This window comes from Cydia splendana, chromosome 2 (assembly GCF_910591565.1).
Source record: "Cydia splendana chromosome 2, ilCydSple1.2, whole genome shotgun sequence".
Taxonomy (NCBI): domain Eukaryota; kingdom Metazoa; phylum Arthropoda; class Insecta; order Lepidoptera; family Tortricidae; genus Cydia; species Cydia splendana.
In genome coordinates this window covers 28,309,324-28,434,518 of record NC_085961.1, presented here as the reverse complement: position 1 = coordinate 28,434,518, position 125,195 = coordinate 28,309,324, and the positions used below count along the sequence as shown (strand labels likewise).

General features: G+C 35.5%; 2 protein-coding genes across 3 annotated transcripts; one reads left to right on the top strand and one right to left on the bottom strand.

The window, feature by feature from the left end:
* Window positions 1-373: 373 nt before the first annotated feature.
* On the top strand, window positions 374-34,906 carry LOC134799870 (neuropeptide CCHamide-2). The gene is made up of 6 exons (XM_063772286.1): window positions 374-606; window positions 17,990-18,065; window positions 27,108-27,181; window positions 28,477-28,609; window positions 30,622-30,698; window positions 32,348-34,906. Exons 2-6 carry the CDS (start codon window positions 17,996-17,998, stop codon window positions 32,408-32,410), a joined length of 417 nt encoding a protein of 138 aa, XP_063628356.1. The 5' UTR covers window positions 374-606; window positions 17,990-17,995; the 3' UTR covers window positions 32,411-34,906.
* Window positions 34,907-57,945: 23,039 nt separating this feature from the next.
* Window positions 57,946-119,581, bottom strand: LOC134806077 (neuropeptide CCHamide-1). 2 transcript variants are annotated; one of them, XM_063779345.1, is made up of 8 exons: window positions 119,523-119,581; window positions 103,379-103,494; window positions 75,729-75,806; window positions 70,731-70,766; window positions 61,556-61,647; window positions 60,852-60,940; window positions 60,454-60,556; window positions 57,946-58,190 (listed from the first exon to the last, which is right to left on the bottom strand). In XM_063779345.1, the coding sequence occupies exons 2-8, from the start codon at window positions 103,473-103,475 to the stop codon at window positions 58,167-58,169; spliced, it is 519 nt and encodes a 172-aa protein (XP_063635415.1). In that variant the 5' UTR covers window positions 103,476-103,494; window positions 119,523-119,581; the 3' UTR covers window positions 57,946-58,166. The 2 variants fall into 2 exon arrangements, with proteins under 2 accessions (XP_063635415.1, XP_063635416.1); XM_063779346.1 differs by lacking the exon at window positions 75,729-75,806 and having other exon boundaries at window positions 119,523-119,580.
* Between the last annotated feature and the right edge of the window lie 5,614 nt (window positions 119,582-125,195).

The window sequence follows — 125,195 nt, the reverse complement described above, 5'->3', positions numbered from 1 at the left end:
TATGCTAATTTCTGGGATCCTAACCTAACTAGCTAAACAGAAACCTATGCACACAAAACGAGTAAATATAAAGGCTTATAACACAACACATTTAAAATATGCAAATTCTCAATGATCCCAACATCCCTGTACATATATGTATGTTGTATGTAGGTATTTATTATTTATAGTGTCCTGGAAACAATTCCTCAGGCTAATTTAGGTTTAGACTTATGATCATAATTTAATAATATGTTTACAAGTTGATTGTAAGTAATAAACATCGTATTAACATTGTTATTTTATTATTTATTTATTGATCATTCATCATCTTTAACATATTCATTTTGAACACGCACCTGTTGTCAATACATCAATCGCAGCCACTTAGAAAAACTTATCACACGATCGCCATGTCACGAAACCATCAAAACAAGTCAAACCTGCCCCAAAAACAAGTAGGCAACGTCACAGCGCCCACGCGGCCGCTCTGCGCCGCCCCAACTCTATGGGGCGCTTAAAAGCGCGCCGGCCGCCCGCCTAAGCGCATTCGACACTTGCAAGGCCTAGTAACATGTGCTAAGGACACTGCACTTACTGACGTGAATATAACGAATCGGACTTTCAGTAAGTATATTTTGTGTTTCTATTTTAATCCGGGAATAGGTTATCAGTGAGTCATTTTTGTATTTGTGATTTTAGTAGCGGTTTAAAAAAAGTTTCAAGTTCTTAAAGTAACTCTCGTCTGATATCGAAAGTGAAACAGTAGTTAAAAATCTTGCAAATTTTTAAGAAGTTAATATTAAAAAAAAATACTGAAAATGTTCTTTAGTAAAATACAAAGGTAATTTTTTATATTATACGCATAATATAACTTTTACAAGCTGCTGAAGCAACTATCAAGCCCTGAAACTTTCTCGCAACCCGCCACAAAGTGCGATTTAAGTACGCAAAGGATGAAAAACAGCGAAACTATTTTTCAAAGTTTGTACCGTATCGTAAAGTATCGCGGACGCATGGGGTGTTCGGTATGTTTAAATATCGTGGAAAAATATAAGATATAAACGTACTAGTGCTCGACATGCTAATGCCCAATAAATGACACCCTGCTGTCACCTCTATTGACAATGACTTACGTTTCAAGATGACATGTACTGGGACCGCGTCGAGCACCAGTACTTTTACCATAACAGATACAAACAGTTCTAGGATATACATTCGTGGTAGAATACTTATACCTACTAAATGTTTTTTTTCTTACTTACACGTCATTTACAAAATATTATAATAAAATGAAAACTACAGTTATTCACTTAAAAATAACGTATTACCTTCAAAATATTCTTCTTTACAAACGCAAACGTTTGTTAAAATTATCAACCATATGCCGCTGTAAAAAATTTGTTACTTTTTGTCAACGTATTTTTGGTCCAGCCTGTACTGACGGTATACACAGGACGTTCCATTTTGTGCCTGTTAGATTTTTATAGGTAGACATTTAACTGTCCAGAAATCCGGACAGTGTTACTAATTTTTATGCACTAATGTCTTTTTTAATCAGTAGAAATTTTAAATATTTATAAGCATCTATATTAAATATTTGGTGTAAGTTATTTGATATATAAAGTGACTTTTGTCGCTGTTCAACACTTGCTCGACAGGAATGCGTTGATAGAAATATATTTGAACTAGCCTCCGCCTTTAAATTCTCCCAAAAGTCATTAAAAACTTTGACCCAAAAAATTTCACCCTCACGGGGACTGAAAAAATATTTCTTATATAGTTAGTGGAGTTTTTAAATATTGAAACAATATACGTTTAAAATTTCAATATCATACGTTAAACTGTTTGAGCTTTACATTATTTAGATTAGATAAAAAAATAAAATATCAAATTTTAAGTAAATTTATTTCAAACTAACCAGCAATAATGTAATAACATGTGGTTAAAAATAGCTCTAGGTATATAATATTGCTATACCAAGTAATATAATTATAGTCATTAATCAAAGCATTCCTTATTATCATCAATGTAAATACGTTTAAAGTTTGTCCAGATTTAGGTACATTCATTTTATATGTACAGTCACCTGCAAAAATATGTTACTCTTTGAAGGCCGCAAAAATATGTGACACGCTCTTATGGCTCTACAAATAAAATCGTGTCATATATTTTTGCGGCCTTCGTTGTGTAACATATTATTGCAGGTGACTGTACAGGTACTTAAATAAAATATTAATCACGAAAATAAACAAAAATATCAGGCACCGTAACTTTTGTTTGTCAATTATCGAATAAGCAAAGTTATCAAGAAGTCTCTATCTTTATTATTAGTTATTTGCAAAAATTAAACTGCGTAATTTTCCTCTTGTTTGAAAACTTTTGAAACAGTTAAGTAATTTAAGAATTTTACATCAATCAAGTAATTAATTATATCCGAAAAAAAATTATGACTCTAGCAACTAGTGAAATGAGTTTTATTAAAGTGTGTGTTCTAAGAATTTTTATAATACCATTTATAAACCTTAATGGGCTACATGCATGAAAATGTTTTATAATGTTTGACTAATATACACATTTAACAACACGGAATTAAGGCAAAAATGTGAAATCTACAAATTTGTAACATTTGTTTGTGTAATTGTAACATTTTTGTAAAGATGGGCAATAGGCACATATCGCTATCTTCTACTTTAAATTGGCATAATATATCAACATACCAGAATAAAATAATAATAAAAAAATATTGGAGCAAAGTAGGGTCATTTTACGTTAAGTTTTTGGGAACCACGATATACTACGTAGGTACAAAGTGTACTTGACTTTGTACAAAAATAATCAACGAACAATCTCCTGCTTCAGTGTTCTTGAGACACAGAAAATGTTGACTATAAACAGTCGCCGTCTAAATCATTTTGCGATTCTTATTCGCCATAATAATACTCGTAAACGGTAGGAATCGCCATAATTACGTCTCGTAAATAATGTTTACTAGTAAAAGATTACAATTACCTACCACGTAAAACATTGTTATGACCATCTTGTTATCATAATATCTACTTACTTACCTACTTACTTTTTTGTTTTGGTGTTTTGCTTAGTCTCTTTAGATAGGTAGGTAGGTACCGCACTTCTAACCATGTGATTAATATAAAAAAAACCGGGCAAGTGCGAGTCGGACTCGCGCACGAAGAGTTCCGTACCATAATGCAAAAAACGGCAAAAAAAACGGTCACCCATCCAAGTACTGACCCCGCCCGACGTTGTTTAACTTCGGTCAAAAATCACGTTTGTTGTATGGGAGCCCCACTTAAATCTTTATTTTAGTCTGTTTTTAGTATTTGTTGTTATAGCGGCAACAGAAATACATCATCTGTGAAAATTTCAACTGTCTAGCTATCACGGTTCGTGAGATACAGCCTGGTGACAGACGGACGGACGGACGGACGGACGGATGGACAGCGGAGTCTTAGTAATAGGGTCCCGTTTTACCCTTTGGGTACGGAACCCTAAAAATATATTAAAAAAGCGGCTTGTGTTTAATGTGTGTACCCAATTTTAAATTAACAAGGCAATTTATAGACAAGTGTGTAAGTAATTTATAGTCAAACGAAATGTATTACCAATATCGCGATCGGGGACCCGAACTTAAATCTTGCCGCTGGAAAGTCACAGCCTAACCGATACGGCCCCGATTCGATCTTTGAAATACGATAAATATTACTTCTAGATACGATATTTTCTTCAAACAAAATCGCCACTTTTAACACTGTCCATATCGCATCTAGACGTAATATTTGACGTAGGTCTCTATCTTAAAGTTCGAATCGGGCCGGCACTTTCAACATTTGCCCTGAAATATAATAGCCTAAGTTCCGAGAAATTCATTGGTAGCCTCCGGGATTCGAACCCTTATCTTCCGGTTTAAAAGTCGCTAACGTTAATTGACCAGGGACAGTAGCCAAGACGACAATCAAAAAGTAAAAATATATTTAAACGACCATCGTAATCGCGGGAGCAAAAACAAGCCCGTCAAAGAACACATTCAACAGAACGTCAGTTTTGTAAAAGTGGAATATTCTGCCTATACAACATTTTAAACCTCTAAGAGGTTCTTCATGTAGCATGAAGTTTACGCTGGAAAAGGTCAATTAAACTTGTATGTATTTCACTATTTAAACGCCTACCTTTAAGTCATCGTGTCAACGAGTCAATAAAAATAAGTCACCAATGTATTTGATTTAGTATATCAGTATTTACTTCTTAAAGTATTTTATGCGATTTTTGTAATAGATGGCCTAAATGTTATCTAAATTCGATTCTGCTACATTTTGAACTCATAGGTGCATAAAAATGTTACTCGATAGGAATGTCACTTCTGTTATTATTTATTTGTCATAATCTTTCACTACTGTCAAATTGTTGTTGTTTCCGCGATAACGATGTATGGAAATGACAGATCAACGCAACAAAAAGTTGCGTGACAATTTCCATCCATTATTTAAGTTTCATTTGATGTTTTCTACGAGTATAATGATTGTCACAAGGCTAGGTCTCCACTACAATAGCCTGAATAAAGGCTAACCGTCATTTAGCACACATAACATTCCAAAACTTTTTACTGCTCCAAAACGAAACTTTCACAGAACACTAAAGCAAAGTTCAACCAACAGAACAACTGTTTGTCCAGTTATTTAACGGCTTAACTTTGCAGTGTCGATGCGAGTAGAGGAAAATTAATTACTAGTGTAAAACCACCCAGCCATAGAATAGAATAGAATATAATAGAATAGATTTATTCGTAAGCACAAACAATCGATACAATACATAATATAAAAGAAAACACAAAGTAAGATTAAAGTACCACGAAATGGCCCCATCTCAGCATGTTGCTGGTGGCTTCCAGCGCTGGTCTTCCGATGAGACCATCAAGTGAGATGAATCACGGAAGATAATAGCCATAGCTATACCTACACAATCTTGAATATATTCGTTCAGGTGCACTGAAAAAAATAAATTGCTGAACTTATTAAGTACCTAATTCAAAAAGTAGGTAAGTGAACTAAAGAGGAAATGGGATGGCCGCTTCTCCATACAAACGTAGTCCTCATTTTCCTCTCTGGATAATGACATAATGGAAAATATTTTTGCATAATTTGTTGTATATTAACCATAGCCTATGGTCCCTACGTTTACAATCGGCTTAAAATACGTGAGTGACCCGTTGAAATATATGTAATATATGTGTGTGTCTCACGGCAGTTATGTTACTTATTAAGAGAAGAGTTATGTTTACGCAAGAACCGTAATTGGGAAGTTATTCAAACTTCTTGCTTCCAATATTAAGTACATGTGTACAGTTTCTATCCATTATGATGGAACTGATAGCAAATTGGAAATACAACCCGAGCGTGGCGACCTACTTTGTTCAATTCGGAGATAAAACTCAAACCTAACTTTTGGACTAATCCCATTAAGGCTTAACCTGTGGAATCGTGTTTTCAGATCAATGTTCTTGTTAATGAATGAATTTCCGTATTCGGGGACATTAATAGTGAATTGTATAGTTAGGTAGGTACACTGGCGTTCAAAAGTGCATGGAGATGTTTCAACCGTAATATTCAGGCATTACGGTCGACATCTATCCATGCACTTTTGAACGCCACTGTACGTGTATTGCTTTTAGGTTGGTATCTGTGGAGTATGTTAAAAGTAATCACGGTGGACAGCAAAGGTGACGTTAAGGTGTCAACTGCATCTGAATTGCCGTTGCGGCGTATATATAATAAACACTATAACAAATAAACAAATAAATAATTGAAAATGATGTTGAAACAATCGAATGTCAATGAGAAAATACCTCCTTACAAGTCAGCGGCAATAATTTGAATATCATAACTCCCACAAAACTTTTCCACTTAGCACCTTGCCATTGTAATTCATTGTATGAATTAATTTTGTAGCCCAAACCTTGTATTATAGCGACAAGGTTCTAAACAGAAGGGGCAAGGAAGCCTCAAAATAGATTTTAAGGACGGCCCTTTACAAAAGTTACAGGTGTCAGAAAAGGTTCTATCCAATTATACTTTTTTGTAAACTTTCTTAAGACTATTATGCTTTTGGCTCCTCTCGCTCCAGTCGCCATGTTTACCTAAGAAGTCGAAGTAAAATATGTATTTAGAATTGTGTTAAGAAACTTAAGACTGAGTCAACGAGCAATTTTGAAGGCTGTCAAGGTTGATGGTAGGTAGGTAGTGCATAAATGTTTTCCATCGCATTTTTCATTGTTCATTGTATTTCAGTCAACCTCAGTACTTTTAACTTACTGAAATATCAAAACACTTTCGTACGTTTCCGTGAAAATACGATGGAAAATAATTAAGCACTACATCTGTACTAAATATCTATACCGGGTGGGCCCTGTAACAGTACGAGTATCGAGTATCAATAAATTAATTTGTGGGCTCTACTCCTCAAACTGACCAACATTTTTCAGCGATTTTCAAAAATAACTTGTGTTTTGATTTTTATACCTATATTTTATTCTAAGACGCAGTGTACCGTAAAATGGGGTGAGTAGGGTTCGCGGGGAGAGTTGGGTTATGAATGGGGAGAGAAGGGCTGAAAGGGGGATGAGATGGGATTTTAAGGCTACTGCTACAAAAATAATGTATTCCAATTTAAAATGGAGCTATAGTAATACTCATAATAAAAAAAAATCGACCCAACAATCTTCTTCCAAAATCACCTTTGTATGAAAACCCATCTCACCCCAATTACGAGGGACTACGGGGCGAGGTGGGATTTCCTGTTTATCGTCAAAGTTATGAAATGGAACTACCCAAAATAAAATAAAAACTAAAATACAAACGTCCGGAGCACTTATTATATACACCATTTAGTTTGCATATGTAAAAATAAAATGTTATCGAGGTTTGAATGTCAGTTTTGCGCCTACTCACCCCATTTTACGGTATTGCGAATTTTGTTATGATTAAAGCGTGTCAAGTTTATACGTTATACATATAAATTGATAATAAAAATTCTTAACTTAGATGTTTAAGCTGGTGGTACCATTTTGTGTATAAACAACAAAATTTAAACTCACATATCGCTTTTGGTTATCTTTTGTATTTTGTAGTATTGAACATGTAAAAGCAGATAAGTAGAATTCGTGGGAATGGCATCATTACATACCACTCTGCATTTTTGCATTCAGACAGCAAAGTGTAGGTACCGATTATAAATATAATGCAAGGTGCTCTAGAAAATACAAGGTACTTATAGGGAAAACATCTTTCGCTTTTAGTTTCTTTGTGCTACTCTAGGTGTTATAACTGTTATAAAAGCTTTCAAACGTTATATAAATCACTTTACAGTACATCTGGGTCTACATTACTATACCAGGTGCTGTAATAAGCACAATATGTAACTACGTCGAAAATTTAAAGGGTCATAAATGTACCGTAATATGTAGTACTTTTCCCACTTGTATCGTAATGTACTAATTATGATTTTTATGAATATTACACAACTAATAAAAAACAACGTTCATTTAAAGTGGTTTTCTTAGGGTTCCGTACCCAAAGGGTAAAACGGGACCCTATTATTTGGAATAACAAATCATTCTTTTTCACCAGACTTATCTATTTGTCTAAAATGCGATAAATAGACAGACATATATTACTAAACGTAATCTTTTCTATGGGTAATGGGCCTTATAAAATTGAGGCGTGTGCCACCTTCCAAGTGGCCCGGGGATTAAGAAAAAGTACTTAGGTACCTTATAACACATTCAGGTGCGCATTAGTTTATCTTAGTGTCTTAACTATACCGTAATTTAACAAAAAAATATTCCAATTTTGATTTTGAATGGTCAAACAAAATACCTAATCATAATATCATTATTTTATAGAATATGGTAACAAGGCAGTAAGTATCTTAGTTATGGCTAAGTTGTCCAAAAATATTCAACCTGCATGCAGGCGTGCAAATTATTTACAGTTTTAATATTATTTAATATATCATTACAAAATCTAAACTAAAAATATAATATTAAAATATCAAACACTTTAAAGGCGACATCATTGTCATCTATTTTTCGCTTTAATCTTTTGTCACATCTTTTTAATAAATACCGCTATAAAGAATAATTTAATACTACCTACTCTGAAATGATTATTTGACATCACGCCAGTTGTGGTTTACAAACTTAATGTCGATTAATGTGCGGCATTCATTAGCTGGTTTAATAATGTAAAGTTATATTCATGTATAATTTAGACATAATAACAATTTTTTTTACATTCATTTACCTCTTGTCTGTGTGTGATAAGAATCCTGGCCGAATTGTTAGTCATCTTTTTTGTTTTTTGTTTTAAGTACGATTTTTTCTGCTCTATACAGCACAACCGAGACTTGAACCCACGATTTTTGACCAACACACACATATGAAAGGTTAAAAAGAAACCTGGGAATAGGAGCCATTGTTATTGTTAATTAAAAAAAATATATATTGTAATATTGTCTAAAGCGCCCTATTAAATTTGTGTAAAATTTGACAGTGATTATTGTCTCGCCAATTACAAACAATTTGAAATTACCTCTGGGACCTAAAAGTTTGTTGAGATCTACAAAGCTCAGGCAAAACTAAACTTTAAGTAAGTTTAAATACGGTTTTTATTTCACTTAGCAGTTATTGTTTAGAAACATGTTAAAATTATTTTGATATAATCTTCTACCTAACTTATAAAAATGTTTTCGTTCAAAGCTTGTCAATCACCTAACTGAAAAGTTACCTATTTACTAGTATTGTTCTTAATAGAAAAGATGTTAATTAATAACTTAAAATGTATTGACGTCATATTGGCCTATATAAAAGTCTCCCGTTCCATTAAAATTTGAACCTTTATTATTAGTTTTGATGTCTGGGCGGCCGGAGGAAATACCAAAAAGTTTTATGTTTAAACATTTTAAAATTGATTAAAACAACAATCTCATTCAACAAACTTTTCTTAAATTTTCTTTCCATTCTACTATAAGCATAAGAGTGAATGGCTTTCCACTCCCCCGAGGACGCACGAAAGTGCCTTATGGCAATATACTTCGCACGTCATCTATGGAAATTGACACTGGGCTATAACCTCGAAGGCGAAAATAGAAGTCTCGTATATTTCCGTCTCTACGGAATTTGCAAGAGAGACAGAGGCAAATGTGACGATTCGTGGTAGCCCCCTGACGGGAACAATGACCGATATATTGGATCAGTTGCGAATGAAGTTTGAATTTGGAGTATTGTTTGCTAATGGGAATGGCGGGAAAAACATAGTTCACTCATTCATTTCAATCACATTCTATTACACAGGTACACTGTATTATTCGGGAGTATAGGGATTTTGTTAAAAATAAAACCACACTATACGTATTTAGATACTAAAAATAAGATTTGTATTTCTACGGAACACATTTTATTTTTAGACTTGAATCGCGACTATAGGTAAATTAGGTAATGTAGTTCTATGAACTAATAATAACAGAACGGAACGGAAACTATTAAGGTTTTGCTTTCATGTTTTCTTCTTATTTCTAACAAAGCAGTAACAAGACATTTTCCCGTACGAAAAATTGTCTGAACTATCGTTACCAATTAATTCTCCAATTAAGGGAGGAAAACAGATAATCGGTAATTGTATGTTTTTCTCTATAATAACGACTGTTAATTCATTTAAGAATATAATAAGAAAAAAGAGGAATACAAGAAATATGTATCTTAGGAAATTTCACCTTTAATGACAGCTATTATAATAAGTGTAATTATTTAATAATTGTTGATTAAACACATTTTAGGTAAATTAAATGTTGACAGAGTCTTTCGAATTTAATTTTATTCGTTTAAAGGCATACTTTCTACCAAAAGATTGCTTGACTAAATCACGCCCCGAGTTTGAGAGTTGAAGAAGATGGCGCTGTACCATCATGCATGTTTTGTGGTAACTGAATTGTCCAACACCAGCATTATGACAATTAGAGCTCGATTTAACAATTTGTTATGTTAGACTAGGAATCCTCTAGACGGAGTTTAGAGCAATTATTTCATAAAACCGATGCTGCCAAAAATACGGGGGTGCGGGGGACGAGGTGAGCGAGTTCTCGAGCCGTGTTTGGTCCGTTCAAAGACACGGACGTCACACAAAGACACTTTGGTCTCGAAAATGGAGTAAAACTACCGTATTTGTGGCAGAGGGTGTAGCGCTACTATGCTCAACCTCGAGGATGTCTTGTCTGTGGTTATGGGTTTGAACTGGTTTTGACACGACCTCAACGATCATCTTGGTGATTGGCGCTCATATCACGCACGACTTTGACTTCATATCGCATGCACTGATTATGTCATTCAATCCATCTCTCTTTTTATCAAAGAAATTGAGACAGGTACGGTCAGCCAAGAAAGTGGTCTACCACTTTTCGACTCTATCATCTGATTCATAGAGTCGAAAAGTGGTAGACCACTTTCTTGGCTGACCGTACCTGTCTACCACTCTCTCTATTCCAAGTGGTCTACCACTTTTCGACTCTATGAATCAGATGATAGAGTCGAAAAGTGGTAGACCACTTTCTTGGCTGACTGTACAGCACCCGCGTCATGACCGTAAAAACAATATCGCAACAGTAATGCAGCTGCAGTTGACATTAGAATGTTTCCTTTACTATCGTATTTCAAGTATTATTTAGTTTTTACAAATATTATACATTCAATGAATGCTTGCTTTCTATTGCTTATATACATATACATGTATATATCAATAAAATATTAATCTCTATTCCAAGTTGTATTAACCGATAAAGTAAAATAAACTCGATGAAATATAATCTAGTAGGTACCTTAAAAAAACTCCCAACACGCAAACGCAGAAACCGATTTGGATAAAAATATATCTAAGACCGACCACTAAAAAATCTGCTTTCAAATAAAAAAAAAACACACCCAAATTGGTACACCCGTTTAAGAACTACGATGCCAAGAACAGACACATACGCATATAATACCCCTCTTTTTGCGTTGGGATAAAATCGATCGTTGAACTGAATAGCTATTATAACGTACTTTAGCCATACATTTAAAAGAAAACCATAATAAATGGGAGTATTATGCATACATGTATGATAATGTATGATTACATTACAACGCATACATGGGCTACTTTGCGAAATTGTGTTCCCTTTAATCCTGTGGCACACTAAGAAAAAGTGTTCCTTTTATATCGAAAAGTAAAAGGTTAAAGTTATTTATTTGTTTGAAAAGGAGGCAAACATTTGTCATGCTAATATTGATACCCGAGCAAGTGAAATACTAAAAAAACGTTATTAAATATATTTGTCATTCAAAATGGTCACTTAACAGTAAATTTTACCAGCCAACATGAGAAAACAACTCGAAATGGCAGGTTCAATAGGAGTAGCGTACAATATGTGTACTTAATATACTTATTAATAAAAATAGCCTTATTTTATCCCTTTAAATAATTTCCCTAAAATTATGGAATTAAATTGAAATGAAGTATATATTTTATAACTTTACAATAGCATAATAAAAAACCTTTCACAACTGTATTCCGAATCCTCTCCTTTAACAGATATATAACTAAAATAACAAGATTGCTATGTTTATTATTGGTTTTGCTACGCCGCCATTGCCCTTATAATGTCATCACACGGATTTTCATATGGAAATAGACATGCAAAGGACTCAGGCCACCGGCCCGTCTGTTTGCCTTTGCCTTGCTAATCAATAAATATCGTATTTTGTATACACGTTCCTATGGATTTACGCTCCTTTTGAATAGTGATGTATAAATCAGAAATATTGACGATTATTAGAGCGGGTCAATAGAATCTTATACTGCTAATGTGGATGTGGACTCTTTTATTATTTTTAAAATAAATACTTATTCATATTCATATTCATATTGATAAAGATAATTAATTACACGTCAAGAATACAAATATCAATCATAATTCATTGATTATAATTTATAAATTAAAAATCAAAGTGCATACAATGTAGACATCAGAAAAATGTAATAACTAATAGTTTAATATTAACAATATTTCACAGCGACAAAAAATGCCAATAATAAATTTCACACTAAAATACCTACTGCAAACATGGACTTTACAATTTACATATTTACATTTTGTGTGTGGATCGATGACACTTTATCGAAAATTCATCGATGGTGTAACAGGCCATTTCTAATAATATTTTTTTGATTTTATTAGCAAATGTGACGTCATTAGGGGCATCTCTGATGTCGGCAGGTAACGCGTTGAATAATTTGACTCCTAACACACCGACGGATTTCCTGGCTTTAGCGGTAGTATGGGGCGGGACCAAAAGCAGACTTCCCCCGCGCGTGCTTCTACCTGACTGCTGCTCACGGGTTTTATACGAGCTGAGATTACTTCTATCATACTTACATGCTTCTAAAATGTAGACACTAGGTAAAGTTAGGATTTTATATTTAATGAATAAGGCCAGTGCTGAGTGGTCGTAAGGTTTCCCCGCGATTATTCGTATTGCTCTCTTTTGGAGCTTGAACACTCGTTCGCGATCAGCCGCTGTCCCCCACAGATCGACACCATAAATCAATATCGAGTGAAAATTGCCGTAATATGCTTTTTTCATATTTTCATCTGAAAGTGTCGGGGCCAGTCTCGATAGTGCGAAGGCTGACGAAGATAACTTGTCGCACATAATGTCTATGTGGGCTGACCATGTCAGACCAGCATCAATAATAAAGCCTATAGCTGCACACAATAGTTGCGCACAGAAGGTCGGCTTCATACGATGCGTCTTTACCTGCCAATGGACTAATAAATATAACAGCAAATTTTAACACTCACGCACGATAGCCCTAAATATATATATACCTACACATTAGTTTTTAATGTTCATTTAAATGGAGAATATATATAAATTGTAAAATTTGAATATAAATGATTTCAAGATCTTTAAGAACAAAGCGCGCGGAGTACCTAGTGATAAAATATGGTACCTACTTCATTGAAATTATTTGCCATTCTATTAAAAAGTAAGTTTTTTCCTCGATCCATCTCCGTAATTTCCGTAAACTGCATTAGAAACTCAGTCACTGTGAAAGAAGTTTTACCGAGATTGAAGTAAAAGAAAGCAAACTAAAAAAAAGCTTAAGTGCTATGAAGTTTTTGTAAAATAAGCGTAAATGGTTTAAACATTATATATATTAAAATGTGTCTCTCACGTTTTTAAATTGACTTATTGAAGACCTAACTCGTTAAGTATATAAAGTAATTTAAAATGTATGTTTCTCGCAAGTTGTGTAAAATGTTATGACTAAATATTTATCAGTTGTTTTAGATTTTGATGAATGCTTAAACTATTTTTTCGTAGAAGACCTTTATCAAATGCATGTGTAAGTAAAGAGCTAAAATTTTATTAAAGATCCTATAGTAATCTAGAGACTGAAAATCATTCTAACAATGGTATACGATTGTATGGCCTGCCAGGTGGACACTTCGACACTTGGATTTATGACCAATCTGCTACTCCAAAGGTATTACTACTTACTATAGGTACGCAGATTCAGTGGGGTCGGCCGGTCGAAGTATTTTTACAGATGGAGCATAGGTTTTACTTGTGAATCCTAAGAATAGTGTCAAATTGTTTTTTTTATGGCCTGGATGGAATCATATTTTTAAATGAAATAAATATTATTCTATTCTATTCTATTCTATATTATTATATAGAACAAAACTAGAGTCTAATAGTAAGTACATTACGATACAAATGGGAAAAGTAGGAAATTTGCAACGAGTGGTTTACATCGACACGAGTTGGGAATTACCTTTTCGCAATTGTATTGTACAACGTTTTACAGACCATAAGACCCTTTATATTTTTGACATATCGCTGTCCCAATATTACAGGGCTCTATGTTTCACTTTTATCGAACTGAAATTTGAACATTGTCATAGTGACATTAAGTCGAATTTCAACTATCTTGACAATGTAACATAGAACCCTGTAATATTGGGGCAGCGATATCTAGGCACGTATTGTCCTTAATCCCGCCCTAGGGCGGTAAAGTAGCACCATATGTACCGTAAAAATCTATAAAAACCCCATTCTTAAATGTTCACAAATAAATAACCGTCAATAATCTATGACGAGTACTTAAGCTTTTGAACGGAGATTACAATGTTACAGCCAATGACAAACATCCAAACTTTCGCGTTTACAATATTAGTGAGGCACAAATCATGATTAATGTGATTTATTACGCCCCTACATAAATAACCATGATTCACCTTAAAATATTAGCGTTTACGAAAATAATTTCAAACGTAAGAAACCTTAAAATAACTGTTGTTTAAAGAGTCTTTGAACACCAGAAATACCTTTGAAGTTATTAATTTAATTGTTTCTAATTGTGATGGCTTTGTAATTGATTTACTTGACTAATTAACTGTGTACGTGTAATTTGATGTTAGGCTGGTTTGTAATTAATCAAAAACGTCTATTTTAATTTGAGTCATGCAAAGGTTGGCCCAAAAATGCGATGATTTATTTTTAGTGAGGCATATTGTTGACAATTTTAACAAACGTTTGCGTTTATGTATCACACCTTAAGATGTTTTATTTAAGTTCAATCTACTTAGTTCAAGTATTTAATTTTTGATGACATTTTGTAAAAAAAAATGTAAGAAAATAATTCTTTGTCAAAGTACTTTGGGCCACCTTGTAAGCGCTGCTATTTGCAGTTCACGACTTTTAGTAAATTGTCATGTAGTGCCATGTAGGATTTTAATTGTTACTGTTTAAATTCTAGTTGTTACATTTTCTTCAATTGCTAGAAACTTACTACATTTATAAAAAAATATTAAAAGTTTAAGACACACGGAGTTTTCTCTAGAATAGATAATTTTATTATCTAAACATTATATTTAGACATTCGGTTTTCCAGTATGGTATAGGTAGGTAATCATTTCTAAAAATAGCTCAAATTCATTATAGGATTAAGGTCCGTCTGCTGAATCCCGTTTACGATTGACTTGTCAGCTGCACCTACCACTAATCTAATAGTCACTATTCAACGACCACTTTACCTTGGTCTCACCTTCTACGAACTTTACTAGATAACTATGTATCTTTTTTAACTGGTCTTAGTCCTTGTTGACCAGTTTATCTAGAGCTAAAGCGTACTAGGAGATAGTTCTGAACAAGTTCGCGGTTATAGGTCAGGGTAGACTGGTGGAGATAGGAGTCGCAGGACGTTCGGTGTAAGTGAGTTGTTTCATCGCTTCTGGTTACCTGGTTCAGTGGGAAACCACGCTCAAATGATTTAGTTCGTTTCTGTTTTTCGCTTGTGACTTCGCTGGCCCAATATTACAGGGTTCTATGTTACATTTCAAGATAGTGGAAATTAGACTTAATGTCACTATGACAATGTTCAAATTTCAGTTCGATAAAAGTGAAACATAGAACCCTGTAATATTGGGCCAGCGATTTAATATTAGTGAACTGGATATGAAACTTGTTAGACGTAAGGTAAACGTAGGTACTGGTGCTCGACGCGGTCCCAGTACATGTCATCTTGAAACTTAAGTCATTGTCAATAGAGGTGACAGCAAGGTGTCATTTATTGGGCATTAGCATTTCGAGCACTAGTACGTTTACCTTATATTAGGCGTTTATGCATTTATTTTCCTACCTATAACTTAATTCTTGAGTAGCAGTACTTGGTTTAAGTTATATTATCACATACATAAATGTATACATTATAATGTATACATTTATAACACACTATATATACTACTGTACTGTACTGTGTGTTTATATTTTTAACACACTATAGTGTGTTACATGTCCTGGTCCGGGCAGAGGCGTCCATTACTTTGTTATCTATGATGAGTGATCGATGATCATGTGATGCTTTCTATAAACGAAGTGTCGGACGCCTCGGCCCAGACCCGAACCGTTCTAGTGTGTCATCCTTTAATGAAATATCTTGACGAATAACATCCACAAATTACCCAAGTGCCATATTTAATTACAGGCAACGGGTCTACCGCGATATGATTTCATTGATTTGACTGCTATGATTGATTTGATTTGATTGGGTAGACCCGGTCATGTAATTAAATATGTGTACAAAACGCAAGAGTTTAGTGTTTTATACCTTTGCGAGATGACGTTCTTATACAAGAAAAGTTTGGTTAATTTTTGAAGTAAATATGTTTAAATTGTTAGCACGAAAAGCGTCTAAATCTCGGAATGTATCTATTCTCTTAGACTGGATTTTCGGGAGGGAGGAGGATTTTGGGTTACCGCTTAGTTAGTTTCACAGCAAATCGTATAAAAGAGCAACTCTATCCGCGGTGTACAGTAGGTAACACAGAAAATGTACTTACGTTTAATTTATTTGTGCTCGTATGTTTAAAGTTTCACGCTTGGCACATATTGGCTGTTCCGTTTGTGGTCCGGTCATTCGCAAAAAATATATCTGCGGTCTTATTGCCGCGACGCATACAAATTGTATGAAGTAGTCTTGGCAACTAGACGCAACCGCAGACATATTCTCAGACAATAACCCGGTCTATTTTACTTTAAATTTGTACACTAAAGTAATTTTTAATAAATTTGATTTTTTATGTTAGTTCTTCTCAGGATCACGAGCTCTTTCGATCCTGGTATGATTTACATGTTTCGTTCCTTCCATTCCATTAACATCATACATAGGCTATGAAAAGTGGTATAGTCACAGAATTTAATTTCCTACCGATTTTGTACTTTGTCACAGTGATAATATGAGGTCTCTAGCGACTTTCATATAGAATTGATTGTCACAGTGACGATAATATGAGGTCTCTAGCGACTTTCATATAGAATTGATTGTCACAGTGACGATAATATGAGGTCTCTAGCGACTTTCATATAGAATTGATTGTCACAGTGACGATAATATGAGGTCTCTAGCGACTTTCATATAGAATTGATTGTCACTGTGACAAGGTACGAAATGGCTTGGTAACTAAATTCTTTGACTACCTAACGGAATAGAAATATAAAAATAACGGGAAACTTTATTTCTCCTATCAGTATCGAAAGAGATTGTGATTCTGAGTAGAAACAATATAAAAATGAACTAATATTAAAAATAATTGTGTCCATTTTTAAATAAAATAGCCCTTGGAAGGTAAGGATGTTCCAATCCGTTTAAAAGGTCATGTCTATCCCTTGTTCCATTTTGTAACCTATCTATTGTGTCACTATTATTATGTATTAATCTAATACTGAAGTTTGAAGTGGACATAACCGAAGGGCAATATCTTTAAGCATATTAAGACCTAACAACAACCATCGTTAAATGTTACTTTGAAATTGTTTCAACGGGTCAAGCACCCAGTTACCATGGTATTTAGGAAGTTACACGCCGAACTAGAAGGTTAAATGACTGAACGTTGTATCTTGTCAATGTAAGGCACCGTAAAGAACTACTCACATGATTACACATCGTGTGTGGACACATGAAACTAGGTACTTTTCTGATCTTTTTTATCTGTATTGAATGATTTTCTTTTTCTTGCAGCGAAAACTATTACCATACATAGGTAGCAAACCTACTCGTATCTACATGCTACGTTAAATGCTCATGCCCAGTTTCATGCAATTTAAGGATGACTCACGTTAGACCGGGCCGCGTCCGGGCCGGAGCTTCCGGTGCTTACTTTTCTATGACATGACAGGCGATCACGTGATGCTTTCCATAGAAAATTATGCGCCGGAAGCTCCGGGTCATACATGGCCCGGTTTAAAATGAGTCATCCTTTAAGCATGTCGTTTTAAAATGAGAAAGTAACTTGGATTATACGCGGCTTTTTGGCGTCGGGTAATTTGTGTCATTCATAACTCGTAACGGAAAAAATGGACCCATAAAACAACAACGATAGTATAATAATCTGCTTGTTTCAGGTAAAAATGGCCCAAATAACTATCACCCTCGCACTGCTCGCCGCTCTCCTAATGCTGCAGGGTGTCAGCGCAAAACGTAAGTTTAAATTAAGCAGGTTAGGGGCAAAGGTAACTAACTACTTATTTATTGAACTAAATCCACAAATTTCAAGTTGGAAATCCCCAGATTCCTTTTCCAATGTTCGTTTGGATTCGCAGTTACAAATAGGTACCACGCCACATTTCCATAATAAATTACGCCCCGATATTGCTTATTACTTCTTTTACCTCGGAGACATTGTTTAGGGTGTAATTTAATTAAAATTTGTAAATTTGACGCGTGTAAACATAATTTTAAATAAATCCGTTTAGAAGTTTATCCCATACCCATTTGTTTAGAAGTTTATCCGATAACATTGGCAGCTAACTAGGTACACACCGGTTTATTACATAAAAGCACAAGTCTTAATGTTAAGCTCTAGCGTCCGGCCTTCCTAATAGTAAGTAGTAATTATAATTATACATCGGTAACTCGTGGAATTTAGGTAGCACTTAAAATATTAGTGATGAGCACACATCGGTAACTCGTGGCATTTAGGTAGCAGGCACAGACTAGTGATGTGACAATGTTCTTCCTATACGAGTCGAGAAAAAGAAACCACTAAAAAACGGAAATTAATGAAACTAATCTTTTAAGTGCTACCTAAATGCCACGAGTTATCGATGTATAATTATAATACATTCACCAAAAGTATCTCTATCCGTTGGGTAGCAATAGCACCAGACAAATTTTTACAATCTGGCTTTTAAATATAAAAAACTATAGTTTCAGTCGCGTAAAATTTGACAGCTCCGAATAACTGCTGTGACAGGCTGATATCGTCCGGCGAACTGGTAAACTGGTAATCACCCTTATTCTTTATTTGTGGGTAGCGTCCACATGTCGGTCTAGTTGCCAAAACGTTCGATACACGACCACATGGAATTTTTACAACGCTCTTCGTCTCGTACTATGGTGTTAGCTGTGTGTGAGTTGCTTTTGTTTAGTTTCGTTAAATAAAATAAAAGTAATTTTATTTTTTAATACTATTGATTCTTTGACTGCCGATTGTTCTGATATGATGGGCCGCTATCTATAGGACCCAACGGCAAAAATACCTAACCTAACCTAACCTAACCTAACCTAACCTAACCTAACCTAAGTATTTTAGGTCTTGAGTAATTTATTCCACTAGTAGCTAGCTAGTATTATAGCGATATTGTTTTGGTATTTTTTCACGCATAAGATAATAAAATAAAACGAGTACGTGATGTATAAAGGCCTGAAATATTATGAAAAATACCTACACAAACATTTATTCTCTAGAACAAGAACATGTTTATAATTTGAATCTCCATACACAGACAATATATAGGGTATGTATTTATTGTTACACACAAGAAATCTGAATTATTAATCAACATGTTCCTCACAATGCTCCCTCGGGTCTGATTAGACCCTCACATGGAAGTACTTATCAAGTTATTTCCCAAACCTCACAACACTTTTACAATACACACGAATGTATACTCTATAAAGCCTTGTATAAGGTTTATTTTATTAATAAAGCCAAGTAAAATCGGAGGTTTCGGGAGAGGGCAGTAGCTAAATATACTCGCTATCCTTTAAATGAGAGTTTGACCGTTGTTCGAAACTCGGCCTCAGAATTATTGCAATTTTACCGAATTTATTGTGAACATTATCGCGGACATTTGAAACGTGTTTCGTAATTGTTTTACTGATTCGTGTTTAATTTTAGAGATTTGTTAGGAGTTTGGCGACGGGAAACTTGAAATTGTTGACGAATGGAAATGATTTCACGCTCCGTTAGGTGAACATTGTGAAAACTTGAAGCTATTTTGAAATCAGTTGTGTCTTAGGATAGGTACCTATTTAGTAGGCATTGGCTGAACTAATTATGGTATCTTAGTTAAAACTTAACTTTACTGTAAAACGATTTTGCCTCATCTATATAAATAATTGCGTATTAAATAAAATAATCGCATAAATACATGTTTAGTAAAATTTATTAAAACTAAGCGTCTCATTTTAAATAACTCGTATAAATTATCCCATGCAAGGGATATATGTAAAAGTAACGGTTTCGTAGTTATAAATACCAACAATCTAACCACACTACATAATGTTTATTTATTTATTAATTAAAAATATCTAGGTATGTTAAGGAGTGGTAGATCTTCGGCATGTTAGTCGAATATCATATTTAAATAATTGGTTATTATACAAAAAAAGGAAATATGAAAAATTTAATCTATATTAGATATTTAAATAAACATAGGTTACATTGTAGGTATGTAATAATAACATTTTCAAATATCGTGAAAAAAACAAAACCTAAGCACAAAAATGCGTTATGTTAACATTCAGATTGTAGCCAAAACTAACAACAAATAACGTAAACTTAATGCACACAGTGAAAAGCCAGAGAATAAACACTGTGTTCAAAGGAATAACATCCTAAGTACAATGAAGCTTGAAACATCTAATATCCTTTTGGTTCTACAAATTATTCAAACCAGTCATAGGTTAAACGTAGAGCAGATGCTCAGTGCGACTTGGGTGTAACTTTGGTATTACCGCACACTCGAGGTACGTAGGGGATTGTCGTGTGGGATGTTGTCACAGTAAATCTGATTACCAGTACCTTAGTTTGTAGTGAATGAAACATTTGTTTATTGAACAAAATACAGAAACTTAGTTTAAATCTGATACTTGCAAAATTTAGCGGTAAATTTTATAACAATTTATAATTGCATGTGGAATTCGCTATAACTACTTATATGAACCTATTAATTAACTAACTAGGACTAGGTAGTCGCGAGACGCCCACAAGTCGCCCGCCGAGTTTTAAGTAAAGCATGGCGCCGCCATACATTGTCACGGCTAGAGTGCCAAGTTCGTGAAAACTTAGCGTTGTTAATAGCATCTTTTTGAAACACTAAAGTATGTCTCACTTGCGTATTTACCTGCTTAAGTAAATTTCTTTAGTAGATATTCTACAGAAGCCAGTCAATGACACGGTAAAGCGGCCCATAAAACGTAAAGACAAGCTTAGCAGGACGAACAAGCTTTAACAGGATAATTTAAATCATTAATATCTACCAGACGCATCAGACTGTCTCTTAATTATCAATGCGAACATTTGTCATATTAACCCATCCGAAAACAAAACTGTGTAAAACAAACTTTATTCCCACGTATCACGATCAAATTTCCCACTCAATGTTATGAAGAGTATTTAATTTCAGCAGAATTATACAGTAATATACGTTAATGTTGTATGAAAGCTTGTAGCATGTTGGGCTCACGTGAAACTCGTAAAAGTTAAAGGCAGTGTTATGACCGTGAGTGGCTTCCTTTACGTCCGTTTTATTTTACCGTGCTACGTAATTAGGATTTCATTGACAGCTTGGGTACTGCGGTTTCAATTGCTTTTAAAACAGTTGTTTTTAATTGGATATTTTGAACTGTAGGTAGTGTAGGTACCTATATCTACCAATTAACAAGACGAGATCCATAATTCGTTTTGTACGGCGTCTATGCGATAGATTGGACTTAGAAAACATCCATAACTCAGGAATATTTGTGACAAATACACAAATAAATGCTCTTATCGCGATTCCAATCCCGGACCTCAGGACTCACTACCGATACAGGCTATGCTAGGAGGTCGTATCTTGAAACCTTACATGTTGTCTGGATATGAAAACAGACTTCCAATTAGGTAGCACATAAATCTCATACATTTCCTCAAGACATATATTTTGCGTTAATCTTTGTTATTTTAAAAAAATCAAAAAAATATATATTCCAATATCAAATAGCATTTTTATTAAAATTTCCAACTGAGTCAAGGCACGCTCCTCTAAAAATAACACCTAAGCAGGAAAAATAATATCATTTCATTTGATTCAGAGTCTGTGGTTGATTTTGTAAAGTTAAAGGTTTATTTGAATTCTGCTAAAGCTGTATTGTGTAAAATTCTTCAAAGTTACTGTCCCGTCAAATTTCTTATTTGCGGTAAAGTATTTATTTTATTCTTTTAAAAATATTTCCACGTGCTATCGTATTGTCGCGAATGCTACTCGATCCCTTTTTGCTTATTTATACTTTTGCAGATTACCCTGCAATATTCCTTTATCTCAGTATCCCGATATTTCCGTATCTATCTATTTTATTAGGGGTCGAGCGTGAAGTAGCTTTGTTGACCAATTTGCCTGCCATACTGTCGCCATAGGAAACGGTTATTCATGATACCTGCAAGTTTTTGATCAGTGACATATCTATTTGCAGAAAATATATGCGGGTTTTTTTGATATATCCCGATATATGATCATTGAGTCTATCGCGTCGTAACCAAACACAAAACAAAGAATTGAACAATATAAATATCTGTTACTTCGTTTTTTTTATTTCCCGTCAATATAAATACCTAACGAAATATTAATTTAGTACGGCAGTAACAATATTTTATTACCGGCCTGTAAACGATCTTTTCTTTTATTATTCACAATGAAGATACCCGGAAAGTAAAGTAGATAAAAATCTTAAATCCCAAATGAAATGTTTCCCTAAAAGTATAAGCGTGAGACACGCGTTATCTCCATCTTCCACAGGTGTTTGTCCCGTCACGTTTGTCAATATGTTACATTAAGTATAATATGTTATATGTTCTTTCATAATGAGAGCGTGCCAAGTGCCTACTTGCGAAACTTTTAATAATGGCCGAGAAATAGGTATTATTAGGATACGTAAGATTAACAAAGAATGATAGGGAATATTTAGAAATGGAGATATAAAGAGTTGGTATTAAATTGTGTTTAATAACTTATCACCATGTTATTGTTATATATGACACCGTAAGATTGTGAACCCGTTAGTTTATAATCTAACGTAGGTTAGGTTAGGTTAGTTTGTAATCACCCTACCGTCAGTTTATAATTTAACTAGCGAGATTATAAACTGACGAGTGTTTACAATTTTACGGTGACATATATATGTAATTTAATAAAACTTTAGGCAGAATAGAACTCTCTCTAGAATCTACCAACTAAATCATACAGACCTAAGTATATAAAAAAATACAAAAGTTGCTTAAGTCTAAACACATTAAAATTTCAATTCGATCGAGGATCCTTTATCAGAGCAATCCTAAATAACCTTAAAACTTTTCGGACGATAATTGACTAAAATTACGTAAAAAATAATTTTAATAAAAAATAAACGGAATAAAAATTTGCCGGAACATTAAAATATTACGTTGTTATTTAGCTTTAAGATGGCGTTCGGATATCAACTGCAGCTGCATTACTGTTGCGGCGTCGTTATAATAACTGGAGACGCCTTTAAGAGCTTACTCCTCTGCCGAAACAATTGTGCAAACTTTTGTATGGACTGACTTTTATCTGACATGGCTATTTGTACGTTACGTACGTTACGTACAAATAGCAATACATTTGACGTGCCCCCCCCCCCCCCCCCCCAGCAAAAATCGGCAGACTGTTTTGTACAGAAAATGCGTCTCCAGTTACTAAATGCTCTATGTTAGTGCCGCCGCTGTATCTGTCAATTTCCTTCATAAAGTAGGTGGGAATGAACATCATAATCGCGGCAGTAAAGCGGCGGCGAACGTCACCCATTTTATTAAAGAAATTGACAGATACAGAGGCGGCAAAACAATAATGCAGCTGCAGTTGACGAACATCATCTTTAATTTATTGAATTGCAAAAACAAAACATCAGTTGTGTCAATGCTTTGTTACCAAAACCTCAGTTACTGCAGACACTGCATAAGTTGCATTACATAAGAAGATTATCGTTCGTTAGTCGTGATCCGATATCCATGCAACAGCTAGGTCATGTGGGTCATGGAGTATTTGATCTAGATTCCTATGATTATATAATAGGGTAAACCAAGGCGACGTGGCTAACTGGGCGAATCGACCCAAAAAGGGCATTTCGGTCAAAGCTTTAAAATCGAGATTTATTTATTCCTTTATTAAAATTAGGTACTTCACGGTTAGTCCCATTGTCATTAAGTCAAAGTGGAAAAATCGAGCGAACACTTCAAATACTTTAGGAACACCCTGCACCGGTTCTGTATGAAATATGACTGCTATTTTTGTGAAGAAATTCCTATTCTAATGTTTGAACTGCACGTGTCCGATATTCAAACTACGTTAACTCTTACCTTCACTCGCGGTTTGTCGACTGGGCAAAGTTAAGCAAATAAAGTGATCTCACAAACGAACCGGATTTGGTTTAAACCAACGTTCTTTATCAGATTCTTGGTCGAGTTAGCTTCGTGCATTGGTTGGAGAAGTCACTTGATTTATTAAACATATTAAAACCGGGTCACTCACGTTTATAAAGTCGATGATTGCTCGACATGTTTCGCTCTATAACGAGGAGTATTTTCATAGAGCAGAGTTTAAATTCGAAGGTTCAAATTGTTAATTATCAGTTTGAACTGTAAGGCGTTTATCACACTGGACGTCGCTATAATACGCGCATAGCGTTGTCTTGCTGAAACATCGGAGCGACTTGCGATGCATCCAGTGTGATAACCACCTAATACCTACACATGCCTGTTACTTCACACAAACATTTGCTTTAGTAATCAACGCGATTGAAGGCAACTATTCACTTTTGTGTGCTTTTATTAAAACTGCCCTACATTCGTTTCAAAGGAACTTAAATATCAAAGTATCAATGAGAAGCTTTCAATGCTTTGATGATTCAACTGTGACCTACATTTAAATTATTGTGACTAGAGGTTTTTTAAATTATTACACGAGTGTATCATTACCTAACCTTGCCAAACTTTGTTCTTATAATTAACGGTATTGTTATTTTTGTTTTGTACCTATAACTTTTTAGCGTACTAACAATAACATATATATGCAAATATTAAAAGTAGATCAAATAAAAATTACGTAAAAAAGTCCTAAGTAGGTACCTATTAAATAATAAAAAGGTTGTCTGGAAGAGATTGCTTTTTAGCGATAAGACCGTCTGTTGTTTAACCTCTTCATTTCTGTAATTTTTGTATTGTTTACTGTAATGAGGTGTGCAATAAAGAGTATTTGTATTGTATTGTATTGTACCTACATAGAAAAGTATAACAAGGTGGTCTCAATTAATACAGGTTCGCATTCGTCAAATGACTGTTATAATTAAATATAAGAGGACGTAAAAAATATTAATTCCTAGTTTTAAGTACTAATACTCGTACATAATTTAGAATATATTTTTTACTAACCAAGATATGAGTGTAACTTACTTGAAATAAATGATTTATTATTTATTATTATATATTATATATAAACAAAATCATGGGGTAATGCATGATATATTAAATGATATCCTGATTTCATATGCGTTATGTTAATTTATATTTAGTCAGAAGCTGTGGTGCATATACGCGTACGGTCATGAATCCACAACACATTTCCATGGGTCGGCATAATTTTGAGAGACATGTTTGCAGACATAATTTTGTTACAATTAAACAGCCCAATGTAAAATAAAATCACATGTAATTATTAATTCATACGTTTAGGAGTAGGTAGTTTAATTTGTAAAAGAAAATTTATAGTTTTTTTAATGAATATATTTGCGAAAAAAATGTAACAAAGGTTTTATGAATAAAGGGCATTAAAGGGTTATGTACACATACTTTTTAGGTTCCGTACCCGAAGGGACCCTATTACTAAGACTCTGCTGTCCGTCCGTCTGTCTGTCTGTACCTCAGGAACCGTGATAGCTAGGCGGTTGTAATTTTCACAAATGATGTTTTTCTGTTACCGCTATAAGAACAAATATCCCATACAACAAACGTGTTTTTTTTGCCGTTTTTTGCGTAATGGTACGGAACCCTTCGTGCGTGAGTCCGACTAGCACTTGATTGGTTTTTATGTTACCTTAAGACCTACTAATACTCGAGAACAATTAGTAACACGTTATTTTGTATTTTTTACTATTGTTCGTATAATATTTTTCTAAAGAAAATAAAACTACGAGCAATAAGAAATAATGAGAACGTTTCTATTGTTTCATTATTAAAAGTGCCATCTAGAAAACTTTTTCTTCGCAATGCAACAAAGTTTATACTTAGCTTAGTTTCGAAACACTTTTGATAATAAAGTGAAATGAAGACGTAAACGAAATTGTAGTAACTTAAAACAGTAATTATTGGTGAAACTTCAAAGTCTCGAAATCGCAGTTAATAAAGTATAATTCGTTTCTAGCCGGTGTATTTTGTAAATGGGTAAGATATTTATTAATGTTTATTTTAATTTTTAATATTTTACCTAATCATAAAGTCAATATAGGTAGGTACATTTGTACATATTATCATCATATGTGTGTGTATTATGTCATGTGTGCGCCAAACCGGCAAAAACTAGAAAATTAAAAAATTGCATTAACTGCGCGAATTCCGAGTCAACAATAGGGGATATTACTGCAAGGTTCTGCCGCCAGAGTGCAGCACTACCGACTCAGTAAATTCATAGACTAACTTATACATACTGTGCCTTAAACTGTTTTTTGACAAGTTTTCACAGACAATAAAATATGACATTGATGCTTCAAGGCGGTTTGTTAACAAGGGCCTACCGGTAAACGCGAAAATCGAAATTTAGTTATCTGCCTCTTTATCGCTCGAATATGCAAGAGTGATAGAGAGATTAGATAACGAAATTTCAATTTTCTTGTTTCGCGGTAGGCCATGTGATTGACGTGACGTGTGATGTGTCAATGTGGTTTGTTTACTGTATGTGCCACAAAGGTGCCACCTACGCAGACCTTTGCCTAATATTCCCTATTGGCGAGAAGTATAGCGCAGGACCGAGAAAAGTGGCGCTGTCTTGTGTCGGAGGCCAAGTCTCATTTTGGGACACTGAGCCAACGGAGTAAGTAAGTATATCTTGGTGACCGACCCGACGAACGACCCACTGTAATTATGGCATAAAGTAATTCTGATATGTGACGTTTCGAGTAGGTACATATTTATAATAAAAGTAGGTATGTATGTATTTTCGCCTGACTTTGTTCTAATGAGCGCCTTTGTTTCAGGTGGCTGTTCTGCTTTCGGTCACTCGTGCTTCGGTGGCCACGGCAAAAGATCCGGGGACACTAACAATATAGATGTAAGTGGGTCAAAAACTTTTTTAGTCTTTTCTGTGGACATCATAAGATAAATGGACTTTAAAGCCTAATTTTCTTACTTTCTTCATATAGGCATATCACCATACATGATAAAAATCTTAGAAAAAAAGACCTAAGCCGGTTTTCTCGAACGTTTTTAACCCAAGCGGACTATAAGTCTGAAAGTTATTCGGAATTAAAGGTAAAAACAATAAAAACAATGAAATTATATCGCGGTAGACCCGTTTGTGTAATTAAATATGTTGTTCGATAGATAAAAAATGTTTTCCTTGCCCGTTGAATCCCCGAAAAAATTAACAAACTGTAACCCTCTGGCTAACATTGCCTATCATGGAACTTTTTTCAAACCTCAATTATTTAAATATCTTGTAAATGTCATTAAAACTATAGTCGTAACCTTGAGATCAATTCTTATTGTTCAAACTTATAAATTGTGTTTATTTGAACTGAGTTCCTGCCAAATTTAATAAATATTGAGTTAACAATATTCGGAAAGATATTTCTTATAAACAATTAGAATATTTAGAATAATAAACAATAAAATCCACCTCTAGCTGACTTTAAGATCCCGTTTTGTACACTTAATTCAATTATTATAAATCTTAAATTATTCTGCCATACAAGCACACATTGTCTCACTATCTGTGTGGAAATCCGAAAATATAAGGCAGAACACACTGAACACACTTTCGAAATCTCAGCATACCTTTACGAGGAATGTCACGCTTGAGTTCGAATGTATGTAACTTACTTAATAGGAATGGTAAAACAATTAGGTAAATTCGCCGCTTACAAACTCAAGACTACTAGCTAGGTGTAATTGTATTATAATAGGTTTAGTTGAAGTTCGTTGTGTATGTACAAAGTTTTGTTGTGTTGGCTTAGAAGTAGGTACTAGTAGGCAAAGGTGATTTAAAAATGTGTTGAAATTATGTTGCTGATTTGAATAGGTATATTAATATAAACCGACATCCGATCATTTGAAATCGACCCCAAAAAATAAAGTTTTTCCTAGACATGAAACGATAACTTTCAGAATTTTCTCATATTTGTTAAAAAACATTCGGCGTCAGCTCTTATTGCATTATCTGTACTTAAAACTCATTTTATCATTTAGATAGTTGCCGGTGAACTTTGCCAGCTTAAAATTATAACTATTATACTTTTTAAAACGTTTACATCATAAAAGTTTAGAAATGCTCACCATACAATTTAATGCGTAGCCAGAATGTTTTCTTTTTTATTATTATTAAAAGTACCGTTTGTTTCTTGACAGTCCTCTAACCCTGAACTGATGATGCAACGGCAGATGGGCCAAGAAGAAACCCCACCACACCCTGGCTACCCTCATTCTGGCTTCAGCGGCCTGCTGCCGGCCGGAGATGACATCATTCCTGTAAGGGATGGAGGTAATAACCTTTAGAGTGGTATCATTCTTTTACAGTCTAACCTTGAGCTGACGACGCAAAGGTCCAAGAAGAAGCTTTATTGGAAACCGGGAAGTGGGTCAAATTTAACATGCAAAATTTGATTACAGACAGACATACAGACAGACAACGGGACAGGTGAAACTGAATAAAACTTTGTAAAAAACCGGCCAAGTGCGAGTCGAACTCGCGCACGAAGGGTTCCGAACCATTACGCAAGAAACGGCAAAAAAATCACGTTTGTTGTATTAAATATAAATTATTCTATTCTGTTTTTATTATTTTTTGTTACCTATAGCGGCAACAGAAATACAAAATTTCAACTGTGATAACTAGTATCACGGTTCATGAGATACAGCCTGGTGGCAGACAGACAGAAGGACAGTGGAGTCTTAGTAATAGGGTCCAGTTTTTACCCATTGGGTACGCAACCCTAATAATCAAATACCTAATTAATTATTCCCATAGTAAGGAACTTTTGGACTATATAGTTGGTTTTACGGTCAGTTAAGTTCAATTATTTTACGATTGGAATAATTTTTCGGTACAAATAATTTTCGAATAATCTCCAAATGTAGATAGTTAACAAAATTTACCCAGTTCTTCACTGGCGTGGATAAATTATTTTGCATCTATAATGAAAACAACTGGAGCCAGTAACGAGCCGAGAGTAAACTTGAGCCTGTTTTTAACGGAAACATTATGAATATGCTTTTAAGTGTTGTGATTTAATTTAAAATAAAATCCGGAATGTGTACTGCTTCTAAAATAAAGTTTGGAGTACTTTTAAAGTCCGACATTATATGTAAAATGTAAGTGAGTTTTGATGTCAGAGACGAAAAGTTAGCTCATTATGTATACATGTATGGTGTACGGGCATATACCTACATGAAAGCTGCCGTGAAGGAGGAGTAAACTTAACAAAATGTGTTCAGTATACCTACTGCTTTGACATTTTATGTAAATGTCCTTGTGTGGAAGTAGTACCTATGTTTTATCGTATCAAACTGTACACGGCAATGAGGCACTATTTTAGTACCTACACCAACCTCTTCGTAAATTCTTACGGCGTTATTATAAGCGCGCTATATACTTAGCCTCAATTAGCTATATATTAATCGTTTGTCTTAATCTGTGCCACGGGTTTACAATACATGCCCGTAATTTTAGAAAAAAAACTCGCCCACCGAGGGTTCCGTACAAATGTATTTTTTTAATTGATTTTTTTATTTTTTATTATTGCTGTTAGGTTTTTCCCTGTACTTGTAAGACGATATTACTTGCCAAATTTCATAGTTCTAGGTCAACGGGAAGTATCCTATATATTCTGATTTGTTTGAGAGTGCCGAAATATACTTAGGTACGTTTTTTGCGGCATAAACGGCCTTATCTTTTTTTACGTTAACTTAGAAGTGTCATCTTTTCACAGCTTCAAGGGACTGTAGACCCTAGATTAGATTAGATTAGATTTCTTTATTTCAAGATGAAAATTACACTATAAATTTGCTACATTCGTCAAAAATTACATTATAAATTAAATATAATAAGATGAATTGTGTCTCCCAATAAGGATCGTCATGTACAAAGAAAAACATGTAAAACAATTGAATATAAACCAAGTTAACATTAAAGTCGATGTCAACGTAAATAATTTGTAAGTGTCATTAAAATGTCAAATAAAGATAAAAATAGTATAGTAGTAGTTTAAAAAAAGAATATATATGTTTATAGTAGTAGTTAAAAATAGTGTAGTAGTAGTTTAGTATTATGTTTTTAATTTCAACTAAAGTTCCCGAAATAAAGGGTCTTGACAGACAGACAGACAGACGGACGGACGGACGACAGACGGACAGAAAGTGATCCCTCGGGAACCCTCAAAATAGGAAAAAATACTTCAGTTGAGAAAAAAGTGTCCAAAACTATTATTCCTCAAGCACTATCATTATTATGCTTAGGGTTGTCAAACATGACTTTAACAATAACTAATTACACAGGTGTCTACGATCCGGAGAACAGCGCCGCGGCCCGCGAGGTAATGAAGTTTAAACTTCGGAACATCGTCAAGCACTGGGTGAGATGTTTGTTTGTGCGTAAATGTCGTTAGCTGACAACCCTGGCGTTGTTGCTGTGAGTGGTAGCGAGTCCGTTTTTGGGCGAAACCAGGGACCTAGCCAAGGTGACAATCGTACTTCAGACATAATGACAGATGCTACGAAAAGTCACGTTCCGTACACTATTAAGGTTTCTATTGGCGTTTTCTATCGAACATCTTGCCTAGGCCTTCAGGAATGGACGTTTTTATACGTCAGATACGCGGAGAACAATTGAGGAGTGTTTTTACAAATGGACTTATTTTTGTATGGAGATTTTTGTGTAGCTGTAGAGAAATAAGCCCTTTTAAAAAGACTCTCCTCAATTATAGTGAAGTTCTGTTCGCAACTGCGGCTCTGTTACCGTTATGGTAACATTCCATTTCTGACCGCAGCTGCACTACTGGTACTGAAAGCGTCGGTGTTATTGTCAATTTCTATAGTAAAATGAACGGTAGTGCAGCTGTCGTTGGAAATGGACTGTCACCTTTATGGTATTAGTGCTGGGTCTTGATGCGAGCGCTGTCACTGTCAATTTTCCTGATAAAATGAGTGAAGGATTGAATGTCATAATCGCGGCAGTAATGGAACGGCGAACGTCACACATTTTATCTAGGAATATGACAGATACAGCGGCAATATCGGTGACGCTGCAGTACTATCGCAGCAGCAATGCAGTTGCTGTTGACATCCTAATATCGCCTTAAACCACGCTAGACCGGGCTGGGGCCGGACCGGAGCTTCCGGAGCTTCGTTTTCTATGAAAAGCATCACGTGATCACCGATCTGCCGTCATAAAAAATGACATGTCGGTCTCCTTGGTCCGGGCATGGCCCGGTCTAACGTGAGTCAACCTTAATACGGGCTCAAATTCTGGTTTACCATTTCCTTTGACTCACTCGGCTCGTCTATTTAAGCATCTGTAACAATTCCTTATGTTGTTACTTAGTCTGTGGAAACATTATGGAATTGAAATTGGAACAGTCACGTAAGTCCTTTGGTGACGGTTTAAATCGCTGCGGTTTAATAAGAGGCAGTAAATGCGTAATGATTATGAAGTTGGATTTTGAGGAATTTCAAATTGACTCCTTGGGATGCTATTGTGAACTTGGTAGTTAATTACTGTTTAAGCTTTGGCTTTTAAATTGTCATATGAAAATGCAACGTGGAAATGTTAATATTGAAGTTATTTAATAACATAATAAAACACTAAAAACTTATAAACAAAAAAAAATACCTAAGTCGTAGTCGATCGGTAGGGTGCCCAGAAGGCTGGCCGCATTGCCCCGCTGGCTGGCATGCTAATCCGTTGGGCAAAATATTGGCCAGCCCTCTGGTCATGTGAAAATTCAGTTCAGTTCAGGATTTTAAGTCCATCTTGTTGATATAAATACACATAACGTCATGGTCGCTTCTAATATAACAATTTCTTATGGTTTTGAACTGGTTTGCATACGACATTGACGATCAACTGACTTCATTTCGCATTTCACCAACCAACACGAGCCATTTTCAACGTCGTATCAAAATAAGATTAAAACAGTAACAGTAACAAGTTGGTAAAGTTTGAATCGGGCTGCTGATTTCTGTAGTTTTTATTTCAAAATTATAATACGATGTTTACTTACAGATGGACAACTACAGGCGGGCGCAGCCGAACAACGACGAAGGCTACTTCGCAGAGACATTGTAAATTATGCAACTGCTACACAATGTGCAATTATAACACAGTCATATAAAAGCTTGGTTTTCATACTTAGTTTTAAAATACAAATGAAAGTAATACTTATTACTTACCTAAATACCTACTACTATAGGTACCTACTTAGTTCTGTGGCGTGACGACCTGATATGGATCTTGGCCTCCGACACCAAAGACTGCCAATGATTCTCTCTCCAAAGCCGATTTTGTCCAATCTACCAAAACAATGAAATTAAAAATGACTTGAATGGAAGCAATACTTAATTTAAATGATTTCTAAAGTGCTTTTTAGGTACTTTCTTTTTTAAAAGAATAATCTCAAATCCTGTCTAAGTTGTTATCGCCATACTGTAAAAGGTTGGTTTAAAAGTTCGTTTTAACATGGGGATTAAAAGAAATAACATGCTGAAATAAGCCTGCGTAGTTACTTTTCGGTAAGTCTTTCCATATTTTTTGGTAAACTGTGTTTTGAAAAGATTTAGAATAAGCTTATGTGGAAAAAGCTTATATCGAGTTATTCCCTAAAAATGTGTAAAATAAAGAGACCACAATTGTTTAATTTCAATTATGTACTTAATTTCTATAGGTCCCTACTGTTTGTATTTATGCTATGTTAACCAAGCTTTTAACCCTCATATAAACATAAAAATGTGAATGTTACTGGAATCTGAACGCTCTTCCGTAAAATATCTTAGGTAACATAGTTAACCCGCATTCTAAAGAAATTATTTGTGGCAATATTCTTGCAAAGTCGTATGAAACAAAAATTGTGTTTTAAATCAAACAGCTGTTTAGTTTTAAATACACTTGTTGATTTGGCTTTGCAAAAATTATTCCTCGGTTGGTTTTAGGTAAAATCTGCCAATTGTTCATTGTAAAGGGCGCTTAGGGAAAAAGTTTATTTGATAGGTTTGTTTAAATTGTTTATATTTTCCGCTTTCCGTCGTTATAAAAACTCCCCAAAGCACCAACGTGCGACATTCTACCCGTATCTTAATGTTCGGATAGGGCCGATTGTCACTTAATATAAAGCTGGGAATTTGAACAATGTGCTTCTATCGTTAGTAGCCGTACCATGAGTTGACACTTGACGTTTACGTTAGCGACTGCGTAAACACGATAGCAGTCTATTTTTCTCGTATTGATGTATTGGTGCGATAGAGATAATGCTATCGAGTTCACGCAGCCGCTAACGTAAATCTCAAATGCCAACTCGTGGTAGACGTGTAAATCTGTCAAAGATTTTTTCTGAAAGCGTCATTTCCGTTGGACTTTTACCGCGTTATTCATAAAGCTTCAATTAACTATTATTCGTTTATCTCAATCTGTCATTTTGACATGTACCCAGAGAAAGCGATAAAACAAAAATTATCTAATTAAGGCTTGTAAAGTTTTATGAATACGGGGGTTAGTTTTTACCCTCACCTTAAATCTAGTTGACTGACTTTCAAAAAAATATTGATCGGCTAAAATTACCAGACGTATTCATTCTTTTATAATTCATAATTAAAATACCTATAGAATTGCGAATAACCGACAAAAGAACGCAGAAGGAATGTATCTAGAAATAAAATAAAATAAAAATATAACCGGTGGAACCGGCGATGTAGAAATATACCTATGTCCTATCTACTTATGAACGAAATTTGTTTCAGCTTGAATTAACACAGTAATTAATAATAGTAAGTTAGAGTTTGGTAGTGAAGTCAAGAGGTGAAAGCAAAATTGTATGAAGCTTAATCCTTCCTGTTAACAGAATAAACTTATTCTATTTCAAGGGACATTTTTCATATTTTAACCTCGTAAAATCTGATGGACCTTATGCCTTTTGGAATAAGGTCCACCGATGGACAGTTAAGAGTCTTGCTCTTTGTACTGATAGTTTGATAAATTTTAAATAATTTCCAATTGGAATAAAATTGCATTTGTTTTCTTTCATTCCATTTTCAAACAAAGCAAAATCAACTCCTTTTCCTGCATTATAGACTCAAGTTTCACTGTCATTGTATTTTTTTCTTGTATGGGTGAGCCTAAGAGGACCTAGTTTATCAAATACCATAAAATACTTATTGCATTTTTTGTCGTGTACAGGCGCCACTGTATCGCCAAAGTTTCAAGCTGAAACTATAAAGTTTAGATAAGGCTATGACTTCTGTATTTACTTAGTGGATGTATTTGTTCGTCAATTACGAAATTAACTATACCTACTTAGGTAAAACTTATGTTAATTTATTAAAATTAAAGGCTGGACATAAGGTTAATTATTTGATTATGAAATGTTTGTTATATTCTGCTTGTATGTACGCTATTTTAATTGAGTTTATAATATAATTATAATATGTAAATTCAGCAATCGTTACAAAACTTTGGTATTTTTAAGTGTAATGTTTACGCATAAGTTTACCATCAAATAATATGACGTAGTGATACATGACTCTGTGTTAATGATGTTTTTGTGTATTTTAATAAATCGTTAGAAACACTATACATGGCATAAGTGTTTTTATTGCTTTAATTTCTTGTTGTGTTTTTATTGCTTTTCCACATAGTTCGAATCCATAATCGCTTGGGACTGGAAGATTTATGCTAGCTCTGCAGATCGATGTAATATATTCTAATCAAAATACTAAACTAACCCCCTGCAAATTCTTTAAAAATTCAAGAAAAACAAATCAAACTTGACACATTCCGGTGGGTACTGAAACGAAAAAAAAAATCTTTCATCGAGGATTTATTAAATGGCACCATATTATATCATTCGATACTGTGTGTAATTGTGCCTTTATTGAGATACCTGTTCAACGAGAGTAACTAGTTAATAGAGCCACAGAAATCATCAATTGAGCTTTTTCTTTTTATGGGGGTATTACGTATACGCAAATCCTTCTTGGCTTATCCAAGGGTATTACGCAGAGCGTTTTCACATTAGCTCACCTGATTTCGGATGTCGGATGGATAATAATTCTTCGTGAAAGAAAACTGTTGCTTGCGAGTGCCTGATATCAAGAGCCCGAATCAGGTTTTTTTAATGTTATGGACAGGTATGATCTGCCAGCTGTCAACATTGACATTTCTGGACCAGAAATGTCAATGTTATTGTGGATCATATCATATCCCAGTTTCAAAACAAGAATTTAATATCAGAATCGGGCTCTAAGTGGCATTAACCGTGTTTTTATTAAATGAAAAAACAGTAACTACTTAATAAATTCTGTGAGCTGCAGACCCCGCGAACCCCCACCATTCTTAAAAATCCTACTCCACCATCAGAAATTTCCTAAAACTGAATCCATAAAAAAATCTATACAATTATTGAATCTGGTAACCAAATTTCATGAAAATCGATTAAAAAATGTGAAGTGCAGACTGTAGATGATGATGATTGATAAAATCTATCCTATGACCTTCCCCAGGCTTCAAACCGTCTCCATAACAAATTTCATCTGTAAATTGGTTCAGCGGTTTGACCGTGAAAAAGTAACAGACAAACAGAAAGACTTTCGCACCTACGTAATCATTTATAATATTAATAGGCATAAGTAGGGACACAAAAGTGCACTTAAAGAAAACAATAAAGAGAAAATTTTAAAACGTGAGATTCTGAGTGATCTGTGAAGTCACGAGCCTTGGTAGGCTTCCTGAAGAAGTAGATCCCACCAAAAACATTTCCATATAAAATGTTGCCAAGACGATACCATGTGGCTCGCAATGTCAAAATGTTATCAGATATCATGTAGAGCCAAGCTTCTAACTCTACACGCCCTAACTCTACAAGCCCTAACTTATAAACTCTACACTTTAGTCAAAATATGTGGGGCTTGGCCGTTTCGCTATCGTCACATGGGCGTAAGATGAAAAATGTATTAACTGTTCATTTCTATTCCATGTAGTAATTTAACTGCATTGAACTTAACTCGATTTAAGTCATTATTTAAGGTTAAAACCACTTTTTTAATCTAATTCACTTTTATCCACCTACCTACTCAATTTGAGTTTTGACCAGTTTGATGACCAAAAAACCCAGGAATTCCAAACAATTTTTAAATTTTTCCTATTTAAAATTCCCGTGAGACTCGATTATATTAAAATTATTTTAAAAGGTCACGAAATTGAAGGCGACCCGTTAAAAATAAAATTGATATGATTTTTTTTTAACTCTTAAACGAAATTCCATTTCATACATTTACAGGTTATTATTCGGTGAAGGAAAACATCGTGAGGAAACCTGATTAATCTTAATAAGGTCTAGTTTTCAAAATAGGAATCAGAAGGTATTTAAGATCGATGGAAGTCGCTTTAGTAAAATCTGGCGAAATTTTTGCGATTAACTAGTCCCGTAGATTGTCAATGTGCTTCCCCGGTTTCTTACGGATATATCCGGAAAAAAGACACGGAGTTTTATTCTGTAAGTAATGTCGTATTTTTCCCAAAACAATATTTTGAGTTGCAGTTGGCTGTTTGACGACAGCTTTCAACACATTACAAAAAACATCAATTTTATTACATACACAGGTAATGATCTCGAAAAAATAATGACAACGCTAAAGAAAACGAAATATCGTTCCGACAACGAGATGTAATAAAGACTGTGTAACGGAATGTAGCAGTTTCCGAATAAAGGAACGCCTTTGTATGTTATGAGGACCGTTTTATGAAATGGCATAGACAATGCCATTGCATTGTCTGGAGCGGTGGTGGCCTAGCGGTAAGAGCGTGCAACTTGTAATCTGGAGGTCGCGGGTTCAAACTCCAGCTAGTAGATACCAATGAGTTTTTCGGAACTTATGTACAAAATATCATTTAATATTTATCAGGCGCTTTTCGTTGAAGGAAAACATCGTGAGGAAACCGGACTATTTAATCCCAATAAGGCCTAGTTTACCCTCTGAGGGATGGCAGTCGCTTTCGTAAAAACTAACTAGTGCCTATGCTAATTCTTGGGATTAGCTGTTGTCAAGCGGACCCCAGGCTCCCATGAGCTGTGGCAAAATGCCGGGACAACGCGAGGGAGAAGAATGCCATTGCATTGTCTAACCGACACTGTACAACATTTTGTACGGTGTCCTAATTATTTGCACGTGTTTATGATGAAGTTTGAAGAATCGAGTCGGAGTAAACTCTGCGTGGGTATTCCTAAAGACAAAGTGTGGTAATGACAAATTTCTATGAAAATGTGACGTTTATATCACCCTTAAATATGAACGCTACTAAACGGTATCCCTATTAGTTAAGGAGATCTAAAATCTGGACCCCCCTTTAGGGGTGGGAATCCCCCTCCTTCTGGGACCTCCCATACAAATTTTTCAGTTTTTTTCGGTTTTTGCTATTAGTCAGTGTAGGTATGTACACTTGAAAGGTGTAGAGGTCATAGGTAAGGGTATTTTTTACTAGGTTTAACGTGTAATAATTTGGTTTCTAAATGGGTTTCATCACTTTTCACCAATTTTAGCATTCCGGTCAATCAAAATCTCAAAGCCTTCGCGGTGTTCGCGGACGCGTACTAATTTCTATTAGCTGATCAAATTTTAACGAAATTATAATTTCGACTTGTTAGCCAGTTGCGTCATCTCGCATTAAACTAATTAATGGACATTATTTTTGTCGTAAATCTGTTATTTTCTGAACAATAGACTGTTGTTTATGGGTTTGAATTTTGCCGCCCACAGTGTAAGAAATCCGAATGTCTCCTTAATCTAGCCAAGCGCTGTGGAAGCTTAGTGGCATGACATGGAGTTTTTAAATTGGAGGTCGTAGGGTCGAACCCCGGCGCATACAACAATGAGGCTAATGTTTCTCGGTAAGTAAGAGATCTCATTTGATAATTAGTATATTTTTCAGTTGCTTTTTGGTTCAAAACGTGAGAAAAACAGTATAAAACAGCCTAACTAACTAGCCCTTTTTGAATGATATAATACCGTGACCGAGTGGATATAACGTCCGACTTTTAATCCGGAGGTCTCGGGTTCAAATTCGGGCTCATACCAATCAGTTTTTCGAAACTTTTCGGTGGAGGGGGTGGGGGAGGGATGCAGGGATGGGAGGGAAATGCAAAGCAAGCGAGAAGAACACAAAAATATCAGCTCTTTCGTAAAATCTAATACCTGTCACAAATGTTGGAAAAAGAATATAAAAACGAAACGGTCGGGGCCGAAGCGTCCGACACTTTAGTTGTCTATAGAAGGCATCACATGATCACAGATTATGAGATTACTCGTCATAGAAAACGAAGTGTCTTGTCGGACGCCTCGGCCCGGACCCGGATCATTAATATAATGTCATCCTTTACTGTGAATGGAAATTGGAGTTTATGCCCATAAGCTACAGTTCCTCATTCTTGCATCTTCAGTGAAGTTATAAAACAGGAATTCATTACATTATATTGAATTCGCTATAGACCCATCTGTAAATACTAACTAGTATGTGTAACCTTTGTTCTCTTTTGTACATATCTTTGTATTATTATTATTTTGTATATTTAGAACTTTTTCATGTGCCATATATACCTGCATAAACAGGAACATAGCTACGCTTGCGTGAGTAATTAAATATCGTTATTCCTTGGTGTAAGGCATTTTCGATCGTATGGAAATTGGTACACAATTGGAGGAAAAATTCTCACATTTTTTATGTTTGCTTTATTAACATTGTGAATGTGAATGGCTTAGCTGTTTCAGTGGTTTCCAAGTCCAGCTTTTATTCTTTTTATATTTCATTTGCATATTATTGTTTTTTTAGAATTATATATTTTTTTACTAAATAATGGCTAGTTTTTCATTCAGCCAACCTGTTTTTGAAACTCTTTATTTTAGAGGTAAATTATATTTTCGTTCGGTTTTCAAAATTCGGGCTGGATTCACTTCGGAATGGTGTTGGTAAATAGGTAATAAAATTTCTCGACGCTACTTTGTCATTTATTATTTTATTTTCCTTTTTGTATACACGTGCCAATGCCAAATGAAATTATGTACTGTACAAATCATTATCAACCGAATAGCATAATTACAACGTAACAAATTCTAAACTCGTTCGTCGTTGCAAAACTTTTTAGCTGTTACAATATAATTTACTTCAACAGAAAACGCCTAAGCCTTCCATTGTCAACGTCACTGCTTTACTCTCACACACATCTACCAACGTGTAAGAGAGAGTGAGTGCACGAAACAAACACATTTTCGATATCATTTCGATGTGTCAAAATTCGCATTTGAGAATAAGGGCTGATTTAGACGGCGCGTGAACTTGCATGCGATGTTAGTTACATTGCGGACTGTTAGTTACGTCCAATTAAGCCGACCGATCAAAACCCGCAATGTAATGAAACTAGAATGCGAGTTCTCGCATCGTCTAAATGAGCCCTGGCAGGTTTATTATTGCGTTTCCGTGGCGTAAAACACATTGTTGTGAAGATAAAATCATTTATATTATTCATACTTCTTATTACGAAAGGTTCTAAAAGCAAGGCCTCTTCTACCAAATTATGTCATATCATCCAAAGCGTTATCAAATACATTTTTGAGTTTAATCCTTCGGTTTATCATTATAATTTCAGGGTTTATACTTGGCAAATGAACTCCGTTTGTTCATTATGAAAGTTTCAATGAGTTACAGCGTTATTGTCTAATGTACTTAGATGCTTTGTTTTATCTAATCAGTCGGAAAGAGAATTACGACCGTGTTCCGATCTTTTGTTGCTTTGCTTATCTTGGTGTTATTATTTGGCTTAAAACACATTAATGGGTAAAATGGGTTACGTCAACATTGTGACGTCAAGTAAAGTTATATATAAAATTGAATACAGTAAACTGACAGCAATTTTAAAGTAGTAGGTATTATATACACCCGTTACATAGTACCTATCGGTCCTTAAGATTTTACTGCTAAAAACCAAACGCGTTGTTTTATGGCCTTGTAACAAAATCTACTATTATTGCATATAAAAAGCACAGGTTAGTCACACTTATTTTTAAATCGGAACCTAGGTATCCTAAATGTTAACTTGTATTTTTTAGCTAAAACGTTTTAAACGAAGTGGAAGCGATTTACTGCCTTTATGTGCTTCCTTGAGCATTGTGTCATAAATGAGTTGGTGATACCTACTTCGCGCAATTATCGTCAGCAACTCATTTTGATGCTAACGACTTTTTTTAGTGCAAAGTTTTCTTGACCCATTTTACAAATAAGCTAACTAGTTTTCAATTAGAATCATAATTATTAACTCAACCAATCAACCGAAAACCAATTGTATATATATGTCATTCAATGACATCCAAAAAAACTCGTTAAAATTTCATATGGCCCGATTCGAACTTTAAGATACCTCAAATATTACGTGTATTAGACGTCATTTATTCTGAGGTTGTGTAATAAAGAGGATTTGTATTGTATTGCATTTGACGTAGATATCTTAAACTTCGAATAGGAACGATAGTTTGTGAGTGGCAATTGCGTTTACGAATATGACTCTCCCAAAACTAAATCCGAATAATGAAAATAAAAAAAGCCTTTAATTTCTCAACATATGATCCACAAAATAATATGATAATTTAATACACAAAATAAAAGATAATAAGAATGTATGAGAACCCCTTTTTTATAGGGTATAGGCCTCCTCCAAGGTTTTCCAGAGCTCTCTGTCTGAAGCTCTCGTTATCCAGATATGAAATCCTAATAACCCCAACATATTTATTGTGTATGAAAAAATGTTCGTACGTATATGTACGTTTTCGAAATAAAACGACAAACGACATAACCTCTTTTATATTCTTTACCTATAATCGTGTGACGTCACTGTTCCCTAGAACAAACGGGATTGCTGACAGTAAGGCCTACGGAACATGATTTCTATCTTGCCTATTTTAGGGCGTAGAGTATTTTACCATCATCCAATAAATAGAGAACCAAATTGACCCCGACGTGTTGAGATCTGTTTGACGCAGCTTTGGTAACTAGGTACTTTACCTTGTACCTCTAAATACTCTTTGCAGTAAACAGATACTTACAGGCAAAGAGAATTTAGACTAGAGTTATAGTAGTAGTAGTAGTAGTTTGTGTTACAAGGGATCAAATGATATATTTCCGTCATGGGCGTACATTGAATCCTGAGCGTAATGAGGGATTCAAGTGTTAACGCCCAAGACGAAATAATTTTGATACCGTGTGACACATACTGCTTTTCACATCAACTATGAGGAAAATAAAAAAATCTTAGTGTTGACACAATTATTATGTTTCAAAAAATTATTCAAGCTAAAAAAAGAATGCAAAAAATAACAAAAAAAGTGTCCTAGAACAGAAAAGTGCCACTTTGATCCCCCCTAGCAGGGAGGAAAAGTGCCGCTTTGATCCCTCCTAGCGGGGAAGAAAAAGCCCTTTTCCGAATAAGTGATGTGAAATAGTTATTTGTTTTACAAGGGGGCAAAGTTGTTGTTTAACCGCTCGTGCTAATATTGATACCGGAGCAAGCGAAACATTCCAAAATCGAATGTTTCTCTTGCTCGGGTTTGAGCGTTGCGAGGGTTTCAAAGCACGAGGGTTAAACAAAATTTGCCCCCGAGTGAAACACAAAATTTTTCACCACACCAACCCGAAGCAAATATTAAATGTATAAAATATCAAACAAAATCAAACCAAATCAAATTCAAATGAATGTTATTAAATATTGGCTTATTATTAACCGGGCAACTAAAATATTAAACAGGAACTTTCACTGGGCGTATAATAATATAATTTGGCTGTGCATTAATATTTTAGCACCAATAAATTTATATTAGCCTCAAATTTAAGCATCATATTATTAAAAAAACCGGGCAAGTGCGAGTCGGACTCACGCACGAAGGGTTCCGTACCATAATAAAAAAAAAACGAAAAAAAATGCAAAAAAAAAACGGTCACCCATCCAAGTACTGACCACGCCCGACGTTGCTTAACTTTGGTCAAAAATCACGTTTGTTGTATGGGAGCCCCATTTAAATCTTTATTTTATTTGTTGTTATAGGGGCAACAGAAATACATCACCTGTGAAAATTTCAACTGTCTAGCTATCACGGTTCGTGAGATACAGCCTGGTGACAGACAGACGGACGGACGGACGGACGGACGGACGGACGGACGGACGGACGGACGGACGGACGGACGGACAGCGAAGTCTTAGTAATAGGGTAGGGGTGGGGTTTTACCTTTTGGGTACGGAACCCTAAAAACTGGCAGCAAAATCAAGCCACCCAAAAAAATTATAGGGAGCTTGAATTGATAGGTTGGCGTCTAAAATAATAAGTTGGCAACTAATATTGTAAAGCGATCATAAAATTTGGTTGTATTTTGTACATATACAGAATACCTAAGATACCTATATACATAAGCTTTAAATACTCCATTTTTAAATAATTTAAATTTAAACATATGCATACTGACAAAATTTCATAATCCACAAAACACCACAAATTTATTTAAAACCAATAATACCCTACTATACTTGCTATACTTATAGTCGAAATTTCTAATCATGAAACACCTAATGACCATTATACCATTAGGTCTTTAAATTTTTAATTACTAATTTCAATAGTTACCACTGTGTTCTGCCAGCGTCAAGAGATAGGTGCGACGACGAGCGAAGCGAGGAGGAGCGTGTTAGGTTGACCGTGTAGTGACCAAACAAAATATTTTAAAAGAGCTTCATCTTTAAATTAATAGATAGCCGTTTTCTTTTTAAAATGTGCTTCATAAATAGTCGCCAATATAATAATTCAGTTGCCAAATAAATATTAGGTACCTGCCTAAAAATAAACAAAAGCTGTAACGGCATTAAAATACAACTCATATTGATATATTTTAAGGCTCCGTTTTTGTTGCCAAACTATTAATTTTGGTACCTATTTCTATTATTTTAAACTACCCAAATTCGATTAATTAGTTGACCGGTTAAATACGTGCCTTAAATATGTATCATCCAAAATCATCATTTAAAAGTCAATTCTACCAGCAAACATAAGAAAACAACTCAAAAATTATGTAGTCAGTACATTTACTGCCATCTTTCGACACAATAGACTTAATCTTTTAGAACGCTATTTGACTTTATCTTTATTTCTACACTGTTATGTGTTAAATTTGTTAAATCACTTGTGTCGAAAGATGGCAGTAAATGTACTGACTACATATATAATTTACCTACTTCGACAATATTCTTCTGTTTCAAATTCTCTTTGTTACAGGTAAACAAAACTAAAATATTCGTGCTTACAAAAAAAGATAAAAGCTCGTTTCAGACTAAACAAAGCGCGTATTGCGAAAAACTTTATTTTACTTGGTTTACCTCGGAGAAGTCACGTAAAGCTATTAGAGAATGGTATAGATACCTAGGTACTTATTTTTTTAAATTTATTGCTAATAAACAAAAAAAAACACTTTTAACTATTACAAAACTTCGCCAAACAGTTTGTTGGCGAATGAAATACACCCATTTATACCTTCATGCTTACCTATACCAAAGACATATATAACTTCGTATAAGACGAATAAAGTCCAAGGAACAAACGTGCCTCGGAATTCAAGTAAAAGTCATTCTCGAATAGATGGCGCACACACCTTTAGTTTTGCCTTTAGCCTATCCTCGGCTAGATGGCGTGACGACACCGTTTCATATTTAACAATTTTGACACATAGATATCAGTGAATGAACATGGATCAAAATGATATAAAAATAATAAAATCATTTATCCATATATATACATTTTTTGATAACTTTATACGTTTTCATTTTGAGTTTTAGTCGTGTGTCGATAGATGGCAGTAAATTTACAGTGACTACAAAATTTACAATGACAGGACCCCTCTATACTATCTATTCTTTTTGCCTATACTATGCTAATTACTAAACAAAATATGACTAACTTGCATTAGCGTAACTATTTAATAACAAACTTCTAATTTCATTCTTAAATAGGTATTGCTATTGATGAGAAATTTTGCTCGGGGGGTATGACATTAAAATTACGCGGTATTAGGTACTGCCTTGTTCTTCGGCCGTAATAATTGGAGGCTTGTGGCTCGACATATCGTTTTCGTGTAGATTCTCTTAAACTTCTGTTGTAAATTTTTTATATCTTAAATTTAGGACACAAATACAGTTCGACAGCTAACAAGTACACAGTACATGTAACTTCATATACTACGATTGATTTTGTTTGTACCAACATATGCATATGCATAGCATATGGTACAGTCAGTAATACTAATAGCTGTGCTGGCTATACGGTACCGGAATGTCCTTTCTAATACTGATAAAAAACTAAAATGTCTACATAGTTTAGACTTGAAAGTCAATTTTACAACGATTTAAAACCTAGAGGTAAAATGATTTTACCTTGTGTATCGGATATTTACTCCAATAGATTGTAGAAAAATAAAAGACCTTAAAACCTCTCTCTTATTTCATATACTAATTAAACCTTAACCATATTTTTAAATAATGGGACAGGTACTCTATAAGCAGCTTTTTCCCTCGTGGGTGTACTGCAAATTGCTATTTTTAGACATAGACATGCAAAGCAAATGGACGTTTAATTCAAAACTACCTTTAGGCCTCTCAAGCATAACGCAGTTTACTGAGCTACTTCTTTCGTCTTCTTTGTCGGTTCTCTTCTTCTCTGTCTGTCTCCTTATTATTGGGGATCGTGACCACTTGGTTTTGCAGCTCCTGTGATTTGTATCCGTCGGTTTCAATCTCCTGTAGCATTTACCGCTTGATGGAGTTTGCCTGAGGTGCCCTCTTAAGGATGACTCCCGCTAGACCAGGCCGGGGACAAGCCGGAGCTTCCGGCGCTTCATTTTCTATGGAAAACACCACGTGATCACCGATCAGCCGTTACAGAAAATGACGTGTCGGACGCCACGGGCCGGGCCCGGTCGGGTCTAGCGTGAGCCATCCTTTAACTTGGTCAGACTAACTATTTATGTAGTTGGTGGCTTCCTGATACCTAAATGTCTAATTTTTTGTCCATAGGTTACACCTCGTTGGTTCTAAGTAATGCAGTATTTTCATTGCCACCCCGATTTTCCGAACAAATGGTCGCACAGAAATAATTTCTTACTCAATTGTTCTAATTAATTCCGGGTCTCGGCTTGGAGAATTTGAATAATTACGCTAAAAATACTGTGCGATTGTTCAATTTACATACATTAAGTAGGCACCTCACTGCATTAAGTAATGTCACAAATGTTAAAATCGATGTTGATACCCGGATTTTTTATATTTGCTGCAGGAATTCAATCTGCAGTATAATGTCACGCTGCAATACTGTTGCAGTACCTAATGCTGTGTAGTCTGTATCCAAGTGTATCTGTCCAAACGACACTCTGTCGCATTTAACTCGCACTGTGTCGAGGCGACCACGATGACGAAAAGTTCAGAATCTCGATGAATTGTGCCACGTATGCAGGCTTGGCAATTTCAGTAAATATCTAGTCCGTCTGTCCATTACAGGTCGCAGTGTAATGGAGCGAGCATCGAGCTGCATGTTCCGGTTGCTGCAGAATGAGGAAATGAGCGCGATAACGATCCTGTTTCACAGGACAACCTAGCCAAGTTGACAGTCTACATCGACAAATGCTAAAAAAACTTACCGTCGATAGTGATTTGTTTTACAAGGCAAAGTTGTTGTTTAACCTCTCGTTTCAAGGCACGGGCTAAACAAAATTTGCCCCGAGTGAAACACAAAATTTTTCGCCACACCAACCCAAAGAAATTATTTACTGTAAGATATCAAACCAAATCAAATACAAATGAACGTCATTTAATCTTTATCGTTCAAATTCATCACTCAAAAGTCAATTCTACCAGCTACCATAAGAAAACAACTCAAAATTTGCATTCGAATACTTTGCCCCACATGTGGATAAAATGCAACTTTCTTATCAGTGTTTGAACAATCAAGAGAGCCTTTACCAGCTGGTGCGCAAAAACTTTTTTGATACACACTTTTTTGCTGGCTGTACTTTGTCGCTTTTGCATGTCTATCAAGTGCTTTTAGAGATCTTTCTAATGAGCCTAAACTCCATGTGTTTATGTTTTCCATCAAAGAGTTCCTTTGGCAATCTTCCGACTGCATCTAGTGTGATTCGCCTCTCCACGAGGCATCATCAAGAGATGCTAGAGATGATGACGGTCCGGTGTCCGGCCACCCCACTTCATAACCTCCTTTACGAAGCTTGTAAAATAAGCGTATATCAGTCCTAACTTAAATGATAAAGTCTATCCCGTGAATACCGTATTTCCTATGCTCGTAATCTGTGGAAGAGGATGAAACGGCGTATTAGCATTCATTTGAACGAGCCTAGATTCAGGTGATCGGGCGAGGATGAAAAATTCAATTTGTACGAATGTCCGATGAGGTAGAGTGCTGGAAGAGACACAATTTGGGTGGTAAACGTTTGGTCTGAAATCTTATATGTATCAATAAATTACCTGATACAGTTCCAAAAACTAAGGAATCCTAAAATGGTAAGTATAGGTACTAGAAAACAGTCCTAATAGTAGTTTATGTGACTGCTTCATAATAAAATGTATTAAAACACGAGAGTGTGGGTTTATGAAACGAGCTAAAAGCGAGTTTCATAAAAACATCACACGAGTTTTTTTTAAACTGCACTGCTTTATCTACACGTATTTTATAAGCTCTCTATGATGTGTCCAGGAACCGCATGCTACGCCCGCCATTATAAGGCGTTTGGTTGATGTTTGCATTTGATATTTTAATTCAAAGAAAACGTCATCTTGACTGATACTTGAAACAAGGTCAAATCAAATCCCCTTGTTTTACAAAGATGTTCAAAATTTGAATTTCATTATTAAATCGATATCGGCGTTATTATTAGGCAATACATGTTCACAGATAAAAAAAAAGTTGTAACAAAATAGTTTATCACGAATTTTGGCCGCGATTTGCGGTTTTGGAAGACATTAATAGAGATTTTATGATACATAATATCTATACGTATATATAAACGATTTTAAAACCTGACTGTAAATTCGCCAGAAACTATATCTGTGTACATTCGGAATGAGTTTTAACGAGTGTCGACATGTTCTGCAATGTAAATGTCGCCGAGTGTCGTTCGGTGCACCGGCTTAATCCGCGGCTAACTGTACAGGATTACCGTAAGCCATCTTAAATGTTTAGACTTAAAATTGTACTCTCTTTAGTTGGTCGACTTTTGTTAAAGTTGTTAATATTTTATTGTCAAACTGTACCTATTTGTATTGACGTTGTAGTTATTTAAGTAGATTGGGTACAGTATATGATATTAGGTGCATTGGGGTGACTTCAAAAACGGGGTGATTTTGAAAATGATACCTATAATACCTATTTACTAAACCAGAATCAATTCGTCATACTTTGGCAACACTTACACTACTGCACCGCTTACCAATTGTTATGCCAAAAAATGTTTCTACATAAGTACAGTCGCCATCGGATATATCGGAGCGGCCAAGGTGTTCACAATATCTGAACACGCACTCTAACGCCTTGACAATAGAGGCGTGTTCAGATATTTGTGAGCGCCTTGACCGCTCCGATATATGTGATGGCGACTGTACAGTGCTGGATCCCTCATTCTGTGGTGCTGGAAAGTCATGAAAAGCTTGTATCTGATATCGAGAGCATTCTATCCTGAGTTTCAGCATGGGATTGGAACAATTTAGTGAGATTCAATACCACGAAGACACAAGAATCGCGACCATTCCAAACTCACAATGTAGTCAGATGGGTCTCAAATAATGTAGGTACGTAAATGAAAACGCGAGCGTAGCGAGCGCGAAATTTTTTCGTGAAAATTGTAGGTACATTTTTAGGGTTCCGTACTTCAAAAGGAAAAAAACGGAACCCATATAGGATCACTTTGTTGTCCGTCCGGCCGTCTGTCTGTCTCAATATAAAGGGTCTTGATATGACAGAGGGCGGCAAAATCGACAAATAATGCATGTTATTTAAATTTTACAAATAAATAGGGGAGCGGCAAAATTCTGGTCGACCCTATCTTAACAGCAAATAATAGTACCTTACTACAGAGGCCGGGACAAAAGGGGTTGCCGGCCGAAGACATATAGACGGCTGAGCGAAGCGAGGCCGGATAGGTCTGAGGCGGGCAACCCCGTATTTCCCGCCGAGGTATGTATAGTGCTTTTCTCAAACATGCAATGAAATAATAATAAAAATGGATGATGATGATTGTTTCATGTCCTAATGTGATAGGTTGTTCAGTGCGTGGGATTCCTATGGGGAACGAAAATTTTATTATTTTTGCGCTACGACGCACGGTTTTGAAGATACCGCCCTGTAAATATATTTCTTTCTTTTTTTTTTTCTTTTTTGTTTTTTAAATATGACTTAAGGGTTTCATAAAGGGGAACGAAAATTTGATTATTTTTGCGCTACGACGTACGGCTTAGGAGATACAGCATTATAAAGTTTTTTTTGTGTTTTTTTTTCATTTTTGTGTTTTTTTTTTAAATATTAATTAGGGGTTTCTTACAGAGGAACGAAAATTTTATTATTTTTGCGTTACAACGCACGGTTTAGGAGACACAGCCCTATAAATATTTTTCTTTATTTTTTTTATTTTTTTGTGTTTTTAAATATGACTTAGGGGTTTCATAAAGGGGAACGAAAATTTGATTATTTTTGCGCTACGACGTACGGTTTAGGCAATACAGCCTTATAAATTTTTTTTGTAATGTTTTTTTTTGTTTTTTTTTAAATATTAATTAGGGGTTTCTTACAGAGGAACGAACATTTTATTATTTTTTCGCTACGACGCACGGTTTAGGAGATACAGCCCAATAAATATTTTTCTTTATTTTTTTTTTCTTTTTTTGTGTTTTTTAAATATGACTTAGGGGTTTCATAAAGGGGAACGAAAATTTGATTATTTTTGCGCTACGACGTACGGTTTAGGAGATACAGCCCTATAAAGATGAAAAAAAAAAGAAATCGTACCATAAACCAAATACTGCCTATATTTTTTTAAAGTGGTAACACACCATCGTACCGCACCGCGACCCTGGAGCGTCGTACCCATAAGTGAGAGCGAGAAAGCGAAACAGATATCTCTTTCTCGCTCTCGCCCATGGGTGCGACGATCCGAGGCCGCGGCGCGGTGCGACAGTGTGTAACCACTTTAATGGCTGAATGCCACGATTGTGTGTTACAAATATCTGTGAAATGGAAATTAAAAAAGAGGACTTTGCCAGCCTAGACCTGCAAGATTTGTATGAAATTCCATTAACGACCTCTTGTCCTAGCCGTACCTGAAACGTTTGAGAAAAATACTTATGGCTTGAATCGCTTCGAGAAAAGGATGGTACGGCCGTGCCTCTTTGTTTTGCTCGACTTGGCGGGGGCACTGCCGTGCCCCCAGATTTGACCCAAATTTGCCGCCCCCTAAAATCTGCCGCCCTAGGCTTCAGCCTACCCAGCCTAGTGGTAAATCCGGCACTGCATAGGTAGTTTATATTTCCGGAAAAAATATCTACAGAAATCTAAAAAATAATGTATAATTACATAACAACAGAATTCACGACCAGCCGACCACAAATGTTTCGTTATCATTTATCAGCTATGTAAACACGGTGACATTAAACAAACTTGACTTACAAAATACCAAAACCAACTAGCAAAACTTTTTCCCAATTTCCGTTTCCAAAAGTGCTGGTTGCGTTAAATTCTTTGCACAAAGAGTGCTGGCAAATAAGTTGCAGTTAACGGGCAACGAAATAAGTTAGTTGGTAAAGAGGTTGGTAACAACCGCTTTGCCGCTGTGTACCTCTCGCTTTAATTGCAACAACTTACGTGAAAACTACTCCGCGTCGCAAATCACAAGCGAAGTAAATAAAAAAAATATTGGGGACAATTTAACAGAGATCGACCTAGCCCCAAACCAAGCAAAGCTTGTAGTATGGGTACTAGGCGACGATATACATGTACATATATATGTCGGACCCTAAAGACGTATTGCAGCGTTATAGTTCATTATTTTAGACGCCTGTATAAAATCGATTAGTAATGTTGAGCTACGTATTATTTGGTTGTAACAAAATAAATAAAGTTGTGTAGAGGTAACTCCGTCTATTGGCGCATTGTTGAAATAAAGTTGTGTAGAGAGTAACGCCATCTATTGGCGTGTTGTTGAACTGAGATGACAGGTAGAAGGCTTTGGAACGTCGAGAGGTTTCTCTCGAGTGAGCGTAGGCACGAGTTGGCGTTTTTGTCGGTATGTTGGTAGACTGGTCGAGCAGGTTTGCCAACTTGACTTTGAGGCGGGAGCAGAGTGGCTCCGCCGCTGGTAGTTTTTTTCTTGATCGGACCGCGCTAGAGATCGGACGTACTCGTTAGCCAACCTCGTGCCTAACTGGCCGCGTTCCTGAAGGCTTATACCTGAAGGATTATTCTGATAGCTTATAGAATCCCGCGTTCTTTAACCATTTAGCTAAGTGTTTTATTTCAAGTGTTATTTTGATTTCTTATGTTTCATTAGAAGCTTACTTTTGTGAAATAAAGAAAGGATGTGTTATGTGTTGTTTTGAAAAGATATGTCCCTCTTGAGTTTGTTGCCGGTCCCATATTGGGCTAAATCTTCTCAGGTCAGGGGTTAGGGTTTGAGCCGGCCTAGTTTGACTTAAATAAAGATTTGAACGGTTTCATGTGATCTTTTTATTTTCAATTTTACCAGTCAACATCTTAATAGCAATTAGTTCTTTTTATCATTTAGTTCTGAAATATAGTAGGCACTAGTATGGTTAACGAGTCAGTATGTTTATTTCATGCACTGGTAGCATGGTAGCGTACTGGTTTAGCTGTGAAGTAATACATCTAGGTACGACCCCCACGCGCCCACCGCCTTAGGACCATCAGTATTCGACATATAGATAGATAAATACATACGTATATACATAGAAAACAGCCATGACTCACAGGAACAAAATTACCGGGACTAACTACTACTGTTACTAATTAGTAACTTAAAAACTATTACCTACAAGCTTTTATTTAAATTGCAATGTTTGTATGTAATTATGTATTTGGCTACGTTTGTCTTTGAAACTACTATAATGAAAACTTTAGCGAACATGATCGTTTTGAAAACTCATAATTGGCCTGATGACAGTAACAAAGAATCATGGAAATAATGGTTTCAAAGAAACATATACGTAAATACGATTCTAAAAAATGGCCCAATCTCAGTATAAACATTAGGATTATTAATATATTCAATAAAATAAAACTACAAAATTCTCTAATCGGCCATTTTGACTGAAACGCGAATTAGAAGCGAGCTAAGAATTGACGTCATCAATGTATGACATATTTCTTAGAGCAACATAGACAACCTCATTGACTGTAATCCATTACGTCCTCACCAAAGAGTTTGGAAGTTCAAAAAAAATATTAAATTATTAATTTCGCCACTAAACATTTATTACGTCCAAAAAATATTATTACACGATATAAAGTAAATATTTATTTGTTATTATATAAATAAAACGCTAAATAATACGATGTTTCACAAAAAAACTTTTTTAATTTTTTGGCTGAATGGAACTATCATTGCCATGTTGGCTGTCGTAACTAGAAAAAATTAAAAATTAAAAAGTAAACCCGGCGCTCGGTGATTTTCACTCAAAATTTACATGTATCTAAATAATTCATCTTAAATTGCAACCGTGTGAGAGTCTTTGTATAAAATGACTTATTGTGAACAATTTTTGTAATGTATTTATCATCCCTAATCGTAATATATGGTGCTGAATTAACAATATCATTCGGATTCAAGGGAAATTCGTAACTGTAAGTATGTAAACAATGTCTACCACCATAATTTATGACGTCACAAATGGCGTGTGAGGCGTTTTCGCGCGAGGTTTAAACTAGCTATAATAAAATGCAATTATTTATGTTAAATCTTATGAGTATAGCTGAAATATTGTGTTTTTCGGAACCAATACAAGTGTACCGATAATATTAAAAGGGATTTCAAAATTTGTCATCAGGCCAATTCCATACAAAATGACACTAAACGCAAGCGCGTACGCTATCGAATGAAATTTACACTAGGGGTACTGACGCTATCCTCTACCTTCTTGGACCGCCGCTTAAACACAGGTTACTGGGCTAAGTATTTAATGTAAGCCAGTCCGAATTCGCCTGTTGCTCACTTTACTGCGAGCTCTTACCGAGGCTATTTAGGGGAGGTAGAGATCTCTGCGGTTAGGGTAATGGATAGTAGTCAAAAGACCAGGCAAATATATATGTACTTACATCGTACATTATAGCCATATTACTTCATTTAAAGTGTGAGGCATTTGAGCAGTGGTTTGTAGGGTTCAATACCTCAGTTGGCAAAACGGAACCCTAATATTGAGGCTCTTTTAGTGCATTTCTTTGCATTGCGTCACGTCATCGCAAACGCATAATTGTATAATAAAAGTATTTAAAGGTTAAGTACTTATTCTAAATAATATATTCGTGTGATGAGCACGGATATTTGTTCCTGAGTCATGGGTGTTATCTATTTATTTAAGTATATATATATTATGTATATATATCGTTGTCTAAGTACCCACAATATAAGCTTTATTGAGCTTACCGTGACCTTAATAATGACCAAAATATTTATTTTTGTAAAACAACGGCGACGACGCTATTCAACGCAACGTACTAATGGGGCCAGGCCATTACCTAGGATCACTTTGTTGTTCTTCTGTCCGTCAGTCTTCGTTTCTCAAGTCAGTCTTTCTCAGGAATTTCTCGTAGAGGTATCAAGCCGAAACAAATATCAAATTCCCAGTACGGATATAATGGTCGTTTTTGTCTACGTGACCGTGTGATAAAACGGTGTCCCTCTCAATCCAGCGGTGTTAAAAAGTGACGGTTATTTAATCAAGTGACTAAAGTCATCCAGAGTACCTATGCGGTAAAGGGTTAAAAAAACCTGTCTAATTTTAGTCTATGTAAGTAGAATTAACCTAGTCTATAAGTATCTGATTAACAAATGTGGATTGTATTGTCTGAATAAATAAACTATATATTTATTTATTTATTTTATAATATGCCTGCAGGTCTGCTATCCTATACCTTAAGAGCAGTAAAAAAAAAACAAAGGGTTGCACTCCGGGAGTGCCGACAGAAGTGAAAACTCAATGACTAGTTCAAAATGTCTGCAGCACTATGTATAATTGACCCATCCTCCTTTCTATTGAAAAACTTTAGTTCCGAAATTGCTGGCCAGTGAGCTTAAATTTGTAGCGTTAATTGTTTAAAATTCGAAAAGAAATTGTAAAGTTACCTTGCAGACCTCGCATCTAAATATATTTGGTCATGATATTTTGTTTGAGTTTTATTCACCAGTATTAGAGTTCACTTTTATTAGCGATTTCATCAAGATGTAGCTTTCTTGAATTATATTGGAGTGATATAAAGTTAGAATGTAACTGTGAGATCCTCGTCGTATTTCAGCCCGTACAAGATTAGAACATTGAGCTTTATTGCTTAATATAAAAGTCCAGTTTTAAATAATTGACCTGATTATGATACCTTATGACTAAAGTTCTTTGGTGAATAACATTGTCCGTCACACATAACATAACGTCACGCAAGCGCCCTGCGCCGCCTACATGAAACAGCAGGCTCAGGCATACATTTTCGCCGTGCGGTAGAAAGAGAGGAGAGACGCCTTACGCGTTACGCCTTACGCTGTCTCGAGTTTATCATTTTTTCCCCACCTCAAAAAGTGCTCAGCGCCGCTAAAGAAGTTTTCACTTCAAAAATCAAACTTCTAAGTCAATGCAATCTTCGGGACGGGATCAGAGCATAATAGGTGTAAATAGCTTCATTTGCTACTCCTACTGAATGTTCCATATGACCATTTCATCCGGCCATATCCCCCACGCATTTTATTTACTTACCTACACATTAATAAATAATAAGGCAAGGTAAACGATCTCATAATCATCTTATTGCGTGACTAAATCAGTTACAAGTACGCTTTGGGGGAAAGAAACTGAAGAAAACCTAATGTACATTATTAGACAACAATAATGTGAGAACTTAGGACCAATACTTCAAACTCGAAACACACTAAGTATGTTCGCGCCATGTTGGTGTATCAACTAAGATTTAAGCATTTTGATCGAGCTGCAGCAAAGTGTATGGTAAACTTTCAGAAGAGCCCTTTACCGTTAGGAAGGGAAACTGATTTCTCTTGCCTTTTAGTAGATATACTTTATAAAATTTTGTATGTTACGCGGAGTGTACGTACCTACTCCCGTCGCATACTAATGTTTGCACCTCAATGTAACCATGGTAGTTTAAAAAAAAACATAAAAAAAAATAGGGACGTAGGTAAGTTAAAGAGTAGGTAAATTGACCGTGACTCTTAAACTCCATTTGAAAAAGAAACTGATTTGATTTGTCAGTCAAATACCCTTGTGACGTTATTTTTTAAATCATAATTTAAAAAAATATAGTTTTATACCGTTAAATCCAAATTTTGGTCTACATTTTTAGAATAGGTTCTATCTGTTTACGGTAATCGCTTTTTATCATATCCGGAGTTATCCTATAGATCCCTCGTCTGTAACAACAGACCACAGAAGATAATCTATTTACTTAAGGCCATTACACGAAATATTAAGATTAATGAAGGGAAGGATAGCGGGTGAGTTATGCCTCCAAAAAACGGATATCTAAACCTTATATAAGATCGATGCGGTCAAATCCGTCTGCGGGAGATTCCGCGTATTCCAAACAACAGCTCAGTACAATAGTATTAACTTCATCGATAAAACAGCGGTTTTACTCATATTTCTAGCAGGGGTCGTAACCGGTATTTAATTTAAAGAATAAAAAGAAGTCACGGTTTACGGTATGACGGTAATACTGGTATCTAACCCCTGATTTCCATATATTAGACAAAACCATATGATATTTAAATACGCCACGGTAACATAAGGCTATGAACTATGAATGAGAAAAGTTTCCACCATCTTATTTTTCTGCCACAGATTAAGTAAAAGTAACAAAAGTGGTAAAGCCTAACCAAGCTTTGCAGTGGCGGAGTGTGATGTTGCCACCAGTAACGCTGAAATCCCATGAGAATAACAACACGGTCGTAGTTCACAGAGGCACTTCCTCACCTTAATAAATAACTACTTCGAAAACCGTGTAGTTAGCTAAAATGGACTTTAAAATAGTTGCGATGATGACAAAAAACGTGTTGATTTTGTAATCATTTTGTCTGTTGATTATTCATTTTTGCAAACCGGCTGTGAAATTATTCATATATGAATGCCGTGGAAAAATATTGAATAAGCTACATGTGGGTTTATTAGATACAAAAGACACATTCGGTTTGCAATTATTATGGGCATTTGAATTTTATGAACGTTTCATGTCTTAAGTCAACCCACACCATCCCACATCTCATTAATATTTACAGTACTACAGCATATGTATTTAAGTATTGTTTAAAAAAATTGTATATATTTAAATAAGACACGTATAAAATATTAACAGCGACAACTACTTAATGAGCTAAAACGAACCTAATCAACGAACCTAACTAGGGGTCGAGCCAAGATGGCGACCGTACACCAAACCGTACACCAAAAAATATTTACCTACAGGGATATTCGGGATGGCAGATGTTACGAAAAGTCACGTGACGCATTTTAACCTGACAATTCAACGGAGCCACGCCGTTCTGTCGACAAAATAGTGTTTAGTTTTAAGTTTATGAAATGTATATGTATGTTAGTCTATAAAGTGTATGTAATATGGGCCTTGTTGTCTGAATTAAATTTTAAAATAAATAAAACCTTCTAATTCTTTAAATTTGTGTAATGAACGTTTGAGAAAAAAAACAACGGGTTGCACTCCGGGAGTGCCGACAGAAGTGAAAACTCAATGACTAGTCCAAAATGTCTGCAGCACTATGTATAATTGACCCATCCTCCTTTCTATTGAAAAAGTTTAGTTCCGAAATTGCTGGTCAGTGAGCTGGTTTAAAATTCGAAATTCAAATTTGTAGCGTTAATTGTTTAAAATTTGAATAGAAATTGTAAAGTTACCTTCTAGACCTCGCATCTAAATATATTTGGTTCAGTTCAGTTCACTTTTATTAGCGATTTCATCAAGATGTAGCTTTATTCAATTATATTTGAGTGATATAAAGTTAGAATGTAACTGTGAGATCCTCGTATTTCAACCCGTACAGGATTAGAACCTTTTTCATGTAATGTCATTGAGTTTTTCTTTATTGATTTAAATGCCATCTAAATTAGTGGCCATCTAAACGTTACGGTCACGTGATCGCGTTACGCTGTCTCGAGTTTATCATTTTTTCCACACCTCAAAAAGTGCCCAGCGCCGCCAAAGAAGTTTTCACTTCAAAATGTATCTAAATCATAAACTTTTGTAATATTTACAAAAAAGACGCTAGTTTCCCGAACATGTTACGACCCTAATGCATCCTTTCACTTTTTGTAAATAAATAGCTTGTATTATCACGATACAAGCTTAATTAGAGCAAGCATTAGCTTCGCGTTTATAATATTAGTTATATTAACAAAGAGCTTTTCATTAGCGCGTAAGTATGCAACTGTCACTCCGTTCGCCATACAAAGGCTAGCCCGCTTTGAGAGCTATTCTCGTTGTACCTACTAGTGTCGTCTCTAGACTATAGTAAATTATAGGTTATAAGGCTAGGGGGTTATGCAAGCTGCATAAAGGTGATATTCCGAATGCGACCGCAGCAGCGTTGCTATTGCAGCCACTGATCTCGCATGACGCTAACTAACAGATAATTTATAGTGTGCAAAATGGAAGCCAGACTTATTATACGTATTTTACGTAAATTTTCATGACAAGTTCCTTGTAATAAGTGTGCCGTTTTAAAAAAGGACGTATCTTTGACTGTGTAGTATTATTATGAAACCGGGTTTTGGCGTCGGATTTGTGTGTTTTTAAGCATCAAGCATAACTCGAACCTTGACATCCAAAACGTCAAAATGACTCATTTTGAGTTCTCCCCAAAAAATGTTTTTTAATTCTATAAGCACGATTCAGACTGCCATGTTGATTCTCAATAATATTTAGGTTTTACGTTTCAGATAATAGAAGTAGAATTTGTAAATAAACATTATGTAGTGAAAAACTTTAAATAATATAGTACGTGTTTTAGATTTTAGTTTTATATTTGAAGTTAGTTTTATAATCGAAAAATCACAGTACAATATTTTTAAGTTTAATGTAGTATTTTTAAATTGTAAAGTGTTTTATGATAGATTAAAGGCTTTTTTTTTTTTATTAATTTTTTTTTTCCCTAGCCTACTTTGGTGTCCCACTGCTGGGCAAAGGCCTCCCCTCGTTTTTTCCACTCGACCCTGTCATCTTATTTACGTTTCAGATTTTAAAACTCTTGCATTTTAATTGCCGAAAGGGACTTGTGCTAAGTGACCACAGAAACCAACTTCCTTTTTAAAATTTACTTTATTCAGAATGGCACATCACCTTTATTTATGTACATATTTAATGTCAATTGCAACCCAGCCTTACAATTGACGCTACTCTTATTTTACAGTACAACAATGTTCCATTACCAGAGTATTGGGGCTATAGACAGTAACAATATGAAACAATCAAATGAAGCTAGAAAACAACGTCAGTCCATTTGTTTTTTTGTAGTTTTCTATTCATTTCTCGTCGGCCGCGTTCCTCTGAAACAGAAAAAGCAAAGATGAACCAATCAATTTTTAAAATATGTAGTTCCTAAAAGAGGGATGGAAAAAGTACTCGTATAAATCGGCCAACAGACTACCTACTCGTTTTAAAATACTTATCTAATGACACTGCCGATAGGCTTGATGCTAAGTCGCAGACGGACAGACAGAAAGACACACGCGATAATACTTTCTTATAAGAATTAAAAAACTGAACGACTTTAAGATCTTGATAATTTAAGAGTAAAGCTCAGGTTTAGAGGTTTGCAAACACCTTGGAAGTTTCGATATACGTGCTGGCGACTATATTATTATGTATTACTGTTGTTAGTTGACTTAGTTTATTGAAGTGACAACATACATCAATGGAATACATAATGTGTAAAAGAAGTATAAATTCAAAATTTTGATTAGCCAGTTATTACAACACTCGCCCGTAATCAAAATAAACCTATACCTTTCACACAATTCTGATGCTTTGTACGAGCTAATGGCTTAGTTAGCACATCAGCCCACATCTCCAAGGTAGGAGTGTAAATGACATTAACAATATTGAGAGAAGTAGAATCTGGTATCTATGTGCTTGGTTCTGTTATGGTGGACTGGATTCAGTGCCAGTTTTTGAGCAGACTGTGAATCATTATAAATTGGTATAGTTGTCAACTTACCAGTAAATTCAAACATCAACCGCCTCAGAAACACAGCATCCTTCGCCGCACTCGACAAGCTCATAAATTCCGCTTCACTTGATGAAAGGGCAATGGTGGACTGCTTCTTACTCTCCCAAGAGATAGCGCCACCGGCCATGGTGAAGAAAAATCCTGTGCTGGGTAATACTTCACCACTTTGTTTGAACTTACTGGTAAGTTGACAACTATACCAATTTATAATGATTCACAGTCTGCTCAAAAACTGGCACTGAATCCAGTCCACCATAACAGAAAATAAGAAAATAGCGGAAAATTTGTGAACTGTTAAATCTTCACGGATTTCCACAAAACATACACGCACATATTGTAAAAACTTGCTGATTCACTTTTTATGCTAGAATACGCAGTTTTTAAAACGTGTAATTCTATTTAAAATATAAATTCGTGCTGATAACGTATGTTGTTAGTTGACTTAGTTTATTGAAGTGACAACATACATCAATGGAATACATAATGTGTAAAAGAAGTATAAATTCAAAATTTTGATTAGCCAGTTATTACAACAATTACTACACAATATAAACATGCAATGAAATAGATAGATCAACTATTTCAAAATAGAACACAATAGTAAATTACATACCTAGGGCAGTAGAGTAAGAAATGTCTCAGATCACATGTAATTGTCGACCGAGGCGAAGCCGAGCTTTGTCTCGGCCGACAATTACATTGTGGTCTGAGGCTTTTTTATTTACTGGCCGAGGTGTGTATATACTGTTTTTCTCTTCGACGGAGTCGGAAAGCGGCAACTTGTGTAGAGCAGCGGATCGAAACGTGCCGCTTTACGACCAGAAAAAATATAAATTATAAATGTTAAGACAAATTAAATGAATTTCCACGGTTCTTTAAAAATTTAATTCTACATATTTTTCTCAAACATGCCCGGAAATAGTCGCATTTTTTCGTACACTGAAAACGCAAAGTGCCCAATTTTGATACCAGCGTCGACAACGTTCCATCCTTACACAACGGGATAGACTAACAACGTCAAAAAGTTGATCCACCTATTTCCATTCAGAATCACGAACTCTTTCATACATTTTTTGTTAAAGGTTGTTGAATGCGTAACCAAATAGATCCAAAAAATGGGTACACTTTTTTCACATCTATATCGTGGAAAGAGTTTGTGATTTATCCCGATGAAAAATTTCGAAATACATAGGTTTCTACAATTTTAAATATAGGTACCGTTCGAACTAGACTACATCAATTCAGCATTACTGCTGCAAATGTCAAAATCGATTGTCAAATCCACGGCAACAACGTCGATTTTGATTGCGGCTAAATGCAGTCACCAGCAATGTCGTGCTGTAAAAGTGCTGCAGTAATGCTGCCGACAACATTGCTACCATAAATGTCAAAATTAATATAAAATTCTCGACAAAATGTCCTTTTCGGCGTTTCCTGTTGCAGTTCAATCGGCTGCATTACTGCAGCAGTATTGCAAAATGCTGACGCAAATGTCAAAATTGACATTGCTTCCCAATACTGCAACAGTAATGCAGTCTGAATCCGAACGGTACCTTAACCCCACCACCATGGACACGTACCATGATCTTCCAGAGTTTCATCTTGGAGAGAAGGTCGTCGTCCAACATCGGAATAGCTTCGGGCTTCACGGGGCCTACGTCTGCGGGGTCTCCGTTCACATTTCTGAAAAAAAAGTGTACAACCATAGGTACCTATTGATTGAGCAAGTACTCGTAGAAGTTTTTACATTAATAACTTCTACTACTTCTATTTTCACTTGCAAATATCTTTGTATTTCATTTTCCAGCAACGAAAACTAGTTCAACACAGTGAACACAAAATCAAATACCAAACAGCGCCATCTACAATATTTTCATTAAAACTAGCAGTCTTAGCCTCACCGCACTCGTAGTAAGATCGTGCCGTAGCTCCAACAACGAAACAGTTCACAGGAATTTTCAATTTTCACTATACTTACATAAGTCTGTTGGGTTGCGAGTCGTCTGGCACGTCCATCTGGAAGATGGCGTTGATGTCGTCGTTCGTTGGCTCCTGTCGGGCGCGGTTCTGAAATCACACGATAGATGGCGTAAAAATATTATCCGCAAGTTTTTCGTGTGTGCGACTAACAGATGGCGTGCAATGAGTTAGGAGGCTCATTTTAGCGTTCATATATAAAATATTTGGCCATGTGTTCCTATAGATAAGGTAATTTATGCAGCAAATTGCGCTGAGACTAATATCTTTTGACACGACCTTCACGATCGTCGTGAATGGCGCGCATCTCACGCATGACTTTCACTTCATTTCGCATGCAGCAAACAGTGTGAGCGATCTTCAAGGTCGTATCGAAATAAGATCAAAACCGTAACTAGTTATTAAATCTGAACTGAATCGGACTAACGATTGCACTTGTTGAGTAGTTTAACACATTCACTGCCAACGTTTTCGTAGCGGTAGCGCTCGTAGCCAATCCCAGCGTTGTCATTTTCGTTTGAGAGTTTGAGTGCTACGTGTGAGGGCTTTTACCTATTCGCACGTGGATCGCACAACGTTTTACAGTACAAATGGCCCTTTAAATTTTCGACGTCGTTACGTAATGTGCTTATTATAGCACCGGTGTCGTAATGTAGAACCAGATGTACTGTAAAAGTTATTATTAAAATGTAATGAATTATTTACCATTTCAGCGTTAACAGCCATGTGCCTAAGCAGGCGAGTGAGGTACCAGTCGGGGGCAGCGGTGGGGGGCTTGGCTGACCGCTTGCCGTGCGCTGAAAATTACAACAAACTTATTATTTTAAATTTCTAGACGTTTTACTATAGCTTCTTATGGCTCCATACAAAGAAATGCTAGTTGAATTTGAAATCTGTGGTGAAGGAAATAAATATGGTCGAATTTCTTTTATTCAATACAAAATCGAAAGAAACAAATTAAGTAGTGCAGTTTGTTGGTTTGTGCCCTTTTTCACCCGACACAAGTACATATCTTTATTGTACTTAATAGGAGATTCCAGCCTTCATGTGTCGAAACCAAAAAAACTATTTTTTATTTTGTATAAATTTGTTGCATATGAAAGTGGTTTAATTTACGTTGATGTAATTATTACTATGGGTACGACCATGGGCCTTCCGAAAGTAACTACGATAGCATAGCAAACCTTTAATTTGAGATTGCCCGGTGTTTTTATACCCTCGTAGGACCCAAGCCAATTTTAGCGTTTTTGAATTTGGAACTTACTTTTATTTCTATAAGAGTTCATAACTCGAATTTAATTTGTACCATGGTCTAATAAAACATGGTCTTTTATTCCCAGAGTGACACGGGCCTACGTCACAATAACATTGCCACTTTATTTCAACATAACATGGTACATGGGTACATTATACCTATGGTTAATAAGTTAAAATATTTCTTTATAAGTTTATAATTTTCATTTATATGTATTTTATCTTAAATTTTACAATAACACGTCATTTTTAATTATTCGTTAGCAATATCTTCCGATTCACGAAAGAAATTTCAGACGTTCGGGTAATTCTGTTTACATTACTGGCAACACAGGATAGCGCTGTCACATTTGACAATTCGGATCTAGATAACTTCATGCCCTGACCGTCATCCTTGTCGAACGCGTGTTAATTGTTATTTCCTTCTCGCTCAGTGTCAGCAGTCGCAGTGTTTTCCAAACTGTTCACGCCGTAAGCTTGGTAATTAATGTGTAACTGTGAATTAGTTTTTCAAACGTTTGTCATGTATAGATAAATAAAGTTTAATTTAATACATTAGATTTGTTTTATTTTACTATGTTTCTACATGAATAACTTAAAATTAATGCCGTTAAAATAATTTTCACCGTTGGTTAAAATTCTCCCACATTTCAAAGTTTGAGAACCTGTAAACAGCATGATGACGTAGGCCCGTGTCAGTTAGGTCATACGCGAATCTCGGAATAGAGTACCAGGCGGAGTATATTATTATACCATGATTTGTACTTGTACAGGTACGCGGGGACTTACGACGATACATTAGATTTTTTACCATGCTTGTAATAATTACAAGTAAATAAGGTGACATTCAGGTGACGACAGTAGCAGCCTTTAAAGGTGACATTCGAATGGTAACTGACTTTAGGCGACATTCTTGTTACAGTGTTGACGCGAGCGCTGGCACTGTCAAATTCCTTTATAAAATGAGTGACGGGTTTAACGTTCCAATCGCGACAGTAATAAGGCAACCGAACGTCACTCATTTCATCAAGGAATCAATTTCATGTATCGGAGTCAGGTATTGCAATAAAGCTGCCTAATTTAGAGCACTATCGCTAATAGCAATTGATCAGGTCATTAAAACCACGGCTTTACTACGCATGGCTTTCAGGATGTCAAAGTGATACTGCTGGATTGGATAGCTATAGATAGTAGCCACTAAAATACTTATTACGAGACAATTTCTGTCCGCAGCTTATTAGAGAAAAAAAGTTTTTACAAAAAAAAGAAAACCGACTTCAAAAAGGATGAAATACAATATTATCCTTTTTTAAGTCTATGCGTTACCAACTGATATGTTTGAAGTCGGTGCCAAGCCAAATTTTGAAGCATACCATGATTTTGGTGCGATTCGATAAGGATGTATCTACATTGGATTGCATTACACGACGACAATGAACGTACTTTCTGTAGGTACAGTCGACGTTAAAAATATGTTTACACTTTTCGCCTTATTACAAAGGAGTAAGATGCAATAGTGTAAACATATCACTGACGTCAACTGTACCTAAGAACACACCTCAGAACACACGATCAAACCTTCTTGGCGCAGTCCGTACCATATTAAATTTGTCGGCACATTAGTGTAAATTCAATGCATTTTTTGCCGTCGTATTTTTTAAAGAGCATTTCTTACTAATGCTCGAACAGTCTATAGCACGCAAGTATGAAATTGGGACTGAGTTATTTCCCGTCCCTTATCCAGAGGACTACATTTCAAAATATAAAACAATTCAAGGAATTTACCTTCTTGCCAAATTTCACCTAAAGCGGTTCAGTTGTTTAGCCATGAAAAGATGACAAAGAGGCAGACAGAATTACTTACACATTTATAATAGTTATTAGTACAGTTCTAATGGGATTTATAGCCATAAAGCTGATTATTTTTGACTGGTATTGTTACTACTAGGCTTGGCACCAACTTCAAACATATCAGTTGGCAACGTATAGACTTAATAAAGGATAATATTTTATGTCATCCTTTTTGAAGTCGGTTTTCTTTCTTTGTAAATACTTTTTATTTTTCCATTTTTAGTTTTAACGCATTGTTAAGACCGCGACGCATGAATGAAAAACGAGATCATGTTTAACACAAAATTCGTGTACCTATTACTTTAATAAATATGTAATCAGGAATTTTCACGAGTCCGTCTGGGAAATTATAATTCCTGTCACTACACTAAATCCATCCTCCGCCCCGTCACTGACCCAATTCCTCAACCCCCCGATCACTCAACCTCACAGCGCATCAACCCCTGATCCAGGAACCCCTCGGCCCTGAATCAGCAACCCTTCAACCGCCATTTTCCGACCCCTTAATCCCTGACTCCTTAACTCTTAACCCTAACCCGATCAGTAGCCTTACCAGCTTACCAAACTCGTGGTAAGGCTACTGATTGGGGGTAGTGTCAAACTCATGGTAAGGCTACAGTAAATTGGTGGTTTTCGGAAGCACATGCTCGAGTTACTTTAGAAAACACCGAAATCACTTTACACGTGCCTTTAAAAATTGAGGAATTCCCTCAATTTTTCATGGATTCCACCATCAGACCAGAACCAAAAATAATATGGAAACACCTTGGAGGTAACTTCTTCCAATCAAGAAAGAATTACTCAAATCGGATCACAGGTAATCGGAGTAATCGCTGAACATACTTACATTTAAAGAAATCATCATCATTATCATCAAAATAATCATCATCATCAGGTCTACTTCATCAAATTGGTGGTTTTCGGGAGAAAATGCTCGAGTTGCTTAAGAAAACGCCCAAAACACCATGCATGTGCCTTTAAAAATTGAGGAGTTCCCTCAATTCCTCATGGATCCCATCATCAGAACAGAACCAAATTAAAATGGGACCAACTCGGAGGTAGCTCCTTTCAAACAAAAAAGAATTACTCAAATCGGACTACGGATGTCGGAGTAATCGGCGAACGTACATAGAAAAAAAAATAGCCACAACCGAATACAGAACTTCCTCCTTCTATAAAATTGAAGTCGGTTAAAAAATCATCATCACTATCATCAAAACAATCATCATCATCAGGTCTACTTCATCAAATTGGTGGTTTTCGGGAGAAAATGCTCGAGTTGCTTAAGAAAACACCCAAATTACCATGCATGTGCCTTTAAAAATTGAGGAGTTCCCTCAATTCCTCACGGATCCCATCATCATAATAGAACCATACTAATATGGGACCAACTTGGAGGTATCTCCTTTCAAACAAAAAAAAAATTACTCCAATCGGACTACGGATGTCGGAGTAATTGGTGAACGTACATAGAAAAAAAAAATAGCCACAACCGAATACAGAACCTCCTACTTCTATGAAATTGAAGTCGGTTAATAATTAAAAAAAAAACTATGTTATTTACACGACCACGGTCAGTGAAACCTGCGTCGAAATGTCGGAAATATAGGTAACAATATATTCGGGAAAGACCCGGTTTTAAATATGTTATAATAGGTATATGTCTGTTAACGTGTGTAACGTATTCCAAATTCTATATGTTGAATATGCTCATGAATCTCATTACACAATTTGTAGTGGAATTATGATATAATGCTGGTTAAGGCACTCGCCTTCGCCTTAACTTCTTATGTACTAAAGGTAAATTTAGGTACGTATTTTTTCCAACCCCTACTTTCAATGAACTGCAACATTGATAACGGGGTCTGCATATATAAGCTCTGGTCTAAGGCTAGGCGCGGCCCCGCGCACCTTACTGCTATAATGAAAATTGATAACGTTTGTACTGCTGTTTTATTGCACTCCAGTCGCAAGTGTCACAACATCAACCGATTGGAGTGAAACGGCGTATGTCCGTAGCTTTTTCATTGTATTTTTTTAAATGTGGAGCGGCTTTTTGTCGGCGGTTCGTGTGAAATAAATAATATGAATATAAAATTAAACACACTGCGGAAAAGTATTTGTTATTAAAATACGAGTAGAAAGTCACGAAAGGGCCTATAATTTTAAATAATTACGAGCCGTTATTTTAATCAACGATGCTATTTAATTAATATAATGGCCACTTTACTTACAAGGGTTGGCTATGAAAATCAAAGTCACATGATTGAAAATAAACCGGTCAAGTGCGAGTTCGTTTATCTAGCGTATCGAGAATTCCGTCAAAACTTAAAATTGTCTCATGCAACTATAGACACGTTTGGTTTTTGATCAGGAGTAGGTATACTAAGTTAAGTATAATCGTGTACACCGCCATCTATCGGCAAATCGGCTAAACTTTTATGTAATAGATAATTATGATAATCTAAAAGCCAGACATTGAATTTTCGAATAAAACGTTACATTCTGATATTAGGTACGTAGATATGAAGTGAAATCAAATTCTCGATATAATCCATTTATTTAGTTAGGTACATAGTTTTATTTCAAGTCAGTTCGTTTATCCTAAATAAATGTTTTCTTAATATTTACCGAATACCTGCCAAACATTTCAAATGAAGCCACCTTTCCCGATCACAAGAAATATCATAAAATATACGATGGACAACGTGCTTGGCTTGTTAACGTGAGCACTTACATCCATAAATACTACAAACTTATCTTTACACTTGCCAAAAACCTGTGGCTTAAATCTTGTACTATCAGTACCTAACACACTTAACTGATCATGGATAGACCTAGTCTCTTTGCAATACGAGTCACAATTGGTCAGTTAACTGTCTTGACGAGGGTACAGCCTCGTATAGAAGTTGTAGTTGCAAAAATTTCGTCGTACGAAAAACTAAACTTGTAATGTAAATACTTGATCTCATGAGATTCAGAAATTGTTAGGCTATTTCCTATAAAATGTTTTAGCAAAACTGTAAATATGATTCTGGTTAACGAGGGTACAGTTGCGATCAGAAGGTCGTTTGTTTGTATACTTAAATTATTAATACATCACGTAATGTGACTAATGAAATTGTAAACAACGGTAAGAAACAGTAAATTTAAATGTCATTTGTGACTTGTTGGTGTAGGAAGTAGCTTTGGTATTTGATCTCGAATGACGGAAATAAAAAAAGAGATGAACTAAGTATAGAAACTTAATATGAAGTTTATTTAAAAATATGCTTAATTGATTAAAAAAAGAAAAACTAGTAATACTACGTTACTACTTACATGTTAGGTTACTTAAAAGTCCAACTTTTTAGACAATGTGTGCCAATTAATTAATTAATTTACAAACGTGAAGCACCTAGAATCTAATACCTAATTTCGTACTACATAATACATACAAATACATGTCTTAACGTAGGTACCTAATAATATCCAAATCTAATTTCACTTCAATATTTCGCGGATGCACTCGTTTGGCTTCAGTTATAAGGCTAAGGGTGTGTGAGAACGAGAACCACTACCATTCAGCTTAATATCTGCTGCTATTACAAGTAAAGGTGACGTTCCGTTTCCAACGACAGCTGCACTCGTTGGTGTTACTGTCAATTTGCACAGTAAAATGAATGACAATCCCAATTGACAGTAACGTCGCGACGGTAGTTGGAGCTATCGTTGGAAATGGAACGTCACCTTAATACGTCAACGTCGTATTTCACGTCAAAAGGGAGTTATTTTATCAGAATAGTGGACGACTGCTTCTCCATACAAACGTAGTCCCCATTTTCTTGTATGTATAGATTTACATCACGGAAAATATTTTTACACAATTTGATGTAGGTATACCATATCCTACATATACCATAGTTACCTTCGTTTGACTTTTTTTGATTTTTGAGTTTAGCTTACCTGAATTATTACCGAAAAACGCATTCCATACAACTTTTAAAAGCTACTAACTCTTGTTATCATTAAAAAAATCTTAACATAAACAATTGATACTAAAAACATTTTATAATAGTGTTATATCTAGAGAACAAAATTGGGACTAATTTTGTATGGAAAAGCGGTCGTCCACTATCTAGCTGATTGTACAAGTACATACATACCCATTCATAGGCTGAGTTTAAATTAAATATGGTTAAACGTCAAACGTCATGCCCTTTAATGGATATAAGTCGGTTGAGCCTGGTGTGTAAACTTTCTCGATTAATTATAGGAGGAACCGTAATAGTAGGCCACGCCATTTGGCTGTAAGTCCTCCATTTACACATAGTTGTGTTTTGTGCATTAAAGTTCAAATAATAAATAGGCTTACTAATTGATAGGCCGAGAAAGAGATGGGGGGAATACTTCGATGCGTTCCAGCGGGATTGGCGGGATCTTGCTCAGCACAGGCAGGCCTATTCGGATTTCGAGATAATCACAAGATCTTGTGACGATTTAGAGATCAACTAGATCTACATTAGATATCGACTAGATGTGACTTGGATATCTAAGTCATAACTTGTCGAAATCGTTCAAGAGGACCTCCAGAATCGCGGAAACGTCAAATTTGACATATCTATCGTACAAATATCTTTAAATTATCCGTATCGTAACTTATTGAAGTCTAGTAGAAATCTAATCCATTTTCCGAATCCAGCCGAGGGAGGATTGGAAGGGGAGAGGGAAGGCCTTTGCCCAGCAGTGGGAAACACACATAGCCTAAAAAATAGGGTAAAGTAATGACAAGAAATTCGAAAGAGTTCGAAAACTGCGTCCATCTTGCGCCCACAGGGGTTAAACTGTCATTCAGTGCAGCTTAATGTATGTTGCTGATTAAAATTCATCCTTAAGCGACAGAATAATCGCCCGCGTGTTTAATTTTCAAAGCCAAACCTGACATAAGGGCTTAGCCGTGCCAGGTGACAATAATTATTGTTCACCCATTTACGTGCTTCCTTGTTTTTGTGCTCATATTTGCATACGAACATTAATTTCGAACATATCAAGTTCTTGCGTACGTAAAGGTATTGCAAAAAAATATTTTCTAAGTTCTCTGTAATGCTCTGTATATTTAGGATATTAACAATTCAACATATTTGGAGAAAAAAATTACTCAGACTCTCACAGATGCGAAGTTTACAGGAAAGCGATTAAATGTGTATTAAAAAAATACCTTGTTTCTAGATTATTTAAGGAGATGCTAATGCAGTTCTATGGCCATATCATATGAATTTTTAATAGCATTCAAACTACACTAATGTTGTTATCTTTACCAAATAAGCGTCGTCGCTTAACTGAAATTGGCCCAAAAGTGTTACTTAAAGAAAGGGAAGCCTTTCCGCGGTCGATATTATTTACCTCAAACACCCATAAAAACATATTTCCCTTTCATTACCCATCGAATTGTAAATTATAGAAAACAACTTTTACGATCGAGCTCTATTATCATAAATATCAGTTACTATAATCCAGGCTTACCGGATATCTGGATATCGATATACTATCTGGATAAGACTCAATAGCCGCTTAAGTTCATATTTCGCAAATTTAAGCCTTATCGCAAGTTATCGTGCACATGTGTGTCAAATTGATAAATAATTGTTTTGGTAGTGAATCAGCTATTCGTATTTTGAGGTAGGATAGGTAATTTATTTGGAGACTACCTCAACTACCTGATGGAGCACATCAGGATAGTCGAGATAACCACGCATATATTATGCGCTCCTGTACAATTTTAGTAGGTACAGTCAGCAGCAGAAATTGCTAAGCGGGCGAGGTGTTCAATATTACCTTGACACGCTCTTATTCTCTTAACAATAAAGTCGCGTCAAGATCATTTTGAACACCTGGCCCGCTTAGCAACTGCGACTGCATTCGGAATTGCGACTGCTTATTTCAGTACCGCCTACATTTACGACATTTACTCATATAAATTTAAAATATTTACAAAGTAATTAATAATTAAGCTTTAGGTGTATACGGACTATTCAATTATAAAATGGTGTCGAATACAAGACAGTTGCGCTGCTCGAATTGTATCATTTTAAAAGTAAAATTGCATATATCGAAAATCGAAATTTATATATCTGCTTCTTTATCACTCGAGTTTGCAAGAGCAATAGAGAGGCAACTAACGAAGTTACAATTTTCGTTTTTCCAGGCTGGCCCTCAGAATTCGTGTTTCCTTGGAATCAATGAGTTTATGCTTAGAACAGCTAATGCGAGGTGTCGTAACTCGTAATATTGTTTCGCTTTAAGCTGTGACTGACAGACGAATTTGCATAAGCTCTAGATTACCTAGTCAACAGGAGGCTGGAAATTAAATGTTAGTCGCTCCCCGCGAGAGACTGAGAACATTTTGATACATATTGTTGCGCAATATAATGTTACTAGCTGATAAGAATCGTAAACCAGTGTTTAAGCAGCTTTAAGCTGCAGTGATGACTGATAAAAAATACTCTAAAATATACTTGATTCAAGTAAATTAAGTACCTAGGTATAGTAGAAAATGATGCCCCTTCTGTGACCGTTTTGTACTTATCTATTAAAGTAACCCCTTTCATTAAATACATTACATAGAGTTAGACCAAGAAAAGTCTGCAGCGATTTTGACAGCCCACGCAGTACACTAGTGGCTATCAAAACCGCTGCACATTTTACTTGGTCTAACTTTACATATGTTTTAATATTTTTATAGGTTCAAATCGCACGTAAGTATACGTTTACAATAAATAAGTAAGTGATAACTTACCTCCCCAACACGAATGTCCGTAACTTAGACACGATCCTGAAAAAAAACATTAAATATGTTAAATTGGTTTCGTGGTAACTTTATGCTCCAAATGATTTGAATATTAAGTCTTGGGTCGTCCCATTAGTTTTTCGTCAAGTTCTTAAATTAGTCCTATTCTACTTTCGTCACTCATTCTACATTGAAAGCCACCGACGATTGTGACGAATGTAGAATGAGTGACGATATCTGTAATAATTAATGAATATTATAATATTTGAATTAAATTATACCGAATTTCATAGAGGTGGGTAGATAAACAAATTAGGATGAATTATTTTACCTTTGTGTATTAACCTTGTCAAAAATATTCATGGTTATTTCGGAACATTGTATTTACAGTAATGAATAACTAATTTAATTGAAATTTGCATCACTGTAGGTATTTCATTAAATTATTTCTCGTTACATTATTTAATAAATAGTCATTTGGTTTTCATTTGGTCCTCAGGCTTTAAAATATCTATTTTGCAAACTGTTAGAGGTTTTATTTCTGTCAAGTACCTAGTAGAGTCAGACCGAGAAAAGTTTGCAGCGATTTTGATAGCCCACGCAGTGCAAGTGTCATTTTAAACGTCAAACTTCTATGAAATGATGACGTATAAATAACACTTGCACGCGTGGGCTATCAAAATCGCTGCAGACTTTTCTTGGTCTAAATCTATAAACCTTACTGTAACCCTGTACGGCATATGACATGTTTTAAATGTGATTGACATTGTTATTGAATTCTTGTTCTTGTTTCTTGTGCTAAATAACACATACATTTTGCCATACATTTTGTAATAAAATATGTGTTTAAATTAATCCATACATTACAAAGGTTATAACCCTTTTGGGTTGATATACGACAAACTGTGTCAAAATATGTTTAAAGATGTCAATATCCAGAGTGGAAAATGAGGACTACCTTACCTTTGTATGAAGAAGCGGCCGCAGTGTATCCTTTTTAATGTTTAAGTAGATTATAAAGTAGGCCTTAATTTATAATAGAATCTTTGATCTACATATTTATTTAAGTGTTACAATCACACTGAAGACAAAGGTGCATTAGCGTGAGTGCTCTGATTGGCTAATCCGATCGACCTAGGCCTTAGATGCACTAGTTTATGTCTGTGCTGGCTACTAAAGTGGTTGATTAAGTGAATAGGGCCCTTGAGGCAGACCACATTTCATTTTGTGGAAAACACTCGCGATACATTAACGAGCTATGTGGGTATTATATAACAAGTCGATTTTTTGTTTCATCGGCGTCTTTAAGTGTACATTTTAAAGTATGTATTAGGTAAGTATTATTTAGTCGAATAGATATAATAAACAAGAGATTAATAAATTAAATTTTAAGGATCATTTTTAAAATTATTGTAAATAGGTACTTAAAAAAATTAAAACAAGTTTTTCATGTAAATAGCAACAGTATCTTGGTAAATGTTGCAGTAGCGCAAGTGCTGCCAACATATGAATTGCATCGGGCTTAATAGTTATTTGCGATTTTCAAAATTACCGCGCTTTCGAAGGTACCACGCTGTAGGTACCTTAAATAAAAGGTACTTATCAAGGAAACGTCTTAACTGTTAGAAACAGTTAAAATGTACTTTTAGTCAACATATTATACCCTAAGTGTTGAGTAGTGAGATGCCAGCTATGGTGCATTAAGGAAACTTGAAAATAACAAATGTCTACCAAACTAGAAGCACTTTCCACTGTAGCAACATTAAGCAAAATGCCTTGGTAAGCGTTGTAGTAGCGTATGTGTTGCTAAAGTATGAAGTGCTTCTAGTTCTATAAATATAGGGTATTTTCACATTCATCCCACTTCTGAATTCACTCCAATGCATGCACACTAAAGGATCTCAAATAAACCCATCTTTCTTCCTCCTCGCGTTATCCCGGCATTTTGCCACGGCTCATGGGAGCAAATAAACCCATCTTTATCAGTAAGTAAATGCAATTTTAAATTCATTTCTCAGAAAGCGAGTCAAAGGTAGAATCTACATATAAACATCCAATCAAATTGTACGAACATGTTTATTGATCATAAATCCAGCCGAATGATTTCCCCGAGGACTCATACGCTTAGCATGTTTCTAAACGCAATATGACGTGTTTATATATTAAAACATTTTTTGAGTTTTGAGATTATTGTTGGAATTTTTTTTTATTATATCCATTTTGAACGGGTTACTTGTTCTCGTGCGTATTCCTAAATCGATATAGGCTATGTGACTTGCTGAAAACTTTTTTTTGTAGAATCCAACGTTTTTACCCTCCATAGTAGTAATCTGACGATATTCGTTTTATTACGTCTTAACTTTTACACTACGTACCTAATTGATTAATTTTAACAGACCAATCTTGTAAAAAAATGATTTATGCTTACGGGTCATACTTATTAAATACTGTGATTATTTAAGTCATACTTATTAAATAAGTGTTTAAAAAATACATAATATTATTGTCTACAAAAAGTTGATTCCTTTGTGTGACGTTTTTTAATTCATTTATGTGATTCACTTCAGTGATGAAATCAGTTTAATTTTGGACAAAAGTATTTGACATTGCATTTTTATGTGAATATATATCTAATCGACTCTTAACGTTTTATTAGCTTTTTCTAGAATACTTTGATCGAAAAACAACGTTTTTCTCAGAAAAAGACACTTTAAACGAAACGCTTTGCATACAATCAGATAGCGAAACCTTGACACTACCCGCGAAACCTATTTCACCACTAATTAAACTTCTTAGAACCCGTCCTTCCGTGTGTAAATAAATGTGCAATAATTGTATAAATAATTCAACGATCGCATGTTTGTGGAGAGTGACAATTTTCCCATGGCGCTAACTAGCTCCGGGAACGGGTACAGAGTAGGGAAGCGCAGAGGCTACCCGGCCTGATTCTTATTTTAATAAACGTCATTCATTCATTCTTTTAAAATTATGGCTTCAGTCCAGTGGGACTATTTCGCCAGTATCAAGGTATTAAGAGCTAAATACGACGACTAAAATTGTACGGTTAGCACAAGATAGTGTACGGTGATTTAATTAGCTCTTGTAAAGCGATAGCTGGACTTTACAAGTAGCACGTGGACTACCGGCCGCTGACTCCAAAATGGTGGTTAAACGCATTTCAAGATTAATTCTCCATTCACTGCACACTACCACATTAGTTTACTGTATCGATATTACACTATAAAAAATATTAATGAGCAAAAAACAAAGGAATTAATCACAACGCGTGACTATCAAGATGGCGCTCGAACCGGAAGCCAATTTGATCTCGATACGATATCAATCGGATCTGTCAGTGTCAAAAGTAACGTTTCTTCAAACAAAGCGTCAATTTTGACACTGATAGATCCGATCCATGTCGTTGTATGACGTTTATTAAAATTAGAATCAGGCCGACCGTATATTGTTAACCGCTTTACACACCTTTAGGTACTTAATTCAGTAACCGACGGCAACGCAGCTGTACCTATGATAGACAAGGTAGAAATATCTGTGTCACTCATTTACGTATTGCTGCCTGAATTAAGTAATGTGTGTGAAGCGCTTTATCGTGAACAAAATAGGTATAGTTATGTGCAATCGTAATAAATGTGCACTAACTGAAGTGGATATTATTTTATTTTTCGTCAAATTGCACCTATAATGTCATTATTAGTGATGTAAGAGTTGTTGGTTGGATATTGAACAAGTATTTTTTATGCCCCGTTATGCAATAGCGTACGGGAATTTATAGCAACAAATATCGTTAGTTCTATTTATGCATTCTGCTGACAAAATCTACTATTATATCTAACAACCAATACCGACATTACCTACAAGTACACATATATTTTAGATACCTATTCATTGTGCATGTATTATTTTATTACGTGTAATAAATAATAGCCACTAAACTACGAAGTACTTCAAACCTTTACTTTTTTTATTGCTTTACGTCATTGTATTTACATTGATATATAAACGTGTCACGCTCATGCAAGACATCCAGTTAACATTAAATTATTAAACTTGTAGTTGAAAAATATGTGTTGCTATTTTTATATTGAAAGCATACATTTAATATAATATTTTACTGTGATTAGGTATATTTGAATTCGTCGTGCGTTAACGTAAAGTACATTCAATGAAAAGCGTAATATACAAAAATCTACTAGAGTTACACCAAGAAAAGTCTGCAGCGATTTTGATAGCCCACGCAGTGCAAGTGTTATTTACACGTCATAATTACATAGAAGTTTGACGTTTAAAATGACACTTGCATTGCGTGGGCAATCAAAATCGCTGCAGACTTTTCTCGGTCTGACTCTACAATGTTCCAACTTATACAGTGCCACTTGGTGATGTCAATAACGAAGTTTTCTACAGTGTGATTTTATTAATATATTTTTTATATACTTTATACATTTAACATTTTGCGTCGTGCATTTAATCTTATACAACAAGTAAGCCTCCTAACTACATACTTTGTTAATGTGTTCGAACTACCACAAGATATCTAGTTGCGTATATTGCCATTGAATATTTTTACAGCCAAAGTTCTGTACAGCACTTGCTCAATTTATTTGCACAGTCTATAATATGAACTAAAATTGGACCAAACATTATTTATCCGACAAATGAAAAGTAAAAGCAATGTATTCATTTTTACATAGTAATTCTATACTTTTTGATGATTATTTTATTTAAAACGGTAATGCAAGAACCTACTTATAAGTACATGTTAATTTAAGTGTTTTATTAAATATAGATACAATTTGTTAAAAAATCTCTAAAATTTCTATTTCAAACAAAAAGGGTCCAGTTTTTGTTCTTTTACGAATGCGATTATCCTAAATAACAAAAGAAATTAATCGAGCTGTGCATACATCTATAGTAAATTACATTGACATTTGGCAGTCGAACGCGCCGTGCATGTTTGACAGCGAAAGCGCATGCGTTCTGACATACCTCCGCGCTGACTTCGCCACCCGTTGACTTTCTCATAGAGACCCGCTGACTTGCTACCTATTCTGTTAATTCTCTGTTCTGTGAACGACACAATCATATTAATACAAATATATAGAAAAATACTAATTTTAGACGCAGGATTTTCATGTATAAGCATTTAATCTGAGATTTATAGTGGAATCTGTATTTTTTTTTCTTAAAACCAATAAAAAAATGTCAGACAGTGAGAATAATTAATGATAGGTATGACGTGGAGTTGAGTACTTAATCTATACTTAATATTTTCTTGTGTAATGTGCATGTCGTTTTTAGCTTTAGAATTATTGATATTATAATATATTACTATATGTTTAAATGTCTTTCTTTTATCATTGTAGTTATTAATAACTAATGTGTCTAAGTAAGTAGGTAGGTATGACTTGTTTGAATAGTGTAGAATCCGAAGGATTTATTTTCGGTATGTACATTATTATATTTATTATATACAACTAAAATAACAATCACTTAGACCTTAGCAAGGAAAATAACACATATTTTTGGCTTATTTCTATGTATGTTAAAGCAGGGAAAATAACAAAAATAAAATTACGGGTTAAACCAAACTTATAGTGAACTCAATCGAGAATCACGGTTTCATTTTTAGGTGAAGTTATATTCCAGGGTTATAATATATAATATAGGAAAGTCGAAATGTGAAAAAGTGTGAAATTAATGTAAAATTCTCTATCAATATGTGATATAAGACGTTTGAACTGTGTCCAAGCGAAGTCAATAAAATGTAATACGAAACCACATGCTGTGCAATTCATTCTGAATTATCGTGGCATGACTTGATGGAAAGAGCAAACAGTTTATAGTTACATTTGGTAGGTATATAGCTAAAGGTGAACAAACTGAACCAAGATCATTCATTGGTAAATGTTATTTTATGCGATTTAATAAGGTACAGTCAGAGTAAAGTATAAAACAACGCGCCAAAAGTGTCTGCCAGCCTTAAATACTTTTCCTAATAGAGATATATTTCTACAGTTCGCGTTCAAAAGTACTTATCACAGTCAAAAATTCTGTACATATAGAGACATAATCTCTTTTTCTTAAGTTACTCGTATTAGATAATGGTATACCTTTGACGCGTAATCTGGCGGCTTAGCCAAGGTGACAATCGCTTGCGCTTCGCCATCGAAACGCTTTGTGTCTCTCTATCACTCTTCCATATTAGTGTGACACTGACAGTTGCGTTTCGTTCGCTACGTAGCGTTAGTGATTGGCATGTTCTCTAGGGGGCCTGTTCCGTAATTTTTGACGATGACTGTACTTCAAATAATTTTAAAATGATAATCTAAACTAAAGTGACTTTAAAGTCATTTTAAAAGTTTTGTAACTTTCCAAATTTCATTTATTAGCTGATGTCCGGCTGAATAATAAAGTGATATTTCAAATTAAGAATAATAAATGAGAAATTTTTCAAATTTTAGGTAGGATCTCTTCTATCGTTTCGTTTATAAAAATAACTTGATCAGGCATGAATTAAAGACAAAAGTATAGGTAAGTATTTTAAATAGTAGGCACCTAAGTAAGCCCTAAATAAATCTGTTAATTTATTATACACGGTGTGGCCTGTAACACGAGCAAAGAATAAAAACATAGATTGTACTCCTCATACGGTGACACTTTTGTTCAACAACTTTTAAAAATTATGAAGTATTTAGACTCCCTATTTTTCATACAAAATAAATATTATCTTCAATGGACGCCATCGCCACGCCATATTATTGTGATTGACGTTGCTTGTCACGCCTTAAACATAACAAAATTCGCAATACATTGCGTCTTAGAATAAACTTTAAAGTGTAATAAAAATCAAACCACAAGTTATTTTTAAAAGTCGCTGAACAAATGTTGGTCAGTATGAGGAGTACAGCCTACAGTTTAATTTTTTGCTCATGTTACAGGCCACACCCGGTATAAGGAACATCAATAATAATTATTTGGGAACTCTTCACCTGATTCTCTAAGAGGTTGGAAGAACATTTTTTTATTTTGCATACGTCGTTTTGATACTCTGTGCCTTGCATGCGCCGACCTGCCCTAACATTACTATTTCCTAGTTGCTAGCTGAACGATAATGTATTACACGAACTCACTAGGTCCATGCACCTTTAGGCTAACAAGCTTACTCGAACAAACTTCGTGCAAATTGCTTGTTAACTTGTTATAAACGCATAAAAGTTTAATATTTTATGCGCCTCTCAGTTCGACTGATGCCAATCCTCAGTAGTGAGGGAAGTAGTGTCACCCAATGTATGGGAGGTGCAAATTTTGGTATCGGATGAATTCACTTGGCACAGATATAATATACATAAAGCTAAGTCAATTCAGCCCGGTAGCCAAATGCCACCCCCTGGTGGGTAGGCAGACTAAAAGCGCAAGGAAGATGAAGACTACCCTTTCCTTTCTGGTGAGCGCAGTTAATTGACCGAGTGTAGCGATGGTCTCAGTTTCAGTTTGGACAAAAATGCTTTCGTATATGTCCGGATGTTCTCCTCTTCAGGTCGCATTTCGTCACCAATTCTCGTGAAATTTTGTGATCAGGGTCAATAATAAAATAGTTTTGAAAATGAAGAATATGAACAATTATTTATTCACTAACAAGCATTATTTAACAAAATATAGGTTAGTGCCCCTTTTCAAGTATATTATTCTCCTTATTTATTTCTCCTCTTAAGTTAGGTTATTTATAATATGAATATAAAAGTAAAATATAAAAACATTTACAAAACAATATAAAATACATATAAACACATTATAAAAAACCTAACCTAGATTGCCGCCGGCAGCGGGGCTTGGCCCAAGCTGCCGGTGGTCAGGGCCGCAGAGTGAGGAACCGACGTACTATACGCGCCGTGTCCAAAATTACCGCCTTCTGCATCTGACCCTTGATCCAACCACCCAGCGAGAGTCTCTCTAGGTGTTGGTCGAGACTCTTCGCTATTAGACCGTTCACTGAAACGACTATCGGGACAATGATCGTCGAATCAACATCCCACATGGCGGTTATCTCGTGAGCCAAGTCTAGGTACTTACTGGACTTGTCCTTCTCGGCCTTCACGAGATTCTCATCATGGGGGATGGTGACGTCGGCGAGCACGGCCCGGCGCTGCAATCGGTCTATCAGCACGATGTCAGGCTTATTGGCGACAATAGTCCTGTCAGTGATGATAGATCGATCCCAATAGAGCGTGGCACGACCATTCTCGAGAACAGGCGCAGGTAAGTACTTGTAGTACGGTACTTCGCGGTCCACAAGGCCATACAGAAGAGCAAGTTGCTGGTGAATAATCCTGGCTACGAGATTATGTCTGTGCAAGTACTCGCCGTTAGCAAGATGAGAACAACCGGAAATGATATGCCTGAGTGACTCTCCGGGACGGCGGCATGCCCGACAAATGTCGACCGTACCGTCCTTCAGGATATATTTCCGATAGTTGTTCGTCATCATCACTTCGTCCGCAATTGCACAGGCAAAACCCTCGGTTTCTCCGAAGAGGTCCCCGAATCGTAACCAGTTCACCGACGCGAGCAGGTCCACATCGGGTCCCGTGAGGGCCTTGTAGAACCGCCCGTGTAGCACCTTACTCTCCCATGCCGCCTTGCGATCCGCAGTACTTAGTACCACAGGTTTGCGCCAGTTCTCATTTGCCAAGGAGAGCGGCGTGAGGTTCCTGTCTACTGCCACCACATCACGATGCATCCCACACTCGTTGTTAAGGAAATAATTCCTGAGATTGTACACCTCGCGGTTGTGGAGATCCTTGGCGTTTAGGAAGCCTCGGCCTCCACACTTCCGTGGGATGTACAATCTCATAACTGACGAGCGTGGGTGTAGCATGCGGTGTGTGGTGAGCAGTGACCGGACCCTCCGATCCAGGGCGTCCAGCTCGGTCTGAGTCCACCTTAGTGTGCCAAAGGAGTAAGTGAGTAGGGGCATTACCCAGGCGTTGAAGGCGCGCACTTTGTTGCCTCCTGACAAAAGACTGTTAAGGACTTTTGTGAGCCGACTGAAAAAGCGCTCCTTCACCGAACGTCTAATACCCTCGTCCTCAATACCCAACGACTGTGACATACCAAGGTATTTATAGGTTTCTGATTCAGAGATAGATCTGAAAGACATTGTTTCAGAAAGTTGTAAATTTGTTGAATTTACAACCCTCCCCCGCTGTACATGCATAACCGCACATTTATCGACACCAAACTCCATGTGGATGGCACTACTGAAGACTTCGGTGGTTTTCAGTAGCTCCAACAAGTCTTGGCTATTTGGTGCAAATAATTTGAGGTCATCCATGTACAGAAGGTGAGAAATGACTTCACCCTCTCTCCGAAGCCGGCAACCTAGTCCCAAATCCTTCAGCAGGGTGCTGAGGGGATTCAGAGCTAGGCAGAACCATAGGGGACTCAGACTGTCGCCCTGAAAGATTCCTCGCTCAATCCTTATAAAATCCTGCGGGCCACGTCGGTCATCCCCGCCTCCTGGTTGACGAAGGACTGTGGTCCACTGCCCCATACACGCGCTTAGGAAGGCTCTCAGAGCTGCATCAACTTTATACAGCTCTAAGACCCTCCCCAGAATGAGGCACCGAATCATAGGCCTTCTTGTAGTCAATCCAAGCGGCTGAGAGGGCCCCCTTGTTCCGCCGGATTTGTTGGCAGATGGTCATGTCAATGAGGAGGAGCTCTTTAGTACCACGGGACCCAACCCTACATCCATTTTGAGCAGAGGCCAAAATATTGTTTGCGACAATATGCGCGTTAATTTTTGCTCTCAAAATGGATGTAAGGAGCTTGTAGAGTGTAGGCAAGCATGTGATGGGTCTGTAGTTCTTCGCTTCCGTGGTACCACCGGACTTATAGAGCAGGAAGGTGACACCAGTTGTTAAGGAAGGTGGGACGAGGACGACAAGTTCGAGGGCTTGTTGAAATTGTGCTGCTAAGTAGGAGTGCGAGCATCGGAACCATTTTAGCCAGAAGTTCTGCAATCCATCCGGCCCAGGACTTTTCCAGTTCTGGGCCGTGCGGATGGCACAACTTACGTCATCGGGGCTGATGGTGACTGCCCCCATAGGTTCAATGGACTCGCACTCACGCTCGACAACACTCATCCAACTCCCCTCGGTGTGTCCGACAGGCACCGACCAGATGCTACGCCAGAAGTCATTCATGACAGTAGCATCCGGTGGCTGCGAGTCGGATGCACGAAGGTTGGTTACCTCCCACTTTCGGTACATCTTCCTTTGGTCACTCTGGAAAAGACGATTCTGCTGGAATCGGTCCACACGCTCTCTGTAGCGGCGAATACGGTTTGCCCATGCATAGACTTTCTGCTTTAGAAAGTCGATGCGCTCCGTAACGTTGGCCATGTAGTCGCGGGGCCTGATATCCGTCCCCACGAATGCCTGGTTTACAAAGCGCATTACTCGGGGGCGATTGTTGCCCCCCCTGAAGCAGATCAGCTTTGACGTTCTCATTAATGGTTTGAGACCATCGCATGCGACGCACTACACCACCGGCAGCGGGAGCCGTGGGCGGGGCAGGATGTCATTCATACATCATCTTATAAAATTTTGGTTAATTGTTTAACCAAAATAAGTTTCAATAGAGTACTCCTTTAAGTAGAGGACGTACTCATTAAATCGCTCTCCATTGGTATTAAGGCTTATTAATCAGTAACCATCCGCTGAATATTAATGAATCTAAATATAATATCTACAATAATGTGTACCTACAAAGAGTACGATTGTTGAAATTTATTCAACAAAATAATGCCGTATGGAATGTAGGATTACTACAAAATATCATAAGATAATTCCTTAATGGAATTAATAAATGTACTGTACGGTACGTATGTACCTAAGTACGTAAATATGAACGTTATGTCAAGGGAAGAAATATATAAATAAGTATTGTTCTAACTCTGGTAGAGTTAGCTTTGAATAACGTTATATGAACGTAATATAACGTTATATAAATTAAATAGTATAAATGAACGTATAAATTCGTACTAAGTAGGTATGTACGAAATGTAATGAGTCCGAAATGTATAATGGGGATGAGATATAATTATAAATGTATAACATTATATACAATATTTTACAAGTTAGGAGCTTAGGAGAAAAGTAGCTAAGTTTGAGCCAAATAAGAATCTAATTAAGGAAAAACAGTATATTGTTTATTTTAGAATTTTGGGGAGAGGTTTAAGGTCTCTAATATGCCATCGTCCGAGCATTTTGCCGGACATGTCTTGTAGGACATATACTAAGGGTGATATTTTTTTTAGGATAGAACATTTAATAAACTTGGGTGCAAGTTTAGCAGAATAGTGTTTAGGAGAATTACTAATTGCGTAATTTCGTTTCCAGACGATGTCATTTTCGTTGAATTCGAAATGTTGGTGATGTTTATTATACGATGAAGAATTGGTTTGGTGTGCTCTCCAAAGACGGGCTTGTACTTCGGAGAAGACAGGCTGGAGAAGACCAAGATTATCAGCGTATTCGTCTCTGGGCGCGAATATAATATCATCTGTGAGATCAGATTTATCGTATGCTGATCCACATGTGACTAATTCGCGACCAAATACAAGGAAAGAAGGAGTATAATTTGTTGTTTCATTTACGGAAGTATTAATAGCAAATTGTATCTTATGTAGGTTGATATCCCAATTCCTGTGGTCATCCTGTATGAATGAGGATATTGCTGTGGTAACAACTTTATTATATCTCTCCACGGGATTTGGTTGGGCGCATTTAATTGCGCAATAGTGTATTTTTGGGATATGATAGGAGTGGAATAAATCCGTTGTCTCTTGACTAACGAATTGAGGACCATGGTCAAGAATTATGGTCTGTGGGATTCCGTACACTAGGAAAACTAGGTTTTCTAGAATATGAACGATTACTGATGAAGTAGCTCGTTTAATCGCAAAGAGGAGGCAATATTTTGAAAAACAGCAAGTAACGACAAAGATGAATCTGTTGTGTTTTAGTGTAGTAGGCAAGGGGCCGATCAAATCTATTGAAATGCATTGAAAGGGTCGAGAGCATTGCTTAGGTTTACCCATTAGGCCAAGTTTTAGTTGGGTTTGGTGTTTGCAAGCTAAGCAAGTCTCGCATTTGGCAATAAAATTTGAAATATCTTTGTACATTCCTGGCCAAAAATATTTCAATTTAACTTTATTGTATGTTTTAAATGTTCCGAAATGAGCGCAAGTTGGGGTGGAATGATTTTCTGTGATAATGGGTATTCTGTACTCTAGTGGGATAACTTCTTTCCAATTATACTCAGATTGGAGTAACGAAGGGGTTTTTGAGTATCGGTATAATTTATTATTATGTATTATGTAATCTGGAGTGGTGTTGGGGTTAGAACTGTATTTAGCGTAGATATTATTATACCAGTCGTCATTGGTATTAGAACTATTGTAGTTAATAACGTCTACTGAAGGTAAGCGTGATAAAGCGTCAGGGATTAGATGATCTTTACCACGTTTATGTTTAATTTCGAAGTTAAATGTAGATAGACGAATACTCCAGCGGGCTAGACGTCCGGTTGGATTATCTAGATGGAGAAACCATTGTAATGCGGAATGGTCTGTGTAGATTGTGAACTTTAAGCCGTTGTCAAGATAGCAACGCCAATGTTCTAGGGCTAGTAAGACACTTAAGAGTTCTCTTTCTGTAATTGAGTAATTTCTTTGGGGACCAGTTAGGGATTTGCTCATATAAGCAATGGGTTTCTCAACGCCATCAAATTCTTGGGTCAGCATGGCACCGATGCCGAAGCTGGATGCATCACAGTGGACTGCGAAGGGTTTTGAGAAGTCTGGGCAAGCAAGAACAGGGGTAGAGACTAGAGCTTCTTTAATGGATTTGAAGGCATTGTCTTCTAGTGATGTCCATTTAAATGGTGGTGCTTTTTTGGAAGTGGAGGTAAGTTTAGTTAGTGGTGCAACCTTTGTGCTGAAATCGGGGATAAAGCGTCTATACCAACTTGCTGCACCTAGGAACTTTTTAACTTCTCGAGGAGTTGTGGGAGGTGGGATGTTAAGTATTGCCTTAACCTTGTCAGGATCTGTTTGAAAGCCGTGTTCATTAACTATGTAACCAAGATATTTAAGTTCTTTTTTGAAAAATGAACACTTGGGGAAGTTTATAGTAATGTTGGCTTGTACTAGCCTTTGGTAAACTTTATTAAGTAAAGTGATGTGTTCATCGAAAGTATTACTTATGATGATAATATCATCTAAGTAGGTAAATACTGAGTTATCAAGGTTTTCAGAAGGGAATAACGCATCCATAAAGCGTTGTTGGGTAGCAGGGGCATTAGTCAATCCAAAAGGCATTACGCGAAACATGTACATGCCTTTTGAGGGTACGTGGAAACTAGTTTTAGGTCTATCAGAGGGGCGTAGGGGTATTTCCCAAAATGCTTTTGCTATGTCTATCGATGATAGATATTTAGCATTTTTTAGATTATCTAAAATGTCAGAAATGAGTGGGAGTTTGTAGGCATCTTTGCGCGTAATCGAATTTAGTTTACGGCTGTCGATGCAAAAACGCCACGTTCCATCTTTTTTAGGAGTTATTATGACAGGGTTTAGCCATGGGCTTTCACAGGGTTCGATAACATTAAGCTTTAGCATTTCATCAACTTCTTTGCATAAAGCTTTTTGTTTCTCTGGAGAAAGCCTATAGCATCGCTGTTTGATTGGTGGATGGTCACCGGTATCTATGTGATGTTCAATGAGGTGGGTTCGTCCTAAGGGTTTGGTTTCTGTTGAAATATTTTTAAATTTTTCAATAATAGTATCTGAAATTAACTGTTGAGTTTCAGAAAGGTTGTCATAATTAGTGATGTGTTGGTCACAGGTGGAAATAACTAGGGTATCTATATGTTTATCAGAATATGACGTTATGTCAGGTAATATGTGGGGAGCTATATTGAATTTTCTCCAAAAATTTGTGCCTAGAATCAAGGGTTGCTTTACAGTAGGGATAACATGAGCGGTAATAATAGCCACAATATTTTTGTACGAAATTGGTAGTTGAATTGTACCAATAGAGTATATAGGGTAGCCGTCGGCTACAGAGCCTACGACTTTATGGTCGTAATTTATGGTAAAATTGTGGGATAAGAGAATTTTATGGGAATTATTTCCGAAAATAGTTAAAGCACTGCCACTGTCTAAGAGGCCACATAAAGTTAAATTATTTGTCTGGATGTTGACATAAGGTCGTTCATCGTATGGATCTTGAGTGAAAAGTGCTGATGTAGTATTGTATGATGACATAAATAATTTAATGGTATCTAACCATTGGTTCCATTCTGTAGCAGTAGTTTTATTTAAGTTACTTTTCTCCTTTATGCGTTTTTTGGAAATTTATGGCAAACTATACATTTTGCAAAAGTGACATTTTGTTTGCCACAGCGGAAGCATACTATATTTTTACTTGTACAAATATCTAAAGAGTGATCGTTTGTTCTGCAACGCGGACAGGAGTAACGTAACGTAGAAGGTGGTGCTGTTACAGTATGGACCGGTTTATTAAATGGGAATGGTGGTATATACGGTTGGGAAGGGGGGGTATGGTTAGAATCTTGTTGAATGTTGGTATAGTTGCTAGAGCTATAAGTAGAGGTAGTACTACAGCTTTCGTACCATTTGCACGATTGGAATAATGTGTCTATAGACGTAACATTTGTAGGAACTAATCTGGAACTGTAATAAGGGCTCATGTTTCTACGGAGGATATCTATTTTTTGTTTTTCAGAAAGGGGTTCATGTAATTTGGAAAAGAGGGCTTCCATGGCTGAAAAATACATTATTATTCGTTCATGTTGTTTTTGTTTACGGGAATGTATATTTTGTAGTAAGTTGTGGTCATGGTCATGTCATTCGAAATCTTTTAAGAAGTGGGTTTTAAATGTTTTCCAATCTGTAAGGGTTGTTTTCTTTGACCTATACCAATCTAAAGGAATGCCTGATAAAAAATCGTATATATATTTGTGTAAGCGTTTGTCGTCAATGTTACGCGCAATTGCAAACTCTTCGATGTTTCGAATAAAATCATAAGGGCAACTATCGCCTTTATAGTTGAATTTTTTAAAATCGCTTGGTTTTGCTTCAGAGAGGTTGGTTAATTTTCGAGCAAGTAGGTCTAAATTTGTGGAATCATCTATCAAAGAGGTTGCTGACGCGTAAGTTGACGTTGTTGTTGACGGTTGTGACATGTTAAATTTTGTTTGACATTTTGACAATAATTCGCATATTTTCGAATAGTTGTCAATAATTTCTGGAGATAATTCAGTGGTAATATAGAGACGTTCTATTCTGTTATATAAATGAAATAAGAAAACCGCTATTCTATCGTGCTTCGCTTGGTTGGTGGTCGCAAGCTGTAGCTGAGAAGAAACTATTGTGAGGCATCTGCTAATTTCGGTGATATCCTGTTCAAGATCATATGGGCTGGAGAGATTCGAACACGGGTCCGCGAATAAATTTGGAGTGAGGAGCTGTCTTAAATCATCAGCCTGCGCGGTGGCTGGGAACTGAATGTTCCTGAGTTTGAGCTCATAGATGAGTTCAGGTTTATTTAATAGTGCTGGATTCATTGTTTATTAAAGTGGATACCTATCACGAAGAGAATACCTAACTGATGTTATCAATATAAATAAAATATGTAGTTATTAAATTTTATTTTTTATTGAATCGAAAGGAGAAGTTTATTGTGATATTAGGCTTAGTTGTGTATATTTATTTAATCGGGTGAAGGATAAGCTATCGGATTATCTCCAACAGTACTGCCGTAAGTCAGGATTGGCTCGCACTTCAGTGACAATTACACAATCCAAGATTTCCACTGAAATCTCACAAATTGGTTTCAATCCTAAGTTTTAAAAACACTTAGGATTGAAACCAATTTGTGAGATTTCAGTGGAAATCTTGGATTGTGTAATTGTATGTGATAGATGTTTTGTGTAATCACTATGTTAAGAGTTTTGTTACGTGGCGCGACAAAAAGCGTTGGACGCTGGCATAATAGGGATTAGAAAATAGATATAGATAAATTGGTATAAGATGATGAATGATGATAGATGCGTGATTATGTATATGTAATTGGTTATTTAAGGGGGGAATTTTGGTTAAACGGTTGAGGATTAGATAAAAGGTTGGTTGTAAAATAGAAAATTAAATAAAATGATGTTAGGCCGAGAGATATTGCGAAAATTTGAGTTGGGTCGACTATAACCTTTTAGAATTTTGAAAAGATCTTAAAGCTAGTAATTACAAACAATATAAAAAAAAAATTGGTAGAAAAAGGAAAAATGTAGAACTGGAACAGCTGGTTGCGGTTGTTGGGTAGGAGCAGGTGCTGGCACGGAGGAACTGGAACGGGCTGCTCAGCGTCGTAGGCGGGTGGGTGTCTTGTCAGGTCCGGGTTTGAGCACGTTGGTGGCGCCAGTGTGAGGGGGCAGGTAGAGGAGCCTCACGGGGATGATGGGAATGAAAAGGCAGGATCCAGAGCGATGAGGGGTATTTATTATTTAAATAAAAAGGCACCTGTAACAATACAGGTTACGTGTTAACAGATAGGTATGTATAAAAACACTTTCGTAATTCAGAAGGTTAGAAATCAAATAACTTACAATATGTGCCTTGGTGATGATGTAGATATATATCTGGAAGGTGTGCAGGGCCACAAAACGAGCACTATACTGAACTGCACGCACTTATGAATTATTACGTTTACTAATAAAAATCACACTTAAACGGTCGTGTTTAGAAACTTGGGAAGTACAGTCTGTTAGATTAAATGATGTTTATCGATCAGAGTATGTGATCGAACTGAAAATAAAAATCATTGAATGGAATTTGGAATAGGATTTGAATTTCAAAAGGGAATTTAGAATTTGTATGGTGCCAGAAATAGTATGAAGGTCGATAGTGTAACGCTTCGTTACACGCACCGTTACAATTATAACCCTTATATATATGTAATAGTACGCAGCAGTCTTGGGTTATATTTTTCATAAAAACAATGTAGAAAGCAACATGTAAATACAAAATCTAGAAAATAATTTGAGTTTTTTTTTTTTTTTTTTTTTTTTTTTTTTTTAGTATAAGTATATTATTATTAATACCTGTGTTAAGGAACACCACTCTTCCTTAGTGATTAACTACAAGCTAAAAGCAAAAACTATGATAATAAGTTGATTGATAACAATAAAGTAAAAACTAAACAATTTCATAAGTAAGTAAACTATGTAATAAGAAAATTAACATGTGAGTAGCAGAGTAACTAATGTCGTTTTCTTTTATTATTTCTATTTTTGGAAAATAAATCAAAATGGTGATTCCATGCGTGTTTTCTAGGTCAACACCTTACAGAGCCACTAAGTAGTATGGACAATGCCCACTTGCAAAATGTTTCTTTCTCTTACGAAAATGTCTTGTAAAAACGTTGCTCCGCCAAATGGTCCTATGGCAAAACGTAAAGACGTTTTGAAGAGAACGTAAACGTAGAAAGCTACGAAATACCCTGTTCGAAAAAAGGCCTGTATTTTAACTTTGTCTGATTTTCGCATATTTTCTCGGCCGTCGTTCTCGTTTAACACTATTAGACTACTATATTCTATAGAATAGCACAAGCGAAAGTAAACTATTATCTAGTATAGTATCTCGCTGTACGAGTAGGTATACCTATGCCGGTCAATGCCATTGAAGTATATTTTTCATAAAATTGTGATACTAGTAGGTACCTACCGTGTGGAAAAATATAAATGGCGTGAACTGGCTTCATACATCCAATTAAGTTAATTTTAATCGTTTAACTTAGATGGTAATTGATGGAACGATAGCATATACCTAAATGAGTTTGTATTGAGTTTTTATTTATATTTACTGTATCCTCAGTATTTTTCGGGGCAAGTTTAATTTAAAGGGGAGATTATTAAACTCTTCCAACTCGGTAACTCTACTGGAATCCCTTTAAGTAATTTAGAATCCCGCGTAAGTTTACTGTTTCAATGCTGAAATTACTTTATCTTACGTTTGAACATAACTTTTTGTTTATTTTTTAGACCGTCACTTCTAAACTATCCAATCGATTGTTATCAAAATTTGCATAGAAATTGAGGAGTTACATTGGTTATTTTTTGTCCCAAAATATGCATATTTAGTGCCTTACAATCACGTCAACCCGGCTTAGCATACGAACCGCAAGCCGTACAGCTATCCGAAAACTCATTCATATTCTCTCACAATAGAGTCTAAATTCAAAGTCATTTTGTAATGTCTTTTACGACTATTGTACGTAGTGGGCCAGAATTGCTAGAAAGTACCTACCTAAACTATGTATATAAATTTGAAACATTTTATTTAGGATCATCAGCCGTAAAAGTGCATGGCGAATTTATCAATGAATTTATTCAGAATTTCTTCATGCAATTTCGCAGTTAAGACGGAAGACTATTTTTATAGGCCGTTTCATATGATCACTTCGGTCTTGAAAATCGGTAAAATTAATTCATGTTTTAATTTATCTGTGAAACTATTCATAGTTTTATGTAAAAGATTGATGATACGACAGACACATCATCTTAGATAAGTAGGAGGTTTTAGTTTTTGCTCCCTAGAGTGTGCTGCTATAATTAAGTTTTTGCCGCTAGTTTTTAAATATATTGTTAGAATGGGATACACCGTTGCTCGACCGATAATGTTTTCTGCACCTCTCTGGTAGGTATCCTAAGTAAAGTAATAAACGTTTACTATTTAAAGATCTTGTAGGTAGTGTACCTAAAGGTTCTCGTCAAAAAGCGATATCACGAAATGTCAGAAAAATGCCGCCATTCCTGTCCCAAACCCACAAAAGATTAAACAATTAAGTGGTAAAAATAACAAATAGTTTGGAAGTAATAATAAATTCCAAGCTCATAGCTGGGAATCGCCTGGGGACGTGGATATGGACAACTCACCCGCCATCGTCCCATTTCTTTTTATTAGCTCTGACGCTTTTCGGACTTTTTTGATTTAATTTGGACAACTTATTATTTTGGACTCTGATCGCATAAATATTAATGTCATTGTTTTGTTACTTTTTTATCTTTTGTTTGTTTGGTTGGGTAACAGTTTCTGAAAGTGAACGCTTCTTTGATATTGAAAATGTATATAGTAAAGGCACCGATTAAAAATATAGTCAAGTGAAGTTTTCAAGTAAATAGTCACATTTTTCTTTACAATTCTTAGAACTCCCACTATCTTTTGACATAACCAACCCACGCTCAAGTAGCTCACACGACTTTTAAAAGATGCAAAAATAGAACTACGCTATATTAGAGTTAAGTAACATTTAATATGTAACCCACATTTACTAGTGAATACTATCTATTTGAGCTTTTAAGATATTTTCGGATATTCAAACAAAGTTTTGGGTTAAAGTCCAAACCTTTTAGGAAATATGTAATGACAAAGGTCAACAGACCTTCCACAGTCAAGTAAACAACTCAAGTGCCGACAGTCGTGGGTCACATCTTACAATCTTTTTTGCGGGTTAGTGTAAAAATACGTTGTTTTTGATGAAATGTTAGAGAATCATATGATTTTGTTCTTCTTTATAAGTGTATTGATAATTTAGTAGTGTGTTGTTAAAATATTATTTTAGATTTGATTGTTTATTTTTGGCTTAGTTTAAGGTATTTATTATTATTGACATTTTAATTTCTGTATTTTTGACTTATGTGTGTACTTATGAATAAATATTTGATCGTTATGATACTTGCCTATATCAAAATGATAAATACCTAAAAACTAAGCCAAAGCATAACACTTACCACTACTAAAATATTTTAGAACGTTCCTTTATCAGCTACGAAGAGGTCGAAGACTAATACTACTAACTTTAACCTGTTCGACGCCGCGCCGTGTCAAAAACAAACGCTGTCACTGTGTGCAAATCAAGTGTACAAGGACCTGGGGGCCGATTTTTGAATTTCGACCGCTCGATTTCGTGTATTTCATTCAATAATAACCCCAGGCATTTAAATTCTAATAATAGAAATGAAAACGAGTGGTCAATACCACTAGATTCCAAATTTCTATCGCTCGTATTTCAAAAATTAGCATTTCGTCTTTTTCCAACGATTTTCGAGTGACGAAATCGAGCGATCGAAGTTCAATAATCGCCCTCCTGAAGTCAGTAGTATCTACACCTACAGATACCAAGGCAGAAATAGAACGTAGACTGAACCACTTGAGCCGTTATCTTCCGAATGTTTGGGGGACAGCCTTGCATCGCTTAATCAACTTCGTTTAATCCAAAGATCAATCGTAGATAAGCAAAAAGCAAGGTCGCGTAGGATAAAGTGGAAGCATATAACCCCCGCCATAAGTACCTACCTATAATATGTAGAGTGTAGATCATGAGCCCAATCCAGATTTAACAACTTGTTACGATTTTAAACTGGTTTCGACACGACCTTGGCGATCGTATTGGTGATTGGCGCTAGAGATGCAACGGATAGTTGTTTGGCCGGATACTGATGCCGATGGTCAGGCCGAATATCCGGTATCCGGCTACCTAATATTCGGCCGGCGGACCTATACCTACATTTCGGTTTTTCAGGTGCGTATTGTGCAGGTTTTGACCTGTTTCGTAGTTCGCGCGGACTCATTTCTGGGTTCGAAATGAGTGCACGTGCAATGAATGGAAATGTTTAAATTGTTTTAAAATATCATACGGGTATAATTATGACCGTGACTGTTTCTTAGATCCAATTTTTTTACTCCGAAATCAAGCAATGTTACCGGTATCCGGGCGGAAAGTGTGTTACTATCGGGTATCCGGCCGTATATTAAAATAATGGACTGAAAAGAATCCATGATAAAAAAATGTTAGATGAATCAGCGGGAAACTCGAAATCTCTCTGGAACTCAATAAAAACCATCACACATTACAAATCTACAAAAACTAATAACTTTGAACTACTTACATCTAAAAACACACCATCGAGCTCAGTTAATCACGTGAATAGTTTTTTTGCAAATATTGGCAAAAAACTAGCTGAAAAAATAACTTGTCCTCCTGTAAATCTTGACTACACGAAAACAATACCCACTCAAACTAACATTTCCTCGTTTGTTCTACTGGATGCTGACTTACAAGAAGTAGATACTGTTCTCGCTAGCTTAAAAACAGACAGCGCTGCAGGATGCGATGGTATCCCTACTAAATTCTTAAAACTATCTAGGCAAACGGTTGTACCAGTGATCTGTCATCTTGCCAACCTCTGTTTTGCAAAAGGAGTTTTCCCCAAAATACTCAAGCAAGCGGTGGTTACACCAGTGCATAAGAGTGGCGATAAAGATGATGTCAACAATTACAGGCCTATATCAGTACTGCCAGCAATATCCAAAATAATTGAAAAACTAATAAATACTCGACTTATAAATTATCTTGAAAAATATGAAATTTTATCACCACAACAATTTGGCTTTAGAAAAGGAAAATCTACGGAAGATGCAGCACTAGCATTAACAACTTTGATTACCCAAAAAGTTGATATAGGAAAAAAATGTTTGACAATATTCTTAGATCTTCGAAAGGCATTCGACACTGTTTCTCTCGCTACTCTTGTGCACAAGCTTGAACGTGTAGGAATTAGAGGTAAGGCCTTGGAACTTTTTAAAGATTACTTATATGGTCGAAGCCAGGTAGTAAAAATTGGAAATTATGTGAGTGAGGCTTTACCGGTTACATATGGCGTTCCTCAAGGAAGTGTCCTAGGCCCAACATTATTTCTAATTTACATCAACGAACTGACTAGTCTTACTATTCAGGATGGCCGGGTCTTTTCCTATGCAGATGATACGGCAATGGTCATTTGCGGTGATACTTGGGATGATTGTTATAAAAAAGCTGAAGCAAGCCTTGCAATTATATCAACTTGGCTAAGATCAAATCTACTATCACTAAACACCTCTAAAACTAACTTTATTTGTTTTTCTAAATATAAAATACTACAGCCGCCACACAAGCAACAAATAAAAATTCACAATTGTGACCTGACCGACCCCCTGAACTGTAACTGCACACAACAAATAGAAAAGGTTACGTCAACTAAATATCTTGGTGTAGTTATTGACCAGCGACTCTCGTGGCACGGACACATTGAGTACATTACTAACAGGATACGGAAGATTGTATGGATTTTTAAAATCCTAAAACAAATTGCTCCCACCAATTTGCTAATCAAATTATATATTACCCTTGGACAATCCATTATGTCTTACTGTATACCAGTCTGGGGCGGTGGCAATAAAAGCAAATTCATCGAGGTTGAAAGAGGACAAAGATGCCTAATTAAAGTTATGCTCTCTAAACCTCAACGCTTTTCCACTAAAGAGCTATATAGGACCACAGGTCTACTCTCTATGAGAAAGCTATATATTTTAAGAACAATATTAAAAATTCACCCTACCGTTAAATACAATCAGGGCGTAAATTCCAGAAGAAGGACATTAAGAGTAAAACCAGTACCATTATGTAAGTCTGCATTCGCAAAAAGGCAATATGAATCACAATCTGCCAGACTTTACAATGCTATAAATAATTATGTATCTATCTATAACCTGACATCAAACAAATGTAAAATTACAGTTACAGAAAAACTGAAATCCTTAACCTATGAAGAAATAGAATCCCTTATTTCTTTTGCAGTATAGATGTATTAATAGTAGAATCATACTCCCACACACACACACACACACACACACACACACACGCACACACACACACACGCACACACTTAATAATAATAAAAATGTATATTTTAGCTTAAGTTAGTGTAAGGTAGTTTTTAGATTAGATTACACTAAACTAAATCAAATTTTAAATGTATAACGAATAAATTGTTAGAACAAAAATGTTAGCTGGGAAGAGCGGGGTCTCCTGTCACAGGTATAATTATACTTACTAGGAGACTCCATTAACTGTATTGTTAAAACGAAACCTTTACCTAAATATATAATTTTTTTTTCAATGAAATGAAATGAAATGAAATGTATTTATTTGTCAGAATATGGTACATTGATGTGATCTTAAATTAGAATGAATGCAAGTTCCATCATATTCTACCGTGAAGTCGGTGTACAAATATTTTTACTTATATCTAATTCTTACATATATATCTTTGGTTTACACAATATATTAAAATATAACTAGGTACAATCAAACAGCTAAACTATGAAGCTAATCAGTTTGATCCAGAAACTCTTTTACACTATAAAAACAATGCTTAAGTAGGTAAGAATCTAAATAATGTTTGAACAATGTGGTTGGTTTGTTTTTTAGATCATCAGGTAACTTATTATATACCTTTATTGCCATAAAGTAAACATTTTTTTGAAATAATACCAAGTTGGATTTTGGCAGAGTTAACTTGTGCTTCCATCTGGAATTTGAACCATAGGCCTCCTCTCTGGTTTTAAAGAATTGAGGGTGCTGTTTTACTAATAGACAACATTCCTTAATATATATACATGGCAATGGTAATATTCTTAATCTAATAAATAATGGCTTACATGGTTCTAGGTATCCAACTTGACTCAATATTCGAATACACTTTTTTTGTGCCTTAAACGCTCTATCTACATCTACGGAGTTGCCCCAAAGAATTATACCATATCTCAATGTAGATGAGACGTAAGCGTGATATGCACTAAGGGCGGCCGCAAGTGAAGCCACTTTTCGTGTTCTATCTAAGGCAAATAAAAACCTATTAATTTTTAAGCAAATGGATTCAATGTGACTTTTCCAATTACAATGTTTGTCTAAATTAAACCCTAGAAATTTCGTAGTTTCAACCTCTGTAATTTTCTCGTCCCTATAAGTGACATCTACTTTTAATGGGTTGGCTTTATAAGTCTGAAATTGCACTAATGTCGTTTTGGTTACATTTATTCTTAATTTATTTTGACTCAAATAGGCAATGACAGTTTCCAGAGCGTCATTTATATCTGCTTCAAACGTATCACTATTTCGACATTGTATTGCAATTGTTGTATCGTCAGCAAATAGTAAGCATGGATGGCTGATGCATTGTGGAAGATCGTTAATATAAGCTAGAAATAGAATTGGGCCTAATATACTCCCTTGAGGTACCCCACTGATGTTTGTACGGAAATGTGACCTATAAACCTTTTTTTCACCTTTATTCAGTGAAGTAATTTCTGTGCATTGCTCCCTATTTTTTAAATAACTTTCTATCCAAGTATATGCATTGCCTCTAATTCCATATTTTTCTAATTTGTATAGAAGGTTTTCATGACAAACAAGGTCGAAAGCCTTAGTCATGTCTAAAAATAATACTGCTATGGGGATTTTATCATTCAGGCTCTCGGTTATTAATTTTATAAGTGAAAATGCTGCTAAGGAAGTAGAGCTGTTCTTTCGAAAACCATACTGAGCAGTGCTTAGTACATTATATTTATTGAAGAAGTCATTTATTTTTATCAGCATCACCTTTTCAAAAACTTTTGATAAAACTGGTATTAACGTGATAGGTCTATAATTATCTAAACTAGTTTTGGGTCCCTTCTTCAATAAAGGTTTCACTACAGAAAACTTCAATTTGTCTGGAAATTTTCCCTGTTCCATAGATAAATTTATAATGAAAGTAAGCGAGGGCGTTAGAGCATCAACGCACATTTTAATTATTTGAGTATTAATTTCATCGTAACCAGCTGATTTTGTGTTTCTGAGATTTAGTATAATCTTTCTGGTGAATTCTTCAGAGATGGGTGTCAAGTACATACTATTTGTGATATTTTTTATTGAGCTTCCCATATTCACATCATTGCTACTAGCGACTTGAGTATCTGTCTTTTTTCCTGCAACATCCACGAAGAAATCATTAAATATGTTGCATATGTCACTTGGATTATCATAAATCATATCATTAACAATAATTGTGTCCGTACAGCTAATACTGCTTTTTGATTTAATCGTTTCTTTAATAACTTCCCATGTTGCTTTACACTTATTTTCCGATTTCTGTATATAGCGCCTATTGTTAAGTTTCTGAGCACTCAACATGCATTTCTTTAAAATTTTACTATATTGTTTATATATTAATCTATTGCTGGTTTTACTATCTGTACTCATATTGCATCGCAAGAATAGGTTTCGTTTTTGTTTAAGGCTTTTTTTTAACCCTTTTGTGAGCCATCGATTTTTAACGGGTTTATTTGTGACTTTAATTCTTATTACTGGGAAACATAAATTAAAAAACAAAACAAGAGTGTCGTGAAATGAATCAAATGCTCGATCAGTATCGCTTTCCAGGTAGACGTCAGAAAAGGATAGAGCAGAAATGCAGCTATAGAACTTTACCAGATTTTCTTGGCTCATGTCTCTTTTGTACTCATGCCAGTATTTAATCTTATTTGAATTGGATTTTTTTATCGGAACATAAAGCAACTGACCAGTGTTATGGTCCGTTAAAGCAAGCTCATGTACTTCCGATTCTGCTTTCAAAATATTACTTGTAATTAAATCCAGGCAAGATGCCTGTCGAGTAGGTACACTAATGTGGTTACGCATATCGTAGTTATCGAGAATAGCGTTTAGTTCATTGGAATACCGATTGATTTTTAGCATGTCTATGTTCCAATCGCCACAGATGATTATTTTTTTGTTCCGCCTACTGGTAATATCTAACAAAAGCTTATTGAGGTTGTCATAGAAAACATCTAAATCTGAGTTAGGGGTTCTGTATATGCATATAATAATAAGTTTTTGTTCAATTATTTCTACACCACACATCTCAAAGTTAAATGAAGAGGCCAGTTTTGATTTAGTTGTAATGGTTTTGTAGTCAATGCCATTCTTTATAAGAATACAACTTCCTCCCCTTTTTTTGTTTTGTCGTGAGTAGAAATCGGCCACATTATAATTTGCAAGATTTAGATAGTGTTCAGTGCCTGACATAAGAAAGGTTTCAGTAAGACATATAACATCAATATCAATATTCTGTTCCTCTCTAAATTCTTGTAAAACACACTCAAGAATATCCTTTTTGTGGAGGGCTCCAGCAATATTTTGATGAAAAACTATGAATGACTTATTCGTTTTGGGGACGAAAAAGAGATTTCTTGGGTATGTTAGATGTATTTAATCTTGGCGTACTAAGTTCAGTGTTAAACGTTTCGACTGCATTCGTGACTTCACAAACGCTTTTGGAGTTTTCGTCAATTATATTGTTACTTTGCTTGTTAACTTTTTTAAAATAATACATTATAGTGTTTTTATTTTCTGCTTGTGGAGCTTGAGGAGCTTGAATGGTAAAGTTGTTGAACTCTGATTGCCGTCTCATTTTCTCGAACAAATACGGGATTGTGCCTTTTGAGGGTTTAGTTTTAGGGATATCTTGGCCATTTATATTTTTTCCAAAGTTGTAATACTCTGTTTTATAGTCTAATTGTTCTATTTTTAAGTTAACTCTTTTGCACAAGTCTCTTGAGAACACCTTATACCTATAAAATGTTGGATTTCCTATGTTCACAAAATTAATATTTTTATTTGTACAATACTGTTGCAGCATATAGTTAAGAACATTAACATCAATATTTTTATTATCACTGATAGCTGTTACAATAATTGAACCAGCTTTAACAATTCCTAGTGCCGAGTCTAGACTATTGACAATGTCTACGATATTAGTGTCATGTTCCCCAACCGAAAGAACAATTTTGTCATTTTCCGTAAAGTAGCAATGTCTAAGTGCTTCCAGAATATACTCTGTGGATGCTCCCGGCTTTATGAATGATCGGACGTCGTATTCCTTGGAAAAAATATTATGACGCATGTAAATTAGTTTTGATGCAAGTCCCACGCACTGCTGGCCGCCGAATACGAATATAGTATGTTTTCGGTAAGTTTGGCCGCTTACATTTAGATCGTTTACTTCTTGAATAGTACATTGTTGTGATTTAATTGTTTTACTGCTGTCGTAGGCATTCGAATTAGGTTGTTGTTCAGTTAAGCAACATATATTCTGTGTAATCGTTTTCATCTCAATATAATTTGGAGTGGTGCCTAGTTTCTTTCGTTTGACTTGTTTAGGCGTTCCTTTCTTTACAGAAGCGCAGTTGTTTTCTTTAAGTAAGTTTTTAAGTACTATAATTTGCCTCTCTAATTCGGCGTATTCTTTTTTTAGCTTGCTTAATTCTGAGTTAAGATTTATTATTTCTTCATGTGCGCTGTTTAGTTGTACTGTTAGTGTAGTGATCTCATCTTTTAAGTCTGTAATTTGAGCTGTATCAATTATATTTGGTAAACTTTTGACACTGCTATTTCCAGGAGTTGAACATGCGGAGGTACTAGGTTTTGATGATTCCGATTCGAATGAGGTTTCTATTGCCTCAACAGGAGAGAGACTGGTGCATCTCTCTTCAGGCTTATTAATATTTTCCTTAACATTTACACGGGGTGATTCTCTCTGGGTTTTGAGTACTAATAGTTGTTGTTCAGAGGTAGAGGGTCCGGATCTGTCAAGTTTAGATCCAAGCCTATGGCACTTGGCGCATTTCCATGATTCTTTATGTTTTTTGTCCATACTTAAAAATCTGGTTAGAGTAACATTGGTAGTGCAGTTAAGATGGTAAGTGCAATCACACTGACAACAGGTTAAGAATTCTTTATTCGTTACTTTTAAACTGCATTTCATACACTTGCTTCGTACTTGACGGGACGTCATGTTTTGTGATGAAAAGAGAATTTCGTATTTCAATCTGCGTGAATTGGAACGCACTTTAAGCGTTTTTGAACGGAAACGTGCGCAGTGACAGTTTGCTTGTCAAATTGAAATGTCAATGTCACTATCAGACCGCTCAAACAGCTGTTTGTTTGATAACCCTTTATTTTAGTATATTATAAATCCAAATTTGGCTGTTATTTTGAATCTTTACGTGTGTGAGTGTGTAAGTGTTTGAGACCGATTCAATTTTATCAGTTTTACATAAAAAATCAGCTCACCATAGTGCCTTTTTTGGTCTTCGTTATTTGGTTGTGAATAGTGCTCTTCGTCTTACGGGTTCTATGTAAGTTTACACTTGATTTTCCTATTTTTTCATATAAAAATACACTGGGGTCAATCACAGAGATGTTTACAATTCTAGTGTCACACACACATACTCAATTTTTCAATTTTCAATGGCCGGATAGGCCGGATACCGGATAGCAACCGAATATCCGGTGGATCTCTAATTGGCGCTCCTCTCAGGCACGACTTTCACTTCATTTCTCATGCACCAATCAGCGTAAGCGATTTTCAAGGTCGTATCAAAATAATATCAAAATTGTAACGAGTTGTTAAATCTCAATCAGGGTTTATATACGAAAAGGTACTTATGACAGTCATTTATCTTTTGTTGGCCTCTGATTGAGACAACCTATTCATTAACAATCAAATTCAGAATTCATTTCTGATTTCATCAATCGTAATCGGATACAGTACAAAATATAAATTAATATCTTTATCTGAATGAACCATTTGTGTATCGTGATAGTTTTGTTAAAATGAATGCGGGAACAAATAAAATGTATCCCAAACAAATTAAAAATAACAAAACTTTTTAAAGGTTTTTTGTTAATAAATGAACATGAAACGTGAACCTTCGCTAGGCAGTAAAAACAACGTTGTAAACATTTTTTAATTGGGGTTTAATATCGTTTGTGTGTACAAAACAAAATAATATCTTATTCATTTGAAAGAACTGGACTAGACCTTTTTCTTTATAGTTTTTTAAATACAGTTGTATGAGCAAAAATTTGGAGTACCTATATTTCGACATCAGTTGTTCTCTGTTCTATTAATTTAATTTTTTGTCACACAGTAAGTGTTCAAAAGGCAGACATAATATATTTTGTCTAGTTTCCGCGTCTCCTTACTATTATGATCAACTAGGCAGAATTTGAATAAAATATTATGAAATTAACTTCCATTTCGATAAAATTAATTATTTGCAAACTTATGTTCTAATAAAATGTCATTCCAATCGGGAGCTTTGCGAATACTGTTACGATCTTTAACGGCGTTCCTATTCGGACGGCGCCTAGAAGTCTGGCCATAAAGTGGGATATGTTTGCTGAAGATATTAACCTTATTTAATGGTACGTATAAAAATATCTTAGGCATCAACGCAAAAATTACGCATTTATTGCTCTAGACAACTAGACTTTTAGCGGGCTTTTAAGTCTAAGATTCAAAAACCTTGAATAAATATGCATGCAAGGAAAATGAATACTTTTAATAGACTGAGAAGTTTTTAAATTTGGAATCCTATAACAGGACCAAACTTATCATGGGAAATCGTTGGATCAGGCCAGCCTATTGCTTCTAATTCTCGAAGGAGAATTTAAGCAGATGCTTTCATGTTCCTCGGGAAAGTAAAGTGTAAATAGGTACCCACAAATTTTGTCTTGGAAATTAGTTATGAATTTTTAATTTTTTGATAACAGTACGGGCACTGATTTAATGTCAATTTTAACTCAATTGTGCACCATCGAATGTTATTTGTGTCCACGATGTAGACTAAAATAGACACTTCTTACTTCACGCAAAGCGTATAGTGAAAAGAAATAAATAGTTTCTAAATCACGTCTCTTAAACATCCATTATTCTCGGTGAAAGATAATAAAATGGAACATTTATAAAAACGTACACGAGATAATTTAATGCACCAGTACAATGAAATGAAATTAATTTTATCTAGAAAACTCATTTATTGCCATATAAGATTAAAATTAATTGCATAAGTAATTTGAATTCAATTGAACCAAATAAATAATTAAAATAAAATTAAAAATGCGTTTGGGTCACGCCGATCCCATTAAAACAAAGGTAATATGCAATTTAAGTTTTTAGGATGCAATAAACCAAAATAATTCCTTAAAATAGCAGCGTTGTGGCAAATATTATTTTAAAATTAAAGCTACGATTATCTTCTTCTTATTCACTAGCAACTCGCAGACAAAAAGCACCGAGAAGATGTTTACGTACGCATTCAGCACTAAAAAAGTAAAAAGGATAAATAGAGGAAGTGCAGTCCGTCCTCAGTGTGTATGCATGCGACTCATAGCAGCTTGCCTTACTTGCATGCTCTTGAGTTAAAAGCATATTTAAATTGCAGGGCAGATAATAAAATTTCGTCTTGGTGATGACAAGGTGACAAATGATGTTTTATATTTTGAAGTCGTCTGGTTTAAAACGTGGTGATTTTATTAAAAGTTTATTTGTTTCTTTGAACTCTACCTGTAAATTACTATTTGGTAATTTTCTCAGAAATGAAAAATATTTCTCCAAAGTATTAAAAAAATATTAATGTGGCTGAATACATTATTTTGCTTTGAAGTAACATCGCTCACGTGTACAGCGTTTCCAACAAATTAACTTGTGCCAAAATTAAGCGAATGGAATACTTCCTTATCCCTATAAGAAACAAGAAAGGTAAATTAAAACGTAAATCTGATTATGAACTGGAAAATAATTTGTATCACATAAACCTTTCATTTAACGAAAGCGGTTTAATCGAAGTTAGACTTTAACGTTAAAGTATTAAGACTCAAGTGACTATACATGAAGTGTGCTTGTAAAAAAGTGGCGCCCAACGTGGGGCCAATGCTCGCGGCAAATTGTATGTCAATAGAGCAGCCTGTGGTGATGATAGATTGAGGTAGGAATAAATAACTATCTGTTACTGTTCTTGCTAATGTTAAGATACATTTTATTAATAAATAACTCAATAAACTGCTTGCTCAATTGACTTTTGAGCAGAGGTTCAGGTTCAGAAATTTGAGACATATAGAACTAATAAGTCAATGTGTCGAAACAAATAAAACCTCTATTTTGATTATGGTATATATGGTGTGAGATTTGTTTTTAGCGAAATAATATAACATAAGTAGAAATATGTATCACAATAATGTTACTAACACTCGTAAATGATAAGCGTCATACATCACGTTTCTGACTGTAATTGAAAGTTACAAGCAAATAAATTAAACTCAGGAATAACGAATCATATCAATGGCAACAAAAACACCGTGTACATTAACATAACCGAATATATTAAGCAGCTTATAAAGACGTAACACAAAAACACCTTATTTCGTCCATTCGTCATCCCTTTTATAAGCAAAGCGTGAAATGAGACAGTTGACTTCATTCGTCATTTTGCGTCAAAAGTAATAGTATCAGGTATTTTTCTGAGGTAGGTAAATAAGATCTGATGAGATTTGGTGGCTGATCCGAGTAAAGTAGTATATAAGCCTCCATAATAGCTATTTTCGCACACGTATGTTGAATATTGAAGTTATGAAAGTGGCTTGTATAAAGGTGATACAGTATTGTAAATATTGTAATATAGGTACTATTGTAGATGAGATTTGAATGTGCGAAAAAAAACATTTTTAGACTCCTAAGCAAGATGAAATATGTAAGATTCCATTAGAGTTTGTAAGATGAATCTCTATACTTAAGTAGGTGTATGTTATGCATTTTAAAGTACAAGAATGAGCTAATACAAGTTTTTCATTTCGTTATAGGTTCTTGTTAAATTAAGCTCATGTAAACTAATTATTTGACGCGTTAAAGTTATTTTAAAGTATTGGTAAAATTATAGATATCATACATAATGAATAAATACGAGTAATATCCTTTCATCTCCTACAGCAAATTCAACTTCTAAAATAACAATATAATACAAAAATTATTACTACTAAATTTAATATAAATTACAAATCAGATGGGATTATCAATGTGTCCTGGGTAAAAAGTCTCGTAAGCATGAGTACTCGTATTGTATAAGATCATTATAATGCAGAGGGTGTTCGTTGCTGAAATGGATTATACATACGGTATTTCATATTATTTGTCTTTTCACTATGAATGAGGAAATATTCTTACTCATGTACGAAAAAAGGTTTCATGTGAGGAAATATTCTTACTCATACATTATTAAGATTATGATTTAAATCTAATTAGGCCTTAGATGTACATAGATGTATGTACAATTGTACATGTAAATACTTCCGTGATACATTATAATTTAAAAAAATATAATATACCTAATTATGAAGTTTGAGCTTACTGTGGGACTAGGTCGATTTGTGTAAGCTTGTTCCATAGCATGAGGTATAGTTTTGCACAATGTGAGATACGTTGTGAACTGGCGTACCTATGTACTCGGCGAGTCATATGATGAGAAGGAGTGTGAGAATTCTCGCCGCGCTGGCCACACCCTGCACTCGCCTGCAGAAGTTCTAAACCAATGTGAGTCGGTGTATGTTGCGTACCTGTCGCACACTCGGCGAGACATATGATGAGAAGCAGTGCGAGAATTCTCACCGCACTGGCCGCGCCCTGCACTCGCCTGCCTGAAGTTCTAAATCAATGTGAGTCGGTTTACGTTGCGTACCTGTCGCACACTCGGCGAGACATATGATAAGAAGCAGTGCGAGAATTCTCGCCGTACTGCCCACGCCCTGTACTCGCCTGCTTAAGTTTTAAATCAATGTGAGTCGGTGTATGTTGCGTACCTGTCGCACACTCGGCGAGACATATGATGAGAAGCAGTGCGAGAATTCTCGCTGCGCTGGCCGCGCCCTGCACTCGCCTGCTGTCGATTCTGTGCATTGTGGAGTGTGATGGAATGCTGTGGACAAACATAATTGTTTTACCATTAACGTCAGTTCTATAAAGTACTAGTTCTTTTACAAAAAAAATACTTTACATAATTATGTTTATTTCACTGGTTTAGGATGCCTACAGTTCTAATTTAACAATTTGTTATAGTTTTGATGTTGTTATGATACGACATTGACACGGCTCGCATCTAGTGCTTCTCGCACGCACCAATAAGTGCAAGCGAAATGCTTATTGAAATGAAAATGAAATGAAATTAAATAAAAATATTTATTTTCAGGCAACTATTGGCCCATAGATGAATACCTTAAAACTAGCGTAGATTTTATTATAAAATATATCTTAAAACTAAAAACACACAATTATGGTTGCGATGCAGTTCGCAACCTCGCAGTGTCAGGGAGCCGGCCGCGGAACCGCCGGAACTTGACACTCTTCGGCCAAAACTCCTCCTTGGTGAAGGTCGCTCACCACAAAAGAAGTAAAATTCACACTGTGTCGAGATTCCAACTACACTCACTTATCTTCCTGAGTACCTGGCCTTTATAAAGGATTTAATCCAAATCGAATAATTGAATTAAAATGGAATACAAGAAGGTCCAATTTCAAAACTGCAATAATGACAAGCGGGACTCAGGAGGTTATTGACATGACTGACGCGCGGGGACCAATCAGCGTGACCGGTTGACAAGCTCGTGACAAAACAAGATCAAAACCTAAACCAAAGTTAATAAATATTTTGTCTCCTGTTATTAGAGAAGAGAGGTAAACATAGTCATAATTGAATGGAGATGGATATTGTTTCACATTGAAGGTCGTCGTAAGTTAGACGTTTCATGAGTTATTAATACCTACTTGTACCTGGGCATTTCTATTTTGTACCCCCAACTTGCATCTTAGATTTAGGAATTTTTATATTATTTCCACTCAGAATCAAGAGCCCTTTCGATCCTAATACAAGAACCAATCCATCCAAGAACAAAACGGACAACAAAAAATTGTATGAAATTTTGGGGACACTTCTCCCAAAAATTTAATACAATTTTTTGCTGGCCATTTTGTTACGGTCATAGAAGGTTGTATTGAAAACCGTAACCAAAAGGACCAACAATTTTGGGGACACGTTTTTTCTCAGTTAAAATGGAAAAAGCTCGTGATTCTGAGTAGAAATAATATAAAAATTCCCAATTCTAACACAAAAAATGTTGGTACAACTTTTAAATAGAAATGCCCACATATGACTATTTTATACTTGACTATTATTGAGTGTAATGAGTATGTGTCTATACTGAATAAACTTTAGAAACACATTTAAGTAATTAGTACATTGAAGCTTAAAGTTTAGAACCAAAATTAGAATTTGATACCTACTATTCCGTACAACATTAGTTTTCGTTATTGTAATAAATTAACATAAGTCACGTGACTATTTCCATACATTATTTAAGTATCGTTTGACGTTTTCTATCAACGATTGTCATTTGGGCGTCGATCGTGATGTCAACATTAACACATTCAATGCCGAAAACCCGACTGTCGGGTATTTTATGATTTCGTTCCCAGGCCGACGACCCGATAGTCGGGATCGTGGTCCTACTGCTTTATATGACGAAATTGTTGTGGCCTGGCGCGGACGTCTTGTTTGGCTGGGTGGCAATACTGGCAATGAATGTGTTAAATATACAGTGACATCCTAAGATAGTTTTTGTCAAAATGGAATAAAATTTTCCACTTTGAATTTTTCCCCTTTATTTTTTTTTCCTAAGCTTAATGGAGTAAAAAAACACAAAGTGCCTAATTTTGATTTTGAAAAGCATACCTTTAAAATCAGCCTACTTTTCTATTTAACAATTAAGAAGAGGGAAAATTTGCATTTGACAATTAACAACCTTCGTGAAAGCTTCAATATTGTTTATCAAAGAACACAAAATCAGGACGCTAAAATATTAATCGGGAAATTGAATTATTTATGAATAGCTCTTGAATTAACTTATTTAAATTTACCTGTTTATGATTTACCTTGAAATAGGATAGTGCTGTCTAAAATGTTTATTTTTGCTGGGAAATGAAATACCTACCTAATTTGTGATACGTAGGTATAAACGAGACCGGGTACGAACCAGCTTAAGAAACCGGAGTAAAATTACATTGCCTCTGGGTTAAAAATACATGGTTTTCAATACTACCAATATTATTTTTGCCATGTAATATTCTCTTCATCAAGTCTAGTTAAATTGGCAGCTAAACTATTAATAAAATCTTAATTAATTGCGCGTGCTGGGACCCCATAGAGTTTCAACTCCAAATGGTACAAAATGGTACTCTCTACCTAGGCTCTTATATTTATTTAAAATTACAATGGGTAATCCTAGCTGGACTGTTTGCGGGGACTAACTTAGTCTAATTAGTTCAAATATATTAGGCCCCGTGAGACTAAGGTAGAATCGCAACTTTGCCTATTAATCCTATTATCAAGATTTCTTAAGTTTATCTACTCGTATTCCCTACAGATTCCTAGACAAGAAGTGACAATCGCTATGGGAAAAAACATTGGAAATTTCTTCTTCCTAAAAAAAAAACTTCCATAAAATTTTTGATGATTCCGCCAACGTCAAAAGTGTGCTCGTAGAGAATGACGTTGTTCCTTTTAGTAAACTAATAACTGGACTTCACAAATAACCACCATGATTTTCCGGGTCTTGACTGAAGAATGGTTAAACGCATTTCAAGGTTATTTTTTCATTTACTCCACACTTCCACGTTAGTTCACTACATAAACTATCAATATTACTCGTACATTTTAAACAACGTTAATAAGCGAAAAGCAAAAAAAAATGTCGGTTAAACAATTTTAGTAGTAAAAGGCGCGCAATTAAAATTTTCTATGGGACAATTAATTTTACCTACCTACATTTTTTGTTTACTACCCACCTACCTACAAATTTGCAGCTTTTTTTTACTAACGGAAATGGTTTTAAAGACTACATATTCTCAAGACGACTTCGCAATTTTCAAGTTGTACCGGAAATCTCTCTTTCACTTTGATTTGCTTGGCTTTTGTTGATAACTTATTGTTATCTTGGATACCGATACTGGTCCCACCAATGCCACGCTATTGTGTCAAACATAAATAGGTACCTATTAATTATATTTCACGAAACAGTGCACCTTTTAATTATCTAAGAGCTTGTTCCACAAATACTACACGTGTACTGATTGTTGTCGACTGGCTGGCATGCGACCTCTTTCGTAGAGTTAGACCAAGAAAAGTCTACAGAGATTTTGACAGTACACGCAGTGCCAGTGTTATTTATACGTCATAATTTCATAGAAGTTTGACGTTTAAAATAACACCTGCACTGCGTGTGCTGTCAAAATCCCTGCAGACTTTTCTTGGTCGAACTCTACATATTATTCGTGAAGTCTTTATACTTTTGATTCTGGTTCCATGTCTAAGGCAGTCTGCCTATGTCACCGTAATATATTATTTTGCTGTATCTTCTTTATTAAAATAATTAACTTGTAACACCTAGTGTTTGCATCATTTCATCTCATTATACAGTCCACACGTTAGCCATCACTGATCTTGGAATGTTTGTGGTTATTTTGTATTTTGTTATCATTCGCCCGTTCGTCTTGCTCGTACCAATACACTTACAAACAAGTGCGAGCGAAAACCTTGACATCAGCATGTAAGTTTAAATTCTCCTCAGTGACATAATCCTTCAATAAAAAAAAACCTTTATTCTAGGTTATTCTATTGCACACAACCTGCCCTATCGAGTTGACAGCTCAAGATTGCAGACTAATAACCAAAGCCCAAGAGAAAGCATTTAAAAGGCAATTTGCCGGAATCGCAGAATGCATTTCAGCGTCCATTGAAACCGCAAAGCATCTGCTTCTGTATCTTTGCGAGGCTTTCCATTCATATCCACCTTGTCACGGCTGCGGACATGCAAATGTATTGTCGAGATAAACGCTGCTTCATCTGGCTTGTAAGGCACAGGCGAGAGCGATTTACTAGAAGTACACTACAGTAGACCCGAGTTACTTTAGCACTAAAGTATGTTGTTGTGGCCTTAAGGACGTATTATATTTAAATTACTACTTAAACAATAAGTTTACCTACCGTTTATACTTTTTGCAACTCCTAATCAACATTTTTGGAATTAGAATTCTATAAGGATAGAAAACCGAAATCACGCCGAAATACAATTAATTTGACTAAGTAGCAACTTTCAAACCATACCAAAATAATTTGGAATTAAGTGCCATTGTGTCACAACTGGTAAGATGATAAAATACTCACTACTTAAATGACTGCAATATTAAATACATAGGTATTGCAGTTTGTCCGAATATTGAAGGTTGTGCGAATTAGACTGCGGGGTTGCGTGATACATCGCTACCGTAATGAATTTTGTACTTCATAGTTTTAAGATATATTTTTTTAAATATGAAAGTTACTTTCTTGGTATTTATCTATGGGCCACTAGTTGCCTGAAATATATATTTTTATTTGATTTCACTTTATTCATTACATCTATGTGTTTATGTTACCTTGTGACACCGCGTACTGGCCCGGGATTGTATCCGTTACAACAAGATAAATACAGGTTATACACGCAACCACTCTATCTCGCTACCGCTCATGAATTGAGCGTGTTCTTCTTTACCTATTATGATCTTTTATTCTTTTTGTTCCACGGAGATGTGCACTGATAAAAGACTGTATCGCTGCGATTTATTTTATGCCATAACTGTTTTAATCTCTCTACTTACTTTATTTCATTCGGACATGTTGCAACTTGTTACAATTTTTCTGATTGTATGTAAGTTTTTTATGTTGTATAGTGTGGCTGATTCTTTAATATCGTATATACAATAGTTATTTCAACGAGAGACACTCTTTTGTACTTATAGAATTTTGTTTTAAGAGTTCAAAATAAAATAAATAAGTATTGCAATCCATCCGTTTAATTATGACATTCTGAAAAAACTAAACAGGATCAAGCAACAAGCCACTCTCGCGGCTCGATTCGGAAAATGAATTAGATTTCTACTAGACTTCAACAAGTTACGATACGGATAATTTAAAGATATTTGTAAGATAGATATGTCAAATTTGACGTTTCCGCGATTCTGGAGGTCCTCTTGAACGATTTCGACAAGTTATGACTTAGATATCCAAGTCACATCTAGTCGATATCTAATGTGGATCTAAATGATCTCTAAATCGTCTCAAGATCTTGTGATTATCTCGAAATCCGAATAGGCCCGTCGGCCCAATTCGAACTTTAAGACACGTCAGTTAATAGATCTAGAAACGATATGGATTAGATAATATCAGTGTCAAATGTGACCTTTCTTTAAACAAAAACGTCACTTTTGACAATGACACATCTAATCCATATCGTTTCTAGATCTATTGAATAGAGTGAAACGTAGCTTTAGTTACCAAGGGATTTTATAATTTACAGATTCCTTTGGCTTTCGCAAGGTATTTAAATAAAATTACTAATTATTTACTGAAGGAAGGAACAACAATATTAATTCATTTTAAGTTTCATAGTGGGTGGATGTACTAAGATAATAAGAAATTGTTCTCAATTAATACAATAAAGCAGAATTAAAGAGGAATTTTTGATATTACATAAATTAATCTTAATTATTCATGTTTTATTAGAAAACAAATAAACATCAAGGCGCTCAAATTTGGCGTTGTTCAATTACGCATTTGCAAGCGTACTTAGTCTACAATGACTGCTTACTAATATGCATACCGTAGGCACAGGCAGTATCAAACGCAACATATAAAACAACGCGTCAAAAATACGAGTATCTGCCACCCTCTATACTTTTCCAAATTGTGATACATCTTTATGCGCTCCACTCACTATCAGTATAAGTCATTATTTTGTCATTACTTCAAAAATATCAAAATAGTTAAATAACTTCATTATCTTCCGTCATTCTATCTGTCATTTCTGATTCCATTATTCTAATCAATTCACTGTCAGTAGTAATATGATTTCTAGTGTCATTACATTGACATAACTCCAAAACTGAAGGGAAATATTTAAATAAACTTCATTACTTGCCGTCATTCCTTCATGCCAATCCCTACACTATCACTAAAAAAGTCATTCCTTCAAATTAATGTCATTATTCATGATACTGTCCGGCCCATATTACAGTTTGCGTTCATAAGTATCTGCCATAGTTTAATTGTTCTATAGAACAATTCTCCTTATGTTAAGCTTTAAAAAAAGGGATCCTATCTCATTGCATAATAATTAATTGTCATAATGTAATGTTACGCATAAATCTCTTTTCGCATATTTTTTCTCCAGCTGAAACAGAAAGTATTTTCGAAAATATTTTGCATAGGTTGTGTAGAACAGGGTAGGTTAGGTTAGGTTTGTGTTATAATTTTTCAGAGTTGTTAATATTTCCAGCACAATAACAATTATGCGAAATGAGTGTTATGCGTAACATTACATTAGGACAATCAATTATTATGCGACCCAATATGGACCCTTTAAAAAATGGTAGATACTTATGACGGGTAGTCTGATCCGCTACTTTTGACGCTGACTGTACATCAATGTTATTATTTACCACGAAAAAATAATAATCAAATACGACAGCACACACTGAAAGAAATGTGATTGCTAAAAGGATTGCCGCCGTTCCACAATCAACTCAATTAAATTGACACAGAGTGAACTAGGTTTAAATATTGAACAAGTTGTGTTTGTGTTTTGTTACTTTATTAATCGAGTTATTACCAGTACTAATATATTTACTACATACTGTTTTTTTTTTAACTATAAAGTACTACGCCACACATTTTCTATGCAAGAAGAAATTGAGCGTTCCATACTACTTCCTATGGGCTATGTAATAATTATGTAGTACTTCATAGTAAAAAACAGACTACTTATATGATCTTATTTTCCTACGATCAAGATTAACAATCAATAATCCTAATACTTCGCATTTTTACTTCATTACTAAATGTATTATTTAGCATTAAATTAAAAAAAAATTATTATATTTCCTGTTATAGAAAAGCATAACTACAATTTCGTCCATTGGTGGTACAGCGAAAAGGATAAATCATCAAAAATATGTTATTTAAATGAATGTAAGTACTTCTTTTTGACAAAAAGTTAAAATTTTATTTTTAAATTTTATTGATACTACTTTATTGCACATAAAATATGTAATAAATACAAATGGTGGAATGAATGCCTTAAGAAATTCTCTACCAGTCAACCAGCACCACCAGGCCACCACCAGTTGACCAGGCATTTATGGGTTGGATACTTTTCCCTAAATTACGTCCAATTACGATGCAATTATATACTACTTATATGTAGGTAATGTGATATTTAATATTAAAGTAACGAATATCATGGTACGCCAAAGTTAATTTGTTTTGTTTTCCCTATAAAAGATCTGAAGGCTGCCACATGCAGTAAAAAAAGAGATTAAAATGAACAAGCACTTTTCATAATAACTTTTTGTACTAAAATTGTTCATAAACGAGCATTTAAGTAATTATTTAATTTGCTTTGAATGAGAGGGTTACGCTATAAACATGTGAAAAAAACTGGAAAGTAAACCTGTACATGACATTACGTTTTAGTTTATTTAGTTAAGTACCTACCTATAATTTTGAGAACTCGCCAAAACATCTTTGAATGTCTAAAATATGCGCATTTAACGTGTCTTCTGACAGCCGCTGTTGGTTAAAAGTCCTTTTTTTGTACAGAACCACTCATTGCGTTGTGACATTGATGAACGGAAGGAAATGTGTAAGTACAGTGTACAAGTGAAGGTACATGTCATATAAATATGCGATTTATTACACAGATCTAGGAAGCTTAGCTTAAAGATAATAAAATTATAGTGTGCAACAAAAGGGAAGCCACTACGTATACGCATATTTCATGAATGCGAAAGAGGCAGACTACAAACGAAATACAAAAAAAAAACAAAACATACAAATCCCTTCCCCCTCTTCCCTTCTTATCCCTTAAAGGGATAAGTTCGCCTTTGTACTGCCTATCCTGTGCCATAAATTTGTTATAAAGAGTTTATACATACATACAAAGGTTAGAGGACTGAAAAATACGGAAACTTATATTCAGGAGATGCGTTGGATGGTTGTATCTTGGAATATACATACATACACATACATAAAATCACGCCTAAATATTTCCCAGAGTGGTAGGCAGAGACCACGGATTTCCACTTGCTACGATCCTGACATACCTCTTTCGCTTCTTTCACTTTCATAATAATCCTCATACACGCTCGCCGGTTTAGGGTGCTCTTTCTTCAGGATTTCCCCGATCTGATCAGAGAAAGTCCGCCGAGTTCTACCCCTTCCAACTCCCACTTCTACTTCTCCCTTATACACTCTCTTTGTTAGCCTTCTTTCACTCATTCTTTCCACGTGTCCAAACCATCTCAACATACCTTTCTCAATTTTTATCACTACATCTTCCATTTAGTCCACACTTTTCCCTTATCACACTGTTCCTAATTCTATCTTGCAATCTCACACCACACAAACTTCTCAACGCTCTCATTTCCACTGCATTTAATTGGCTCTAATGCCTCCTCTACCATACCCAATTTTCGCTACCGTACATAAGTGTAGGCACCAAAACCCCTCTATAAATATACTGGAAATATCCATATACTTATCTTGGAATATACTGTTGCAAAAGCAAATAATTAGGGTAAAAGTGGGATAGATGCCCCACTTTTTAAAATTACATGTCATCTCTTAGTACAAAAAGCAAGATGCCTTATTTGTAAAACGGGTAGGTACTTTGGTTTATTAGCTTAAATTTTATGAAAAATGTTTATTACATTATCTTTGATATTACAAAGTATTGGCGATTATTGCGGACCTCTAAATTTTGGGACAACTACTATCCCATATATACTACTATCGGGCAGATTATACAATATGTCAACGAGTATATATACTTGGGCCAGTTAGTCTCTTTCAGTGACCGGCAAGACAAGGAAGTTGAGCGCCGTGTTCAAAATGCCTGGAAGAGCTACTGGTCCATGAAGGAGCTAATGAAGGGCGACCTTCCTATGTCACTCAAGCGTAAATTCGTTGACATGTGTATTCTGCCTGTCCTAACCTACGGTGCCCAAACATGGTCGCTCACTGAGAGTCAGAAGTCCAAATTGAAGGTTTGCCAGCGAGCAATGGAGCGCAGTATTCTAGGTGTCACAAGGACGGATCGCATCCGAAACACCACATTGCGCTCCAAAACACGCATAGCTGACGTGGGGGAGAAGACCGCCAGACTGAAGTGGGACCGGGCGGGTCACGTCTGCCGCATGCATTCGGATAGGTGGGCTAGTATAGCCACCAAGTGGATGCCGCAAAAGAAGCGCGGACGTGGCAGGCCCAGACGGAGATGGCGGGACGACTTAGACGCCTTCATCAGTGGCTGGCCCTACAACGGGAGTTGCCTAATCCATGTAAATTACGTTTAGGATAGATGCCCCGTCGAGAAAGAGGATATTTATCCCGCAAAAACTTTGATCGCACCTAGCCGTCCCATGCAAATGCACAGAGACATGCAACACGGTCAACTTAGTTGTAGTTGCAGAGTCTCTCGATAGATAAATAAAATAACATGTGTTTCATTCGCGAAACTAGAGTAATTGCAATCAAGGCAACTATACCCCCGGGGCATCTATCCCAGTTTTACCCAAATTTTACGACTTGCCTTTATTTCTTCATCAATGGGTGCAACTTTTAGACTTCATAAATCTTCTTTAGGGTTTCGTAGTCACCTAGAAACCCTTATAGTTTCGCCATGTCTGTCTGTCTGTCCGAGGCTTTGCTCCATGACCGTTAATGCTAGAAAGCTGCGATTTGGCATGCATACATACATCATGAATTGCGACAGAACGGTAAAATAAAAACTATAAGTAAATAAGTTTTTTTGTGTAGTTACCTTCCATACAATATACTTATATTTTTTTCATTTTTTTTTGCTTTGTCCCGAGATTGTGGGGTGTTGTTGGATAGGTACTTATTTTAAAACGAATACGGGTCTCCGAAAACTATTTCTTGATAAAGTTAATATTTTCGGAAATAATCGCTCCGAAAGAAAAAAAATATGTGCCCTTCCTCCCACTAACTTTTGAACCATGGGTCCAAAAAATATAAAAAAAATCGTGAAATAAAAGCTTAATAAACACTTTCAATGAAAACTAGCGAACATAATCGGTCCAGTCGTTTTTAACTTACTGCAAAAAATCTTCTTTTCTTAGTAAAAAGACGTAAGTACAAAGCGTTGCAAAAGTATATACTCCCTTATAAGCTTGTGATGTACTTACATACTTACTAATAGCCCCAGTTTGGCCTATTTTGACAGTAACTACGAAACCCTACACTAAGCATGGCCCGACATGCTCTTGGCCGATTTATTTAATAACTAAGAACTGACTAAGAACTACATTGAATGGAAATGCTTAGGTATTATAAGACCCGAGTTGCGAGACTATTACCTAGTTCACTGGTTCACATCTGTAATCCGTATCCGATGACATTTCCTACCCGTTCGTTTTTAGGGTTCCGTACCAAAAGGGTAAAAAGGAACCCTTATAGTGTAACTCTGTTCGTCCGTCTGTTTGTCACATCGCTAATAACCCGAGAACTACTTACGCTATCGATTTAAAAACGTGTTACGAGTATCTTAAAAATTAATGAAAAAAAGGAATGAAATAAATGCATTTGTATTTTTATTTTGTAAAATATTTTTCTTTAGCCTTGATATACAAACACAAACGTTTGTTAAAATTATCAACAATATACCACAATAAAATGTTTGTCTTCATGTTTTTGGTCTAATCTCTATCTTATTGCGAGAGTGATGTATCATGATCAAAGTGCAACAATCACTGTGCCCACAATTCCCTGTTTTCAAACATTTCCAGAAAGTGTATAAAAAATATTTTCAAAAATTCTATTAAATATCATATAATTATCGAACTTGCTATCATCGAAGTCCCGAGAAGAAGATAGTTTTAAGTATGTTTGATATAATAGTCGCGAATAAACAACTCATTATTTCGTAGCACTTCCTCGTAGTTATAAAATATTTCAATTTCATACAAGGGGCCTTGTTAGCGCAGTCTACATTCGGCCGGCCGCTCACCCATATTGGTCAAACAATACGCTTCCAAAACAAGAAAAGCGAAAATATACTGATGAAAATGGTGATCCCGCAAGTTACAAAGAAAAAGGCCATAAATTTAGAAAGTCGAATTTTCGGGTTAGGTCGTCAAAAACGACATTTTAAAGTTATCTAGCTAGTATTCGTTGGTTTGCATCTAAAGCTGACAAACATTCATAATGCAATATTTTAGAAGACAGACAAAACCACATCTGATTGAACTTTGTGAAAAAGATATATATAGGTAACTTTATCTTTTTGGACCTAATAAAGAAGTAAAGGAATGTTCTTAAACTTCTATTATAAGAAGCCCAGGCCGTATTAGGAAGGGTCAATATCCGAAAATCCCCATTTGGTAAAGGGCTAGATTTGTGATATTCATAAGTTTCAAACTTTGCCTGAGCAAGAATATGAAACTAATGTATTTTTGCCAAACGTTCACATGTTTGGGAAAATCATCCTTATACATTTAACTTTTAAGTAACTATTTGTTTGCACTTTTTGGTGAAAATTTTTACACATTCAACCGCAACTAGGATTGTCTGCCTTAAGTTACTATACGGAAAAGAAATAAAGAAGAAATCTCTTAGAGGAAGAGATACCTTGTAAGGATAAGTTCGTGTTTGTTTATTGTATTTACTTTAGTTTTAACCTGTGTACACAAAAGTGCACATTCATTGGTACGAGCCGGGGTTTGAACCCGCGACCGCCGGATTGAAAGTTGTACGCGCTTTCCGCTAGGCCACCAGCTCTTTTAATAACTCGAAGACAATGGATGTTTAAAACATTTGGTTTATACTTCATTGCTCTTTGTAACTTACAGTTTTTAATTCATATCAAAATGTGTATGTGTGTAAACTAGTGCCTACGCCAATTATCGGGATTAGTTACTAAGTGGACCCCAGACTCCCATGAGCCGTGGCAAAAGCCGGTATAACACGAGATGATGATGATCAAAATATTTGTAATAATGTTGTGTATGATATAGTCATTTATTTACATTAAAATAATATAAACATGCCACATGACGGATCACCATGTCGGTCAGTTACAAGAAAAGTGTTATTAACAACCTAAAACAATTTTAGAAATTTCAATGAAAATTAATTATGTTTAACATTATGACATATTGTTTTAGGACTGTAAGGTAAATTTCGGTGATACTATTTAATATGAATATCACTTCATTTGCAGAAAACATGAAAATGACTAGATTTGTTCTTTAGGTTAAAGTTTTCTGATTGCGCTAAATATGCTTCGTCGTGATTCCTTGACCCAGCCAACCTCCTAAGTCCTGAGTTCCTTTAAAAAGAACAAATTAAAATCGAATTTTGAACTATAATGGAATGAAATAAGGTTCCAAATTCAAAACTGCAAAAATGACTCTGGGTCTTAGAAGGTTAACCGTTTCATTGGCGCCCAACGTGGAGCCCGAACCCATGACCCTGAGATATCCAAATATTTATTTTGCATCTACTAACTAGTATAGTATTGACCTTTTATCCTCATAGAGACATATATAAATCTGAATTACCAATCATTTTATAATTTGTTATTATACTCTAACTCTGTACGTACTTGTCACCGAGACAACTTAGTGCTTTCTGACTTGAACTCGCGGCACTTTGACAACGTCTCGGACAGTTGGTTCTCTGAGGAATACACCCGTCCAATGTTTAATTGGTTAATAGTTGTTACCGTCCAGCCATAGGCTTGTATACAAACATTGATTTATTAGTTATTTATTTTAATTATAATGTACAATACAGGAAAATTCAAATGATGGATTGAAGCAAAGTAGTTAACAATTAGTAGCATCTAAAAAGTTTAAAGGTGTTTTCGATTACGATAAGCATAAAGATATTAAGTTTTAATAACTTTCATTTGACATTCGGATGTCAACTGCAGCAGAGCTGTATTACTGTCACGACATTACTGCGGCGGCATTGTCAATCTCCTGTATAAAATAAGTGACGTTCGCCGTCGCAATACGTACTACCGCGATTATGACGTTCTATCCGTCACTAATGTTATCAAAGAAATTGAGATATACAGCAGTGGCTTCAATGCCGCCGCAGTAATGTCGCAACAGTTACTATATATTATTCATCATTCTCTTACCCTTGTCCCATTCACTTGGGGTTGGCGCAGCATGTCTTTCTCTTCCACACCTCTCTGTCGCCCGTCATTTCATCACTCACTTGCGTTCGTTTCATATCATCTCTCACACAGTCCATCCACCTTTTCCTCGGTTTTCCTTTCCTCGTACTTCCTTTTCGTAAAACCTTTCTCCTCACATGACTTTCATCCCTCCGCATCACATGCCCGTACCACGCTAAGCGATTAGTTACTATATATTATTATATTCTTTAAATATCGCAGACAAGTAGAGATCCATTAAAAACATTTTTTCAATTCAACCTCTAAATTGATGGAATTGGGATTAAAAGTTTTCAACAACTTTTACCCTGACGCATTTAAAGAAAAAGCTGAATAAACCAATGTTTTCCAGTAAAAAGAACCATGAAACTATGAATTCATCTGAATAAATTCTGCCACTTTTGATATTCCGCAAACACTACTCAACCGGAAAAGTAGTTTTAATCCGCAATCCGCAGTCTCCCCCAGTCATAAAATGTTACAATTTAATTAAATATTTGCTTAACCATTAAAGTTCATATTAATTAGGTCGATGTAATTTTATAGCTTTCGAAAAGCATTGGTTTTTATATTGACCGCACAATTCGTCTTTTTTAATATATAATATATATTATCATGATGGTGGCAAATGGTGATATGTAGCCAACGTGTTGTTAAGGATGACTCACGCTAGACCGGGCCGGGGCCGGGCCGGAGCTTCCCGCGCTTCGTTTTCTATGGAAAGCACCATGTGATCACCGATCAGCCGTCATAGAAAATGATATCGGACTCCTCAGCCCAGGCCCGGCCCGGTCTATCTGAAGTTATCTTTTAAGCGGACTCGGTAGCCTGCAACGCTTGTGACAACAGTCACGATAGAGGTGTTACATGCGCGTTGCCGATATAATCCGGTCATGTATTATAATGATTTACTATGTTAAATTATGACACGTTTCTAGCAAATTAACTTTTTCTACTATTTATATTTGTCGATAAAATGTCTGTCAGTGATATCTTAAGTTGGCCACTGACGCGCCTTCCAACAGTCCAAATAGCGTGGCTGCAATCCAAAATCGGTCCGTAAATGTCAAAAACGTACAATGTTTAATATTAGGATGCCGTCCATTTGGATGAATCCATTGTAACGGCATCCATTTGGAAGGCTCGTCAGTGGCCTGCTTTAAATCAATTTCATTAGAAGCGCGGAGTGGGAGTTCATTAAGTACCTATACAAAAGTTACAATTATTTGTGAAAATAATCAAATAAGTAAGCCCCGAACAAAGTTTAAAACAATGTTTTGAAATTTTAAGAATAGTTATATTACAAAACAACTTAAGTGTCAAAGTAGGTACCTATACCTATACATACAGTTACAAACAATAAAAGTAATAATTGAATTACTTTTGATTGCAACATGCAATTTGTATTATTTTAGTTCAATAAAATCTATAACAATCGGCTTTTGGCACCGCAAAGAAATATTACAATTTCATTTGACAACGTAGGTACTTCGTTTTACTGTTTCATTATAAACACCTTAAAGATCTAACGAAAAACTTCTAAAAAAACCGGACAAGTGCGAGTCGGACTCGCCCACCGAGGGTTCCGTACTTTTTAGTATTTGTTGTTATAGCGGCAACAGAAATACATCATCTGTGAAAATTTCAACTATCTGACTATCACGGTTCATGAGATACAGCCTGGTGACAGACGGACGGACGGACGGACGGACAGCGGAGTCTTAGTAATAGGGTCCCGTTTTTACCCTTTGGGTACGGAACCCTAAAAACCGGACAAGTGCGAGTCGGACTCGCCCACCGAGGGTTCCGTACTTTTTAGTATTTGTTGTTATAGCGGCAACAGAAATACATCATCCGTGAAAATTTCAACTACCTGACTATCACGGTTCATGAGATACAGCCTGGTGACAGACGGACGGACGGACGGACGGACAGCGGAGTAAAAAGTAAAGATATGTCCTTAATTTATTCCCGATACGACCTAAGTTTTCATCAGTTTGATAGGTTGAGTACCTACATTGGAATCTTTTATCTTCATACGCGTCTCATTAATAATATATGGTAAATAAAACAGATATGTAAGTAGCGGATGGTCCCTAATAACATAAGGATATAATTATATTTTTGCTGTAAATAGGAATAAGTATTTTTATTATATTTTCGTGATTCGGATACCTGACTGTGGATTTATAATTAATTTGTTATTTTTTGTTTGAAATCAATTTATTATGTCATATGATTAAATAAATATTTTTGTACCAAACTTTGTCTAACCAGTCAATAAAAAATTTTGGTTAAATGGTTGGGCATTAAATTAATATATACCTTCTATTTAAAAGAGTTACAACAAGTGTTTAATATTTGTTTGTTTCTTATTATATTAGCATTATATTCAAGCTGGAAAAAAAACATATTTAGAAGCCTTAGTGTAATTGATTCCGTTATTTAACTCCCATAATCTGATATTTGTTAAATTTCTAAACTACAATCGAACTTCAATAAACTTTTCTAAATATGTACCCAAAAGGATAAACTCCAACCGCCCTATCTTTAAAAGTAAAAAAAAACTTTAAATACTCTTATCAGCCAAACCCATAAATTCTAACCAGCCTATCTTTCCGAAGAAAAATAAATTCTAAATTCAAAAACTTACGTTTCAACCCGTTCGCCCCTATCCAGCCAGCTCTGAGCGCGGAATACAGGTATCTACTTGGCGCGCCATAGCCGCCAAGGCTTATATACTCACGGGCGTTTGGTCTGTTTCGCTTATGGGGTTAAATTTGTATGAAACTCTTGTTTAGAGCGTGGCGTTTTCACGTAGGTTGGTATGTGACGTAATTGTGAAATATGGAAAAAGCGTTTAGTGGTCGTTTGGGGGTTTATTAAGAATGTGCTGGATTATGGTTAATTTTGAGATTATAGTCTTTGCCGTTTAATAAAATTGGGGTTTTAATAATAATCGGATACAAAATTAAGCCATTGAGGCAATAAATGACAAATAAATACGATTGATGATCAACTGCGATTAAGTAGAATATTATGCCAATGCGAAAAAAAAATTCTAATAAATCGTGCTATTCGAAATTACCATAACGACAACAATTATCATAACAGATGATTGTTGCTGTGCGAAAAAATGATTTCCTATCAATCGGTATATTATACTATATTTTTTCAACCAAAAAACGTCACTTTTAACACTAACAGATCGGTAACGTACCGCCTGTGACTTCTTACGAATGAGACGCACGAGTGACTGATAAAAAATTAAGTACATCATTTTGTCATCAAAATTTAAGATCGAATTGCCCTCTCGGACGTCTAGGTTATCTAAGTAGGTATGTTTTAAAAAGCTTTAAAAATTTGAGTCATAAAATTTCGACAAAATCCTAATTCCCAAATTTAATCGCACTGAAAAAAGGAAGGCATATTTCATTGTTTATCTGTTTTTGTTTCGTTAGCTCGTCAAATTTGCCGCGAATTAACATTTTCCATTTTATAAAAGACTAAATCCCTATGGCAATAGGGTAGTTTTTTCTTTGATAGACTACAAAATGATTCGATTGCCTGGACTTGATAAAAAATAATTATTAAATAATAAGCGCTTGTAGAAGTATTTACAGTGCTTATCAAAGATTTTGAACTGAGATTTGTACGCTGTTATTATAACATTTAGATATTGTACGGTTAAACTAAGTTAATCTAAAATTAAAATTTTTTTTATAGTATTCAAAATATGATAATATTCATTGTTATCATCTATAGTACAATAACAATATCAATGTTATAACTTTGTCCGAGTGTATTTGCTAGTTTGCAAAGAATTAATTTCAGTTGTCAAATTTCCCGGTAGATGTCGCTGTGCCATGCGTGAAAAATTCTAGTTCGCGCTGTTAAGATTTTTCCGGGAAACATGACCTCTGGCCGGTACTTAAGATTTTCTAGCTTTTATACTATAAAACAGTTGTTTTACTCGGTTTATTTCGTTATTGTTTCGTCAATCTTGTTTTTATTTTCAAAACCGGCCTACATAAGTGTAGGTAAGGGTAAACTTTTTAATTTGAGACTACATAAAGCGATGACAAGTTGAATACTTTTTAAAAGATAAACAGGCAGAAAATCAAGGATATTATACTGACCAGACTAACGAAACAGACACCGCAGTAAGCGTATGAGCAGCGTGAGGTCACCACATTTTTTTATTTTTTTTTATTTAGCCTACTTTGGTGTCCCACTGCTGGGCAAAGGCCTCCCCTCGTTTTCTCCACTCGACCCTGTCATCGGCATTTTCCCACCATTTGGGGTAGAATGCGTCCAAGTCGTCCCGCCATCTCCTTTTCGGTCTGCCTAAACCCCGACCTGCACCGTCTATTGTGTTCCGTAGGTCCCACTTAGTAACCATTTTGGCCCCCAACTTTCAGGGTGCATGCGGCAGACATGTCCAGCCCAGTTCCACTTAAGCTTAGCGGTCTGGACGCATACATCTACAACCTTACCTCAATATGCGAGGTCACCACAACATGCAGTTTTAAGGTGACATTTGGGTGTCAACTGCAGCTGCGTTGCAACATTTCTGCGCCGTCGTTAATGCCGCCGCAGTACCTGTAAATAAGTATTCTTATTAAAACGAGTGACAAATTTAACATTATAATCACGACAGTAATAAGTCGACGAAGGTCACTTTTTTTCAAAAGTACGGCGGGCAGTCACCGAGGGGGTAATAAATGGGACAAGTATATAGTATGGAAGTATGTTTCCTTATTGAGTTTTATCTGGCTTTTATAACTAACTCCATAAAAACACACGTACAATACAATACAAATCCTCTTTATTGCACAACCTCAAGAAACATTTACAGAGAGACATACATTATACATGAAGACACACGTAACAACAGGCGGTCTTATCGCTTAAGAGCGATCTCTTCCAGACAAACTTACACCTTACCTTACCTCACCTTACCCTATAATTATGTGCGTGAGCTTTTATGTGCGGTGACCATGAGTTGTATTGAATCCTGCGTCTTGTGCGGCTTAAGGTGGTCTGTGTATCCTCAGCGATGCTCAGAAAGAAGATATTCTTTGAAATAGACAAACATCTGAGTACGGTTTTATTCTACCTACTAAATATAAATTGGATGGGCAAAACATTGGTTATTTCTTAGAAATCTAACCTATTTTGCATGATGTTCGATTTGAAAAAGAAACAATTGTATAACGCAAATATGTATTTTATTTGTCTGTTTACAGTTTTGATAGTTAACTAACCAAATCTGTTTTGTAATTTTACACAGAAACAAAAAATAATCTTGGTTTAAACCATAGTCTAATAAAACATGGTCTTCCATTCCCAGAGTGACACCGGCCTACGTCACAACAACATGGCCGCTATATATAGCGCTATCGCATATTATCATATAGCGCTGTCGCATGATGACGTAGGCCCGTGTCAGTTAGGTGACCTAGAAAAGACGGGAATGGAGTACCAGGCGGAGTATATTATTATACCATGGTTTAAACATTACATGGAAGTTTAGAAATATAGGCATAGACAATATACTGTAGAGCGTCGGTACGTATAGGTACCTACTAACTGTTGTCGTGTTGACGTGAAATTTTTTTTAAATACTAATGTAGGAAGAAACTAACCAAAAAAACGTTCGGTATCATATTACTTTCCAGATGGCGTTAATATTAATATTTAACAAATTAAAACATATCAGTGAAAGAATAAGGATCAAAGCCAAATAGCGTTCTAACAGTTATAATCTTCTGTCGAAAGATGGTAGTAAATTTACAGTGGCCACATAATTTACTTTGACAATCCGCCTCTATACGGGCATTTCTCAGGAGGGCCATTTTTACGTGTCCGGGGCAATAAATGATTGAATTTACTGTTCAATAAATCTGAATTAATTTAGGTATGATCTTCAGCCTATATTCTGTCTGGGACACTATAAAATTATTTATTTATTATTTATATAATACAAGAAAAAAAAATTCAAATGCCAAAAATGATGTTCGGTGGGAGTGTCCCGCACCCAGATTTCATGAAACAAAAAATTATTACTCAAGATGGGGCATTAGATCGGAGTTATTATGGGGATTCACGCATAAGGTATTAGTTAACTTATCATATTCTTTATATCACAATAATGTGTTTGCTCAGCTCATTGAATAAAACCAAATTTACGATGTGTCCCGGGCTAGTGCCTGATTTCGGTGTAATTTGCAAAACATGTCGGTACTCCTTCAAAGTTGTAAACCAGGAACTCAGTGTCTCAAACATAGTATGCTTTAGTTGTGCCTTAACCGTTGAATAGAGTAGAGGTACAGTCACAGTATAATAAAGTGATTTTTTAAAGGTTTCTCCGTCCTTCGGTGTGTTTGGTTCTATGTTTTTTTGAGATCGGTGGTGCAATTTACTCCGAAAGTTTCAGTGCATTTATCGTTATGCAAGTGATAAAGAAATCCTCGAAAGTACGTAAATCCAACATTATTACATCTCCTCTGTATCACTCATGCTATTTCTGTAATTGCTAAAAAGCGATTAATTTTGACATCGCTGGTGTTGATTTCCTTGGATTCGGTGGATTTTTTGACCACCGATATCAAAAAAGTGATCACTGAATTCAAATCCTGCTCTGTAAACTAGTTTGTTGTACTAATTTATCACACGTAAAAATTGCAATTACGTTGTATAAACGTAAAATTATGTTTGTAAGTAAATTAAGTCATAATCATACGTCGGACTCCAGCGGGCATTTTCGTGGCATGTCAGAATGATAGGTAAGGTTCGCAAATCAATCAATTCACTTTCGAGTATTTGTACTTAGTATTTGGTACCTAGTATTTATAATGTGAAATTCCAAATATCATAGCAACTAACTGCGTTATTTATAAACGTACTTGGACTACAAATAAGTCAAAATGGCGAAAAAGTTCGTTTGGCTTTATCCGTCACTCAGACAATTGCAGCTGTGAGAAAGGAACAAAACAAATGAGTTAACTGGGCATGTCAAGTTCTATGAACACGGCTCTAAGGCTGTACGTTAGTTAGGTGTTTATTTTTTTTATATCCTTTAAATTTTAATTAAAAATAAGATTGAATAGTCTGTGTTATATTTGATTTAATTTACATTCATGGTACATTTGTAGGTATATTATGAGAATATATTATTAATATTTTTTCCAAATTTATTTTTTTGTAAACCTTACCTTGCCCTCAAACTGCCCCCTATAGTCCGACGTTTGGTCATAATAGGTACAAAAATCACTAGTTTACTATGAGTAGATTTTTAAACCAGACGTGTGTTGAAACTTGTAGACCCAATGTTTCTTTCTCTGTCTTGATATTCTATTCAAACCAATGAAGGAAATTTAGTTAATTGTCCTCTGTATCACCTGAGGCCCTACACCTCGATACCTTTAAACGTGTCAGCCATGTTAAATGAATGCAGTCAATTAGATCCCACTTATTTTAAAATAACTTGTGTACTATGCAAGGTGCACCCAAGGGACAGGATGTTCAGAACAAGGGATTAAAAATAAAGTGGCCTTCTAATGTCGAGATCGCTTCAAAGGCACTACTACTACTACTACTGAGCGTACCTTACTGATCGATATTTCTAAAGGATAGCGATAGACACAAATTGAACATAGCAAATGTTTTAACAATCCTCAATGTCTTATGTCTTTATGTCTAAATATAGGAGTTACAAATCAGCTCAAGTGTTTGAGGGTGCTGGAGAAATCCAGCACCCTCAAATAATTAATAGGTAATTAGATCTTCAAGCATTAGTCGACCACTTCAAATAGTTTTAAATTCATGGAGTTCACGCTTTAAAACTCTGTTATTCAAAAATACTTGTTTTCCGTATTGCATCACATTGCTTTATAAGTGCATTAAATATTTTTTGAGCATTGAACACCACTCAAAAGTTTCTTGTTTATCGGGTGTAGGTAACATAAGTTTATTTTTGATGCGTGTGTGGTTGGATTCTGTGAAACAAACATCTTCTCCTTTATGGCACTAATGTGCGAATTTGTGGTCGACATGTCTGAAACTCGTTCCAGGACAATGCATCGCCCATCACCCTATTATATGACGACAGTCAAATAGTGTGGGATATCTTTTAGAGATGTTGTTTTATAAGCCGTAATTAGGTTATTTTAAAGTCTTGGGTCTTTATCTATTAAATTTATGTAAGCTTTCGAGATCATTAGCCTTGTTACATCGCTTATAATCAAATAAGAATGAAGAATATGATTAAAATGTTATATGATTGAGATATAAAATTGAAATGTGATTTTTGTGTATGCATTAT

Bases quoted from the DNA above. Each gene is read 5' to 3' on its own strand.
- LOC134799870 (XM_063772286.1), top strand. From the start codon at position 17,996: ATGGCCCAAATAACTATCACCCTCGCACTGCTCGCCGCTCTCCTAATG. The intron at 18,066-27,107 runs GTAAGTTTAAAT...CCTTTGTTTCAG, and splicing joins GCAGGGTGTCAGCGCAAAAC to GTGGCTGTTCTGCTTTCGGT. The intron at 27,182-28,476 runs GTAAGTGGGTCA...GTTTCTTGACAG, and splicing joins GGGACACTAACAATATAGAT to TCCTCTAACCCTGAACTGAT.
- LOC134806077 (XM_063779345.1), bottom strand. From the start codon at position 103,475: ATGCACAGAATCGACAGCAGGCGAGTGCAGGGCGCGGCCAGCGCAGCG. The intron at 60,557-60,851 runs GTAAGTATAGTG...CTTTTTTTTCAG, and splicing joins TCGCAACCCAACAGACTTAT to AAATGTGAACGGAGACCCCG. The intron at 58,191-60,453 runs GTACGTGTCCAT...TTTCTGTTTCAG, and splicing joins TGAAACTCTGGAAGATCATG to AGGAACGCGGCCGACGAGAA.